The sequence below is a fragment of the Pinus tabuliformis genome, chromosome 8 (assembly GCF_031772625.1).
Source record: "Pinus tabuliformis cultivar Carrire ecotype Pingquan chromosome 8, CPIR1, whole genome shotgun sequence".
In the NCBI taxonomy this organism is placed as follows: Eukaryota; Viridiplantae; Streptophyta; class Pinopsida; order Pinales; family Pinaceae; genus Pinus; species Pinus tabuliformis.
Genome location: NC_142294.1, coordinates 1,243,351,102 through 1,243,495,280, shown reverse-complemented (window position 1 = coordinate 1,243,495,280; position 144,179 = coordinate 1,243,351,102). Strand labels below are relative to the sequence as shown.

The following is a 144,179-nucleotide window of genomic DNA, read 5'->3' as shown; positions in this document are numbered from 1 at the left end:
AATATAGCCATGTCCCCCAGTCGAATGAGGGTTACATGTCATAAAGTCGATACCCCATCTTGCAAAGGGACCAATAGCAACAACAAGATGCAATGGAGCAAGTGGGGCATAGATTTTACGATTATAGATTTGGCACACATGACACTTATGGTCTGTGAGGATACAGTCACGGAAAATGGTGGGCCAAAAGCAACCATCATGTAATATCTTTTGCACAGTAGCGTAATTAGACAAATGTTTGTCGCCTGCCCCCAAATGGCATTCATTGAGGACTTTATCAACCTCCTTTAGAGTGAGACACCTCTGTAAAATCGTATTGATACCACGATGTTAAAGGGTGTCTCTGATAATCACATAATTTCAGGATTGGTACCAGATATGTTGTTGCCCTAAGAGAGAGGTATTGGTCGGAAAGTCTGGGCATAGAGATAAATCATAAAATATCCATACCATGGGTCAGATGACGAGATCATAAATAATGACTCATCTAGGATGGAAACTTCAGATGTATATTTAGCATCAAGGGCAGGAAGATCGCACATTAGATCAACAAAAATTAAGGATTTCTTAGACTTGGATTTGATGAATTCCAGATCTGAATCTTGGATAATAACGATCCACTTAAGGTATTTCCCCCCCAACAATTTTCGTGACAATATGTATGTCATAGGGTTGCAATTTGAAATGGACATAGTTTTTTGAAGCAAGATGTAATGGCGAAATCTCTTAACAGCTTGAATGGCCACCAAAGCTAACTTTTCTACATGAGTATATCGAATCTAGATATCATTGAGGTTCCGACTCAGATAATAAATTGGATGTTCAATCCCCATATCGTCTTCTTGGACCAACACCATAGTTATAGTAGAGATGGTGATAACTAGATACAGGAAATAGTCACGTTGATAGTCAGGGGGATATAAGAGAGATGCCCGAACTAGTACACCTTTCAAGGCATCAAACGCTTTTTGTGCACTGTCATCCCAATGGAAGGCAATCCCTTTTTTTAATAAGGGAGTAAATCCTTTGGTCATTTTAGCATAGTTAGGGATAAAACTCCACAGGAAGTTAGCTTTCCCTTCGATTCTTTGTAATTTAACGATGGAGGAAGGTGTAGGTAAGTCAACATTTTACTGTACTTTTAAAGTATCAATATGAATTCCTTGTTTCAAAATAATGAAACCAAGGAGTCGAAAAGAACCAACACATAACACACATTTGTGTGAGTTAAGTCGAATGTTATAATGTCTACAATGGATAAAAATGGCCCTTAAATGTAGGCATCGGTTCGACCCACTTAGTAAAGTAGTCATCAATGACCATAATGTAGCCATGTCCCCCAATCGAATGAGGGTTACATGTCATAAAGTCGATACCCCATTTTGCAAAGGGACCAATAGCGACAACGGGATGCAATGGAGCAAGTGGAGCGTAGATTTTACAATTATAGATCTGGCACACATGACACTTATGGACTGTGAGGATACAGTCACGGAAAATGGTGGGCCAAAAATAACCGTCATGTAATATCTTTTGCGCAGTAGCATAATTAGACAAATGTTTGTCGCATGCCCCCAAATGGCATTCATTGAGGACTTTATCGACCTCCTTTAGAGTGAGACACCTCTGTAAAATCGTATTGATACCACGATGTTAAAGGGTGTCTCCGATAATCACATAATTTCAGGACTGTTACCAGATACATTATTTCCCTGAGAGAGAGGTATTAGGTCAGAAAGTCTGGGCATAGAGATAAATCATAAAATATCCATACCATGGGTCAGATGATGAGATCATAAACAATGACTCATCTAGGATGGAAACTTTAGATGTAGATTTAGCATCAAGGGTAGGAAGATCGCACATTAGATCGACAAAAACTAAGGATTTCTTAGACTTGGATTTGATGAATTCTAGGTCTGACTCTTGGAGAATAACAATCCTTAAGGTATCTCCCACCCAGCAATTGACATGACAATATGTATGTCATAGGGTTACAATCTGAAATGAATATAGTTTCTGAAGCAAGATGTAATGGTGAAATCTCTGAAAGGCTTAAATGGCCACCAAAACTAACTTTTCTACATGAGTATATCGAATCTATATATCGTTGAGGTTCTGAATCAGATAATAAATGGGATGTTCAGTCCCCATATCGTCTTCTTTGACCAACACCATAGTTATAGTAGAGATGGAGATAACTAGATACAGGAAATAGTCACGTTGATAGTCAGGGGGATATAAGAGAGATGTCCGAAATAGTACATCTTTCAAGGCATCAAGCGCTTTTTGTGCACTGTCATCCCAATGGAAGGCAATCCCTTCTTTTAGTAAGGGAGTAAATCCTTTGGTCAGTTTAGCATAGTTAGGGATGAAACTCCACATGAAGTTAGATTTTCCTTGGAGTCTTTGTAATTGAACGAGGGAGGAAGGCGTAGGTAAGTCAACGATTGACTATACTTTTAAAGTATCAATATGAATTCCATGTTTTGAAATAATCAAACCAAGGAGTCGACCAGAACCAACACATAACACACATTTGAGCGAGTTAAGTCGAATTTTATAATGTCTACAATGGAGAAAAATGGCCCTTAAATGCATGGGGTGATCGAGCTAATGCTTGGAGAGAGTAGGGAGATCATCTAGATAGGGTGGCACGATATGCTTGATGTCATGGAAAGCGTAATCCATCGCATGTTGAAATGTGGCCCCTGCGTTCTTTAAATTGAAAGGGATATTTCTATAAGCAAAAGTACCCCAGGGAAAAATAAATGCAATTTTATGTTGCTTCGTTGGGAGAATGTTGATTTGATTAAAGCATGAGAATCCATCCATAAATGAATAAATCTCGCAACCAATGCACTCATCAACAATCTGGTCAATAAAATGGGTTGGGTAGTCGTCTTTTGGACAAGCACAATTTACGTCCTAATAATTGACACATACTTCAATCGTGCCCTGTTTCTTCATGACGGGAACAATGTTCGATACCAATTTAGTTAAAGGAACGAGGTATATGAAACCAACCCAAAGAAGCTTTTTGATTTCAGCTTTTATCCCAATGGCCTTCATGGGATGGACCGGAAGGAGGCACTACTGGACGGGTTTGACATCGGGATACATCTTGATTTCGTGCACCACTATGTTTGGGTTCGATACCTATCATTTATTCATATGTCCAAGCAAAGACATCTATGAACTCACGAAAAAGGGCTTGATAAATATTGATTTCAGATGAAGAACAAGATGCTTCGATGTATAAATTTTTTACTATTCCTAGTTTAATCAAAATATCGAGAGGAATCATTTCTTCGATATTCGAAAGGTTCTTTTTAGAGTTGATCTCATGAATGGAGACGAAATTCGTAAAGGTTTGGACAAAATTAGGTAGGTACACACCATTGATATTATCTTCAATGGTATCTGGGAAGGAGGAACGATGATGATGTTCGTCCTACGGCACGTCGTCTAACATCATGATCTCCATGATGATTTCGTCAGTAGAGAATATATGTGAGAAAGGATCAAAGGGCGTGCCATAATCCAGTGATTCATCTACCCAATTGATTGAAGAAAAAGTATGGGCCACACAAGCTGAATATATGGCTTCATAATCATTCTCAACAAGGCTAAGTGACATTAGATCACCAAAACTTTTGATGTCAATTTCACTAGGTACAATCCATGGATCGATCAGGATCGTAGAGGATGATATCATGTTGATATAAGCAACCGAAGGGGAGGAACTAGGAAGGAGAGGGGAAGGGAGCGAAAAGGTTCCCATAAGCGATGAATCCTTCAACAAACCAACTCTGACATGCTGATAGGGGTGAAAAAGGTGAGTTGATCTATCGCCACGATCCCACCTTTATGAGTAAAAGAGATCATTCGGAGGTAAGTCGAAATGAAGACAGCCATAGCATAAACCCATGTACATCCCAGTAGAAGATTACAATCCAGAGGTATTTCGATAACTTCTACTTCAACGAAGACGGCTTTGCCCCCTAGTTCCACTTGGATGGAATACCTGATCTCGCAAGGTTTCTATGTCCTTCCATCAAAGGCTTTTAATGTGTTGGTTGGTTGACTCAGTTGGGGTGAGCCAATGACCTTCTAGCAAGAGAAAGGTATGATGCAGGTCGAGGCTGCCTCGTCCATAATAGAATGATGAATTTTCTTACCATGGACAATGACCTGAGTCATAAAAGCTAACTGAGCAGGAAGTCAAGGGGTATAGTTTTCATGAGAGAAAATCACTAGGTTGGAATATGATGGATCCACACATCCAATAGCTAACATTAACGTCTTCTTTTGGGTGGGGCATCCTTGTAACACCTCAAGAGTCAACATAGCTAATGGAAACTAAGCCAAGTCTTCAACTACATTGTAATTTCGAGTGGCTCTCAAACGAGGGTTGAAAGTAGACTTATGGATGACACCCTTCGAAGGCTTGATAATCAATTTCGTAGGAACTGGAGGTGGAACAGGATTATATGAAGGTGGTGTCGAACTGATACATTGATCACTAGCCTAACCATTCAATGGACTTGCACTACCATAGTCCTTATTCTGAGTGAACACCATGCCATCAGATTTCAGTTTTGAGGATGTAAGCATCAAAACCATGTTAGAGGAAGAAACATCCTCGTAAACCATATGAGTCTCCTGATTGGGAAACGGGTCGGTCAACATAGCGGGAGAAGTGGATGATTTAAGAAACTGATTCACTTTAGCATGGTTCAGACAATCACGTGTAAAATGATCCTCGTTACAAATCAAGCATGGGTATCGAGGCTTTCGTTTCTCATCGGAAGATGGATTTGTTTGTTTATCCTGCATTGAGGATTCTTTCTTTTTCTTACCTTTACCTTTCTTCTTGCTTCCAAGTTGTTGTTGAGACTTGCCTTTATCGGATAGGATGTCATTTATCTCAGAAGAAGAAGCGGCAGGAGTATGGGATTGAGGGTTTTGTACACGAGCGGTGAGAGAAATACCAAATGGTTTACTCGTTGACTGTGAACTGGAAGAACCTATAATGCCATCGACAACATGATATTCTTTACCAGGTTGAGGAGGAACAATATTCGAGGTTCTCAGAGCATTTTCTATCTTATCATAAAGTGTGCCTGATTAGGTATAAACCAGGTCTAAACATTGAGCATGATAAATAACTCGCTCTTCAGTCACAACTCCACCTTTGGCCATATCTTATGTTATGGGAGCTAACAGAGATTTGACAAACCATTCTGCTGACAATTGATCAGGAACATAAGTCTTGACCAATCGGTGATGATGCCTCCACTCATGAATGTGATCCTAAATGTGAGTAGAGTCTCATTATTTAAAGTTAGTCAATAGTTTCGTTCTAGTTTCGTATCTGATGGAAAACTGGAAATGTGTGAGGAAGGTAGTGGCTAAAGTGTTGAAGTCATGAAACGATGATCTAGGTAGCTCAATATACCATTTAGTTGCAGTAACCATAAGCATTCGTTGGAAAAGACGACGTCAAATGGAATTATGATTAAGGGAGTTGGATGAATACCATAGATGATACTTCATAACATGCGTCAATGGGTCTTCTCCAAGATTCCCATTGAATTTTGGGATATCTGAAGGCAAATTAGTGGGAATAATCGGCCACCATGGAGAATGAGCAATGGGGTCATTAGTAAGCTGAGTTAAATCTATTAATTCAAGAGTAGCCACAAAAGACAACAGTCGATTAAAGTCTGGAGGTGAATGTACTGGGTATGAATGGATAGTTGGGAAATATGCACTTGCATTCCTAGATAAGGAGGGTTTTGATAATAAGGAACTTGGTTACTAGAATATGGAGGGTTTTGATAACCAACATACAAGTGAGTTTGTTACTCAGCCTCAAGATGGCGATAAAGTTGCTAAAATGGTTGGGTTTGGATTTTGCAGCTGTGAAAGGGCACTTGATATGATCCATATTATTGCCTGATAGGGGTTTGCATTGCCCCCTGGTATGGGTTCAATTGAGACTGCTCCAAATTTTGAATAATTTGACCTACCGAAACTTAAGGAGTACCTTGCGCAAGAGATTGAGAAGGTGAGGGACCTTGTACAGGTTGACTAATCAGGATTTGATGGGAACTAGACACTATTGGAATAGGTTGTAAGGGTTGGCTCACATGTATTTTATATTGTTAAGGTGTTGATGGATAGCTAGGTATTTGTGATGAAAATGATACAGTTTGAAGATGCAGTAATCACTCCCAAAATGAACCAGGTTGAATGGGTAAAGTAGGTTGCCAAACAATAGAATCTATTCGAGGATAAGGAGGACTATAACTAGGCGAATTACCATATTAAGGTATACTAACAACATATTTCCCCCCTTTGATGGGAGGATGGGATGGTGGAGGCAATTGTTCTCCAGATGGAGGGTACCCAACATAAGGAGGGTTGGGTTGTTGAGGGTAGCTTTGCCCACTGACATAAGGGCCAGCATATTGCTCTATTGTAGGTGTAGATGGAGCAAGAGTAGCATACTGTGTGGCATTCCTAAGAGAAGTACCAGACATTATTCTTGAGATGACATGGGAGAGGTATAAGGACTGGAAGCCACACCTAAAAAGGTACCAGATAATGACTAATAGCTAGGCGGGACAGATGAGCCACCATATAAATGATTTTTCGATGATGTTACAAACATAGGTGAGGAAGCAAAACTTGATGTATCAACCATAATGGTGGACACAGGCTAGGAGTACGAATTAGTTCTAGTCATGGTTAACAATCCCAATAAAGATTGTCGCGAGAGATCCCCAAGTAGGCCTAAAGAATCAGGTAAAGGAAATTGTGTTGGAGGTTGAAGAGATGATAGATGATAGGTCTGATAAAAATAAATTCCTTCACAATGAATAGGAGTAGAAGGACGAGGCTCTTCTTGAGCGAAGTATTCAATACTCAGAAGTCTGTATGGAAGAGGTTCACCATCAAGCCAAAGATATATTGGTTTTTTCTGAGACAAAGGAAGAGAGGAGGAAGGTCCTAAAGAATCAGGTGAAGATGGTTGAGGCTCCTCAGGTTCAATAACCTCAGGAAACAAATTTCATGACTCAGGGAGATCAGATTCAATGACCTCAGGTAACAAATTTTTATGGACTTCTGTTTCAATTATGTCATTGTCACCAACAAGAATAGATGTAATCTCGGGTTCAGAACTCAAAGGGACAGATGATTCTGGCTGGTCAATATCGGATGGAGGGCCAGAAGTAGTTTTTGATGTTCCTGAATTAGTAGCTTGCATTTTCTTATGCTTTGGATGACGGTTACGAGTAGCCTCTGGAGGAAGAAGAGGCTTATTTTTCATTCAATGTGAACAAAAAGGAGGGGTATTTTGTTCTTCCACATTGGATAATAAATTGTATTAACACAAAAAGAAATAAATCAAAAAGAGGGTAATATTTGCATAAAGGATTACCCATGAACTGTAATATACACCTTGGTGAACCAAGGACTTAACGTATAGTAGCCAATCTCCCTGAATGAGTGTTTGGCGTATCACGGTATACACGGTGACAAATTAGTTACATATGTATAGATAAAAACCTATTGGGGACTGTTACACAGTAATTTGTCACCATCCCTGTTACTCCTCTTGTCGTACTTTGGAGGACTCATCCCGGGAGTTATAAGAAGTGACAAAGTCTAAAAACACTTGCATTATGTTCCCCTGAGTATGTACTTCATGTTCCCTGAAGACACCTTCTACAGATTATCCCTGAAAAGTGCTCTTTTTCCATTGGCGCAAGTCCACAGTATCTTACCCGCGCCAATCATGGAGATCCTCAAAAGAGGGTGCGACCATTGGCGCTCTGTCTTAGAGCAGCAGTCGCGCCAACCAAGTTTGGTCATGCTTTTTGCCTTAACGCACGTCCGACTGTTGTTTCCTTCATTACATGGAGCTTTTTGAGGATAAAAAATCAGTCTTATGTCGAGTTCTATCCTATCTCCATCTTTAGTGGCTTTTGGGGATAATGTTAATCCACAATAGGTGTCCGGTTCATCGTATCCTCCTCCCTTCTTCATCTATATAAGCTTGTCCTTATGCATTTGACAAGCTAGTGGTTAGTCATGGAGTGCTAGATGTTAAGTTCTTGAGTTCTTGGAGGAATGCTAGTGAATGCTAGAGAGGTTATGCTGCCGGAGAGGAGATGCATTGCAAGACACATATAGTTACTCGCCCAGCCAGGAGAGGTTCAACGTCAGAACCATGGTTGTAACTTTTCCTGTTTATTATTAATTAATGAGCGACTGCTATTATAGTTCCAATCTCATTGTCTATTATGGTGATGTGTTGATTTATTTCCTTTCTGACTGAAATATAGTTGTGCCTTGGTAGATTTTATGTTGGTATCTGTCTCTTCCTTTGCATGTGCAGGTGTTCGTTTATGATCTGTTGGAGCGAGGGAGCGGGAATATCAACTCTGCTTCAATCATAGTGTTGGATTCCAGGTTGGTCTTCTTAATTCACCTTTGATGCATAACTAGGAACTTGCGTAGCAGCGTGGTTTGATTGTGGCTAGTTCTATTTTAGGCTAGTGGGATCGCCTCTGTCCGCAGAGGGGATTTACCTATCCAACAATTTGGCGACTCCGCTGGGGAGAAGCTATTTGGAATTTGTCTTGCATGTTATCTTTCTTCTGCTTGCTTGAGTGAATGAGCTTCCTGGGTCAGTTTTGAGTTTATTCTTTACTGTTTGACCCATCTGAGCACTGTCAACCCAACCTGAGGTCGTATCATTTATTTTTCTAGCCGGCAAGCTTAATTGGCGCGGTTATTACTCTGACAGTCGCGCCAGTTGGCGCATGTTGCTCAAAAGCAACTCGTGCCAATCCTTTGGTAGCGCAAGTTGCAGGCTGACAGTCGCGCCAGCCCTGTAAATTTTGCCTGTGTGTGGGTGGGAAGCTCTTTCAGTCTCTTTTTATATCTCTTACAGCCTCTGGAAGTGTGTTGAACCTCTGCTTGACTGGTTTCAGCCTTTATCCTTCATTTGTTTGCTTATTTCTATTGATTTTCGTCTCAGCCCTAGAACATCTAGTGACTTTGCATCTCTAGCCTTCTGTGGGAAGTTTCGGTCTCTTGATTATCCAGTCAGCTTGTTGGTTGTGTCCTGCACATATCCAGTGATTTGTTAAAGCTTGATCTTCTATACTCTGAGTGATTCACTTCTAGCCTCTTTGAATTGACTTCATTTGAACTTAGATTACATGGTTCATTGAAAGTCTTTGTGTTTTTCCTTGCTTGCATAGTTCATTTTGGTGTTTCAGAGTTGGTTCTATTTCATTGAGTGAACTTGAATTGTGCATATCTCTTAAGATTTGTTTAAATGCATCATGCCATCTTAAAGGAAAGAAAAACAAAATATCTTTTGCATCATATTAGTTAGCGTTTATTGTTATTTGTTGCTATTAAAAAGAAAAAGAAAAAATTTCAATTCTTGTTATTAGCTGCATTAGGATCTTTGTTGTTTGTTGAGTGATCATTTCGTTTGTGTAAAGATCTCAACCCTCCTGTAGATAGAATTCATCGAATCAAATGATATAATTTTGGCATATAGTTTGCATTTAAGAAGTTTTTGAGATATCACATACGGTAGGACCAAAAAACTGAAACATAATCGAAGATAAACTTTAAAAATAAACTCAATGAACATAACAACGCATTGGAACATAACGCAAATACTCTAGAGGTCTAGGTTAGAGACGTGTTCCGGCGTCTTTAAGCCTGGTAGTTTATCGTCGAGTGGTTGGGTGATTCCTCCACGGTGAAACGATAGGTGCCAATACGGACTGTGCTACCACGTACCGTCGCGTATATATTGGGAGACCCCTATAGGAATAAAGCCTTTATCCATAGGAAGCCGTGTCAGCCGCCCTAGGATTCACAATGCAGTGAACACAGCATTCACGAAGATTGACCACCCGTACCCTAAAAAGTATTCTGTGGTTTTGCGAAAAGTTTGGCACACCCTCTACCTAGAATTCCAGAGCAGTCACTTTTGATCCTTTTCGGACTCCTTAAACGAAAAGGTGCCTGTGAGCGTCTTGTCACTTCGTGCTCATTAAATATTCGAAGGAGACTAGAGTCATCTTTTATCCTTTTCTCGACTCTTAAAAAATTAAAAGGTTAAGTTCAGTGTCTTAAAATTTATTGGCCATGATAACATCTACCCAATTAGATTTTGTTTGCGTTAGCTTGAGTAGGATTATTTCTCGTTCAATGGCAACCTTCCCGGTGCCCACCGGCCAAGGTGTTCCTCCTGATGGGAACCCTCGTCCATTTCCTTCTGTTGGAAATGTCGGTGTTCAGTATATCGCAACATTGTCTTTGCCTGGGTTGACCATTGGTTTACCCGTATGGTTGTTTTCAAACTCGGTGGTCTCGAGTGTGATAACTCCTGTTCCGCCACCACCTCCTCCACCCGAACAACACCATGTTGATTCTAAGGTGGACCCCTTCCCTTCTTCGCCTATTGTTGCGTCCTCATCTTCTACTTCGCCTGGTGAAACCTTGGATTTCAGTAACCAGGTGGCTAAGAAGAAGAAGAAGAAGACCAAAAAGAAGAAGCCTCCTAAGGGAAAGGTCGCATCTACCACGAAAATATCTGAAGTGGAACCACCTTCTGCTCCTCCGCGGAAGGCTAAGTCTCCTTGTCGATTATGCAAGGAGGACCATTTTCTTTCTAATTGTCCTGGTACTCCCAGGATCCTAGATATATGGTCCCGTGACCCGACTCACCCCTTGTCGTCGCAGATCGACGATACCTTACTAGTTGGTAAGAGAAAAGGGAAGGTTCGTTTCCCTTGTCGACTTTGTGAAGGTAATCATCTCCTTCGCCTTTGTCCACTTATGGATGAAGCCTCCCGTCTTTTGGAAAGTCTGTCAGCTCCCTTACCCCAAATACCCGCTGGATATCAGCGTCTTTTTGCAACTGCAGATCATCTCTCCACTAACCAAGTGATCAAACATGATTCCTCTTTGGTCCAACCCTCTCTTCCTGAACCTACCTGTGCTCCGCCTGTTCCAGACTAGTCCCTGGTCGGAACGAGTGTTGATTTACATTCATCATCTACGCACCACTCTATCATCAAAGATGAACCACCTGAGTCCAAACCAAACGAAAGTCCAAAGTTCCAGATTACAGTTGACCCGGTCTTTCAAAAGGTCCAGCTTACAAGTGACCCGGTTTTGCCTACAGAAGTTCCATCCTTAGATGATCTTACATCTGAATCCAAACCAGACAAAAGTCAAAAGGTCCAGCTCACAAGTGACCCGGTTTTGCCTTCCGAAGTTACCTCCTCAGATGATGTTATCACTGCAAAGAATGAAGATCCCACCGTCCAAATTCTATTTATCAACATAGACTCTAATGATCAAGTGAGCATCCCTCTCATTCCTTCGCACCAGGAAGAAAGTCCATCAGAATCATATCCGGCTGTCTATCCAGTCCCACCTCCAAGCAACCTAGTTGTTTCCTTCAATTGGGATCAACTAGGCAATCCTCGGTTACCAGCCTCCATACCATTTCGAATTATGGTCCAAGTCTACCGCATGGTTATGGCCGATACAATTATTGATGAGGGATCTCCTGTGAGTATCCTTTCTTCAACAGCTTGGGAAGCACTTGGTTCCCCACTGCTTCTGCCTGAGATGAGAAACCTTACAGGTTTCCATCGAGAAACCTCTCGACCTTTAGGAATTCTTCCCAATGTACCTATCACATTAGAAGGGAATACTGTTCAAATGGGCGTCATGGTAGTCCAAGGTCCGTTAGATTACAATTTACTCCTTGGACGAGACTATATTTATCACATATGTGCAATTGTGTCCTCACTCTTCAGAGTGATGTGTTTTCCGCATGAAGGAAGGACGATCAAGGTCGTAGACCAACTTTCATTCCCCGGTTCACACTTCACATATAGTCATCTACCATTCCTAAATGGTCTTATTTCCACAGGAAATGCCCCAACATCCACTCCGTCATTCTGATGACGGCAGCTGACCCGGGTGTGTGACTGAGGCCCGGGAGGGCATGCATCCTCCTTCAAAATCGAGTCTTTCCAAGTAAACCTTCATTCCATCCACTCCGTGAATGCCATGAAGCTTGGGGGGCATGTACCTAGATTTGTATTATCATGTTGGGGGCATGCAAATTTATAGCAAGCATAGTTTTTCGTTTCAAGCTTGTGTAAACATGAAACCGAATTCAAGCAGAGTTCTCCATGGTTCAAGCTTGTGAAAAAATGAACCCATACCTGATTTACACCCCGTGATTGCCTTTTATCTGCTAAATTCTGCTAGATGAGCCTTGGTTGTTTCATTCCATCGCCACCATCTCTTTGGCCGATCATATGCTTTCACTTGGTTGTTTCTCCTTTCCTGAAGGAACCGCAGCGATGAGTGGTTTTATTAGCCAGCCTCTTGACCTTTACATGTTTCGAGTAGGTTCCACCATTACTGGAACCAGTTGCTACCTTTTATACCACTCGTTCCTTCAGGACGAGTCGCCTTTACGCTCTTTTCTGACTCGTAAAATATGAAAAGATTGCCGAGTATTTTTCCTTTTTGACTCGTTTAAAAAATAATAATGGAGGTCTGCTTTCAGCTCTTTTCTGACCATTTAAAGAGGAAAAGATTGCCGAGTCGCTCCTCTTGACTCGTTAAATGTTAATAAGGGGCGGTCGTTTTAAGTTCTTTTTGTCGACCGTTAAAACATAAAAATATTACCGGGTTTTTGTCATTCCAAACTCGTTAATGGTTACGAAACAACGTGGTTTTGACCGCTTTTTTACTTTTTCAGGTCAAAATCACTAATTATGAAAAGTACTCCTCGATCATAATGATCGGGCGATTCTTTCGGGTATTATTTTATACTTTTTCGGGCCCGAGAGACACAACTTTATGAAAAAGAACATCCCTGGAGTTTCCTTTTCTGTTGTCTTTTCAAACTCTCTAAACATGAAAAGACGCCGAGTTCTTCCTTTGTCAGACTCGTTAAAACTTAATGACATTGGATTTTGTCACAACACAAGCATATGCTATCCCCATCAAGCTTGTTAAAAATAACTGGGGTACTCGCCAGAAATGGCGGGGGGGAAAAGAAATTTTTTGAACCATAGTTATTACCGTGACGGCAGTATGTCGCTCTTGAACATGGCACTTTTCTGCTTTCGTGTCCGGGGTGGGGATATCTCATCTCATATCTTTCACTTGCTTCCATGGACTTGGGTACCTTATTTGACCTCTCATCCACTCATTGCCTCGTCATCATGACCTTTGATACATTGATGTCAAATACTGCCGATTCCATTAATGTGCCGCCAATATGTTCAAGAGAAGTTGACCTCTTCAAAGAAACAACCTCCCTCTGATAGTTCGCACAATCTTGATTCACAACATTATCTCTTTGTCTCGTGTCGAGGATGTGGGAAACATTATGGCCCACCTTCGATCAAGGTCACTTCCTGTCGACTTCAACTCATTATCCAGGAAGTTGATCTAGAGACTCCTTTCCGGTGCCTTGGAGCCTGCATGCCTCAATGGCAGGTTCTTCGTGTTCGACGTGAGGTTTTCATCATTGGCCTCCGATCGAATGATTCTACGGGCGTTCGACTTCAGATCATTAATTCACGTGCCGTAGATTGTACCTATAGTACCTTGAGGACCATTGTCATTATTGGTGGTACCTCTCGCGTCTGTTAACAGTTTCCACTATTGACTGGTAATTAGACGATGTTCATGCATGTTCGACTTCAGCTCATATATTCACATGCTTGAACTTGTACTCTTGTTCGGGTCGAGATGGAGCGCAAGACCCTGGATTGTGTCTGTTGTAATCCAGGCGTGATTCTTGATACTTGACTCATTCACTGGATGGCTGCGACCATACCTGAGTCAATTCATTGATCCTAACCAGATGGCTGCGTCCATACTATGGATCTGGATTATTTATGTACTCTCTTATGGATGGTTGTGACCATACCACGTACATCATGTAATTGAACTATCAGTCATGTCTCTTAACACAGATCCTCGGCGGCAGCAACTATATGTGTTCTTATGTGTTCTTGTGTGTTCTTGTAAAGCATTTCACCCCTCTCTACCTCTCGAACTTCATGCTTTAGGGGGCATCTGTTACACAGTAATTTTTCACCATCCCTGTTACTCCTCTTGTCGTACTTTGGAGGACTCATCCCGGGAGTTATAAGAAGTGACAAAGTCTAAAAACACTTGCATTATGTTCCCCTGAGTATGTACTTCATGTTCCCTGAAGACACCTTCTACAGATTATCCCTGAAAAGTGCTCTTTTTCCATTGGCGCAGGTCCACAGTATCTTACCCGCGCCAATCATGGAGATCCTCAAAAGAGGGCGCGACCATTGGCGCTCTGTCTTAGAGCAGCAGTCGCGCCAACCAAGTTTGGTCATGCTTTTTGCCTTAACGCACGTCCGACTGTTGTTTCCTTCCTTACATGGAGCTTTTTGAGGATAAAAAATCAGTCTTATGTCGAGTTCTATCCTATCTCCATCTTTAATGGCTTTTGGGGATAATGTTAATCCACAATAGGTGTCCCGGTTCATCGTATCCTCCTCCCTTCTTCATCTATATAAGCTTGTCCTTATGCATTTGACAAGCTAGTGGTTAGTCATGGAGTACTAGATGTTGAGTTCTTGAGTTCTTGGAGGAATGCTAGTGAATGCTAGAGAGGTTATGCTGCCGGAGAGGAGATGCATTGCAAGACACATATAGTTACTCGCCCAGCCAGGAGAGGTTCAACGTCAGAACCATGGTTGTAACTTTTCCTGTTTATTATTAATTAATGAGCGACTGCTATTATAGTTCCAATCTCATTGTCTATTATGGTGATGTGTTGATTTATTTCCTTTCTGACTGAAATATAGTTGTGCCTTGGTAGATTTTATGTTGGTATCTGTCTCTTCCTTTGCATGTGCAGGTGTTCGTTTATGATCTGTTGGAGCGAGGGAGCGGGAATATCAACTCTGCTTCAATCATAGTGTTGGATTCCAGGTTGGTCTTCTTAATTCACCTTTGATGCATAACTAGGAACTTGCGTAGCAGCGTGGTTTGATTGTGGCTAGTTTTGTTTTAGGCTAGTGGGATCGCCTCTGTCCGCAGAGGGGATTTACCTATCCAACAGGGACTCCCAAAATATATGCGATAATACGTGGGAGTTAAATCTGTAGTAGTGTTGTCCAATGCATAACCATTCGATGAGAGCGTTCCCATATAATTTACGTGTGTGGAGTGCCGCCAATATAGCTAAATGTACGTGGAGTACGATCCTATACACTCACATACATGGAACGAGATTTCACCCTCGAGATGAAATGTTTGAAAACAATGACAACTCCTACATTTAACAATGTAGGAACACATCTCTAGCCTAAACCTCTAGATGTTTGCATTAATTCTACAAATGGTCCTTCGGTTGATTGAATAAATTTTAATGTTTATCTTTGATTATGTTTCAATTTTGGGGCTCGCCGCGAATGTCACCTGAATATCCTAAAACGAAAATCTAGCACGAGAAAATATCAATCCTTTCTCTTTCAATGAAAATCTAGCTAAGGAAGGGAAGAAACACTCAAGATGCAACACACAAGATGCAGTAAACAATATGCAATAGGAAATTTCCTTTCCAATGCAATTGTTCTTATGTTAATACACGTGCAAAACCCTAAATGTCGATGCAAAATTTTTCTTTTGACCACACTTAATTTTCGAAATCAAGAAAAATAAGATGCAAATGTTCAGCTACTGATTCAATTACACTTTTCAGAATGAGGACTAAAACAACAATTCATCTAAGTGATCAGCAATCAAACGAAATTAGTTTGCAAGAGACCAAGTGATAAGAACAAAGAAAAATAAAAACTAATTCTTACCAAAAGAAAACAACATAAATTCAAACCAAATGGAGGCTTTAGAGAGACGACAAGGCACTCAAGGCTTAGGGAAGTTCAGTTGGAAGTAGATTGACCAAAGAGAGGCTCAAGAACCAAGGCAAAATTCATGCAAGAACCAGTGTGTTGCAACGTTGGTATAGAGTGGGCCAGGGTGAGGTCCAATGCTTTGTCAAAGGCACAAGGGGTGCATTGGGCATGGGAAAGAGGATTCCAGCACAAAAATTGTAAAAAAGGCTCAATGAAATCGCTTCTTAGGTCTATTCTTGGTTGGATGATACAACAAAGGTTTGTCAAGGAGGTAATCAAACACAATGGACATGGAAACCACCAAGGGAATACTCCATTCCCCAGTGGAGATGCTAATTTTTTATACGAGATTTATGATTGCAGACAAAAGTATCCCCCCTATGTCAGTGGCTAACCTAGAACAACAGAGAGGCACGGAACACAATGTTTTTCCTTAAAGTAAATAAATTATGGAGTGAATCCTACCTAGAATCCTTCACACACTTCGCTCCTTCTTTAGCTTGGAAGCTCCAATTCCAGCTCCGTATGCCAAAATTATAACCTGCATAGTTAAATAACACAAGCCAAGAAACGACGAGATCTATGCAGTATCATCTAAGTACTTCATTCTTTAGATCAACATGTTATTGAAATATATGAAATAACAACATCACATATAGGAAAACAATGAACTCTTTGCATTAATATAAATGGAAGGAGATTACAACCATAAGTAGCAGTTGATCTTGGAGAAGAGTTGCTCCAACTTGTTGACTTGTCCTTTCCTTGTCACAATATGCACCTCCAATGACCCTAAATGCATGGGACGATAACCACTCACTACAGTAGCATAAGGGCATAATCACTCTCCAAAAGCCAACCCCCAACCATATAGAAGGCTGGGAATATATAGAGAAGTAGGGTAGATTGGGATTTCTTATCCAATTACCAATCTAGGGTAAGAGATCCACCTTTGATGGAGGGATAGGATCTAAGGATAAGTGGTGAAAACTCCAAAGTAGGGAAGGATAGGATCTGAATTTTTTATCCAAGGTAAGTAGTTAAAACAACTTCTGGAAAATAGTAGAAGGGGAAGCTTCTGGAATCCCGATCATTCTCCCAGATTTCTAGAACCAACATAGGTGCAAAGGTGAGCAACCTGTTGGTGACCAACGCATGCCAAAATGGAGCAACCTATAGGTGAATGCACCCTAGTAGGCTTACAAGGCGTGTTGGTCTTTAAACTAGCTCATATGATGTAGTTTAGGGCTTAAATTTTGGGGTATGAAGGGTACATGCTGAGGGATTTGTGAAAGATGGTGACAAGGGGGAATAGGATTTTGATTGATCCCATTAGAAGGCTCATTGATCGTGTTATCACTCAGGTTGTCCCTAAAGCTCCTTAAAGGGGTACGGCCGAGGTAACCACAAACCAATCTTTGGACTGCAGGTCCTAGCCTACCTGCAATCAGAGAGGGCTCTCTCTTTATAATTTAGCTTTGTTTTGGGTTGATTTTAGGCTAGTTATGATTTTCTTAGGTTTTGTTTTGATTTTGGTGGGATGGAGGATTATTTCAAACAGAGTTGGGATGCATAGTGTGAGAAGTTCAAACCATTGGGCATGGAGCCGTGGATTAGGCTTGTTGTTGCGTTGTCTTGGTCACAAGAGGAATACAGAGCAGGATAGCTACACATAAAACAATATTTAGCTAGAATAAAGATGGAACAAAGGTCAGTGAATGAAAGGCAACTAAGTAGCTCTCATTATGCTAACAGAGGAAAGGTGAATGAACATTTATATAGGAGCAATCAAGGATTCCTAAACAACATTCATATATGAAGGAACTAGTGTAAATATGAGCAAATAAGTATTCATATTCAGGACTAATTCAGAGGAAAACATAGATAAATCACAGAAATTGAGAACAGAATACAACTAAGTGAGCTCTGAACTATTCTTTCTTTCTGCTATTTAGATAGTGAAACAATGATGGCATAAACACATATAAATTGTAAACAGAGATAAGAAACACTTATTGAGCTATGTAGAAGCGTTAGGATTCCATAGTCACTCTTCAGACATCAAAACACAACAGTCAGTTCATCTCCCAAACATTCCAACGATCTTTGATTATAGAGACTATCAGAAAATACAATGCAAGTCTAGAGGAAGTTATCGACCAACCAACCCTTAAAACTGTGTAGAGGGTGGTATATAAAGAAAAATAGCTACAGACTTCCCTTGAACAGCTGTCAAGGGGGAAAAATATCTCTGAAAACAGATCAAAAGAGATCTGTACAGTCAATGTCATTGATCCTAATCTATGTTGGAAATAAATGCATGAAATAACTTAAAACGGTTGCGCATGAGGGAGCAGCCTCATCAAAATGGTTCTTTAGGGCTGCACATGGTCCTGCAGCTTCAAAAATGGACTGAAAGAGTGCCTTGAGCCACGAGCTGTCCTCTGTGTGATAACTGCGTAATTAAGGAAGCAGCGCTGCTCCAAAATGCGACTGGGACCATTGTACTTGTCATAAATCTGCGTTGAAATCCTTTAATCTGCCTTCAAGTGGTCCTGTTGCCTTAAATGGCCAAAATCTGTGAGTTGGTGAGCCATTACAGCTCAATGATGCTTTGCTATAACTACTGGGGCCTTTCTGCCTTCATCTACTTTGAATCCGCAATACTGATACTGTCTGTCGCTTTCCCGATACCCTTTGACATGCACTTGAGCCTTCTCTTTCCTCTGATACACTTTACGTTGTCAAATCGCCCCTTTTCTGCCTTTTAATTCAAAATTAACTGCTGCAAAGGTTCCCATGGCCTTTGGAATGCTATCGGCGCTCTGGCCGATCAAAACTAGCCTTAAAATTTTTGAAAAATGGTGCAAACAGAGGGAAAAAGTGTTGCCAACTGTGTCGAGGCCGAGACTGGCCCCCTGGAGCAAAACCGGGCTTGGAGTGATCCTAAATGGCTTAAGGATGTATGATTTCCCTTATTGGTTGTGGTGGGCGGGAGCGCTGCACACAAACCTTAAACAATGGCCATTTTATCATAATATGAAAATGCTCTCAAAACACTGCGAAATTGTGAAAATTTGGCACTTAAGTGGACACTGTAGCAATCATTAAATCCTGGCCATTAGATCCGGCGCGGGCCGATCCAACGGCCCAGATCTCATCGCAATATCGCATCGGGGCGGACCATTGGTCCCAAAACATAGTTCCTCCGAAATGCTGCGGACCCGAAATGCTATAGGCTCCTTCTTGAGGGATTTCGGGTCCAGCCCATCGGCGATGTCATATCGGCGGACTTACAAAAATTTGGTTTGCGGACCCAAAATGCTTATTGTGCCGTGTGTTTCGTTATTTCGGCTCCGCCAGTCGGAGCGATACATGGGGAGTGCAGCGATTAAATCAGGGCCATTGATCTGGGGGTCTGATCCGACGGCTGGCGCTAAGTCGCATGTTCGCAGTCGGAGGGTCCGAGGGGAAACATATGTGCGATCGCCGAAATAGCTGCGGACCCGAAATGCTATAGGCCCATTTTTTATGGAGATTGGGTCCGAACCATCGGAACCCATCATATCGGCGGATTTGCATTTGAAACGGGTCCAACGGACCCGAAATCCCTTTCAAAACTGCCCTTTATAAATTATCGGCTCCGGAATATCGGAGCCACCCTTTTCGTTGCGCACGAGGCCCTTACGGACCCGAAAACCTTATAAACTCGCCCTTATAATATTTCGGCTCCGCTGGTCGGAGCTAAACACAAGGGGTGGCCGTCGATCAAACATGGGTCGTTGATCTGGGAGGGCAATCCGACGGCCGGCGCTAATTCGCATTTCGCTATCGGCGGGGATATGGGAGCCTCCACATAGAATCGCTGAAACACCATCGGACCCGAAAAGCTATATAGGCCCTTTATTATTTGAAATCGGGTCCGGCCCGGGGCTTTCGGCAATGCACCATAGAGTTAACACATTTTATCGCCCGACCTCCGACAGTGATATCGAGTCGGAGGGAGGGCACCTGCCTTCGGAGAAATGCCAAATATGTTTGTTACATGCCACTTTCCCCTCCCAATAGCGAAATCACATCGGAGGGGGAACAAATAGAGCCTTTGCTCATCGGAGCATGAATTTTATTAAAATGCAAAGGTAAATGAATTCGGAGGGGTGATGAAAGTGCTTTGAATGGATCTCTAGGGCATCGGAAGGGGTCTGATGGCCCGAAAAGGAGGATTTTTCAATTTTTTGAAGGTTTTTACATGGTTTGAGTATTCTTATGCCTTGGAAGGAGTTCAAAGGCACTTAGGAGGAAATTGGTGTGGTTTTGAGAGGGGTTTAGTGGGCAAAAGGGGTTTCATGCCTTCTAAAGGCAAACCAAGGTAAAAGGGGTGATTTTTTAAACATGTGAAGGAGAATTATGCAAAGGAATGAATCCTTATGCATTTGGAAGATAGTTAGGGGGGTGATGAAGGGTTCTATGCATCGGAAAGGGTCCAAAATGCATGAGAAGATGGTTTGAGGGGAGAAGTGAGGATTCTTGTTGAGTTTCAAATAAACTTAGCAATTTCCAAGGATGTATATGGTTATTTTCAACCAGGGGGAGGGATAAATATATAGGGGAGTTATATACATAGTTTTAGTAGGGGAAGGGGAAATAAATAGGGAGCTACGTAGTAAAGTTAATAGTTAATATGATAATGATGAGAAAAAACGCTAAGAATTATGTCTTAGGCTATCAATGGGGAAAATGACTGATAGAAGGAGTGTGAACATTCCTTGAGTGAAGCAGATCTTCACCAAGGCAAATGATATGGAGAATGATGAGTCTAATAGGTATCAAGCAGATCTTGACCTCTTTAGGGGAAGTTAGTGAGTGACTTGGGGACAGAGGAGGAAGGGGAAGTTAGACATGCCTCGCTTGAAGTCCTTCAAATGGAAAACTGCCTCAAACTTGTGATATGAATAGATATGACACTTGAAAATCTGAAATGGATCACAAGCCATGATTCTGCAACCACAAAGCTACCTACCCGACCTAGTCACCTAGCATTTTCTCTTCTTTTTGGTTTGGGTGCACTTGAACTAGCATACCCATCTTTTTGTTCTTTTCTTCTTGTTGTCCTCCTATCTACAACTACACTTATTGCATCCAGGGGCTCAGATTAAGCTGTTGAGCACCCTTGTTTCTCTACCTATCTACAAATCTGCCAAGATTAAGCTGTTTGGACAGATAGTTATTCTCTATATTCTACAACAAGAAATTGAAACCTAGGGAGGCCAAGATTAAGCTGTTTGGCCTACCCTTAACTGAAAACTGATCAAAATGGATTACTTATCAAAACTGGAACAAAGCAGTAGCATTAAAACTGGCACACCTTCATGGATACTTCTCTGGTCATTTGTAGCAAATATGGAGCATTGCAGCATGCATAGTACGACATATTTGGCATGTAAAAAAGTCGATCATGAAAGATGATTAACCTGCTGCAGCAGGAGGCTAACAGATCGGATGTGACAAAATGGCCTATAACACCTAGAATCCAAAGCTCTAATACCAAATTTTATGCAACCAGCGCACAAAGCAGAAAGAAATATAGGTCAATGACTTAAAAATTATACTCTTTAAGGGGGAAACCTCCTTTACATTACATAAACGAACAATTCTTGGTTGATACAAATGATAAGACTGCCTTGGTATATATGGAGTGAAGGGTCACAATATAATCAAAGCCTACATAACCATAATAATGTAAGGGTACAACAATAATAATAGTGGGCTTCTATGGGGCACAACAATATCAACATGGGCACAATAATAACAATAGGGGGCTATAATAACAATAACTATAAGGGGGATACGCTAGTATTATAGGGACCTAACAAAATGATGCACTTATTTCAAATACAACACTATAAAAGAACATATAATTGTTTTTCACTTATTTACAAAATAATCCTGAAAAGATGGCTATCATATACAAACTATAACAAGCTAATAAATATTCATCCAAAGAAGGAATCATGGCCAACACACACAAAAAAAAATATTGTTTTGAAACTTAAAAGAAAATGGTATTTAGATATCAAAATGACAAAAGACAACCCTTCATCTCCTTAACAACTATTATTGAAAGAAGTGGAATCAAGTACGTAGACAAATACTTTGTTAGTATATGGCCTTGTGTTTATGCCTTGTTTCTTAAAGTATTTACCCCTTGAAGGCCTTGCAAAGTAATCCCATAACATCCCTAGTTCACTACTTGATAAGGCCTTTCAAGACCATATTTTTTGAAGCATTCACCCCTGATGTGAGGGCCCTTAAATGCCTTACCAAGAGCTGCACTCAACACTAAAACCTCCAATAAGATGCCAATAGGTAGCAACCCTATGAGAAATGTAGGCTTACGTGTCCCTCTTAACTAAATATAACAAATGTAATGAATCACATGGGCCACACCATATCATGACCAATAATTGATGAAACTCTCTATTAAAAAGATCGCATCCATACAAAATCAAACAAAAAAAGAATAAAATGCAACCTCAACATGATTACAACTCAAAACAAAACTAGCATTTATCATGGTCAAGCATTGATAGAATATACTCAATATAAGAAGGTGATCATGAATATAAATTACTTCATGTGGTTGTAGAAACTTTTATTACCTTTCAAATCCTTACTACAACGCCCCCAAAGCCTTGCCCAATAGAAAATTTCAAGCCCTTATTTCTCAAAATATTCATCTTGATATGAGTGCTTGTCAAATCCTTACCAAAAATATTCACCCTCATTTGATACCAAATTACTTGGTAAGATGTCCAAAACCCAACAACCCTATGAGAAAGGTGAACCAAGGTGTCCCTCTCACAAAAAGATTACACATGCAATCAATTTTAGGGCTCCCAACATATCATGACTGGTAATTCATAACACTTCTCTATCACAGCTATACCAAATCAAACAAAACTAGAATATAAGGTAACCTCGACTTTGATTGCAGCTCAAAAAAAAATCTCTTAGCATGGTCAAGCATATTTAGCAGCTACTCAACAGTAATAAGGGGCCATAAATACAAATCACTTTGTGTGATTGCACAAACTTCTAACATACACGTGGGCAGAGTACAATATATTTTACCTGAACTTCATCCTATGAGAAGCTATATTGAAACTAGAAGGGAATTTAGAAACCAATAATTGAGCATGTGGAAAAGAGTTAAGTGACTAGAGGTCTAGATGACTTCACAGGAATTTATGCCTGTTTAGGTGACAGTGTTGTGAACTCAACCAGGAATGAAGGTATGGCTATTCTCAATTTCCAGACTACTCAAGCTTTCAAAATGATTCCATCACAATTGAAGGTCTGACTCTGACATGAATTCAATTTCGTGACAGCCATATAGCATGCCAAAGGTTCCCTCTCTAATTTAGAATCAAAGTAAAAAGTTTAAACATATGTGGCTGTCAAGGTTTAAACTTTAAACCTCTTGAAAATGTCATGGTATAAACCCCTTGTAGTTTTCATGACACCAACTTAGTTTCAAAAAAAAATTTGAAATCTAATTACCATAGATTTACACTATCAATCAATATTTATTTAATAAGACGATTAGGGAAAATTCACCCTATAAAATCAAGAACAAGACTGAAATGGAACCTGCAATGTCTTCATAATTTTTTGAGTGCTCTTATGGTATTTTTGCTTTAGATTCTGGGTTTTAAAGTCACCTTTATGATGCTTTTATGTTAGTACTCTGACTTACTTTCATAAGGGAGAAGGTGCTATGATTAATTTCTTAATCAAACTGATTGATTTTCCTAATGTGACAATTTTAATATGAGAATGCTAAAAATACAATTGATCATTTTCCCGCATAAGAGAAATAATTCCTATGCCATACCAGCAAAGAAATTGTTACAATTAGAACCAGAACTCAAAATCTACAGGTGCTCACAAATAAGCACAAAAGCATCCACTAGAAAATGAAGAAGGGACCTTCTGGATCTAAGGAACAAAAAAGCAAAATCTCAAAAGAAAAAGAATGTAAAAAGCTATTTAGTGTCAACAACAGCTTGCCTAGACAGTTAAAATGGATAACTAATATAGCCCCTACCATGGCTCAAGTTTTTCCAGTGACGAGTCTGTGTTTATGCTCATGCTTTGGATGTGTGTCAATGCACATAACAGTGGTTGGGGCAAAGTACAAGTCCTAAGAGAATTTGTTAGAATACATACATGCCACCCGCAACTGCCTAGATGAACAGAAACCAAATTGATTGGGTCAACGGATCATCATAAAGCTAAATTTAGGCATCTTAGCCTCAATCATGATAAGAGGAAGCTTTCTCATAAAAAAGTACTAGTTAGAAGAAATGAATACTTGGCAAGCATAGCACAATAAGGAAAAAGTTGTTAGGTCCATGTCTTTTCTTTTTTATGCCCTTGCCCTTTTGCTTATATAGTGGTAGAGATATTGTGCTGCCATGTGCTAAATGCCCATTCATAACTATGCTCAAAAGTGCTCTTTGTTCATTGACTCGTTAAGTGGACACATGCTTCAATCATGTTAGTCAATTGCTTTTAGTTGTTTCTTTTTTGGAAAAGCATTGTAGACAAGTTTATAAGTGTTGGGAATTTTTCCACCTCTAGATTTTTTCTTTGGAAAAATACAATCAAGATAAGTTCACAATAGGATGAACTCTTTTGTCTTTAACAATGATGATGGTTTTCCGTTACATGGCTAAATAGGTTACTCTTGAGCTTGAAAAGGAAGGATCGATGAACCCCATGAAATATATATTATGGAAAAGCTAATCTAGAACAATATGTTGTCATTATGATGCATGTGTTGTACTTGATGGCAACCAACTCGTAGAAGATCAACTCACTTATATATATCTAGATGAATCTACGGAAGAGATATCAGATGTGACAGAATGCATGGGATGTTGGACAACTCAAAGGAATCAGATGACAGTTCTCAGGTTAGCTTTGCCATCAAGTCCAAAGGGGGAGATTGTTGGCATTATGAGACAAGTGTTGTCCTTGATGGCAAATCACACAGATGATAAATTATAGTGCAGCAAAGTTATTTTCAAGTTCACGCACTTTCATGAAGATAAAAGTTTCTTTCATGTAGAGAAAAGTTCACGCACTTTCATGAAGATAAAAGTTTCTTTCATGTAGAGAAAAGTTCACGCACTTTCATGAAGATAAAAGTTTCTTTCATGTAGAGAAAATTTCACGCACTTTCATGCAGAGAAAAGTTTCTTTCATGTAGAGAAAAGTTCACGCACTTTCATGCAGAGAAAAGTTTCTTTCATGTAGAGAAAAGTTCACGCACTTTCATGCAGAGAAAAGTTCCCTTCATGCAAGAGAAAAGTTCACGCACTTTCATGATTGGTTCATGGTATTAGTCCGACAGTTTTTGATCCTATGGTTTTGGTCCGTGGTATTGCATCCAAAAGTGTTGATCTCATGCACTTTCATGGTTGGTTCATGGTATTAGTTCGACAGTTTTTGATCCTATGGTTTTGGTCTGTGGTATTGCATCCAAAAGTGTTGATCCCAAGTATTGGGTCCGTGGCATTGTGTTATTATGGTTTTAGACCGTGGTATTGTGAAAGGCCTAAGACTATAAAAGAGGAAGGAGATCATTTGGCAAAGCATCATCTGAATTGAATATCTGATAAAGTGCTAGGTCTGGAATACTGTGATTGGGTTATGGTGCAGATCTGGATCTGAGCTAAAGAGGGATCTCACCGGTTGATGGAGAATAAGATCTAAGGATAGATCGGGATCAAATGGTTTGAAATGAACTATATCTATATAGTTGATTATGCTTATTCTAGATCTGTATACTGACACTTGTAATGATCTGAACTGGGTATAACTTAAGTTTGAAATCGCTGCAAGTCATGATTGAATATTTATAGATCTGTACACGGGTTGGCTTTGGTGAAAGCGTGTATGTATGCAGGTTTGGTTCATTGTAGTAGAGTATACCATTTGAGCTATGATGTTTAAAGTTACAGGTGGTTCAGGTTGTTGATGTGTTCTGATGACTGTTTAATGGTGTCAGTATTCTACATATTCAGTTTGATTGATTGTGTTGATGGATGAGATCTAATAATGGATCAGGATCATAATGACTCATATTTATGTGATCTAATGGACTAGATCGGGTTGCTAACACACATATTATCCTTGATCCGATGATTGGGTGATTGAGAAGATTGATTGATTATGTGCTTCAATGATATTTTGATGAAACGTGGCCTTTCAGATTATGTGTTGTGCTTCAAGAGTATCTAGTCTGAAAATGTATGAAACGTGGTACCCGGAGGAGAGAAGATTGTAGGCCGGTGCCTACGTACTAGTATCTTAGCTAGTACAAGAGCAAAGGGGGTGGTAGCTCCCTTCCAATAGCAGTTGAAAACTTTGGAGCATTGTAGCAGGTAGTAGTTGCGTACTAGTAAATGGATCGGCTAGTACAAGAACTATGGGGGTTGTAGCTCCCTTCCAGGAGAGACTGGAGAATGAGAGAGGGTTGTAGCTCTTTGCAGGTAGAAGCCTGCGTACTGGTATAAGACTTCACCAATACAGAAATATTGTAAAAGGATTTTCTTATTAAGAAGAAGATTGAGATGACTTGCAGCAGGTGGTTTTCTCCCACATTGGGTTTCCACCTTATATCATAGTGTTCATGTGTGTGGCTTATGTGTGACGATCTGTTCTATTTTACTGCACCTGTTTGCTGTTAATATGGTTGATAATGTTCTAATGCACTCATTGAAGATCAATTAACTAAATCATAAGTTCACTGAATATACGTGGGTATTCTTAACTGAAGCAGCATATATGAATCAGAGTATGGAAATGAAAAAGTTTTATTGACTTGATAATACTGATTCACCCCCCCCCCCTCAGTATTATTTCCAACACAATCCTTGGACCAAATCAAGTAATTTATAAAAATGAAAATAACCATTGACGAAATGCAAGAGGGGACTAGAAAGATTCTACAAATGAAGGAGAAAAGAAAATATATGCAACCAGTGGATTGTCTGTGAAACTTGCATATTGTGTAGTATACAAAAAAAATAGGGTCGATTAATATTCCTTCATGTTTGGAATTGCACTTGTGATGAAAGATACCAAACCGAACTCCCAATAAATCCATAATTTGTCAATGAAAAAAGGGTTAAAGAAAATCTTAGAGAACACTTCCAAGTGAAAACAAAACAACCATATTAGTCTAGAGAAATAAAACCACAAAGTATTTTGTGGTGGCTGGAACAAAAAAAATAGGACAACGATGACATCAAAAACAAACAATAGGTTGACTATGAGAGACAATTTTATTGAAAAACATTAAAAAAGGAGGGAAGCTCCACAAACGAGTGTGAATGTGTATGTTTCCTAGCTGAGTAATATCTGAGAAATAGATCAATGATAACATCTGTCAATTGAAAAAGCTATATTCGTAGGCCTCCATTGACTCTTAAACTAGGGGAAAGAAGAATCAGTAGATCAAACACAAATATTGTCATTATAAGCATCATTCATGACTACCCAATAAGCTAGTGCAATAGTCTAAATATTCCTTTATATAAAATTAGAGTGGCATATGTCATGCTTTAGAACAATAATAATAAACCTAGAGGGACCAAACTTGCAGAAAATTGCCCAGTTTTTAAGTGTCAACTTAACTCATTGGCTTGGGGAGATGACTGGGCATTTTTGGTCAGTTATGTTGAGTTTTGGCTTAACTCATAAACTTTGACTAGACACACAAAGTTTGACCAAAACTGAAGGAGGTTTCAATAATTTGGCAAGTTTGTACAACCATCAACATCAATATAAGAGAAATCTTGTTTTCATCTCTTTTTCTTTTCCTATTAATTGTTATGATGTTTTCTATAGTGAAATATTTGAGATCATTCAAAGAACAAAAGCTCATGTTTCTAAAGATTCCTCAAGGATTTGAAATCTAGAACATCAATGCAGCAGAATATGAGTAGAATTTCAAACACTAACAATGCTTTGGCAACATTTTTTTGCAAGGGAGACACATTACAAAATAATTACATCATTAGAGAAACATGTGCATATCCTAACACAACACAAGGACCATCTTATACAAGTATTGAATTAGTAGGCCACTCAAGTGTGGCCTACATGAAAAATGTTAATATAAATTGATCCTTATACAATAAGAAATGGACAACATAAGACAATTTTCTTAATGTACATAAAATGACCAATTAAATTAGTTCAATGGGTCATGAAAACTATCATATCTCTCTAAATGTGTGTGTGTGTGAAGGAAACTTCTCTCTAATTCAAGTAAATATAAATATCTAATTAGGCTAGCAAGATGGAAAGGTACAACATTTTGAAATGATCATATAATCTTCACATATGGCTATAACCAACCTCACTTTGCAATCATTATAATTGTGTATAGTTGTGGATTTATCTTTTGTCCTAACCTTACATTATCTTCTCTTTGTCTCAACCAATGGTTTTTGGTTGGTTCCATTCAATCCCCCCCCCATCTCTCTCTCGTGCATCTCAATATGGTAAGAAAGTGGTTGTGAACCTCAATTTATCTAGAGCTCTAGGGTTTACTAGGGCATAAACCTTCCTTTAAAGGACGTCACTTTTTCTAGGGTTTCCCTATGGTTCATCTAGATTTAAATAAGCCTCTAAGATCATTGATCCTCTACTTTTACAGTTGAAGCATATAGCATATTTTTTGGAGGATGTTCATTTGTAGTATTATTTCCAATAACAATTGACTTTATGGTGATTTTTCCAGAAAGGTTGTTTTAGGGTGATTTTTCCAAAGGAACATGTTTCTATGGTGTTTAAAAGGACCTCTACTTGTTCTTGATAGGCCATATTATGAAGTGCACAAATAAATAAAAGTATAAGCATTGTGAAAGGCTTGAACTTGACTTGTCAACAATTTTGCATAGTGGTATTATAGTTTAGTACTTGAGTTGGTTCTTGGTTCTCATAATGTCACCCCTTGAAAATGTAGGGAGAATTTCATAGGCTTTCCTCTCTCACCAAGCACATCAAAAGACCCTTGCAGTTTAGTGGCAGTTATAGGTTGTTAAGAAAACTTGGAGGTTATGCACATTGTTTTATCTTGTCCAAGCACCACTCATCATTTGAGGCAAGGAAAAAGATGTGCACCACTCATCATTTGAGGTAAGGACAAAGGTGTAGAAGAAGTATGGTTAACTTAATGGAAGCTTATTAGACACCCAAGACTGGGGCCAAATGTCATCTCATGCTTATTATACACCCATCTTCTGTTGTGGCTTAAAGAATTCATACCAACCACATATAAAGATTACACAAGCTAGACAATAAGTAAGATTTGAAATCAAAATGCCTAAAATAAGGGAAAACTTGAACGATTACATTTTAGAATTGTGGATAGAAAACATTAGAAGAAGTACCTACTAAGTAAAATACAAAGGAATCATGCTATAAGGAGATCACCAAAAGCTAGTTGCAACTACCCAAATTCCTTCATAGTATCAACAACATAAAACATATGTAAAGAATATTGCATGTAATCAAATAAAATCCATTTTCTATCCACATAAAAATAAAAATAAAAAACTTGACAAAGTATAGGCCTTGAACCACAAACAACATTGTGAAATAAGATTGGAAAAGTAGAACACATACAAAACAAGTCACTGGAATGCATGGTCATTACTGACATGGGTTAAAAATACATCAACATTGCTATGTTGGCATTGTTTCCACATGGGCATTGAAGCTCTGTTGGAAAATCAAGTCATCAAAAGTAGTTTTGAAGCAAACAAAATGGAAATTTTCATTCTTAATTGGTTTAGTTTATGGTTTTGTAGTTTTATTCCAATAAAGGAGAATAAGAATGGAAAAGAAAAGGCTGCAACCACAAAGGACACAGACCCAAATAGAGCATGTGAATATTTTTCTCTAATGAAGGTTCAAGGACAGTAAATCTATAAACCCACTTTGTACTATTACTCTTAATGAATTTATCGTTATTCTTTTTCTTCTATTCCTAAAGAGATTTTTTTGCACAATTGATATTACTATTAGTGTTTGTTCTATGTTTCCTTATTATCATGCCATAGTATGTTTGAATATCTAGGTATATATAAATAGATTGTTGCACCCTGTTTATGGGAATCTTTATAGAACTATTTGTCTTATAGATCTTGAGAGGTTATTTACACTTATAGATTCATCAGAGCATCATATTAAGTATGTTTGTTAGCTCAGTTTTCATGCTATTACAAACCCTGTATTAGTAGCAAGGTTCCATAGTTGTTAATTATGTTGGTATCCTATTGACTAGGAGATCGATGAACAAATCAAAGGGCTAACATAATCTAAGAAATAAGACATGTTGGGAACATTTGCATATCACAATTGTACTTTGAGGGTTGATGAACCAAACAGTTTGAGAGGTAAATATTATTTTCACTTATTCATTTAATGTAAAAAAATCAAAAGTGTCTCGTTAACCCAGAGAAAATTTGAAAGGAATTCAAAGTCTACCATAACTTGAGAAATATTGCACCTTAGGAACTCGTGTACCCCACACATGTACTTCAAACCAATTGGATTTAGTGACAAATACTTATGCACTTATTGAATGTGACATTAGTAACTCGTTCAAGTCAACACTTAAAACCTTATTAGCGAACACACATTTTTCCCACTGTAACAGTATCACTAATAAAGCAAATTGTCTTCCCAATTTATAACGATTATTTCATGAAAATTTCAAATTCGAAAAGATAAAATAAAACCCTTGCACTAACATCTATCTAAGCCCTGGGATTTAATTCAAGCGTTCCACCTTCGATGAAAAGAGAATATTAACAATGATTATGACCTAATCATGATCAACAACCATAAAAAAATGTAGAATTCAAGAAAATGTAGCAAAATGGGGGTAAATAAATTATATGATATGTGGGAGATATCCGGCAAGGCAATTAGCTGGTTGAACTTGGTATCGAGAGTTTGTTTAACCTCTTCATAAGCTCGGTAAAGGTTGAAGAACTCCTTGCGTACATTGTCCAAAATTAGGAGCTTTGACATGCCCTCCTAGTCAATCATCTTAGAATCCTTCTCCGTAATCTTCTTTCCCCTCATTTTTACCATATGATTGGATCCCATGACCTACATATTGATTTTATAAGAGTTTCTTACACCCTTGGCCCACTCTATCGTCTAACAAATGAAGGATTATATGCCATTGGTGGGATATAAAACCAAATCTTAAGAGGAAGTGTTGCCTCGATTCGATGCATTATTTCATTAAAATTATTTACAAATAAAATATTTATATTTGAATTTAGGGATGTTTTATTTAACTAGGTTAGAGTTGTAGTTTCATTATAAGTTTGGTAGGAAGGATGTGTTGTTTAATTAAAAGAGGTGGCTCTTAGTCCCTCATTGGTTGGTAGCGACACTAAATCTTGGATAGGCTTTGTGTTGGTTCAAGTGGATGCAACATCATGTTAAAGGTATTAACAAATAAAAAACTCATGTGTAAAAGTTGGGGAAGATCCTTTGACCAAGCCCAAGCTAAAGCCTCATCATAGGCATAGTACAAGTGTGTGTTGTGTGTGATTAGAAGAGGCAACTTTTGGTTTTAAATTGAGGGGTGGCATACTAAAATTTAAATTGGTGTACCTTTTTAAACCTTGGATGGGATTCCCCTTTTAAGGAGGAACATTGGTTCAAGTGGATGTGTCATTATGTTAAAGGTATTGAGAAATAAAAAAAACTCATGGTCAATGTTGGAGAAGGTCCTTTGACCAAGCCCAAGCTACATCCTCATCATAAGCATAGTAGGGGTGTGTGTGATCTAGTACTTGTTAGGTATTATTGTAGTACTTATTAGGTAGTCATATTTTTGTTCATAGACTAAATTAGTCATTCACGTTAGTGATTTTTAGTTGTATTATGTATTATCTAATCATATATTTTAACCCAAGACTAAATCAATCATTTATTTTAATTGTTTTTAGCTGGGTCACTTAAGATTCCTCATTTTTGGTAGTATTTCACTTGGAAAAATTGTTGTGACTAATTTTTTTAGTCACCTAGTCACTAATTTCTAATTTTCTACTAGTGTACATAGGTTGTAGAAAAAAGGGTTGTTACAGACATAACCTCCTTAAAGGAACACTACCCTGGGTGTTCTATAAATATAACATAAAATACAACAATGAGCTTTATATTTATAGCTCTTACATTCATTTATATAGGGAACATAAATGGGTAAAGTGCCCTCATATGATCAAACATTTCCCAGGTAGCTTCATCTGGTCCAAAGTGCTTACATTGCACCTTGACATGTTCTATTACTCAATTCTCGAGTGTGATCTACCTCTGGTCTAGAATGCACTATGGTTCTGGTTGGAATGGATTCCACTTGTATCATAGACCAACCAACAATATGTTTAGTGTCATTTACATACTTCTTAAATAAAGAAATGTGAAAAACATCATGTGCTTTCACTATGGGTCTTCTAGAAATCTATTCACTCTCTCAATTCATCCATCAGTCTGTAGAAGATATGTTGTGCTAAATGCCAGCTGAGTTCCAAAACCAAAAATAATGCTTTCCAAAATTTTGAATTGAGCTTGGAATCTGGGTCTCCTTCATGAAAAAATATGTCAATGGCCTTGTGGGTGGACTTTAAAACTATAAAGTAAGTTGCCTTTTTAAACTTTTCCACTATTGCCGTTATAGCATCATGTTTCCAAGATGTTTTTTGCAGTCCTGTGATGAGTTCCATTGATATGACTTCCCACTTCCAACCAGGAATTAGAATCTGTTGTAATAATCTCGTTGGGTGTATGCATTCCACTTCAACTTGTTGACATTCGAAGCACCTAACAATGTAATCAACAACTTCATTTTTCATGCTTGGTCGATAGTACATTTTCTTCATAACTTTTATCATTTTCTGATAACCGAGATGACCTAAACAAGGTCTTATGAAACTCATCCATCATGAGATTCTTCAAGCCATCCCTGAAAGGTACATACAATCTATCCTTGAACTTCAACATACCATCATTAGTGAGTGAGCAATGATCCTTCTGGCTCCTATTGCAAGCGTTTCATGACATGCTGGTAATGCTCATCTTGAAGTAATGCCTCTTTGATCCTTTCATTGATATCAACTTCACAAGTGCTTATGGCTACCAAATGTTCCACTTGTGGGATTCTAATAAGTGCATCTACTACTTTGCTCTCTTTATCCTTATTGTACATTATTTCAAATTCAAACTCACTAATCAAGGCTAGCCATCTATCTTGACTTGTATTTAACTTAGGCTAGTCAAACAAATATCTCAACCCTCCATGGTCTGACGTTAAAACAAACATTCTTCCAAGAAAGTAATGTCTCCACATTTTCAATGCATGTACTATTACTGCAATATCTAAATCATGAGTAACACAATTCCTCTCATTCTCATTCAATTTTATCAATTCATAACAAATCACATCTCCTTATTGCATTAAGACTCCACCAAGCCCTTCCTTACAAGCATTTGTGCAAACCAAAAAATATTTTTCCATATCAATTATTCTCAAGATAGGTGCATGTGTGAGAAGGTATTTGAGTTCTTCAGATTTGGTTGCCACTCTTGATATCCATTGGAATTTAACTCCTTTCCTCTACAGGGTTGTAATTGAATGCCCAATCTTTGAAAAGTATTAGATGAACCTCTGGTAATATCCAACCAATCCCACGAGAGATCTAAATTTTGTAACATTTTGGGGAGTAGGCCACTCCATGTCGACCTTGATCTTCTCAGGATACAATGCCTGTCTTTCCTTGGAAACAATAATTCCTAAGTATTTACCTTGTGATTGGAAGAAATCACATTTGTTGAGCTTAGCAAAGAGATTTTTCTCCCTCAACAATTGCAATACCACTTTCAAATTCTCTGCATGCTCTTCTTTGATTTTAGAGTAAACCAAGATGTCATCTACGAATACCGATACAAATATGTCCAAATATGGGTTGAGTACATTGTTCATTAGACACATAAATGTGGTCAAAGCATTTGTGAGCCTTAATGGCACCACCACTTACTCATAGGGGCCATATATGGTTCTGAATCTTGTCTTTTGGATGTCTTCATATTTAATCACAACTTGATGGTAACTAGACTTCAATCTATATTTAAAAATATCACAGCCCCTCACAGGTAATCAAATAAGTCATCAATTCTTAGTAGCAGGTACTTGTTATTTACTATGGCTTTATTTAGTTGCCTCTAGCCAATGCATAGTTGCAACATGCCATCCTTCTTCTTCAAAAATAGTGTTGGGGATCCCCAGGGCAATACATTGGGTCTGATATACCCTTTGTCCAACATTTCTTTCAATTGTACCTTTAGCTTCCTAGCTCTATTGTACTCATGCAAATGGGGCTTTTGAAACTAATATTGATCCTAACAATGATTCGATAAAGAAACCGTTCTCTCACCTAGGTGGTAATCCTGACATTTCCTCTAAAAGCACATCACTAAATTATCTGAACACTAGATGCTCTTCCATTCCATCCCTATTATTTTCTGATTCACTGGTTACCTAGACTGCATACAAGGCACACCCCTTCATGTTGCACCTTTTCACTTGCAACACTACTATTTTCCTAATGGTGACAAGCTTTTTTAATTCCTTGCAGCATCACTTCCTCTCCTTCGTCATTGAGACATTCTAGCAACTTGTTCTAGCAATTGATTTTAGTTTTATGGGTTGCTAACAAGTCCATGTTGACTAGCACATCATATGAGCCCAACAGTAATAGGTTGAGATCAACTTACATGGACATGTTTCTTACCATCATTGGGCACAATTTCATCATGTCCAACACTCACCTTTTGGTTCATGTGGGTAACTTAATCACCCACAATTTCTTATGGGTTCTCTTCTCTAGAGAGCACTTATTTGTGACTTTTGGGATGATATAGCTGAAATTATAACCCGGGTCAATTAAAATTGAAGCAAGTTGGTTAATGACCATATGTTCCATATTTATAGTTGAAGCTTGATGATTGTCTTTCCTGTTGTCCATTCTCCAATGCAACATAGATTCATGTCACATTATGAGCCACATCATCCATCTTTACTACTTCTTGCACATTATACAACCTTGGGAATTCCATTCTTGTTGAGGAAAATCTTTCCGTAAGTGGTTTTCTCCACATGTTTTACACTATAGGAGCCCTTTCTTGAATCCCTCAACTTCTTCTCTTGTTGTCTTAAAGGACCGATCTCTATTGACAATAGTAGATTTTTATTGAAACTCACCCTTGGTAGGAGTAGTGAACTTCACATTCCTTCCCCTTAGCCGAAGTCCCAAATATTTCTGCCCTTTTCCCTTAAATTTGGTCCTATCTCTTACTTTCCGATCAGTTTGGAACTTGGCCTCTTGCTTGGACTGTTCATTGCAGTATTTAGTCATTCAAATAATGTCCTCCAATGTTTTTGGCTCATCAAACTCAATTTTGTCTCTATAAGTTTGTGGTGACCCTTTGAGGTGCCTTTGAATCTCCACTTTCTCATCTCTGATATATGGCACATACCTCAAAAACTCTAAGAATCTATTAGTGTACTCATCAATAGTAAGTTTCCCCAATTTATGAACATGAAATTCTTTAACCTTGTTGTCATAGTACATCTTGGATAGGTACTTTTCCTGAAAATATCTCTCCAATCATCTCCAGGACATCACTTTCTCTCTAATTTCCTTGACATTTCTCAAGTCTTCCCACCATATAACAACCTTCAAGCTAAAAACGACCACTCTAGCCTCCATGTTTTTAGAGTAGTCATACACTATGAAGTTCCCAATAGTCAAGCTGCTTATTCTTCAACCTTCTTAACTTCTCCATCAAAGGTAGGGGGGTTTTTATTTCTTGAAATCCTATGGTATTAATTTTTTCACATTCCTTCATTTTTGGCGGTGTCTCCTAGTTGCAATACTAGCTAATTGTTCATGATTGCCTATTCTTCTCTTTAGAATGTTGAGTGGAGTTTCTCTTCTCACAATATCTTCACTTGCTTGTCTATGTCTCTTCTTTAACTTATTTCCTTTTGCTCCATTGGCTTCCAACCCATGCTTCCACAATCTTGATGGAATTTTCTTGGATTCATGTTTTTCTTGGTAGTTGGCACCAAGGTCGTGTTGCTTATGTATTTGTGGGTCTTATAAGCTTTGTAAAATCACTTCATTTACTTCAACTTGCCTTTCTTGAGCTTTGGCAATATTTTTGATCTAGGTGGATATTGGTGGCCACCCGCCTATTCCACTTGGACCCCCAATATTGTTTCTTTCAGATTCCTTAATTGCAGCACAATTTACTATTCTTGGTATCTTTTCCAATCCCTAAACTTCTGGAGCCATTTTGAGACCCTAAACGACATTTTTTTGGAAAACGGGGAAACCTATGGCTTACTATATAGGTTTGTAGTCGAAATTTGTTGTCCTTGAATAGGTATTTATAACAAGGTATTGTACATGTAAAACAAAGATTGTATTTCAAAGTTACAACCCCAGGAAGTTGATATACCAACTAAACCCAACGAGGCCCACAAACTTTTGGTGCTTCATCTCCTAGGGTTATGTTTTTGGACGTTTAGGGTTTTCCATTGTTTCTCGATGATAAAAATTCCCTTGAACCTCATTGTAACGCAGTTTAGAAGGCATGTAGCCATCACATCTCTTCTCAAAGGTAAGCTACCATTGCTTGATCTAGTTTGTTTCCATTCTGCATGCAAACAATTTTGAGCACTTGCTATTAACTAATTAAAGTTTAGTTTTCATTGTATCTCTGTGTTTCTGTTTAAGTCTACATTTCTTTTTGTTCCTACATAAAATTCGATCAGTGGTATCAGAGTTGTATGCTTTTTCTCTATTTTTCTATGCATGTCCCCAATGAGGTCAGGGTATAAGGAGTTAGGACTTGAACTGGTTGAACCGTTGCAAGTTTGGCCTCGCTGACCCTGACAACGTCCCATGGCGGAAGAAAAGAAAGACTAGGGAGAAGGAGATCTTTCCAAAATGTTGCTCGAACAGGCCCTCGAGCGACAAAGGAACAAGATGATGGATAACTTTTCCCAGATCCTTTGGCAGGTATTAGTGGGCGATGCATCTTCATCGAACAGTCAATTTGGATGCGTCGCCCCCTTTAAGGTACAAGTTAACTTTGACATTCCTACATTTGAAGGTCAGATAAATGCAAATGTCATAGATAAATGGTTAAATTTCTTGGAAGGATAATTTTCGGTCCATAATTTTTCCAATAGGGAAAATATTACTTTTGCACTCCTAAAATCTGCCCCCTACATTAAGGACCAATAGGAAACTTATTTTGAGCACAGGGACGAGAAGGAATCCTCACTATTTTCAGCCACACCCACTTGGAATTCTTTCCAAGACGTTGTCAAGGAACAATATTACCCTGTGTCAGGAGCTATGAAAATAAGTACAAAAAATGAACCACACTACTACATGGAAGGGACCAAGACATTTCGAAGTTCAAAAATATTTTTTATACCCTTCGCATGAAGTTGGGTATTAAGAATTTTGAGCAACATCTGGTACTAAAGTACCACAACTGTCTGCAAAAATACATCCAGACAGAGATGGAGTCCCTGGACATCTCCACATTTGGCACTGCATACTGATGTCTTGTCAAGATCGAGCTAAAATTTAAATAGAATAAAAAATAGATCAAAGGTGGGGTGACCCAGGACAACCCATTGAAGCCACAAGCAAAGAATAATACCATGAAGACAAAGAAGGACATATGGAAATAGTGTGAGTTCCACAAGAGCGCCACTCACAACAAAAATGAGTGATGCACCAAGCAGACACTGGTGGCCGAGCTGAAAGTTTCAAAGTAAGATGCATATTCTGACTCTGAGCCAGAACTTGACAAGGGGAATTAAAAGGGGAAGCTGATTATTGACGCATAGCCCAATGCCACCATTGCCACCACTGAGGTATAGAATATTGAGCCTGAAGATCCTGAGGAGGGGGAGCGTCTCTTCCACTCATAGATGTGGTGAAGGGTTCTCCGTTGTAGTTCATTATTGACATTAGGAGCCAAAAGAACCTCCTCATAGCTGAGGTCATGAATCGGTTAGGACAATCAATGACACCACACTTGTAGTTGTACACCACAGGATGGCTCCACCAAAGGAAATATCTTTGCGTCAGCATACAGTGTTGCCTACCCTACAACATCAATCCCTTCAAGGATGAGGTACTATGTGATGTTGTCCCCTTAAAGTTTGTAATGTGTTATTAGGCCAACCATACTTATGGAAGCATCATGTTGTGTATGAATCCAAGCCTCACAATGTTATTACTTTGGGCAGTAAGCTATACAAGATAACATAGGTAGTTCCACCTACCACCATTTATTTGATCTTTGCTAAGTATACAGTAGGATCATCTTGCAGATCAGGGAGTTTGTTTTCTTTCTAATTCACTCCCAAAGTAAGGGGGAAATCATGGCCACATCCATGGCCCCAGGTAAGGTTTCCTCCACGTAGCAAAATCATGTGAATAAGGTCGTGGAAGAATACAAGAACATCTTCTCCTCACCCATAGGGGTACCTTTGCACTATCAGGTCAAGCGTTCGATTGATCTGACTCCCATACCACCTCTACCCAATGGGCCGATATACCATCACTCTCTTCTATAAAATGAAGAAATCAATTGGTATATTCAGGAGTTGCTACAAAAAGGGAACACTCAACCAAATTCCTCACCTTGTGGGAGCCCAATTGTACTCGTACATAAGAAGGATGAGACTTGGAGACTCTACATTGATTATCAGACACTAAATAAAATAATTATTAGGAACAGGTATCCAATCTCACATATTAATGACCTTCTTGATTAGCTTAAGGGGGCCAAGTACTTCAGCAAGATTGATTTGAAGCTCAACTATCACCAGGTTCTAATAGAACCCACAATTGTATGGAAGATCGCCTTCAAATCCAAGGAGGGCCTTTTTGAATGGTTGGTTACGTCTTTTGAGTTGACAAATGCCCCTACAACTTTTATGGGACTGATGGATGACATCTTGTGGCCCTTCACCAACTCGTTCGTGGTTGTATACATGAACGACATCCTCACCTTCAACAAGAGTTGGGAAGAACACTTACAACATATTTGGTAGGTCCTTCAAACCCTGCGGCAACACAAACTATGTGCCAACTTGGAGAAATGCACCTTTGGCATGAACCACGTCCAATATCTTGGTTACGTCATTGATGAGAAAGGTGTGCATGTGGATCCAGCTAAGATCCAAGTCATTTTGGAATGGCTACCCTTGACCACTATAACAAAGTTTTGCAGATTTATGTGCCTTGCCAATCTCTATCGAAGGTTCGTATTTGGATTCTCTCATATCACTTGGCCTTTCAGTCAAGTTACCAAGGGTGTAGTGAAAGTAAAAAAAAATTGGTCTAAGTCCCAACATAAGGCATTCATTGTGCTGAAATACCGCCTTTTCTCCGCACCAGTGCTCACATTGCAAAACCTGTAGCAACCATTTGAAATTGAGACAAATGGTTTCGACTATGCTATTGGTGCAATCCTCACCCAACAAGGGCACCCAGTGGCCTATCACAACGAGACACTCTTCGATATAATTCAGAAATACCCCACCTATGATAAAGAGATCTATTCCATCATACAAACTTATCAGCAGTGGAAACATTACATTTTGGGAAAGGAGATGATCATCCACACAGATCACCAACCTCTTTAGTTTATATAGACACAAGGGAAGTTGTAAAACGACTGTCCTTGATCAAAGAAGTATTGAGTAAGAGGTGATCAATCAATCTATTTTCAAGTACAAGAAATATTTTTTGTCGAAGTAGGTCCATCAGCTTGATCTTAGATATAAGTTTTCTTTTACGATCATGATCTTCAAATAATATGCTCGAAAATGCAAAAAAGTGTAATATTGATAACTGTCAAAATCTATTTTGAGTGGTGGTCTCTTGCTAATAGCCAACTTCATTTCATCTAACTTGATTGAAATTTGTTATTGCGTGTCAAGTTAATGATCCCAAAATAGCACAATGCGAGGCGATCAATTAGTTTCTCTTTTTTGACAGCTCAATAGAGAGATCGCACCTTCATTCAAATGATAAAATTTTGTTATTACATCTTAAAGAATGACCAACTGCCAACCTAACTAATTTAGAACATGCTTGTAAGTAATATGCTTTTGAGTAGGCACGCATGGCAGTGATAAGTCATGCAAGGGTATTTTCTTGATTTACTTTGACTACATAGCTTTCCCTTTCGTAGGTAATGATCCACATATTTGCAACTGTTTCATCTGAAAATTAAGTACAAAAAGGGAAACACCAATAATGTTGCAGATTTCGTTAGTTGACCACCAGTTGTGGCGCTGACCACTGTGCTTGACTCTTGTGGGCACGAGACTTCTGGATGGTTGAACCTTTACAAAAATGATCCAGATTTCACCACCACATACTAGATGTTAATGGATGGCAAGAGAGTTTTGGCCTTCCACCTCCAGGATGCACTATTATGCCACTTGGGACGCATTTGTGTTCCTTCAAGCGAGCGCACCAAGATGATTTAAGAACTGAACCATAGTAGAGTCACTAGACATTTTGGTGTAGAGAAGACAGTGACATTACTATAAAATTATTTTTATTGTCCAAGTCTCTAACAAGATGTTGAAAATATATCATATCCTGAACTACCTGTGTCATCGCTAAGCCAACCATTAAGAAGGAAGGCATGCATACTCCTTTGCCTACTCCTAGTCGACCCTCAAAATCCATCTCCATAGTCTATATGTCTAGCTTTCCTTCTACCGAGCATGGTAATGATTGTGTATTCGTGGTTATCGACAAATTTTCTAAGGCGACCATATTGCATGCCTACAAGAAGAGCATCACAACAAAATCCACTACAAAACTCTTCTTTGAACGAGTATGGGTACATTTCGGGGTCCTATAGACCATTATATCAGATTAGGATAACAAGTTCCTAAGCACATTTTGGATGAGCCTCTGGTCATTGTTGGACACCAAGCTCACCAAGTCGACTACATTCCACCCCAAGACTAATGACCAGACAAAGGTTGTCAACAGGATGATTCTGCACATACTATGCATGTACAACTCTAATTATTCATGAACATGGGATGAGATTCTTCCCTATGTGCGACATAGCTATAACAAAGCTCTCCATAGCTTGATTGGTCACAACCCCTTTCAAGTGGGCCTAGAATTTCAACCATTATGTCTCCTTGATGTTGCACTGCCTGTTGTAAATACATAAGAAGAATATGCCCATGTTTAGTCCGAAGTTGATAAGTCCATTTAGTTTATTAAGCGCATTCAATACATCTGCCAGCAAGTTCACGACATCTTAGATAAAGCTAATTCCAAGTAGAAAAAACAACATCATCAACATTAGGTGCCACATAAGTTTCAGGTGGGCGACAAAGTTTGGTTACATCTACAGAAAGAACGCCTTGCAAGAGCCCATCAGAATCTTCGACCACTCTAATACGAGTCTTACACCATCACCAAGGTTGTGGAAGGCAATGCTTTTAAGCTAAGTATCCCCCCATTCCTTGGCTTGCACCCCGTATTCAATGTGGACCACCTTCGACCATACTTTCCACCAATGTTGGACACATCAAACATTGTTGAACAACTGACACCAACAGAGCTCAACACAGATTGCACTGAACAAGCCACAACTGATCGAATCATGGACACATAGATCAAGAACACTCGCAAATAAAGGATCTAACTGTATTGAGTTGTCAAAGTTGGCCAGCTCCTGCACCTATAGAAATTAGGTTGTAGATTTGCAACTGCTCATGAAGTTTTAATAAAAATCACAAGACACAAACCTACTCTACTACTCTACATAAGTTAATTCACAATTTAGAACAAATATCTCATACATACAAGAAGAAATAACGCACATGTAATAAGTATTTTATCTTGGGAAAACAATCTGTTAAAAACTTCAATGCCTGCTTGCATTAATCAAATGAATAGAGATGTATTACAATTGCTTTGCTCAACTGAGCCACCTTGCAAGTGCACAACCTATCTCTTTTCTCACTAAAGGCCTCTAATCCAAACTTGGTCAGATTCTACCTTGGCTTGAGCTCCTATTTCCTTGCATTGTTCCTTGAGGAATTAGCCCCTGTTATTTAGGAAATTCCTCTATTTGAATTGCATGATTCTTTAGGTTGATCATATGATCGCATGCAACACTTGTACACTCAAAACTAGTCTACAACTAATGTTACATTACCTTGTAATCTCCACCTCAACTGGGTAACTTGAATTCTCTACATGCACTAGCTATTTTGGGTTGATTTATCAGTTAAATGGATGATCACTGAGTTTGAACGAAGTCCCATTGCTTAACTGACCTTCTACTAGTTCCTCCAAAAGTTGGAACTAGTTTAACTGAAAACAACCTGAGATAATTGACCTTGATTGCTACAAATTAATAATCACACATGTTGAATTGAATGCTAAATCCTCCAACTTGAATTTACTGAGTAAAATAGGTGAAACAATCCATTTCACACAAGTGAACATCATCCAAGTTGTCTACTGATGTGGAAATTCAAATTTTCTCAATTTAATCAAGGCAAAATCAAATTGAGAATTTCTTGTTGCAATTTTCAACACTCCATCTCAACAAGAAAGGGATTATCAACCACCCCTATTCTACACATGTGGAACTCAAACTTCCCTCTTGACAATACCTTTGTCAAAATGTTAGCATCTTGTTCCTCTGTCGGAATGTACTGCAACAACATTATCTGCCTCTAGACACAGTCCCGTAAATGGTGATACTGGATATCTATATGTTTGGATCGATAATGAAAAACAAGATTTTTAGAGAGCTTGATTCAACTCTGATTATCATAGTAGATACCAGTTGGATCCATCATCTAACCAAACAATCCAACAAGTATCTTTCTCATCCAGATCGCCTCACATTTTGCTTGACTGGCAGCCATGTATTCTTCTTCTACCGAGATGAGTGCCACATAACTTTGCTTCCTGTTGTACTAAGAAACCGTTGTGGACCCAAAACTGAAAATTCCACGTGATTTACTCTTTCGGTCTTATGGAACCACATAGCCTCACTCCCTATGTCCGCTTGTACCATAGTCCAAACTAGGTGCTGCCTCTAATGTACCATAGAACATGCTTAACTACCCTCCAAAATAATTTGGTTGGTCTAACCATAGCGTGGCTCAACCGGTTGACTGCATAGCATATATCTAGTTGTGTGTTCACAAGATACATTAGTGAACCTTGCACCAACTGTCAGTAAACAATAACATCCACTTCCTCACCTTAAGTGGCATCCTCTTTCCTCCAATTGTTCGTTAGAGGTGTCACCATGGGTTTGCAATTGTCCATGCGGAACCTCTGAAGTATCTCATTGACATACTTGCCTTGAGAGACAAACAATTCCCCTTCACCTTTCCATACTTCCAATCCAAGGAAGTAGTGCATGAGACCCATCTCCTTCATTTCAAATTCTCTTGCAAGGTCCTCCTTGCAATATCTGATCAACTTCTCAACACCAGCTAAAATCAAATCATCAACATATAAGATAATAATCAACAAGTTACCTTCTACTAAGATATGATAGAGGTTTGCATCCGCTTCACTTTTGGTGAAGCCTAGACTAGAAACTGATGAGATAGCTATCAATCTTGGTGTACCAAGCACATGGTGTTTGCTTGAGACCGTACAATGATCACTTGAGTTCGCACACATGAGACTTCGGAACAAAAGTCTCGAAGCCTTTTGATTGCTCGTTTCTTTCTCAACTAGTGCCTTGAATTCTATGAACTTGGAGAATGTCTCATCCTTCTTCTGCATGAAGAAGATCCAACACTTTTGTGAGAAGTCATCAATAAAAATGACAAAATATTTGTGCCTGGCAGTGGAGGTTGTCGAGAAAGGTCCACAAACATCAGAGTGGATCCTTTCAAGGACTGCATGTGCTTTGTTGTCCCAATCATGGAATGTGGATTTTTTGTACTTCCCCAAGGTACATCCTTTGCATACATCTTGCTGCTCAAGTGCTCCTTTGGGGAGGCCTGTGGTTATCTGTTGCATGATCTTCAAAGTGCCATGATGCAAATGGCCAAGTATTGTATGCAAAAGTTCACTGACATCGCGACTCTGCACCTTCTCCACCTTTGTGCTCAATGTAACATAGTCCTCTACATTTAGCTTGTATAGATTCTTCACACAAACCTTGATTTGCTTCACCTATCCTATGGATTTGTGTCTCGGGAATGCCTTAAATTTGCTAAATATCACATCATAACCATGGTCTTCCAAAACTGCAACATAGATGATATTTTTCTTTAGGCCTGGAACAAACATGACATCCTTGAGCCTTTGGGGGGGGGAGCTCGACTCCCTTTGAAAGGTGATTGTACCAATCCTAGTCGTGCTATACCTTTCATTGTCCCCCATCTCGATGTGAATCTGCAAGTATTTCTCCTCCAAGTCACTGAAAAAGTCTTTATTCCTCGTCATGTGGAATGATTCACTTGAGTCCAAGTACCACACACTCCCCATCACTGTGTTGACCATGCATGCAATGAGGGTAAATTCAAGATCGAATTGTGAAGCCAAAGCCTCACCTGTTGCTCCTCCTGAGATCTTATTACTTGCCTTCTTGTGTGGATGCTTCGTGGCATAATTCCCAAATTCATGACAGTGGAAGCATTTAATTTTTGACAAATCTTTCTTCTTTCCCCCTTGACTGGATTATGGTTTGGATTGGGATTTTTCCCTTTACCTTTCTTTGCCTTTCCAACTAATGCAAAGTTTTCTTCATCATTCGCCCTTGGATGAAGCCCCATATCTAGTATTCTGCTTTATTCCCTCCTGTACCAAATTAGACCATAAGCGCTCCCAATTTGGTAGTTTCTCCCTCCCATTCACCGAATTTTGATAGTTACCAAGATAGGGAAGGCCTAGAAGGGCTAGGCTTACCAAGTCTTCTTTAGGGACATTAAGATTGACCCCACCAAGTTCATCATGACATTGTGTAAACTTGCTCAGATACTTCATAATTGTGTCATTCTTCTTCATATTAATACTTCGAAGTTTATCCTTGAGTGCCAACTTCCTGTGGTCACTACTATTCTCGAACAATTCTTTCACTGCTTTCCACATCGCGACAAAATTTATTTTATGTGGAGATTCAAAACAATATGATCCCATACTCCCTCCAAGATTATTCTCCCTACCTTGGCTACATCTCTCTTCCACTGAGCAAGGTTATGGGCATGAGATGCTTGATGTTTTGCAACATTTTCCTTCATGTATTCTAGCAATCCATTGTCATCCATTACTACCTCCATGTGATCCTTCCATGAAACAAAGTTAGAGGTTCCTTCCAATGCATATTGTAGCCTTAGTCCATTGAAAGCCATCTTCTCAGCTCTGAAGAAATCTTTATACATTGAACTTCAAATTCGAACTTTTGAGAAACAACTACGAATTTCCTGCTCTAATGCGAATCCTGCTCTGATACCATGTAGAAATTAGCCTATATATTTTCAAATTCTCATGAATTTTTAATCAAAATCACAAGACACAAACCTACTATGTTGCTTTGTGGAAGTTAATTCAAAATTTAGAATAAAAATCTTAGACATGCAATAAGAAATAACACACATGCAACAAGAATTTTTATATGGGGAAACGATCTACTGAAAACCCCAATGTTTGCTTGCATTAATCAAATGAATAGAGATGTATTACAATTTCTTTGCTCAATCGAGCTCACCCTGCAAGTGCACAACCTATCTCTCTGCTCACTAAAGGTGTCTGGCCCAAATTTAGTCAAATTCTACCTTAGATTGAGCTCCTTTTTCCTTGAGTTGTTCCTTGAGGAATTAACCCGTATTATTTAGGAAATTTCTCTAATTGAATTGCACAATTCCTTAGGTTGATCATCTGACTACATACAACACATGTACACTAAAAATTAGTCTACAACTGATGTTACATAGCCTTGGAATCTCCACCTCAACTGGGTAACTCAAGTTCTCTGACCAATTAACTAGATGATCACTAAGTTTGACTAAAGTCCCATTGCTTAACTGACCTTCCACTAGTTCCTCCAAAACCTGGAACTAGTTTAACTGAAAACAACTTGAGATAACTAACCTTGATTGCTACAAATTACCAATCACACATGCTAAATTGAACTCTAACTCCTGCAAATCGAATTTACTAAGTAAACTGGGTGACACAAGCCATGTTATAGAAGTTAACATCATCCAAGTTGTCTATTGATTTGTAAATTCGAATTTTCTCAATTTAATCAAGGAAAAATCAAATTGAGAATTTCTTGCTGCAATTTTCAACAACACTTGGGCAAGTGGCTCACTAGGGACCAAGTTCAGCAAAAGTTTCTCCATCTCATAGAGGCACTTAATGCAATGGAGACCATTGCTTCCTAAGGGGGGAGGACTGATTAAGGTGGCTATTGGTGGCTACCCGACTATTCCACTTGGACCCCAACACAATTTCTTTCAATTTCCTTAATTGTAGCACAATATACTATTTTTGGTAGTTTTTTTAGTCCTAAACTTCCGAAGCAGTTTTGAGGCCCTAAATGATGTTTTTTTTGGAAAATAGGTAAATCCAGTACTTTTATTAGTAGTTTGCAATCAAAAGTTGTTGTCTTCAGATAGATCTTTCTAATGAGGTATTGTATGCATCAAAAAGAGATCATACGCCAAATTTACGACCCTAGGAAGTTGATGTACCAACTAACCCGAATCGGGCCCACAAACTTTTGGCACTTCATCTCCTAAGGTTAGGTTTTTGGATGCTTAGGGTTTTACATTATTTCTCAATAATAAAAAGGCCTCCGAGCCTCATTGTAACACACATTAGAAGGCATGCAGTTGTCACATCTCTTCTCAAAGATAAGCTACCATTGCCCGAGCTAGTTTGTTTCCATTCTAGATGTAAAAAAAAATTTAGTATTTGCTATTAATTAATTGAATTTCAGTTTTCATTGTAGCTCTATGTTTATGTTTAAATATGTATTCATTTTGTTCATGCATAAGTTCGAATCACTTTTCATTATGTGCCTTACAACTTTTCAACTCATCTCTTAAGCTCTGAAAGGTGTCCCTCGTGTTAGGGGAGTCTTCCTCCTTCCTCTTCCCATCTGAGTCTTCTTCTTGATAATGCTAGGATCTATCAGTGTTGTACTACACCATCTACTGCTCATTCTTTAGTTTCTTTGATGCACCTTGGTGCCTTCTTATGCACTTTCACATACATATGACTGTTAGTTAAATCAAACATAATTATGCACATTCACTCATCACCTTGGCATGTTTTCAACAAACACTATGATGTGAAACTAGTTGAAACATTAAATCTCAAGTTAGTCACATGTTAGAAAACAAAATAACGTATCGATTTTTTTTTTATGCCAACAATCACATCAGTTGTAAATATAAAATCAACACACATATGTATATAACAATTAACCATCAGATTAAATACCACTTTGCAACTCTTATCAAAGCTTCTAGCTTCTCTTAATTAAGGTTCATTCAATCTAAGTGATGAACCTAGGTTCTGATACCACACTGTAACGCTCCCTCTCACCCCCCTAAACTCCTACAAGCTATGGGACATAATACTTCATAATTTAAGCTGACCTCTAAGGTCTGTTACGAAGATGGGGTTACCAAAATCCTTTTTTCCCAACATCATCAAAACTCAAAACTAATAATACCATTGCGTTCAACTCGTCGAGAGATCTTTGATGATATAAATTTTATCTCAATTCGACTCCCTGATTGAAAATTATTCCCATTTGAAGTTTGACCAATTAAAATGCACCACATTAGTAAGGGACTGCCACATGGCATCCACGTGTGACCCAAATATCCCATCCATGTCATCCCTAGAAGTCCCACATCACTCGTGACCCCAACGTGGTGCCCACGTGGCAATTACCAGGGTTTCGTGGTACTTTACACCTCAATTCTAACACACAGGTCCTACTGGGCCCGACCCGCTTCTCCTTGTGCAACCAATTCTCATTATATTTGCTTCTAAGGGAAATCCAAGGTGCACACCTTATCCATTATTGACACAACCCTTAGACCCCCAAACCTCCAAATTACTTCTTCATCAAGGAAAATACGACTTTGCTAACAGCTGAGGCCCCACAAGGGTGTGCATCGCTTGCCAATCCTAAATACCGAATACCCTGGATCACACACAACTCCATAGAAGATCTGGTCTCGATCCCATCCAGGACTTTGCATATGTGCATAGCTCAAACACTACTAGATACCCCAGGTTCTGGTTACAACATCCGCTTACAAGGAAATTTGGCCTCGCGAAGATGTTCACCCAAGCAAGACACGCCTCAAATAAATTACACTTTTCATAGAAATTCAACTCGATTGCGATCAAATTCATTTAAAAAATGTGCATGGCCTGTTCAATCAGATGCCTCAAACCACCAGATGCATCCAAGAGGTTAATTAGGAGTCTTCCCCCTTCGTGTATCCATATACAAACCACTTTGGGAGATAACAAAGGTATCCATCATAGATATAAGTCTACCTAGAGACCATCTTGTCTCAGATACATTGTCCATATCACTACCAAAAATTTTAAGGGAAAAAATCAAGGAATTTTCTCATAATTCCTTAAGGCAGAACATCTACCCAGATCACCAAATTCTAGAGATAAAATCAAAGTTCTAACAATCACCCTTCAAAGGTGTTATGCCATGACCATGAGTGATTTAATGGCACCACAAGCCTAACTTACACCAGATCCCAAGTAAGGGGAGAAATGGCTCTAAGGTCTAAATTTATCAGGAAAACCACATACCATGTTTACTCTGTAAAGCTCAAAACATTATAATAATTTACATGTGTGCTTAATCATCAATTTTTTTACATTGCCCTTAAAATAATTGGCTATATGCTCTAATGGAATCTTCATTAAGCATAGATCACATGGATTTCTTTATTATATTGTGATTTAGTCTACAATCTTAAACAAGGTGGTGAACCATCAAATTCATAAACATATCAAATAAATGAAAACACTTGTGTTAATAGGCTAACTGAGGAGATTCAGGAAACCAGTCATATTCATGTGGATAACTCTCTAGTTCGTGGAGATAAAAACAACCACATAGATACATGAATTCAACATAACCATGAAATCATATAAAGCAAATCATTCACCATGAACCTACAATAATCTCAAAAATCTTCCATAGCTAGTGTCGCTCCATACATTTGCATATCACATATAAGATAATTTCATCATCCATAGTTCAAATGGATACAAACAGTTGTAGTTATTTGCTTAACTTGAAATGGCTAGCAACTAAAGAAGGGACTTCAACTCCCCACCAGACCATAGACCAACTATATTGTAATCTTTCTTGCAGCTAACCACACCCAAGCGAGATTTAGAGTACTGGTTCAAGGAATTTTCACACTAAGATTCAGTCAAACAAACAAGAGGAGTCCACTATCTAGACCTAGTTTATCAACTTCTCTTTGGTAGTAAGTACCATAATGACTCTTTCTCCCTCTAAAATCAATCATAGGTATTTTGTAGAAATTAATAGAAATTTGTTACTACTAATGAATTCAAACTGAAAACAAGAGATTACAAATTTCCTTTACAATTATGCAGAATGGAAATCACAATTTAGAAACACATGCAACCATCAAAACCACAAGAACACAATGATTTACAAGGAAACCCAACTGGGAAAAACCATTCCATTGTTTTTCATTAATCAGATGAGAATGAGAAACTACTACAATGTCTTGTTTCAACTCTGAAGCACACCTTGCATTGTAAACTTGTTCTCCTGCTGACTGTCTTGCTCTAGCCAACACTTAGCCAATTCAAGCCTTCAACTTCCTCCTATTTCCTTGCACAATTCAAGAGAAATTGAGCTCCTAAATAATAGGGGAATTCCCTATTTCCTTATGCAATTCCCAAGGAATTGATCACCTTTTTAATTACCAAGCTTGTACACTCAACTAGTATACAATTGATAATTACAATGTGCCTTTTCCTCCACTCCAGCTAAGTAATTCAAATTACATGCATGTCTGGGTTGTTTTTAACTGATTTACTAATTTAACTAAGAGATCAATGAGTTAACAACAATCATAACTACTCAATTGATCTTCAGCTGACTTAACTAGTGACTAGAGCTTAGTTAACTGAGTTCGACTGAAAATAACTGAACTAGATTGCTAAATTTTAGCAATCACTACATGCACAACTCTACTTCAAGCCTACAAACTCAAATTTGTTGATATAACTAAGTGGCAAGGCCATGTCACTCAAGCTAACTGCAATCAAAGTCATCTTGTTGATGTGGAAAATCTAATTACTCAATTTGACTAAGGCACAAGTCAAATTGAGCCTTCCTTGCTACAATTTCTAACACTCCCTCTTAGCAAGAAAGGGATTTTGCACGACCCCTATCCTACTCCTATGGAATTTGAATTTGCCTCTTGACAATGCATTTCTCAAGATATATCCATCATGCTCCTCAATTGGAATGTATTGTAGCATCATAATTCTCCTCTGCACGCATTCCCACAAGTTATGATACCTGATATCAATGTTCTTGGACCTGTCATGAAATATTGGATTCTCAAAGAGTTTAATACAACCCTAATTATCACAATAAATAAGTGTCGAATCCATCTCCTGACTGAAAATACCCACAAGTATTTTCCTCGTCCATATGGACTCACATGTTGCTTTACTTGCAACCAATTATTCAACCTCTGTTGAGCTGCAACCCCAACACTAAATATAGCACCTGGAGTACTTTTCTTGTATGATGGACTCCCTGCCCAATTTGCATTAGTGAAGCCTTGGAGCTTCACTCCCTCTGTCCTCTTGTACCATAAAGTGTAGTCTGTTGTGCCTCTTAGGTATCTTAACACATGTTTTTCTACCTTCCAATACAACTTGGTAAGCTTCACCATGGCTTGACTCAAATGATTTACCAGATACATCAGGGATACCACAAGCTGCTTGGAGATGGTAGCATCTACTACCTCCCCCTAAGAACCATGCTCCTTCCTCTAATTTGTATTTCATAGGAATACTTCCCCTAACTCACAAACAACTCTCCATCTCCCTACCATACCTACAACCCAAGGAAGTAATGCATCAAACCCATGTCCTTCATCTTGAATTCTTTTGTAAGGTCCTCCTTGCAATAGTGGATCAACTACTCATCCCCTGTAAGTATCAAGTCATCAACATATAATACCAAGATAAGCAACTTGTCATCTACCACGAAGTGATAGGTATTGGCATATACTTCACTTTTGGTGAAGCCCAATCCACTGAGATATGGGTCAATTCGAGTGTTCCATGCTCAGGGAGCCTGTTTGAGACCATAAAGGGCTATCCTGAGTCTACACACATGTGTCTCTATGTCATATGTCTCAAAACCCTCAGGTTTCTCTATGTAAATCTCTTCCTCAACCACTCCATTGAGGAAGGCAATCTTCACATCCATCTGGTGGATCTTCCAGCCCATCTGTGCAGCTAATGCTAGAATGGTTTTGATTGAGGGATATCTTACCACATGGGAAAATATTTCCTCATAGTCCACTCCCTCTACCTGTGAGAAACCTTTGGCCACAATTATGGCCTTGTACTTCTCGATACTACCATCAACTGCATGTTTCACTTTGTAAATCCGTCTGGAACCAACCACTAACTTGTTCTTTGGTCTCGACACCACCTCCCATACACTTTTCTTCGTGATGGAGTCATACACCTCCACCAATATGGCATCTATCCACATTGGTCGGGAAATTGCTTCCTTAAATGAAGAAGGCTTAGGATCAATGAGTTATGTCATGAGTGCCATGTAACTGGTATACCTGTCTTGTGACCTCCTCTGCCTGTTCAAGGATGTAGGAGCTCCCAAATGCTCCCTAACATCTTGCACCAACCCATCAGCCTCTTTGGTTCTCTTCCTTCCCTCTCTGAATAATTTTGGTTGAGTGGGTGCCTCCACTCTGCCTGATATCTTCTCCTCCACATGTGGTTGCTCCACAACATCCTAAAGCTTCGCATGAGGCTCCTCCTTTGGAACTAAAAGCTCCCCCTTTGGTGGGATACTCATCTCTTGTTCTAGAGAGCATATCATAGCCTTATCCTCATCAACTTTGACATCTATCCTCACCACCGTCATCTCGAGTGAGGGAAAATACACCCGGTAATTATGTGGTGTCTTCGTGTATCCTATAAAGACTCCCATCTCAATAGTAGGCTCCAATTTCTTCTTGTTATCCTTGGAGACATGAAAAAACATAATAGCTCCAAAAATTCGAAAATGGGATATATCTGGCTTTCTCCCAGTGAAAGCTTCTTCGGGTGTGATCATGCCAAGTATTCTGTGAGGGCTTAGGTTTTGCAAATAAATTGTGGTGTTGCATGCTTCTGCCCATAGATGTAATGGAAACCCTTGATCATGCAACATGGCTCTTGTTGCTACCACTATGCTTATGTTTTTCCTTTTATCCACCCCATTTTGTTGTGGGTTACGAGATGTTATCATTTCTCTTCTAATACCCTCTTTGGCACAAAATTCCTTGAAGGTGTTAAATACATATTTTCCTCCATTATCACTCCTTAGGGATTTAACTTCTAACCAGTCTCCTTTTCAACCAATGTTTTGAATTCAACAAATTTGGAAAAAACTTCATCCTTTTTCCTCATGAAGAAGATCCAACATTTTCGAGAAAAATCATCAACAAAATCACGTAATACCTGTGTTTTGTTGTAGAGGCTGTCGAAAATGGTCCACATACATCAGAGTAGACATGCTCCAAGATGTTCCAGCTCTGCTATCTCGGCCTTAGAAGATGGATTTGACATATTTCCTCAGTGTGCATCCCTTGCAGACATTATGCTAGTAAAGGGTGCATTTTGAGAGACTGGTGGTAATCTATAGCATGATTTTTACGGCCCCATGGTGTAAGTGTCCCATGCGCCTATGCCAAAGTTCTCCAACATCTTGACTCTGCACATTTTTCGCCTTGCTACTCAGTGCAACACAAGGTTCCACCTCAAGTTTGTAAATATTTTTCACTCTAACTCCAATCTGTTTCACTTGCTCGATAGCTACATGTCTCATAAAGGATTTCCCTTTACTAAAAACAACATCATAGCCTCGATCCTCCAATACAACTATAGAGATCAAATTCTTCTTGAGCCCAGGTACATACATAACATATTTCAGATGAAGATATGAGCCTAACTCCCTCTTAAAGGTGACAATACCAATTCCTTTTGTATTATACCTCACATCATATCCAAGTTCTATGTGCATCTGGAGGTCCTTCTCCTCTAGGTTACTAAATAATTCTTTGCATCATGTCATATGGAACAAGGCACCAGAATCTAGGTACCTAACACTCCCCATTATAGTGTTGGCCATGCATGCAGTTAGGGTGAAGTCTAATTCGAATTGTGAGGCAAGTGCTTCACCTCATGCTCCTCTGGAAGGCTTCTTGTTAGACTTCTTATGTAGACACTTTGTTGCATAATGCCCATATTTGGGGTAGTGAAAACATATTATCTTTTTGAGGTCCTTATTCTTGCCATTGTTTCGGCTGGACTTCGACTTGCTTGGGGTCATCTTGCCCTTGGCCTTATTTCCCTTTCCTACCAAGGTAAAATTTTCTTCCTCCTCAACTTTGAATGTTACTCCATATCTAGTGTTCCTTTAGATTTCTTCCTGCACCAAATCAGACCAAAGTCTCTCCCAATTTGGTAATTTGTCCCTTCCATTTACAGAGTCCTGGTAGTTATGCTAGGATTTTGGAAGGCCTAGGAGAGCTAGGCTCACTAGCTCACAAGATGGCACATTTTCTCCAAATCCTCCAAGCTTATCTCGACACTGAGTGTATTTGGAGAGGTAATGTGGAACTGTTTCATTTTTTTGCATTCAGATGTTTCTGAGCTTGTCCCTCAATGCCAATTTCATGGCACCACTGTTGTTTTTGAATAATTTAGTGAGGGCCTTCCAAATATCAAATGAAGTTAGTTTTCCATGTAAATTTGAAATTGTGTGGTCTCTCACACCCTGAAGGATGATCCTCTTGGCTTTTGCGGGATTCTTTTTCCACTGGGCTAATTGTTGTGCATCCGATGCTGCTAGTTTTGGAATGTCAGTTTGGGTGTATTCCAACACTCCATTATCATTGAACACAACTTCCATCATGTCCTTCCAAGCTATAAAATTTGAGGTTCTCTCCAGGGCATACTCCAATCTCAACCCGTTTAAAGACATTTTCATGGCACAAAAGAAACTTACTTCCCTGAATCTGCAAATCCAAATTTCTAAAGGAGAAGATCTAATGACTGGTTTCTATTGTGATTTCAAAAGCTCTGATACCATGTAGAAATTAATAGAAAATTTCTACTACTAATGAATTCAATTGAAAATAAGAGATTGCAAATTTCCTTTACAAATATGTGGAATGGAAATCACAATTTAGAAACACATGGAATGACATGCAACCATCAAAACCACAAGGACACGATGAGTTACAGGGGAACCCAACTGGGAAAAACCCCTCCACTCCTTTTCATTAATCAGATGAGAATGAGAAACTACTACAATGTCTTGCTTCAACTCTGAAGCACACTCTGCACTGCAAATCTATTCTCTTGCTGACTGTCCTGCTCTGGCCAACACTTAGCCAATTGAAGCTTCCAACTTCCTCCTATTTTCTTGCACAATTCAAGAGAATTTGGGCTCCTAAATAATAGAGAAATTCCTTATTTCCTTGTGCAATTCCCAAGGAATTGACCACCTACTTAATTACCAAGCCTGTAAACTCAACTATTATACAATTGATAATTACAATGTGCCTTTTCCTCCACTCCAGCTGGGAAATTTGAATTCCATGCATTTTTGGGCTGTTTTTAGCTGATTGACTAGTTTAACTAAGATATCAGTTAGTTAACAACAATCATAACTACTCAACTGATCTTCGACTGACTCAACTAATGACTAGAGCTCAGTTAATTGAGTTCACCTGAAAATAACTGAACTAGATTGCTAAATTTTAACATGCACGACCCTACTCCAAGCCTACAAACTCAATTTGGTTGATCTATCTAAGTGACAAGGCCATGTCATGCAAGCTAACTGCAATCCAAGTCATCCCGCTGATGTGGAAAATCGAATTACTCAATTTGACTAAGGCACAAGTCAAATTGAGCCTTTCTTGCTACAATTTCTAACAGATTCACCCAATGCTCAATTGAAGTACTGCTAAATTCCAAGAGATTTAATACACTATATAGGTGGTTTATCAACTGTATTTTCAAGGCAAGCACTATAGGAGTTTGCATCCCATTGGCAAGGTAGTTTATTAGCTTACTTAACAAGCACTAAGTGGTTTATCAACTTCCGCAATGAGAACTTAGTGGTTTATCAACTCTTTTCAACAAACACCATAATGGCTCAACTCACCTACCTAGTGGTTTATTAGCCTTCCAACAAGCACCCAAGTGGTTTATCTACCCATTCAACAAGCACTAAGTGGTTTATTAGCTTATTCAACAAGCACTTAGTTGTTTATCAACTTACTTAATAAGCATTGAGTGATTCAAATCTCCATTGAGCTTCCCACTAGCAAATCAGACACAAACACACGACCTAGACCTCGACACAGTCACAAGGAACACTTTCCCCAATCACAGAGAATTGGCTCAAGAATATTTTGTCTTCCTTTGTAGTTGCTTAAGCATTTTTCTCCTTTGTGCTCTTTTCCTAGCCAAGTCTCATTCTCTCTTTTGCATATCCCTTCCCTTCGCATTCTCCTCTTGCGTTTTGTGTATTCTCTCTTGCACGTCCATTCTTTTGCATGTTGACCTCTCTTCCACTTCGATGGTCATCCTCCCCCTCTTTATCATGTCCCATAAGGAAGGGGACAATATGTATGTCATCCTTCACTCAGGCAAACCATATCAAAACTTTACTACTTGTCTGTGCAGGGCATTATATTTGTTTGGGTGATAGTAGTGGAATTAAACGAGGTGGGTGTGGCTTGGGTTTTAACACACCATAAGTAACAAATTGCATTTTTACATAAATTACATAAACAATTTTTTATAACGACATTTACCTGGGGTGCAACAAAAAGGGTTGTTACACAAGGACCCACACACTTATTGCTCCAAGTAAATTTTCTCTTCACTAGTTTAACATCCATTAGTTCTTGTGTAGATATGAGATCTTCCATCTTCTCCTGAAATGGATCCCTAATTGGGCAACCACCCTTTTTTCCCCAAAGACGAATAAGAATAATTGTGTTGAAATCCCCCACAAAAAATACAACATTTATTGAATTTCTCCAAGATTTAATAAAGATGACCAACAAAAGACATTTTCTTGGTAAATTACTAACATAAAAACATTGACTATACTACATAGCTTTTGACTTGGAATGCTTAACAAGTAGACAACAATCCAGTGAAGGGAGTTACGATTAGAGAGGATTTGAAAAACTAAAGAGGACCAAAGTGTGCACAGACCTCTTGACGCACCCCATGAGCTGACAACCTTCACCTCACATCCATGCCATAGATTTCCACAATTTTGGATAACTTGTTCCCCCATTTTTGTCTCCTAAAGAAGGAGGATTAAGGATTTTCGTTTTTTGACTAAACTTTTAATTTCAAACATTTTTCTCTTTGAGCCTATTCCCCTACAATTGTAGGAGATAATATCCATCATTTACTAGTAGTCTACTCCATCATTTATTGATAGTCTATGTGCCCCCTTGATTAGGGTTGGACCACTCCCTTTGATGGTATTCCTCGAAAGTCGAAACTTTAGTAAATTCAACATCTATTGTTTAAAGAATTCCAATTTTTTTATCTCTATCCGCCTGCTTATTTCTTATATCCCTATTTGCTTTCCTCCTCACTTTTTAATTTGTTTTAACCCAACATGGGTCTTTATTCATTCTCCTTCAAAATTCTCATATGTTGATCCATCATAGAAGGATCCCTTATTATTTCTTGAATTCTTAGCGGAGTGGAAAACTTCTCCTTTTTAGTCCACTTCTTCATCAATCCTTTCCATAATTGGGATATCTTTTATTTGTGGCATGCCTTCATTTCTTCCTTCATTGCTTTTCTTTGGGAAAATTCCAAACTTGAAAGGTTTTTGTTTACATTAACTTAGATTTCCCCTTCTTTCTAATGCTCTAATACTTCATACTTATAACCTTGAGAACCCAATTCCTTATTTTCACTGGGGTTGGAGGCATGGGCTTGAACTAAATATTTATTTTTTTGTAGACGAGGGAGCTTTATAACCAACTCCATTAGCTTCTGGGGCTTTTGCTACTGCATTTTGATGAATTAGGCCTCTTTTACAATTCGCTATCATTGTTCACCAACTTTAGCCTATTTTTGCTGATCCTTAGATTTTTTACGATTCCCGACAAAGTGTCTATACTCGTAACATGAATTGCACTTAAAGGGTAATTGGTCATAATCAACATCTTGAAGGAAAGTCCAATTGTCCAAGTTAAGGTTCACTATAGGTAAACCCTTGTCCAGATCCACTTCAACACAAATATGTGCACATGCAAACATCTTATCCCGTGGTTTGGCTGATTAATGTATCACCCCAATGCCTATATTCTGAAAGGTTTCCTCATTGAGCCGAGAGGCTCATTCTACAGCCCAGTTTGATGTGTAACGTTGTCTGTCCATCATCAAAATTGAATTGAAATTTTGCTCATGTCTGCCAAAATAAAAATAAAAAAAGAACTATACAAAACATTTAAATAACGTCGGCTCATAAAAATTTTTACACGTGAAGAAATTGAATCCCTCTCTGCTCATGTTAGATCCGTATTTAAAATGGATCTATGTTGGTTATAATAGTGAAGGGGAAAATGGGATCGGTTCCAGCATGCTTCTTTCTCTAGTTTTTTCTTCTGGATCTCTTCATTCCTTCTCAGAAATTTCGTGTTGTTGCAAAGGTCTCTCTTTCGGCGTAGACCTGGTTTCTTTGCCTATTTTGCTTTTCTCCTTTTAAGGAAAAGCTTTAAATAGCTGAGTTTCTTTGGTTTTGGTCTTTTGGACCGGAGGTCCTTGTTGAAGAACAATTTTTCTTCAAGGCAGCGTTTATGGTCTGTTCCATACCTGCATAGAAATGCCACGCATGTGCAATGTAACTTTTTATCCCTTCAATAAAAAGTTCGCTTTTTCTTCGAAAAAAAAATAAAAAAAAAATAGTGAAGGGGAAAACGAGGTAACTTAACCCATAAAGGGAATCTTGGGGGGACATCATTTTTTGGATTGAAATCAAGATTCCATCTGTCTAGGTAGAGTCCTTGAGCCCCATAAAATACAACCCACTCTGGAAAACAAGATCTTGATATGCTTTATCGTCAAAGAGAAAAGTGAAAAACCCTTGGCCATAGAAAGAAATTGAGAGTTGACCCTTGATGAGAGGATGCCAATTCTTATTAATGCGAAGATTCAGAGACCCGAGGGAGGGCCAAATGCTTGCAAACTACCTTATTAAGCCACGACCTACCAGTTTAAGAGGCATCACAAGCAATTGGTTAACATTCATTGCAACCCATGGAATGTCTTCAATCTTTTTAACAGATGAGACGACCTTGCTCATTGCACTTGCGAGGCTCCTACAACAAAAGTATATAATGCGACTATGTCAAGAGTAGGAAGAGGTAACAAGGAAACATTCCATTAAAAAAAGAAGCCTAAAGCCATCATAAGGAGTAAATCCACGACTAAGATTTAACTGAGGACACTAATTGTACAAATAGAGATCCAAATTTTACCTTTAAATTTTTATAAAAACTTTTGTGATCCTTATTGCCATTTAGTGCAGGGTATATTTTAAGGACTAGAATATGATGTAGTCTAACTTATAGATGGAATAACCTTTTACATTTTTGAATGCATAAATGGATTTAGCACCCTAAAAAAAACCCCAGGGCACTCATATTATGTAGATTAAACAATTTAAACTCAAGTTTTTAAAAATTTCTATCGGATTTTGATTAAAATTAACCAGAAAAATCGCTGTGAAAAAGGTCATTTCATCTATTATGTCTATGTATAGTATTATAGACAACTATTTTGTTTTGAAATATTATACATGTAGAATGGTTGCCAATATTCAATAAAACATATAATTTACTATTAACATTGGTGAAATTTTGATGAATATCATTAATATAATCATATATATGTTAAAAGCAAATAAATTTTCAACCAAATAAACTATTTTTGCATATATATATATATATATATATATATATAAACTATTTTGCATATAAACTATGGTGCGGCTCATAAGATATGAATTGAGCAAATGAGAGTAGGTAGATGGCTTAATGTTATTTTCAATGAAGGCATGAGTGAAAGAAAGAAAACATGGATGAAACAAAACTATACATGGATGCAAAAATGGAATATCTACCTCAATCCATGTCCCCACAAATAGCAAGGAGCTAAAGGATTTAGTTATGAAGAAGTTTCGTAAAAAGGTATGGGGAAAAGAATTGGGTAGAAAGAAGAAATATTACATTGAGGAATTCAAAAATAGTTCATTGGAGCTAGGGCAAAGGTTCTTATTGCTTAATTAATGACCAACTCACATCAACTCGGTGTGAAACAAGACGGTGGAAAAGGCCTAAAGAAGCTTGGGAAGGACAAGTGTGTACATTTTGCATGTCAGGGGTTGTGGAATCGGAAAAACATTTCATTTTGGAATGCGATGCATTCAAAGACATCAAAGAAAGATGGTGGAAAAGGCCTAAAGAAGCTTGGGAAGGAGGAGTGTGTACATTTTGCATGTCAAGGGGTGTGGAATCGGAAAAACATTTCATTTTGGAATGTGATGCATTGAAAGACATCAGAGAAAGTTACGAGAACATGTTAGCATCAGTTTCTTGGCATTGTCTTTTTAGCTAGGGGATTGTTGGAAAGTTGGGCCAACTTATCATCAATTTGAATCGGAAAATGATTGAATTGCAAAAAACCAAAAACATGGAATTAATGATCTCATAGACTATTTTTAGTCTAGTGGACCTTAAAAGATCATTATATATATATATATATATACAATTTTTTACCCTTATAAGAACATGTTAGCATCAGTTTCTTGGCATTGTCTTTTTAGCTAGAGGATTGTTGGAAAGTTGGGTCAACTCATCATCAATTTGAATAGGAAAATGATTCAATTGCAAAAAGCCAAAAGCAGGGAACTAATGATCTCATAAACTATTTTTAGTCTCGCGGACCTTAAAATATCATATTATATATATATATATATATATATATATATATATATATATAAACAAATTTTCACCCCTGAAAATTATCGTGTTCATATCTATTATATATATATCTTTTGTACGAGTTGTTTTTAGTGAGACTTTTTGGAAGCTTTTACAGTGGGTTTTTTTGGTCTAATTTATTTAAAATCCGGGAGGAATTTACTGAAATCACAAGTTTGATGGGTAACCCCTGCACAATCGAAATGCCCTAAGAGTTTTTCAGAATGCTGAACCCATATATACAATAAAAAACCAAATTAAATTACACAAATCAAGATCTCACCTCAAAATTTTCTGCCATATTTCAACGTAAAAAAATCCAAAAAATAACACTAAAAACAACTATTTTTATGTAAAACCTATTTATGTAAACACTATTAAGTTTGAGTGATAGAGATTAAATGACCATCACTATTAACATTTCAGTTTCCATAAATGATAGAATTTTAATTTAGATATTAAAATTGTGGAAATAATACCAACGATGAGAAATGGAATTACAGAGATTAAAAACAATAAATTACGATCTGTAACATTATGTATTAAATGCGCGTTACTTCTTCCAATTAACAAGTTTTACGGATTCAAATCATTTAAAAAAACTGTTATTATAAATAATAAAATAGTATTTTAAATAATTATAATAGAAAAGGGGAGCGGGGATATTCAAATCTATGGTTCCTCCCGTTAAACGGCTATAATCGCTGTGTGTCCTATTCTCTTTGGTCGCACTGCCCTGTTCTTCTCTGCTCTGCTTCTTTCCACAATCCATACCTCAATCTGAAGGGCATTTCGCAATTCATATCTCAATCTGAACCGAATTTCGCATTTCATTCCTCAATCTGAAGGTGATTTACAGCAATGAGCTCCATTTTGAAGAAGATAAGCGGCAGGAAAACTCCGAAGAAGGGCGGGACGCCCCGCAGAAACAACAATGGCGCCGAAAACATGCTTCCAGAGGACGAAAACACAAAGCCCAACATCAACTCGATGGTGCCTCCGCTTCCTGAAGCCTCTCCGGCCTTCTCCTCCTCCAAATCGGCCAAATCGAAGCATCTCACCAGTCCCGCATTGCCTCCCCGGCCTCCTCCTCCTCGCCCATTGAAGCGCAAATCGGGCATGGATTACCCATATCAGCATCCCACTGAGAACCCTCAATCTCTGTCTGAATCAGGCCTGGTAGGAGGAGATAAGATTGCCTCTGATTCCGGTGTTAAGGCATTCACTCTATCCTGTTCTCCCTCCGAGGCACTGGCCTACTTTTGTGGCTATTTCTTAGACAATAATACAATTATCTAATCTAACTGCACTTAGATTATTCTTCTTCATCAGGTTTACTGACCCTAATATCTCATGGATCTAATGATACTAGCAGGTGATTGTGAGGATTCGGCCATTGACGAGAGAAGAAGAGCAGCAAGGCACCCAGATTGTACAGGAGACCTCGTCCGATACAGTGGCTGTGGCAGATCAGCAATTTACGTTTGACGCCGTTGCCGGAACAGAGTCCACCCAGGTTTGAACAGTATACGATTTCTTGCATTTGCTTTTCTGAGCGCGCGCGAAATTGTTTTTTTGGTTAATTTCAAAACATCAGTTACACTAATAAGCTGAGAACACAGTTGAAAGTAGGCAGCTGAAGCATAAGAGTCTAACAGTAGCTAGCCTGGATATTCGTTGCTGTCTTCCTTCCAAGCACAAGATCCAACGAACCAGTTATTAGCTGTGGCAAGAAGGAGACAGGAAATACTAATATGGAAGCCCATAGGGATATGCCATTATAGTAATATGGTTTGATACATCACATATATAACACTAATGAGGCATAAATCATGATTTGGGCCAAAATTGTCAGGGATGTGAGTACTCAAATGAGGAGGGATACAAGAATGGGAGAGAATGCTATCATATCAATCCAGTGATTTGCACCCAAACCTAACTTTCTGGATTGACAAAGCTTTTTACAGGTAACGCCTTAGAAACCATCTCTGTTTCGTACTTGTGAGCAGGGATACTGGAATGGAAGAGGATGCTATCACATCAATCCAGAGATTTGCATCCAAATATAGCTTTCTGGATTTGACAAAGCTTGTAGTACAGGATAATGCATTATAAACCATCTCTATCCCAACTTGTTATGACCTGGGATTATGCACAACAGACCGCACACTAACACTTGGAGACGAGATTTTTGCTTTCCCAAGTGAGGATAGAACCTGAGACGTTCTTTGTCCTTAGACCATAAGCTAGTGTCCAAAATTTGGAGACATAGAAATATAACGAAGAAATGAATCTAAGTGAAAATAATTCTAGTCACGAGAGGCAAGCCCGATCTGTGAAAGGGGGTGCTGTTATAAGTTATAACCCATATTAGGGTTTGATCCTCACAGGAAGTGGCTTATACTACCCACAACGGGGCCGTCCATACACCCAGAAACTATTCATTCAGACCTGGGTGGTTGTACACTGTAGACAGCATTTCACTTCCTGATAGGTAGTGGATGCTTGCTACTGTGGTATTAAGGAATCATCTAATAATTCTAGTCACGAGAGGCAAGCCGGATCTGTGAAAGGGGGTGCTGTTTTAAGTTATAACCCACATTAGGGTTTGATCCTCACAGGAAGTGGCTGATGCTACCCACAACGGGGCCGTCGATACACCCAGAGACTATTCATTCAGACCTGGGTGGTTGTACACTGTAGGCAGCATTTCACTTCCTGATAGGTAGTGGATGCTGGCTACTGTGGTATTAAGGAATCATCTTAAAATAAATTAATGCTAGAAAAAACAATGGTGTTGATATGGACTCAATGGTTAGACCATTGCACCATCTAGGTCTCTCCTTCACCAATTCCATTATACTTTAAAGTCGAGTGTAATTTGCTGTTACCACTGATTACATGTCCATTGTCCAGCATTTGATTCACAGTAATCTGTTTCTTTGCATTGTTTATCATTGCTATGACCTTAGATTGCATTTTCTACTGTTTTGCCATGGGACGCATTCCTGGCCCTTGTTGACTTGTCTCTGCATTTCCTGTACCAGAGACATGCCCCTGTCTTGAAGGTGCGTATCCCCATTCCAAAGGACACCTCCCAAACCCTGGGTGTGGAAAGGCATCCCCGGTGAAACTCAAGGGATGGCCCCTTGAAACAGTCCAAAATTATGATCTGTATGATGTAATGATTAATCTCATGTCTAGTATTCTCATTTAAGGTCTGGTCCATGCTCTCCATGCATGCCGATGCTCAACATTGCTGCTTTTGATTGCTGATACCATCAGATCAGCAATATTACGATAATCTTTTGCAGCGGTATCCAAATGCAACGTTTGTTCTTCAATGTCTTTTGACCCTTTATTTTTTTGTGTTTCCCATAATAACATGTTTTATTGCATTTCATTTTAAATTGCAATGTGCAGTTCTCCAAGCCTTATTTGTCTTTGCTTTATTTGTTTTCATTCAGCAAGAGGTTTTTGAGATGGTTGGCGTGCCACTGGTAGAGAACTGCTTGGCAGGATTTAACAGTTCTATATTTGCTTATGGCCAGGTATTTTGTCTGTCATTTCAAATATCTGTTTACATTTTTGATTCTGTCATTCATCAAGTCTCAAATACTTCAGTTTGATTCTGAAACTTAGTTTCCATTCTGTTTGGTGTTTCTCCTAGAATTGAGATATTGTGCTTATTAATTACCTGGTTTAATATTTGTTTCCTGGACACAGACAGGAAGTGGTAAAACATATACCATGTGGGGACCATCAAATGCTTCAGTTGAAGAGAAAATCCCGAGCAGGCGTCGTGGCATAACTCCTCGTGTTTTTGAGCAATTGTTTGCACGAATCCAAGAAGTAGGGTTTCCTGATACAAAGAATTAGCTAAGTTAGCTGGTCAGCTCATTCTCTTTCATTAATTCTTTTTTTTCTTGGGTTTCAGGAAGAACATAAAAATGTTGAAAAGCAACTACATTATCAATGTTGCTGTTCATTCCTGGAGGTACATAAGTTCACTTTCTGATTCAGAGTAAATTCTTTTGCCTGCATTCATTTTTTTGCAGGACACAAACTAGTTGCATACTTGCATTCACTTCTTCTGCCTTAAGAATGTGTTTCTTATTCACCTATTTTTGATGCATTTGACATTGGGATGTGTATACCTCTGCTATCATCATAATCTTGATATACTTTCCTCTGTTGCAAGAATATTGGATGTTGTTATGCATAAACCTGTCCTGCGTTTTGCCATCCGTTGACAGTTGTGTGTATGTGGCAGATATATAATGAGCAAATCACAGATTTGTTGGAACCTACACAAAGAAATCTTCAGGTAACCAGATCATTCTGTTGTCATTGTTTTATGTATATTCCCATCTCTTTTATGGTTTCTTGTTTCAAATTTCAACCTGTTTTATCTTGGTTTGTGCTTATAATGGTGTCGTGTACCCTTTAGCTCAATTAGATATTTAAAGCTCCAGATTTCCATAATAGGTATTTGTTATGGCTTTTCTTACAGATTAGAGAAGACACAAAAAATGGAGTATATGTGGAAAATATTACAGAGGAATATGTTGCCAGCATGGATGATGTAACTCAGCTCTTTCATCGAGTATGTATGCTTTAATATCTTTGCCATTTCTATAGGAAGCTTTCTGCTAAATAACATGCCAGGCTGGTTGCACAACACATGCACACACACATGCTAGGATGCCTATAACTTTTAAGCTTCAGTGTAGAGTCTTCAATGCCATAATATTTTGAACTTTCTTCTAAGTTTCTTTGGTTGATAAAGTTGATTTCAAATATTCTAATCTCACTTTTTTTCGAAAGGAAAACATCATGGGGAAACCCAAGGGATACTTCCCTACATTCATGGATGGCATCCTTAGCAAACTTGTTGGCATAGACTAGTGCACCTAGCTGAGGGGGCTTTGAATCAGGCACTTGCAAAAATGGAAGTAGCGAAATGCCTAACAACATTGGTGTCATCCAATTGAGCTAAACCCTTGGGCATATTATAATCTCACTTAAAAGTAAAATGGTGTTTAATATACCTGACAATCTTTATGTATGTTTCATTTTCTTCTATTCTAGAAGAATATACTTTGACACTCTATTACAAGTTAATTGGAGAACTGCACCTTCTTTAATTGTAAGTCATGTTCTCCAGTTCTTTAATGGTAAATATTTATCTCTTGCACCTAACCTCAAGCCATTCTTTAACTCATATATTTGTTTAGTAAACAACGCAGATAATTTTCAATGGCTACTCTGTAGACAGTAGTGTACGCTAAAAGGCAATTTTTTCAGTGAATTTTTTTTCCAATTCAGCAGAATTGCCTGCTAAAGAAGGAGCTCAATTTTTAATTTCGAGTCCAAACTTTTTATCATAAACAAGTTAGACTCCAAAGTAGGCACGGGGCTAATTGGTTGCATGATAGTTGAATTATTTGTAATACATCCACCTAAATTCAGAAGCAAAGTTGTTTGCACTTCACTAAACATGTTCGGAGTACCTATAATTAAAGGTTAGCTACAACATTTTATTTACCTTCTAAATCAGACTTTGCGGATGTGGATGATTCAAATTTCAAACTATATACCATTCCTTATACGAATAAAATCATTGCTTATAGGAATACTGTTTTGCTAACCACATCATAAGGAATTTAAAAAGTGATCTTCTATTTCAATATTGAACAAGAGGGAACACAATACAATTTATGTGATCAGAATGTAGAGAATGAAATGAAAAGACACACTATTATAGAAAATGGAACACATTGAAACACAATATACAATGAAAACCAATTTAAATAATGAATCAATGGTTAAAAGTGTTGCAATGTACATGGCAATACAAAGTGACTAGAATGTTGGTAGCTTATTTCCAAGAAGAGATGCAAAAGGGCCATAATAAGAGGTTGAAACGATATTTAATAAAAAGGCCAATACCCTAAGAGGCAAAAACATGAAGATTCAATAACTCTCTAACTGCAATATGTAAGTTAGGTTTAAGTGTGGCATCGAGTTAGATGAAGTTGAGTTATACAAAAAAATGGGGAGCCATGCTAGTGTTAAGAGGTGTACCCAACAATAACCTTTGTTTGTGTGTAGATGGGTCAAATGTTTAGTGAAGAGAAAGATCAACATGGTGCAATATTGATGGAAATGTTCACCTTGGGTTCCATGCTCATTCGGGCTTCTTTTGGTGGGTGCACTTTCATAGGAATAGTTCAATCTTCTTGTTTGTGTAGATTTCCCACAAACTCGATCCATCACAAATTGCATTCTAGTGTAGATATTAACAATTACAAAATAATCATGGTTGACCACACATTCTTGAGTTTCTATGTTACTTCCCTCCATGTGAAGCTTAATGAGGAGCTTGAATAGACATACACATTATACCATTGTTGACATCCTTGCACTTTGAGCTACCATTGAGTAGGCACAACATTGCTCTTTGAAAGTCCATTGTTGTTTTGTAGATTTTCATAAAGCTTTTGATTTTGTCTAATGAGAGGCCCTATTGTGGAGGCTCAGAGACATCGACATTTTTGAGACCTTGTTGATCGCCATCATGCACCTATACAAGTTAGTCCTTGTTCATCTATTCATAGCTCATCGAGTGTCCAATTTTGTTAGGTATACTATTGTCATCGAATAAGGGAAAAGTACCTTAGAATGTTTCTAGTGGCACATGCATATTCTTTCATTCTCATCTGAAAACTCTTCAAAAGGCAGGTAGATTTAGGTGGCTAGCATTATTCAATTCGTTAGATTCTTGACAGGCCAAAGTGATTAGGGATAACATACCTTTGCATCTTTAGATTGATGCCCCTCCTTGTTTCTCTCCATACCTCCCGAACCTTTGTGAACGAAGCAACAAGAGCAAAAGGAATGGCGAAAATGAATCCTAAATTAGTTCCTTAATATTGCCCCACATGATATGAATTGCACGAAAGAAGGATTGAGAACTTACCAACAACAAATCGAGTAGCTGCGATGACAAGAGATCATGTGAGATAAATTTCCTTGTTTTGGTTTCGTTTTCAGTAACCCATAATCTGGCTCTCGCTGATCGTTATAATATCCTACTGGTTGGAATTTGTGTTGGGTTCGGATCCTGTTGTAATCCATAAAAGCATCAACCATAGAGGTATTGTATTCGCTCATTCATGTAGTTTGACTTCCGCGGGTTGGGTGGGTTGTTGGGGTACTAATCTGCCTCTATATATCCCACCTGCCATTCACAAGTAGTCTCTATCTATCTGCTTACCTGATCTATCTAGTGGTGAGCATTTTTAGGATGACGATGGGTTTCTCCTCCACTAGGTTTCGATATATATTCTTCTTTTTGTTGATGTGATTGTCTTGGCCTCATCCCTTGAGGGACTGCAAAGAAAACTAGATGCTTTGGCCCTTCTTTGTGACATTCAACAATTGATGATCAACCTAGGTAATACCAATGTTATGATCTTCATGGATCAAAGGAGGTTCATCATTTCTTTTTTAGAGAGGATGAGATTGAGCTCACCATCACCTATACTTGGCAGTGCAATTCTTAGGGTCTTTAGTTCTTGATAGTTCACGTTTTCAGCGATACATAGGCATAACTAGGATGATGATGGGTTTCTCCTCCACTAGGTTTTGATATATATTCTTGACCTCATTTCTTGAGGGATTGCAAAAATAACTAGATGCTTTGTCCCTTCTTTGTGACCTTTGACAATTGATGGTCAACCTAAGTAAAACCAAGGTTATTATCAATGTTGTAGGAACCGCCCCCCACCTTGTGCCACCAAGTTTCTTAAGCCAAAACCATGCACCATGCAGATTTGTGCTTGAATCACCCTTGAAATTGTGCCCTCATATTTGGGAACCACAGTTCCTCAAATTTAGCCCAAATTTGGATGCCATGACCATTAAAATTTGAAATATGAAATAGGAAAAAACGAAGGTTGTTTCCTTAAGCCATATAAATGATGAAAATAAACACGCTGCTAATTGCAAGGCGCCTCCAAAATGTAGAAACAATGGACTTCTCCTCTATTTCAATCAAATAATTTGCTACAATTGCATATAGTTAAACTTTGCAATAGTTTTAGCTCTTCCAAATGGAAAATACAAACCAAGCAAGCTTCAAAATTAAAGCTTCAATGCACAATAATAAAACAACAAGTCATAACAACACTCAATAAGATTTATTATTGTCACAATAGCACCCAACAAGGTCCAATGTCCATTATCCATAGTCCAATAGTGCCCAATGCCCACTATCCACTATCCACCAACACCAACAATGTCAATTACTCTACTATTCATTGTCTAGTAGCACCTGACAAGGTTGAAAAGATTATCTCATCATCACAATCTCTTCTCAGTGTTTATATGAGTTAACTCTTTCCAAGTTGTAATGGCAGGCAAGTGAAATAGGTGTAAGTTTATTGTATATAAATGTCACTTTTGTTGAAAATATTAGCAAGAAAAGGGTTCCTTGATTTGCTCCTTAATCATAGGAGCCAAAATGAGTTACTTCTTGTACATGACTCGAGTTCCATGATTTGCTCCTTAATCATAGGAGCCAAAACGAGTTACTTCTTGTACATGACTCGAGTTCCAAAAAATTAGGAGATTCCCTATAAATTGGGATGAGTTCCTATAATTTAGGAATCAATCCCTATAAATTAGGATGAGTTAGGGTGTAGTTAATTGATGTGTTGAAATTGAAAGTCAAGTTCTTGATTTTCTAGTGTGAGTTGTTTGAGGAAACACACAAGTGATTGAGTTTCAAGTGGTTGACTTGAAATAGGACGAGTTGCATGAGCAATTAACTCATGCTATCTCAATCAATCACAAAATCATTCCTTAATTAGAAAGGTCACTAATATTAACCATTCAAATTGCCTTTAAAAGGAGGAATGAAGGCACAAATTTAATCATTGTTTTGGTGAGCACTAGTTGGTGGGACAAAGCAATAGGAAGCACGAGTTTGTGTGTAGAGCTTGTGAGAGGAAAAGTGTGCAAGAGAATCTTGTGCGTAGGTTGGTAGAGGGCAACAAAGATCAATAGTCTTGCAAGGGTTTCAAGCTTAGAACAAGCAAGGAAGACAAGTGTGTTTTTTGCTTGAAACAATTATTTTGTAAGAGATCTATTGGTCAATTTTTCTATCAATAAAATTCTCAATAACAAGCAAAGGGTTTTCCCAGTTGGGTTCCCTAGACAATTCAATTGTGTGACTGTGCTTTTATTTTTGTTCCTATTCCGCTACATCTAGTAGAGAAATTCTGTGTTTATGTGAGAAGAAATTGTATTTCAGATTGCTCATATTAGCAGATTAGAATTTCATGGGTTTTCTACACGACATCAAAGCATGAACAAAATCTAGACCAACACATGGAGAATGCAATCCTAAAGTTTTTAGGGTAGTAATTCATGGATACACAAGTGCAAGGATCTCTCAAGGAGTGGCTATGCATGAGGTCTGAGTTTTGTCAAGTATTTGACAAGGAGACCTAGATATGTATGGGCAACAAAGGTTATGGAGAGATATTGCTAGGTGGAAGACTGTCTTAGTGGTGTTTGGACAAAGATTTGAAGTAGCCTAAGAATAGTAAGTGTATGGACTGTTAGTGACTGATAAGAAGGCAAATCTAGAAGACCCATTGAGCAGACTTCTTAGTGGAGCTAGAGTCCTGCTAGTGGGACAAATTAGTGAGCCAAAGTTCAGTGACACAAAAGGAGTTGCGATCATTGATAGGGGCAGATTGTGGAGCTGGAGATGCACACTTTTTGAGGGAGAAAAAGTTCTAGTGATCAATAGTAAAGGAGGAAAAGTAGTTGCTAGATGTGTTCAAGGAGCATCCTTCCACATGACCGATAATATGAGCAGTTTTAGCCACTTGAAGGAGAAGAACATGTGGTTTCAGATTGAGCTAGGAGATGGTGGTCAGTATGCAGCTAGAGTTAGTTTTCAGAGGGAGTCAGGTAATCCTCTTTATCTCAGAGATGTTCTCTATGTTCCATGATTGAGGCAGAATCTTGTTTCGGTAGCTACCCTTGAGGAGAAGGGTTATGATGTCACCTTCAATAGAGGTAAGGCTTACCTCCAACACTTAGCTTCTGGATGTAATCCTCTTCATCTCAGAGATGTTCTCTATGTTCCATGATTGAGGCAGAATCTTGTTTCGGTAGCTACCCTTGAGGAGAAGGGTTATGATGTCATATTCAATAGAGGTAAGGCTTACTTCCAACACTTAGCTTCTGGATGTAAGAAGCAAATATGTGTGAGGGTGAAGAATCTCTACAAGTTCTAGGTAGAGACAGGTGCAGCCTTGAGCGGTAAGGCAAGGAGAGCTCAGAGTAGAGATGTGGTGGTTGATCTAGAGCATGATAGAGCTCTCAAGATGGAGCGTTAGCCAATATCTCAGTTTGAGTCTAAGCTAGTTAGCAGTTGGGCTGACTAGTAGGATGATGACGATGAGGACCATAGCCCGGGGAGAGTGGAGGTAGCCACTCAGTCAAAGACTTCCAGTATAGGGAAAGTTCGGGCCAAGTGGGCAATGTATTTGGTTAAGGGAGATCAAAAGAGAATTGAGTTTCCCAACATCAAGAAGCAGACACCTAGGTACATAGGGTACATGACACTTGTGACTAAAGTGGTGGTGGACTCGCAGAGCATGGTGGGAAATAACAGGTCTTCAAAGCAAGTTCCGCAAAAGAAAGCGGGAAGTCTTCTAGTTCAGGGGAGCAGTTGCTGCAACGGAGAACTTGGTAGATTTGAAGACAAATCCATGTGGATGAGGTTCTTCCAAGAACACCTTCCTCACTAAGAGGGTGTTGAAAATATTAGCGAGAAAAGGCTTCCTTGATTTGTCCCTTAATCATAGGAGCCAAAATGAATTCCTTCTTCTGTATAACTCGAGTTCCTAAAAATTAGGCGATTCCCTATAAATTAGGATGAGCTCCTTTAATTTAGGAATTAGTCCCTAAAAATTAGGATGAGTTAGGATGCAATTAACTAATGTATTGAAATTGAAAGTCGAGTTCTTGATTTTCTAGTGTGAGTTGATTGAGGAAAAACACAAGTGATTGAGCTTCAAGGGGTTGACTCTCAATCAATCCTTAATTAAAAAACTCACTAATTTTAACCATTCAAATTGCCTTTAAAAGGAGAAATGAAGGCACAAGTTTAAGCATTGTTTTGGTGAGCACGAGTTGGTGAGACCAAACAATTGGAAGCATGAGTTTGTGTGTGGAGCTTGTGAGAGGAAGAGTATGCAAGAGAAGCTTGTGCACAGGTTGGTAGAGAGCGACAAAGATCAACAACCTTGCAAGGGTTTCAAGCTTTGAACAAGCAAGGAAGACAAGTGTGTTGTTTGATTGAAACATTTATTTTGTAAGAGATCTATTGGTCAGTGTTTCTATTAGTAAAATTATCAATAACAAGCGGAGAGTTATCCCAGTTGGGTTCCCTAAACAATTCTGTGTTTTTGAATTGTGTGGTTGTACTTTTATTTCTGTTCCTATTCTGCTGCATCTAGTAGAGAAATTTTGTGTTTGTGTGAGAAGAAACTTTATTTTAGATTGCTCATATTAGCAGATCAGAATTTCGTGGAGTTTCTACAACTTTAATGTACTATCGATGCCATCTATATATTTACAAATATGCATGTTTTCATATATTCTACAACTATTTTGGTATTTCAAATGTTTTATTTGAATATACATACATACATACATACATACATACATACATATATCTATATATATATATATATATATATATATATATATATATATATATATATATATATATATATACTCGAGGATTTTTGGAAAATGATATTTTCAATGCTTACATCTAAAAATCACACCCTCTTCGTCCCCGCTTCATGCAACATTGGTTATGATCTTTTATTGGCTAAAGATGGCCCTCTTTGATCATCATTTCTTTTTTAGAGGGGAGGTGATTGAGATCACTAACACCTATACTTGGCGGTGCAAGTCTCAGGGCCTCGTTTCAATTTGAGGCATGCTTTCTAACCCTAATTCAACAAGGGCTATGGGGTCTTTATCCCTTCTTTAGAGTTCATGTTTTCAACACCCATATCATCCAAGATGTCTACCATGGGCCCCCTTATCTAGCCTACAATTCTTTGCGGTTGAAAAGTTTGGAGACCTTCTTTGATAGAATCCAACTAGGTCTCATTCGAGAGAGTCTAGCTCCTTCTTTGATGCATTATTAAAATTTAATGGGAAGCCCATCCTTCATTGAGAGTTTGGTGCTTAATCCCTTCAGCTTGAGACTGTACTTAGCCTTGTCTCATTTCAACACTGTGTTCTAAGTTTCCTTGACTTGGAAAAGGGATTGGATTGGTATTTGTACTGGGCTTAGTCATCAGAGTCCATCACTCTGGTTAGCCCCTTGGTCTATGCTTGGTGTTGAGTTGAGAGGGTCTTATATCTTTTGGATTTTGTGGGTATTTTGATGGACCATCTTCCTTTGTTTAGCTACTCCCTTGATGCACTTGGAGTCTTGGACACGTCCTACCCACTGGGAAAGGGTTGAACATGCTCTCCCTAGATGATGTTTATAGGTTATTTATGCAAGTCACTTGGACACACTTGCCAAGTGAGCTATGCCCAAACTTCAAAGATGGATTTATGTGTTGGGCATTCATGGAGTTGAGGGACATGATCAATGTCTAGCCTTAGCATATACATTATCATTGGATGCGTGCTCTTTGTATTCCCTTGGGCCAATTTAAGGTGGGTTCACATAGACTTTGGGTGCGGATGAAGCACCAACTGGATTAGTTAGGAAAGATAAGCTAGTTTTGCCATCTTTGGGAGGTTGAGATAGAGAAGCACTTCGTCTTTCGCTGCCTTGTCTAAGGTATGGTTCAATTGTATCTTTAGGTAGTCACACACCCTCTCCAATTTCTTCAAGTACCCTGACTCTAGATTAATGTGAGCCCCAACAATGGACAACCTCTTCTAGGCAACGACACAATGCTCAATCCAAGTTGTTCTCAAGCTCCTTCTTTATTCTGTTCGGGGATTTATCCATTAGGTCTTAGTTCTTCGAGGATCTAGCTCTAGTAGATCCTAATATGCTTGCATTATTTGTACTCTAGATTTTGGATCCATTTCAATTGTACAATCTTCCTCCCAAATTTGCCTTCACCTTTCAAAGTTTGGTTTTCAACATTGGCGTAGATCAACACTTATTTTTGCATCTTGTTGTTTATAGGAACCATCTTTGCACTCCCACCCTTTATTGACATCATTGTTCTTGGTAGTGCCATTGACCTACTTTGGTGGTCATTTTTTGAACATTAACAAAATTACTGTATCTCTAATCTAGAAGAGATAAGAAAAGGTAATTATATTAATTTCCAACAAATGACTAGTACCACAAAAGTACTTCAATGTGACTGTGTATAATGATGTCAATACAAAGTAGGAGTACCAAAATATCTCTTATATAAAGAACAAGAAGGAAAGTAATTCATGCGGTCTATGAGCTTAAACATGGAGAACCCTCAACTCCGTATCCAAGTAGGCGCACTAACAGGGAGATGTGCAAAGGGAAGGGATCCATGGACAAGTTCATGGTCCACTAGATCTCTCTCTCCTAACCTCTGAGGTTGAATGGAGGTCGAGTGTAGGTGGTCTCGTCTGCTTGCTCGTAAAGCATCTGGTTTGGCAATGTCTTTGGGGTCTCTGGGGAAGGAACAATACCTTGAGCTTGCATTGATTTGGAGTCAAATGTGATGCTGCCATGAATTTGTCTCTTAAGTGCCCCTAGAAGAGGCTGGAGAATGTGGGCACTAAGTCTAAGGGGCCCCCTACATGTAAAGGGCAATACATCTTTGGTTTGGATATATGAAGACACTATGATAGAGTCTGGACCCCTCATGTAAGGCAAATTAGACCATATAGGTGGGATATTCTATGAAAGAAAGGCAAGGTGGAGGAGGTTATTCGTTAGGATTGTGTTAGGAGTTGAGCTAGTTGATTGTATTTCTTGTTTTTTCATTTAATAAAACTATGATGAGTTCAGTTATATAATAGCTATTCATTCTACCAAAGCTTTTGTGTATGTATAATTAGTGTTTAGCATACAAACTTGAAAGTAGTTTTAGTTTCAGTTCCTAGTAGTTTGGAGTTTTTGATGTTTGAGTGCTAATCCATATACCATGATCTGAAAAACTTGACAAGGTATCAGATCAACAGATTTGAAATCTTTAACAATTGAAGCGATCTAAACCTATGGTCTGTTGTAGGGTGTGATGCCCTAAGTGTTCTAGTGATGTTTGTTTTGGCATGTGAGAGCTGATTCCTATGATTGGGATAGGCAAATATGATTCCTTTTGTGGTTGACCTATTCACCAAAGTGTGATTTTAGGAGTTGCAGATATGTCTAGTCTCAATCTTAGAGGGTGTGCTTGTTTAGCAGGGGCTACCAACTTTACACCTTGGAAGTGCATAATGTACATGCTATTAGAGGAGGTTGGTCTAAGATGTGTTGTGGAGGCAAATGTTAGAACCCCTATTGATTCTCAACAACTTATTGAGCACGACAAGAAGGCTACTAAAGTGAAGAGAATCATTCTTGATTCAGTGACGGACGATTTGATACCTCACATCATAAATAAGATAATGTAAACATTATTTTATCAATGTCCAACAAATGGCCATAAAAGTAGGTCAATGTGAATTGTTGACTACAGTGTGTGGAAAATATCTTCTAATAAAGCAAGATGCAAACAGTAAAATAAAGTACTACTCTAAGCTAAGCCAAATTGAGCAATAGCTCTAAGCTAAGACAAACTAAGCATTGATAGCGAAAACCAAATTTGGGGACCCAAAATGTGGAATACGAATAATACAAGCATACTAGTTGCTGAGGCTTGGGTGGCCTCATTTGACTTCTAGTATGAGATTTGGAATGGCAACAATGTTGGGGTCTCTGGGAAGTAGGAATAGCCCTTGGAGCCCTCATTGATCTAGGCCTAGGAGTTATATTGTTAACGATTTATCTTGACTCTCTTGTTGTCCTTGGTAGAAGTAAGCACAAAAAAAAAACAGATTGATCAACTGGGTGTCGATTGGTCTTATGGGGGGGGGGCTAGAGAATCTAGAACCAGAGTTTGAGGACCTTGTGCATGTATATGGCGAAATAGTGCTTGTCGATTACCAAAAGCATTTGGAAATGGTTTGTAACTTCCTAAATAGACAATAATGGGTTAATGAAAAATGAAGTGTTCCCAAGTCTCAACCTCTAGATGATAGCACAATTTGCAAATCTTGACCCATTAGTTGAATTGGTGCTCTCCCACCACTTGAAGTTTATGTGAACCCATTTTGCACTAGCCTATTGTGATGTGGAGAGCATGCATCTATTGATGGCATGTGTATGGAGATTAGACATTCAATTTGTCCCCTGCACTCCATGAAGTGCATTACATTAATGACCTAACCTACCCAGGAGATTTGTGCAAGTGATCTAACTTCATTTCCCATAGATGTCATCTTGGGTGAGGTGTGAGGTGGTCGGGTGCATCAAATGAGTATTTGAATGTAAGGGGAGGCTCTTTGGAAATACTTGTAGACTTCAAAAGATTCAATACCCTCACAAACCATCCATAACTTCATTACTAATGATCTATCTTGACTCTCTTATTACCCTTGGTAGAAGGGAGCATCAAAAAGAAGGAAACAATCAACTCAGTGGAGGTCAGTCTAGGGGATGCCTATAGAATCTAGAACTAGAGTTTGAGGGCCCCTTGCATGTATAAGGTTGGGAGTGCTTTTCGGAACACCAAAAGAATTTGGAAATGGTTTGTGACTCTCTAAACAAATTGTGGAATCACTCTTAGATCTCATAATAATGGGTCAATGAAAAATGAAGTGTTGCTTAGTCTCAACCTCTAGAAGCACAATTGACAAATCTTGACCCATCAAGCGAGCTAGTCTCTATGTGAACTCATTTTGTATTGGATGAACTTCATGCATCTAGTTATGCATGAATATGGACAGTAAACATTGAGTTTTTCCCTTGGCTCCACAACATTCATTGCATAAAACTTAAAAGGTATCTTTAATCATAGCTATTGATGTTTGAAGCTCGGGTATGTGCTTTTGCACAAGGCTAAGTGTTTGGGCGTGCAAAATTTGCCTAATACACCTTTAGACCTTAACAATTACTTTAGTAATTAGAGTAATTTATTTTATAAGAGAAAAGTGAGTTTAATCTAATGAAATGCAATTGTTTTTTTGCATTAGTAAATTAGATGAATCTCAACTCTCTATCTCAAGAGAGGTGTGATCTAATCTTAGTTGTCAATTACTTTGGAGATCAGGGTTAGTGATTCGATCATAACTCAAGCTTATAAAAGAAGGGCTAGGCTAAAGGAGAAGATACATAAGAGTCATAATAATGGGTCAACGAAAAATGAAGTGTTGGTTAGTCGATTTGTGAGAGTTGTTTCAGATGTCGAGCATGTTGTGGATGGAGCCAAGTTTCCATAGGAAGCCACAATTATTGGCAAGGGCACGAAGACTAGTTGAATAGCGTGCAAGTGGGTCGCAAGCCACTAGTAGGAGGAAGCCAACCAACAAACATTCTTAGACTAGTTGATAGCAGGTGATGCATGCGTAGATGTTAGGGATGTTACAAGGATCTAGCCATTGCAGGAAGATTCACTTGTAGAGCAAGTACATAGGAAGTTGATAGAGGAGCAACCACAACTGTATAGTCTGTACCAGAGCCATAACATAAGGTAGAGTGCAGTTACATCTAACATTTTAAGTAGTAGATTTTTCAGTTAGATTTATGATTTGGAGATGGTCACAACCAGTTTAAGGTTTGAGGACATGTTGGAGGGCACATACAAATTCATCCCTTTGAAGGTGATGGTTTCATTGATTCTCATGGAGAATGGCATATGGGAGTTTGCTAACACCAAACTCACCTCACTACAAATGCTGCAAATATGTTCATCCACAATCAGAAGGATATTTGAGGGCCATTATCCCTTGTACGGGAGCCCTAGACTATTGTATTATATGTTGATAATATAACGAAGTTGGGTTACATATTTTTTTTTATTGTTCCTATTGTGCACATGATTGATTTATTGCATTATATTTTTCCGCTGTGCAAAGTAGCTTTGTTGAGATTCTCGGTTTGGTAGCATCAGAGATTTAAGATTCTATCCTAAACACCAGGGTTGTGGAAACTCAACTTGGTATTAGAGCGTGTTTGAGCTACTCTGCAAGAGAGTGAATCAAAAGAAGTGCACAATGAAGTAAAAATTAAGAGGGAGTTGGTCATAGTAGGTGAAGGGCTCACTACAATGTCGAAGTTGCAGGTTGGTCTTCACAAATTGGAAGGGCTGTCCAACTATAGTCCTTGGAAGGAAAGGATCAAGTTGATATTGCAGGTCAACATGATCTGGGAGTTTGCCGAGAACTAGATCAAGAAGCCAACTGACCCTAAGGAGCTGGAAGTGTACGTGGAATTGGATACGAGGGCGAGATTAATCATCATAGATGGTGTGAAGGATCCATTAATACCTCATTTGTATAGGAAGAACATTGCACATGAGATGTGGATGGCTCTTCAGAATTTGTTCCAGAATAAGAATGAGAATCGGGTACTGGTATTAGAGGATAAGTTGAAGTCCACCAAGATGATACACGATGAAGGAGTGACTTGACGAGGTTGTCTCAGGTCAAAGATGAGCTTGCTTCTGTCGGTGTGACTATTTCAGATTCAGATATGGTGAGGATTGCTTTGAAAGGGTTCATCGAGGAATGGAAGCCCTTCATCAAGGGGATCGTTGCCAGAGAGAAGTTGCTAGATTGGAATAGGCTGTGGGACAGCTTCATTCAGGAATAGTTGTGAGACGAGGATCTTCATCCGAAGAAGAGGGCTTCACATGATGACATGGCACATTCCGCATGAATGAAGGGTAAGTAGAAGGACTTGAGTAAGTTCAAGTGTTTCAATTGTGGCAAGGTGGGTAATTTTTCGTTGAGATGTCTGATGAAGAAGAAGACGAGAGATGATGAGAAGAAGAAAGGGAAGCAGGTCGCTGGTGTTGCCACTTCTGCTGAGATAGATGCTCTCACTAAGAGGTTGGAAGAGGGGACTTTACTGTGATCTCTCATTTCTTGCAGGGTACCATCGATGAGGATGCATGGTTGTGGACGGTGGTGCGTCGAAACATATGATAGGGTCATAAGTGGTATTCGAGACTCTAGCTAAGTAGGACGCGAAGTTACACCTAGTGTTCATTGACAAGAGCCAGAAGGAGATCCGAGGATCGTGAGTTGTTCCATTCAAGATGGAGTGAGGACTGGTAATGTGGGTTCAAGATGTACAGTTTGTACCAGGACTTAGATATAGTGTGATATTTGTCTCAGTGATTGAGAAGAAGGGGTTTGAGGTATCCAGGAAGGGAAGGCAAGACTCATGCCTAGAGGATCTAGCTTTGCAAGTATTGTGATTGGAGTTAGGGAGCATGGTCTATATAGGTTGATGGGAAAGCCTATGGATCATGAGAAGAAGAAGAAAGAGGATCAGGTACAGGTTCCAGAGAAGCAGTTGCAGGTGCAAGCCTCAGAGGTACAGGGTACAGGTTCTAGAGAAGAAGGTATAGGTTCTAGAGAAGAAGGTCCAGGTTCCAGAGGCTTAGAGGGAGTCAAGTTCTAGAGGGAGTTTGCAGGTTCAGGGGGAGACTTTGTAGCCCAAGAAGAGTGCGTGGTCAGTGGGGAGCAAGGGTGCTTCCCACATATGCCAAGAAGGAATCGTGGAGACAATGGAAGACATTTCAGGAGAAGAAGAAGAAGCAGGATGCTTCTAGCGACAGTGATACTTCTGAGAGAGGCGTAGTTCAAGCTACAGGGATTGTTGCAGTTGTGAGCGCCAAGAGTTGGGCGAGTGCTGTGAGTAGTAGCCTTGGAAGTTCCTCCCTTGCTAAGAGAGAGTGTTGATTTTTGATAGCTTTGTAGGTACTCCAAGCCCTAAGTTTCGGGGTTTGGAGGTTGGAGCATCACAATAGGTCATTGTGGGCTTGGAACCCAAGGTTGGGGTTTTGTACCGAGAGGAGTTCGGCCAAAACCATGAGGTCTACTTGGCATGTGATGAATGGAGATGATAGAGGATGGTGAGGAGAATCCGACGCATCGAGAATCATCAAATTCCGAGTTGTCTAAGTGGAGATATGAATTTCTTAAGATAATGATGGGTTTTTGGACACACAAGTCATGTAGGATTGAGTTAAATATGTCCAAAAGACATGTCTCCTAGATAATTCGTGGAGCCCTTGTAAGGAGTATAAATACAAGGTGATTTTTGATAGCTTTGGAGGTACTCCAAGCCCTAGGGTTCAAGGTTTGGAGGTTGGAGCACCACAGTAGGTCATTTTGGGCTTGGAACCCAAGGTTGGGGTTTTGTACCCAAAGGAGTTCGGCCAAAACCATGAGGTCTACTTGGCATGTGATGAATGGAGATGATAGAGGATGGCGAGGAGAATCCAACGCATCGAGAATCATCGAATTCCGAGTTGTCTAAGTGGAGATATGAATTTTTTAAGATAACGATGGGTTTTTGGACATGTAAGTCATTTAGGATTGAGGTAAATATGTCCAAAAGTTATGTCTCTTAGAGAATTTGTGGAGCCCTTGAAAAGAGTAACTATAAATACAAGGTGATTTGAAGTCATTTCATCCATCCAAGTGCATCAAGTCTCATCTAATACATTTTTGAGGTAGCCACATGAGCAGAGGACCTAGACGTGGGAGAGAGGAGCTATGCTAGGGCTGTTTGGGTCTCACTATAGGTCCAAGTTATTGCAGAAGGAGGCCACATAACAAGAGGGGGTTTCAGGGTTGTTTTTAGGTGCGGTTTTGTGTGGAGGAGGCTATGTCTGCTACAACGTAGTAGTGTGGTCACCTAGAAGTGTTGTGAGGGCTGTTTAAGGCTGTTGTCGGATGCCGCAAGCCTAAACAACAGTGTGGAGAAGAGCTGTGCCGTTTGGAGAGGGTTGGAAGTCCCAATCTAGGGCTAACACTTGACAACAAAAGCATAAAGGAGCAAGGAAGAAAAGAGGGCTGTAGCAGTGTGTTATAAGCCCTAACCAGGAGCAGAACTTGTAGCAGTGAATAGACCTACAAACACGGTATGTATTGATGAAGTATTTGCTGATTTGATGCTAAGGATGGTGTCCTAGTGTGGACAAAATTGTTTGCAGACTGTGGAAGCCAAGTGGATGGGCTTGACTTGGTGGTTAGAAGCCCTAACCTAGGAGCAAATTATACAGTGAAGTATTGTGCATCTTTGGATTTATGGAGGGCAGCGTGTTGATGTCCAAAGTATCCATTGAACAGGTGGACAAGAAGGATGTTGACAACTGTGTGTTGGGTGAAGTATTGAGCCTAATGTGCAACTCTTTGATGGACAAAAGAGGTTGCTAAGAAGGCAGATTGATAGCTCAGGGATTGGCCAGACTTGAGCAGATTGGATCAGCCCATGTTCATTGTAGCAGAAGTGACTTGCATCAGTGATAGGTGGCAACAGATTCCAACAACAAAGTTTAAATTTGTCACTTTTTGACAAATCACAGAATAACCATCCACAAGTCCTGTGTGGTGCAGCCTATCTTTAACTGCTAGTCTGCTAATGAGAACATGCCACAGCAGAATTATAGACTTAAATGACGAGTGGGTTTTTAGATGTTTTAATGTTAATTTTTGGTATGTTTATGCTTTAGAGCAATTTACTTCAATTTCTTTATTAGCCCAATATCAATATCCAGTTTAGAAATCACATCAGTATGATAGTAAAATGCAGATAGAACATAAACATAGACAGTAGAAGACAAGCCAAGACAAGAGGACACAAGATGTGGCACCAACCAGGGACAAACCCCAATGTGGGGAAACCATTGATCAATTCTTCTTACATTCTTCAATGGTTCAACAGAGAGAGAGAGAGATAGTACAAATTTACAAACCTGATAATTTATGACAGTAGCAGAAAAGCCCTAACCAGAAAAGTCAACGCTGGTCAAACAGGGCTGAATTCTTCCTCTAAGCAGCTTGGTCAAACCCAGTCAACTTTGGCCTCCAACAGCAAACCCAAACAGTCCCAAAAAAGTCCAGTTAAATGCTGGTCAACTAAAGTCAAACTACGGCCAGATCTAGGGCAGTCAATGCTGGTCAAATGAGAGGTCAAATCACCTTGATTTTAGTGCCCAGATCTGCGGCCTACCAAGGAGAATGTCCTACAGTCAAGAGGAGGTCAATGCTGGTCAACACAGCCCAAAATGCGGCCTCTGAAAGTCAGCCAACGCTGGTCAACACAGTCAAACAGCCAAACAGAAAAAATCCTTCTTTCCTTCGCGCATGTGAGAGATAGCTGCCAGATTTGCGTACCCAATCAAGTGAGGAAAGAGAGATGAGTGAAGATGAGATGATGATAAAATGACTTGAGGTCTCCTCCTTTTATATGCAACGTTGAGGATGAGCTGGGGGTTTGAATTCCTGTTTTGCTTGCTGGCTGACCTTGACAATTTGTCAATAATACAAATAAATTCATATCTTCATTTTTACATGTCGGAATCAGATGATCTTTAGATCAATCCTACACCTCTCGGAGAGAGGAATCCAAGAAAAATATCAGCTGTCATAAATAAGATGACTCATGTGGAGCTTGGCCCTAGTTGCCAATTTTAACACTTAAGCCTTCAAAGTCATCTAGCTTCATTGTCCTGAACAACCAGCTTCTGTAAGTGAAGCTTGGTAAGTTCTTATCATAAAGCTCTGTGGTTTTATAATTGAAGATAGGGACCCATGTGGAGTTTGGCCCTAGTTGCCAATTTTAACACTTAAGCCTTCAAAGTCATCTAGCTTCATTGTCCTGAACAACCAGCCTCTGTAAGTGAAGCTTGGTCAGTTCTTATCATAAAGCTTTGTGGTTTTATAATTGAAGATAGGTTCCCCATATGTCGATCCAATCTTTCAAATTGGGACCCTAATCATCCAAAATCAATTTAAACGAGCTAGAATGATGTCATTAGATACAGAGTGCTGTGAAAGCTTGTTTGTCAGCTGCCTGTAGTCTTTGGGTGCTATAGTTTTCCATTGCAGCCAATTGCCTCAATGCTCGGCCCACAAATCAGGTATGTTTGTCAGCTGCCTGTAGTCTTTGAGTGCAATAGTTTTCCATTGCAGCCAATTGCTTGAATCCTATGCCCAGAAATCAGCCCCAATTATGAAATCCTTTCTTAACGCACCACTTTCCCTTGAAAGAAGATGTTAAACCAAGAAACTCCTTATTCAATAGGGATATTCATTTTGATCCGACAGTTAAGTCCCCTGAAAGTCTTGATATAGCTGCTTGGATGGTAACTTGCAAGCTTGCCAGACTCTTCTGAAAACTATTGTGACAAAAATTCTAATACACATTACATTAGTGCAATTCCAAACTGTGAGCATTCTTCACAAACGAAGCCCTGCTATTCAGAAATGATTTTTCTTTGAAAATGATGAAGGGACCTAACTTTTTCTTGCTGTATTGGATCTGGTTACTGATGCTTTTGATTTGGCTACTCAATGAGTTCAGCTGACTTATGCGATTTATGCAATCTTTTTTACAGGGCCTTGCAAATAGGAGAGTAGGTGCCACAAGTATTAATGTGGAAAGTTCACGTTCACATAGCGTGTTCACATGTGTACTTGAATCTCGCTGCAAGGTATTATGTTACCTCAAGTTCAATTTCAACTTCTATTAGAATAATGTGAGTACAAATTCAAAGATAGTGATACTTCCATTGGAAAATAATTGGGTTCTATGTCTCTTCCAAACATATGTGGAAAGAAATTAACAGGGGAAAGAGAGAATTTCTCTATAAGAAACTTAGGCTGACTTTTGTTGGGATCATTATTATACAAGCTCTTCAGAGGAAAGCATCTCAGAATGATGAAGTTTGCTTGAAATTAGTTTTGATATGTTTATGTATTTTTATTAACTCTGCATGCTGTAGTGATTCAATGGGAGTTTTTTATTAGAATGCAAAATTTTGAAGTACATAACCACTCTAGTTATGTTCAGAAAATCATCGTATAAGAAACACGACTGATTTCCTCAATTCCTCAATTCAAGCAGTACCAAAACTATTTCTTGAATATAATCTTTGTAAGTTGTATATTTCATTAAACAGGTTGTTTGGTTCTAATATCTTAGTTTTAGCAGTAGAAACACTTGCAGTTGTGGTTCACAGCTTGTGTTACTATCGTTTGATTCTTACCCTATATGAACATGTGGAATTTCTATTAATTAAGGAGTGCAATCTGGATTATATGTTTTTTAATTTGCATTCCTGTATATACTCACTGCAACATATATTTTATTTATGCAGAGTATGACAGATGGTTTATTCAGTCTGAGAACAAGTAGAATCAACCTGGTTGACCTTGCTGGATCTGAAAGACAAAAGATCACACGTGCTGCTGGAGATCGTTTAAAAGAGGCTGGAAACATTAACCGTTCTTTGTCACAGCTAGGGTATGAATGCATTGCAAGTTGCAACATAGTAGTTTTAATGTATGACACAAATGGCACAGTAGGATTTTGATTGAATTGTATGTGAAAAATAGAAAAGTGTTTATGCTACTTTGAATGGATTACTGACCATTTTGTGCCAGTATAGTTCTTTAACAAATCTATCAACATTATAAATGGATCAACTTTTTCATCATGCTTCTGGCATTCTCTGCCCATGGTTAAATTATCCGATGCTTCTCTGTCTAACAATTTTCGATCATTGAAAACATACAGGAACCTGATAAATATTCTAGCAGAAGTATCACACAGAAAGCAAAGGCATATTCCGTACCGCGATTCAAAACTAACCTTTTTGTTGCAAGAATCTTTGGGAGGGAATGCAAAGTTAGCCATGATATGTGCCATCTCCCCAGCAAGCAGGTAATGTCTCTTCTTTAAATGGTCCAAATATAATGTCTTTCTCGGTGGTGGGGGAGGGAGGCGGGGAGAGTAAATTATATTGTAGTTTATCATAATATCAATTGGACTAAGAGAGAGGGTTCTGCATGCTAATCTATAATCTTTTTACCCATAAAAAATATTTCAATACAGTCCATTTTCTTTAGATGTTTTCCTCACCAAAAAATGTGATCTTGCCCATAAAAAAGTATTTCAATACAGCCCATTTTCTCTAGATGTTTTCCTCACCAAAAAAAATGTGATCTTGTGCCTACTTGTGATATAAACTGTCAAGGATTTTCTGCTCAAGTTCTGGAGGATCCTTACTCCACTGGTCATGTTCTTTGTTACTTGATGCTCTGCTTTTACAATTCTTTCCTGTCTTCCAGAATTCTTCAAACAATTCTTCTGGGAACATTTTGTTAGCAAAGCCTTTATCGTTGCCGTTAACCTCCTTGCTGCTTCCATTTACACAAGGATATATTCTTGGTGGAGCCAACAACATTTAATGTGAAATGTTCACTTGAAAATTGAGAAGGTTGATTGTTAATCTCTGCTGTATTGTCTTTTTTTCTGTAGATAAACAGTTGTTGGTATCAATGTTGCACAACTCGTACTCGTATAAGACTCTGGAACAACCCTACTAAGACTCCTCAAAATACAAAAAGAAAAAACTTAAAATATGGTAAATTTTAAGCACAAAAAAGAAACTAATGACAATTCCAATCCTTATAAGTCATAAAAACCACAATATATGCAATAATTCATAACATCATCTCATATCTATAAAAGTACAACATAACATATTCGATTTTTGTAAGCAAAACATTTAGATACTGAATAAGAAAAGGACTCATAATTCCAAAATTAAAATAAAAAATGTCAGCAAGTTCAAAATTCAAATACATATGTCATAAATGATAAATGATTAGAGACTGACTCTGTGCAAGAGAAGTCAACATGTTCTAGTGTTGTTATATACGATGCCAGGTCTCCACAAATGTTGAGGAAATAAGTGTCTGCAAAATATCCATTAATGAGGTGTCTTTTTTGGCCTTGAAGTGGAATTCTCCTAATGGCCTCAATACCAGCCTTTGTCTGAAGCAAATAGCTGAGAGGGTCTCTGTTTCAATAACATAGAGAGTTGGCACTAGTGGGCAACTCTCCCTGATGGGCTGGCATAGTTCAATCTCTTAAGATTATAATTTGATGTCGTTTATGGTTTAGGCATGGGGCCTCATCTGCAAAGCATATCTCTATGGCATGCAGGAGAAAATGATGAAACTCTAGGACATTTACCATAGTAAGAATAAATGACTATTTTAAATGATTATAAGCTTTTTCAAAATTAATATTAAAGCTTTTTCATGTTCACAAGCTTTTTAAAATTCTGACCCATTCCATTCTTTCTTCCAAAACTAAGTACATAAAAAAAAGTTAAAAAAAAAATATCTGAAGAGTTTGTGCCTTTTGAGGCTCGACGGGTCCTATATGGGTCCGATACGGGTTTTATAGGCTACCCATGGGTCCTATATGGGTAGACGAGTTTAATGATAAACCCGCTGGGTAAGGGTCTTAACCACGGGTTCTATGCGGGTGACCTGGCCCGGTATAGGACCTGTGGGCGTATAGGACCCGTGCAGACCCATGGGTACTCGTGGGTCTTATGCGGGTCATGCTTCACTGGTTGGAATGCCTTTTGATTTTGCTTTTATTTATCAACCGTAGATGAGAATTAATATTTTCAGAACACTAGGAAAATTCCAATGGGTTCCCAAATCATAAAGGCTAGATTTCTTGCATTGGCTGTTTCTGAGCAAACCTTGTCGTTATGTTTCCAACATAATTTTGTGGAAATTGTGTTTATAGTACATTAATTCTTTTCCTTTCAATCTTTGCTCCAAATCTGACCGCCTAGATTTATTTACTCTAACTGTAAACATCCCCCTTTTGGATGTGATCTTGTTGGTACAGAAACTGCACGACGTCTTGAATTTTCAACTCTGCCGCCCACATTTGTTTTACTTCAGTCTCCAATTTATATGTAAAGTTCAACTAATGCGGGTGGATGATGACATTATTTTTATACCTTTTTCACTGTTGGAAATTGAGATCTTTATGTGCTTTTTTGCTTTGCCTTTTCTCATAGTTATCAGCATTTTCAACTCTTAAACCTATCCTTAGTTTCTTCCTTTATACTATTTCAAAGATCTCTACATGGTTCTAGGTCTAAGTGAGAAAAACCACAAGTCCTAAAAAATGTATGGAATTTAATGCAAAAGCTGTTATACAATGCAAGATGCAGTTGGCAGCACTAAAGCATCCTATTTAACTGCCATTGCAAAACAAAGTTCAAAGGAATCTCAATGCTTACAAGTGAATCTATGAAAAGACATCATTTTGAACTAGCAGACACTGATACTTCATGTCTTTGTCTATCAACTGTTCCTGTCTTGTGTCTTCATTGGTTATACCATTCATATTATTGCAGAAGTCAGCTTACCAAACATTTCCACCATTGTTTAAAAGAACAATCTGTTAGAATTTTATGCTGTTGTTCCGAATTTCTTCTCCCTTCAGTCTGGGTGAGCAGCAACAGGGATTGCAGAGCTGGAGAGAGAGGGCACTTTTATTAACTCTCTTTACCATTTCTGTTTTGCTGGAGTTATTCTTGTCCATGATGAGCAGGCTTGCCCAGGTGGTTGCTTTAATGCTACAGTGGAGTGCTTTAATGCTGGTGGTTACATTTGATGCTGGGTACATTTCTTCAGGGGCATGGCGCATTTATGATGGCTGACATAGCCTAATAGTTAGGTGGATTAGCAGACAAGTGATTCTGCACAATGACCACTAATGGGTTGCATTGAAGGATTTAATGCTTTCTCACAATGAGGCACGCTTATTGAGGTTGACATGGTCAAGTTTAATGCATCACTTAGGGGTTAGTCTATAAAAGTAGAGGAGCATGCATTAACTAAGCAGTCTCTGTGGGGCAGAGAGTTAGTGCCTTTATTAGTGTGTTGCTGTGAGAGCAAGTATTTGCATCTAGTGTCTTAGTTTCTGTTGTGATTTCCTTCAATAATAGAGTATTTCCATATTTTGTTGGAGATTGCGCTTGGGATCCTAACTTTTCAGACCACATTTTATGGGTGTATAGTTCCTAAGCATAGTTTTAAAAACCAGAATTGGGCATCAAACTGGTCGCCTATCTAACTGTGATTCAAACTGGAACTAGATTAAACTGGATTGAACTGGATTCAATAAACCAGAATTGCATATATCAAAATGGCTCCGGGTGCAGTACATATAAATGATATCATCAACAAAATATATAACCAATGAGGCTCTAAATAGCCTTTAGAGTCCAAAAACAATGCTAAAACTCAAGCTATTAGGCCACTAGCCTACAAATCATTGATCAACCTAATCTCTCATCAAACTCATCACCACTATTAGACATGGGATCATCGGCAGGAGCTACATAAACATCATCTGGTGCAGAGTCTGAGGACTCCTCACACTCCTCTCCAGCCTCAATAGCGGTACTGGGCCTAGCAAAACTAGAAGCATGAGTTGGCTGAGTTGCACGGCCACTGCTCCTCTAACAAATACCATATGCCATGCTTGGTCTTGGTGGTTCACTTCCTTCCACCTACTGGTTCAACTACAAGATCTACATTGGGATCAACACCCCCCAACTCGATGGCATCAATATCAAAATCAACATCCAACTCAACTGGTTGAGTCTCCCCCCACCCATTCTGAAGTTGGATCAATATCATCTAACACATTGGGATTTGTATCAGGTCTTTTGTTCAATCACTGTTCGTGCCTTAGTCAAAGGTTGTATTACATGAAGACAAGTTCATTCAATCATTTTTGTTCCAAACAATTTCTCTTCTTCGTGTGAATCCTCTAAAAAACAGACCAATTGCGCTCACACCCAGAAGAACTGCAAGTTTGGCTGAAAACTCTAACTGCACACGGTTTTAGTTGAGGACATTGGCTTCCAAACCAATCCCACCAGTGAGCTACATAGACCAAGACTAGAGTTTGCTCATTGTTCAACAATTTAGATGGTAAGTTTGAAAAATTTACAAATTACAACAATTGAATATTACAAAAAAAATCAAATAAATTGTAATTGCTTACCTGGTTGATCCACATCTCTAGCAATCTTTGCTAGATTTTTGCCAAATGTGCCTATGGCCCTAGAGAAAGCAACGAGTTGTTGATGTATTTCCAACTATTGCAACTGATCAGGTACCATGCACTCCACGCACTCATACAACCCATCTCTGACCTCCCCAATATGGTCTTCTCCTAGCTTAGCCTTATGATATTTTGGGTTCAGGAAATACTTGATTGCATGTATAAGATGATGGAGTTGATTGTTCCATCTGTTATCAGTGATCTCCTAAATAGGCCCATATTTACCTACTCTGTCCTTGAAGGCTGCCTGTATCTACTCCTTTCCTTGATCCATAGCCTCAGATGTAGCCCATGGCCAATTTTTCCCCATCCACCAACCGTAACATCTTAACAAGGGGCTCACAAATTTTCACATGCTCCGGGTGCAGTATAGATAAATGATATCATCAACAAAATATATAACCAATGAGGCTCTAAATAGCCTTTAGAGTCCAAAAACAATGCTAAAACTCAAGCTATTAGGCCACTAGCCTACAAATCATTGATCAACCTAATCTCTCATCAAACTCATCACCACTATTAGACATGGGATCATCGGCAGGAGCTACATAAACATCATCTGGCGCAGAGTCTGAGGACTCCTCACACTCCTCTCCAGCCTCAATAGCGGTACTGGGCCTAGCAAAACTAGAAGCATGAGTTGGCTGAGTTGCACGGCCACTGCTCCTCTAACAAATACCATATGCCATGCTTGGTCTTGGTGGTTCGCTTCCTTCCACCTACTGGTTCAACTACAAGATCTACATTGGGATCAACACCCCCCAACTCGATGGCATCAATATCAAAATCAACATCCAACTCAACTGGTTGAGTCTCCCCCCACCCATTCTGAAGTTGGATCAATATCATCTAACACATTGGGATTTGTATCAGGTCTTTTGTTCAATCACTGTTCGTGCCTTAGTCAAAGGTTGTATTACATGAAGACAAGTTCATTCAATCATTTTTGTTCCAAACAATTTCTCTTCTTCGTGTGAATCCTCTAAAAAACAGACCAATTGCGCTCACACCCAGAAGAACTGCAAGTTTGGCTGAAAACTCTAACTGCACACGGTTTTAGTTGAGGACATTGGCTTCCAAACCAATCCCACCAGTGAGCTACATAGACCAAGACTAGAGTTTGCTCATTGTTCAACAATTTAGATGGTAAGTTTGAAAAATTTACAAATTACAACAATTGAATATTACAAAAAAAATCAAATAAATTGTAATTGCTTACCTGGTTGATCCACATCTCTAGCAATCTTTGCTAGATTTTTGCCAAATGTGCCTATGGCCCTAGAGAAAGCAACGAGTTGTTGATGTATTTCCAACTATTGCAACTGATCAGGTACCATGCACTCCACGCACTCATACAACCCATCTCTGACCTCCCCAATATGGTCTTCTCCTAGCTTAGCCTTATGATATTTTGGGTTCAGGAAATACCTGATTGCATGTATAAGATGATGGAGTTGATTGTTCCATCTGTTATCAGTGATCTCCTAAATAGGCCCATATTTACCTACTCTGTCCTTGTAGGCTGCCTGTATCTACTCCTTTCCCTGATCCATAGCCTCAGATGTAGCCCATGGCCAATTTTTCCCCATCCACCAACCGTAACATCTTAACAAGGGGCTCACAAATTTTCACATGCTCTGCTGCTTTTTTTCCAAAAGGTGTTGTCAAAAACTTTCTTTTTGGTGTCTTTTCCATTTGCTTTGCGAGCCCACTGAGTTGAATTCCAATTATCGTTGGAAAACATTTTCTGCAAGTTTTGTTGCTGGGAAGTGAGAGATTGCAATATGAAGAAGTGAGTTGCATACCTTGTGATGGCGGGCTTAACAAGCTCCCTGCCCCTAGTGTTTTTCCTCATTAGGTTCAACACCTATGAGTGGTTGTAGATATATTTTGTGATACTCTTGGCATGCTCCATAGTGTTCTTTACCCACTCCACTTTTCCTATGTCCTCAAGCATGAGGTCTATGCAATGTGTAACACATGGGGTCCAAAACATGGTCCTATATTTGGCCTCTAACATCTTTCTAGCAAGAACAAAGTTTGAGGCATTATCGGTGATGACTTGCACAACATTTTGTTCCTTGACTGCTGTAACAATTTCTTCCAAAAGTTCAAATAATAGGTGCATCCAAAACCATGGTTCCTTGAGGGCAGGCGACAAGGAAATTTATGATAGTGCAGCTTTTGCCATTAGTCCATCCATCTGACATGATGGAACAACCTATTTTGGTCCATGACTCTTTAAATTCAGTCAAATATTCTCCAATGGACACAATCTCGATTTGCAAAAGAGTTGCCTTCAAGTCATGCATAGTAGGGCCTTTGAAGCCCTTTTGTGCAGTGATAACATCACACATCGCTTGGTAATAAGGTGAGTGAGTAATATTAAAGGAGATATCTGCATCATACCACCATATGGCATTGTATTCAAAAGCAACATCTCTGCATTGATTTTTCCAATGAGCATCCAAGGTGGGTTGACTTAGACTTGGTTGGGAGGCAGTGGCACTAGCAATAACAGAGGTAGAGGTGGAGGAAGGTGTGAAATAGCTCTTAATGTTCATCCTTTTTTTTAACCTTTGGCTTGGCCTTGAAGTTGAGAGTGAGACCCAAGAGCGGGAGGAACATAATGGAAGTGGTCATGGAGATTGGCGGAAGGGATATAGGAGACTTCAAAGTCAAAATCATCATACCCACTTGCTTCTCTCCTAGCCATAGCTTCTGGAAGTTCCTTCATCCTTGCAATTTCATCTTGTATAGCCTTTTCCCTAGCCTTTCTCTCCTAATACTTCTCAACCTTTTCATGGATTTCTTTCTTAATATGGTGCATCATAGGAGGTTACTTAGCCTCTTATACTAGCCAAGTGTTGTTTCAACTTATAAATCATAGTTTTAAAATTCGGCCGAATCGAATCCGAAACGGCCGAGTTGATCCGAGTCATTGAAGAATTTTATGACTCGGCAGAAAAACCAGTTCGGGAGGCCGAGTCATGACTGACTCGGCCGAGTTATTGCATGACTCGGCCGAGTCAATCATGATTCGGTCAACCCAGCCGTTTCCACATCTACTCGGCCGAGTCATTAAATCTAGCCAGTCCCCACAAAAAACAACGATTTTTCTAATTTTTTTTTAACTTTTTAACATTTAGTTGATTGTTGGGGACTCCAAGGTGTTTTCTAAATTGGTTAAGTGCTATTTGGGGTCCATTCACCTCTCCTAGTATTGATATGCTACTCAAATTTCATGGTAATGTTAAATTCTTAAAGTAAAAGTGACATTCTCCTTAATCTTCATTTTCATCCTTTTACTTAAATTTTTAACATTACCATGAAATGACTCAGGATGTTTGAGAGTGGTTCCGGCCTCATTGGATTTCATATGGAGAAAGTAGAATTTTAGATTTCATTCAAAATTTAGCAGACTTATCAGATTTTCAGGATTTCAGGATTGGAGGATTGCAATGTTTCCATTGAATTTTGTCCTGTATTAGGGTATGGAACTCGTATTTAACCAAGAGCACCAATCCCTCTTTGTACCTTGATGTTAGTGACATTGGTTGTCGAACTTCTTCAGGATTCGCTTCCAAACCAGGAGCTTCTGAAAATGTCGCTCCAGCTCCCGTTTTCGCTCGTGCTCCCCACTTTCGCTCCCGCTCCCAAGTAGCACTGAGCCAGATGATGTTGGCAACTCTAGCAATAGCCAGTAGTATTGGTCACAGAGTTTTGTTGTAGAGGCCATTTATAGCCTCCTTGGTTATTTGTTTTTGTTTTGATCTCTATATCATCATCGTGTATGTATTGGACAATGCATTGGGTGCCATTTTGATATAATGGATATATTCATGAGCCTACTTTGATAATATGTTGTCTTCTATCTATATTCTAATGCTGTGTGTTTGGAAACATGAATGAAAATCTTTAAAATTATGTGTTTTTATAAAAAATAAATATTTAATGTATTTTTTACAACGACCGAGTCATTGAAATCGAGCCGGCCGAGTCGATACCGAGTCGGAGTCGGAGTTTTAAAACATTGCTATAAATACCCCCTCCTCCCATTGGATACATCTAATATTTGCCCAACAATTAACACCTCACTACACGAACACTAGCACCTGCCACCAATTAATACGTATGAGACACTAGAAACACCACATACACACACCAACACCTAACCTGATTATTTTATGACCTTTCATTAGTAGCTCACCCTCAGAGAGCACCTCAAAATAGAGGTACCTTAATTCACTCATTCTTCATGACTGTCTCCATATTTTACCATCAACATCACAATGAACCCATGCAACGTCTTTGACTATTGGGGCTATAATGGATGGTCAAATTTCATATTTGGAAGGAAAGAGATCTGCAAACAAAATAGAAAAATACAATTTAAACATATGATCAACTATGATCCTTCTTCCTTGCTGTTTTTTAACTTGAAAGTTGAAACTTGAAAGAGGGGCAAGAAAATTAAAAAACAGAGATAACAATGAAATCTGGAATTTTTTTAGGGAAAAATCATACCTGTAAGGTTGGAATGAAAACCAATTTTTGAATCCTCCTTCCAAAGATGCCAACTCCAGTAGAAATCTCCTTCAAGATGACAAAGAACCTCCAAACTTGCTGCTGTTGCTCCAAAAGTCATTGCTGTTGCAGCACTGCCCAAGTGCTCAAATTCTCACAAACATTAGAAATCAAATTTGTGAGGCAAATATGAGCTTGGACTTGCTTTTCTAAGTTTAGGGGGGTAGATTTGGGAGGAAATCTGCCCAAGGTTTGCAAAAAGCCACACCCAAAAACGACCCGCGAGTCCCATCTTTCTGTCCACTTGCGTGGCACCCGAATTGGCTGGTCAAGACCGACAAGACGATTCGATAAAAAACCAGCCAATTTGGCACTTAACTGGTCCTGGTCAGCCTATGGACTGGTTCAATCCCGAGATTAGTTGACCAACCAATTTGGCCGATTTCTAGTTTGAATTGGTCAGTTTTTAAAACTATGTTCCTGAGTATTTGTATTTTGAATTAGATAATATATTTCATTGTTTGCACTCCTAAATCTATCAAATATTGTTTTCGTAGATGTGGCTTTGAAGTTTTGTAGGTGGTTCTTAGACTTTAAGTTTGTAACTGTAATCCACTTTAGAGGCAACCTCACATGGGTGTATTGTTGCTGATTCATTTTCTCCTTCAGATAAAACATTGTCTAGCTCAACTATGGTATATTAGATACTGCACCCTCATCTCTTAGATTTGTAGATGCACTTATAGATGTTATAGTTTGGTTACAACATGTTCTAGTTTCCATGCATTGATGTTATAGTTTGGTTACACCATGTTCTAGTTTCCATGCATTGATATTCTTAATTGGATGTGGTGATATAATTTTTGGGTCTTGCTGTGAAAGTGGTAAAAAGTCCAATAACATTTCATAACGTGATGGCTTTTGTTAAGCCCTATATGACCCCCATGTTAACCCTAAAACCCCATACTAAACCCTATATATTGAGTGATTACATTTCTATTAATATTGTTATGTAGGGGTTATCATGGTCCTATTTTATTAGAATTGTACCCTTTGTCTGCTATATATATATATATATATATACTAAGGAGACAATCTTAAGATCATCATATCTTGTCTTATACATCGTATTCATTGTAAAGGGAGCTTCCTCTGTAGAGTGGATTGTAATTATTGACTTAGACTCATGGTTCATAATATTTGGTATTTTAATGCAGATGAACCTAGGGTTTTGTTGTTATATACCTAGGGGGGATAATATGGGGTACCAAGGGAGGTACCCAAGGTAATAATGTAATAATGGGATGGGCCATAGTAACTAATAAGGTGGTTAACCCATGTCATGTAAGGGACCACAAGTAGTTAATAATAATGTAATGGGCCCATGGTATTAGTGATGGTATGAGGGAACCATGGTAATGACCCATGGTATTGTATGAGGCCTATATAGAGGCTAGAGACTCCACATGGAGAGACAGGAAGTGAAGTAATATTGTATGAACGAGCATATGGCTTGTGGAGTGTTCTCCTTCCTTAAGGAGTGAATGTATGGTGTTGCCCTACCTTAAGGGTTTTGATCAATAAAGAAGCATTTCTATCTATTTCTATCTTGTTATTTCTTCGGTTATGTTCTATTTTCATATATTTTTGGATCAGATCTACAACAAGTGGTATCAGAGCACTTTCTTGGGCAAGCCGTGGAGATTTTTATTTTTATTTTTTTTTTAATTTTTGCAGGGTTTCGGGGGCGGCGACTTTGCAGGTCAGATCTGTACATGTTGGTGCAAGATCTGCAGAATCTAATTGCAGATCTGTATTCCTTGTGCAAAAATAGCCGATTTCAAAAAAAAAATCGGTTGAATCGAAGTCCGGATGAAGGAGATATCACTGATCTAAAAATCAGTGGGGTTGCAGACAATTTTCAGGGCAGCGATTTTGCGGCGCAGATCTAGATGTCCTGGTACAAGATTTGCAAAATCTAATTGCAGATCTGAATTCTTTGGGAAAAAATACCCAATTTCAAAAAAAAAAATCAGTTGAATCGGAGTCCGGATGAGGGAGATATCGCTGATTTAAAATCAGCGCTTTTTGCAGAAATTTTGGTGACGGCGGGAGAGTAGCAGCACAGATCTGAAATTTCAAGTGCCTGGATCAAGATTTATACCACATGGGCAGATGCAGAATGATTGTGCCATTTCTAAAAATAGGTTATATTAGCGATTCTGAGCAATATTGACGGAATTGTGACCATTTCAAATTTTCGCCTTTTTTTTTATGGCGGCCCTAGGTCAGAATTTCAGGGACTTGTATAAATTTGATGGCTCTCATCCAGCCAAATGGCTAGCACAAATGGAGAAATATTTTAGATTGAATTACATCACTGATGATGAGACTCAGTTGGGTGTGGGAATAATGTACTTGGACAATGAAAGACAGCAATGGTGGCAATGGCATCAACGTTGCTATCGAAGGCCCTTGACTTGGGACACATTCACAAAAGATCTTATGGACCACTTTGACTGTAAAGCTAATCTTGTGGATAAGCTCACACAGATAGACACACAGCCTAGCAAAGTTTTTGTAGAAAAGAAGGAAACCAAGGAACCTAAAGGGTTATTTTCTTCTGGTATATCTTTATTGCAGGTTCATGGATTGATTCAGAAGGAGAAAATCGTTGTGTCTATAAATCCTAGTTGCAAGCAAAATCTTATAAGTATTAATTTGGCAAAAAGATTGCAAGTTCCAGCAAAACACATTGAAACTGCACAGATTGATAATGAGGATGTTCAAGTGTATAAGGATTTGAAGATTTCTATGGATAAATATGTGTTGCATGGTGATTTTTATGCTTCAGAGATGGATAATATGGATGTTGTTTTGGGATATCCTTGGATGGAATCCGTGGGTACTATCAATATTAATGTGCAGAAGAAATTCCTAAAGCTATGGTATAAAAAGAAGAAAAATACATTACAGGATATTTCCATCCATAAACAGGTAGAGCACATGGAGGCTGAAGCAAAAGATGTTCAAGGGACTGACATATCAGATGATAAGCCTTTGATGATCGACAATCAAACACAAACAGAGACTGCAGAAGAAAAGGTTACAGGTGATGATACATCAGAGGAGGGCTCAGTGGTTGAAGTCATATTGAAAAAGAAGACACCACAACAGGTACCACAGCAGGGTGAAGTCAAGCAAAAGCCATCGAGGGTTAAAACTTCAACATATCATCACCCACATCACCCCGCAAGACAACCATCAAGATGGAAACCAAGTAGTCACATGACAGATAGAAAGGAGAGACGATCCACCTACTACACATCAACACAGAAGAGCTGCCACGGTCAACTTCCATCTCAAGCGAGCGAGGCACCAGCGAGATCGAGGGTTCACCTTTATCTTGGATGGCTAGATGAACGTGCATGGTATCAGTGGACTACTCTTTTGAGTAGATCTTATTATTTGTGTTCTTCCCATGTTTCGGGGACGAAACATGCTTAGGGGGGTGGAATGTTATATACCTAGGGGGGATAATATGGGGTACCAAGGGAGATACCCAAGGTAATAATGTAATAATGGGATGGGCCATAGTAATTAATAAGGTGGTTAACCCATGTCATGTAAGGGACCACAAGTAGTTAATAATAATGTAATGGGCCCATGGTATTAGTGATGGTATGAGGGAACCATGGTAATGACCCATGGTATTGTATGAGGCCTATATAGAGGCTAGAGACTCCACATGGAGAGACAGGAAGTGAAGTAATATTGTATGAACGAGCATATGGCTTGTGGAGTGTTCTCCTTCCTTAAGGAGTGAATGTATGGTGTTGCCCTACCTTAAGGGTTTTGATCAATAAAGAAGCATTTCTATCTATTTCTATCTTGTTATTTCTTCGGTTATGTTCTATTTTCATATATTTTTGGATCAGATCTATAACATTTGTTGCCTCAAATAGGCCATTGCGGTATTTTCACTATTTTTTCTGGGACGTTGTAGATAGTGAATGCTTGACAATATTGAGAAGAGATCTCAAGGTATATCTAGTAAAAATTGCAAATTATGGTTTGCTCTGCTTTTAGAGATATACCTTGTGTAAGTTATGGTTTGTGAAGGGTCTTGAAATGAATTTCAAAAAGTGAGCTTAGCATTTTTGGTATAACATTTTTTCTTTGATAAATTTTTAGACATCTTAGGAGACAACGAAGTAGCTTAGGTAAAACTTTCATAATTATATTTGAAGAATTGGACACTTAAATACATTATACAATTTTACTTTTGGGAAAAGGCCAAAAATCAATAAGACCATAACTTTCACTTGGCACATCAAATTTTGGTCGAATTCATGGAATTGCAAAGAAGGGACATCAGATTATTACAGACCAAAATTTCAAATTTAGTAGGGCTCAAATCTCAGAGATATATCAAGAAAAACTTCAGCCATTCATATATTCTCCAAAAGTAGGTTTTAAAGGTATGTAACTTACAAGTAGTGTAACTTTTGCTTAGAAGATCCATTTTTTGGTGACTAAAAGTTGTGATAAAGAGGAGTACTATTATTATTTTCCGACATGCCTCCAAAGAAATCTACTACACCAATTAAATCTCTTGAAGGCTCATCCAAGACTCATGAAGAAAGTGAAGGCTTAGAATTTAGGTTCTCTCAATCAGAGAATAAATTTAATAAAATGGATAGTAGTTTGTTGAAAAAGGTGGATTTATCAAGTTTTCAAGAATTCCTTGAAAGAGAAATGATGGATACAATGGAAAAAAGATAAATGAAAATAAGAAAGAAATTCAAAAATCCATGAATACCATGGAAAATCTTCTCTTGGAGAGGCTTTCTAAATCGGATATTGAGATCCAAGGAAGTCATGAAAATAAGGAACTCAATCACCTATGGGGAGTTTTTTATCATAATTGGAGAGTAGAAATATTGAATCACGTAACCATAATCAAGATTTTTCACTCCAAGGTCCTCATAATCAAGGCTTCAGTTAGCACGAAGGAACTACCACATTCTGAAGATTGATAAATATTGTGGAGATGCAATGTGCAAAACCTCTCAAAGACCAGATTAATGAAAGATCATTTTAATTCTGAATTCTGAGCAAAAGTTGCAGTAAGTAATGTTATATTTCCTTGTATTTTTACTGTTTCATCTTATACTTTCTTCTGTTGGGAAGGACATTTGTAGCAACAAGATGAATTGAAATCAATACTACAAATTTACCTATGCTATTATTTGTACCAAACAATACCTGTAGTTTGAGTAAAATTTTCCTTAATGTGGGCGCTCTGTCTCTTTCAGAAATTCACTCATACTTAGTTCTTAGTTTCTTGTGTTATTCATCACTTCATTCTCAAGGTTTCGAGCTTGAATTCTTTTTGCTCAAGCTGTTAAATCTTTCATTCTCAATTTTCTTCTTTCTATTTTATCAGTTTGAAGATCTACATTTCTCAGATGCCAACTATTTTGAATTGAAGTTATGAGCCTTCGAATTAGTTATGTTCATTGCAATTTTTATTTGCCCAACTCCAACCAATCATTTAAAAAGTTTTCATTAGATCTTGATAGATGTCCTGGGCATTGACCTTTTACAGCCAGAAGTTGTCTCTAGGGAACAACACTCCCTTTGAAATATAACAGTGTTTCTTGCAACTAGGTTGCACTTGGACTTGGTCCCTATTTGGACCTAAAATTTGATGAGCTCCTCCTTATAGCTGGAGAAGTATTCCCTAACTCTTGTCATATGAAATGATGTCCCACTGTCTATATACCATACACCTTATGAAGTTGAGCTAGGTAGGCAAGCGAGTAGGGAGCTTAGGTACATTCCTTTATTGGAATATGTCCTCCCGATTTGAGAGGGAGAGATATACATGTCATTCTGGTCTTCACCTGGGAAGACAAAATGGAGGATTGTGTAATCATTTGGCATCCGATACTCTTTGAGGATGAGGTAGGGCATCCAACAGAAAGAGTAGTCGTGGAGGACCGATATTCTTTGGGGGCTCGGGAGTCCAAGATAAGAATATTTGTCATGGGACATATCTTGAGTACCCAGGCAAGTTATATTCCAAGAGAGACAATGATGAGTGTGTCTATAAATCATTGGTCTCGCCAACATTGAGCTCAGATCTTGTGGAGATGAGGAACTGTTAGTCAAGGCTTTGCTATGTAACAATGCTGGTTTGATATGATGCTATACAAATGAGTTACAAATCTGAATTCTTCTTATGAGAAATTCTTCAGATTGAGAAAGTCCAAGTACCATTATGAATACCTCCATAGTTTAGAGGGAGTGTTGAAAAGTGTAACTAGATTCGGTCTTCACAATGACATGTAATTATGATTTTATATTGACTTGCTTCATGGGTTTCATGAGCAAGAGATTTTGTTTTTGAGTCAAGACTCCCATTGAGAGTCTTTAGGAATTGTTTGTTATCTAGTCATAAAATGATAGAGTCATTGTCATGTAATGAAGTCATGTTACACTTTGTAAAAGATCAATCTTGTCTATGTAAAGTGTCCTCCAAGACCTTGTCACTTATCCTCTCAAGTCAACTTACAACGATGGAAGAACATGCTAGAATGAGTTGGCCTAACCACTTGTGATCATGTCAGCCTAAAGGACATGCAACAAAGTGTATATATAGCCACACTCGGCCTCACCTAGAAGCAAGTATCTCGACTCACATTCGATCAAGAGAAGTGTGAAGAAAAAGAGGTAGCAAAGGAGTTTTTTTTGGGACAAATGAAGGAGTTTCTTCTGGGGCAAGCGAAGGAGGTTTCTTTTGGGAAAATCAAAGGAGGATTCTTCTGGATCAACGAAGAAGGTATTCTTCTAGGGCAGCGAAGGAGGGAAGAGACTAAGATTCTCTAGAGGAAGCCAGTGATATCATAACGACTGAGTTTCTCTAGAAGAAGTCGAGAAGAAGCATTGTGAAGGATAGAGTCGAGGAGAGCAGTTTGAGATCAAAGAGAAAGTCGAGAAATGGAAGAGGTAGAGCATCAAGGTTAGTGACAAGGTTCTTGAGAGTATACTAGAGTCAAGGGCCTGTTTCATGGTCTTGGTACTCATTAATTGAAGATCTAGAAGAAGAATTTTTGATCGGGTTTTCCTCTCAAGAGGTGAGATGTTTTGGCCTTGGTTGTCAAGCCTACATACTGTCACTTGTATTTTATTGTGCATATTGATAATTGTCTTGATGAAAAGAACACAATAATAACATAACAAAGAAAAGACTATAAGCTAAGAAGTAAAAGTATATCACAAACAATTATGAAGCAGAGAAATCTTGTAACTCTGAATGCCCTACATTTCTCAACACCCAAAAATTCGGCCTTGCAAGAGCCGCGTCCTCCTCCAACCGCTGTAAGGTACGACCTGCCTGTAACTCCTAGATAAGCTCTCCCAAACACACAAAAATGGTTGAGATAATCCTCCCTGAACATCCCCTTGTCTCTCCCGACAAATTCTCGCTCCACAAATTGACCCACGAATTCCGATGTGTGTCTAGTGAGGAATTCCTGCGCTAATTTTGAGTGTTGGAAATCACGATGCTCTCAAACAAAAATCTCCAGCTCCCAAAATCCTCTCGAAGGCTAGTCTTCTCTTGTACTTCCTTCACCAAAACTCCTCCGACAATTGCTCCCTGGAAAGCCACTGAATTAGCTACTGCGTGTTCCACTACCGCGTCCCCCTGGAGAACACACTAGTTGAATGGCAGCTGATTTGGGTGCTCTGCATAGCCACCTGTAATCTCCCAGAATGATAGAAAGAAGCCTTACTATGTGGCACTCGTGGTCCATTGAAGAGAGGGCGAGTTCTCCGCTCAGAGAGCTCGTGCTAAACAATGAGTGACCTAACTAGGCAACTCGAGCAACTAAGGTTGAGTTCAATATGTCAAAAAGGTGCTTTGTGAAGATGAGCTCCTCCTATTTATAATGTCATGGGCCTTCCTTCCCACGTGGGCCCCTCCACCTTGCCATTCGACTTCCCTCCAAGGCTATTTGAACTCCTCACTTGGCCAAGCGCGTTTTTCCCATGTGGGTGGCCCCCACACTCCACTAACAAAGCAATTCACCCTCCTTTTCTTCCCTAAGTTCCTATGTCAAAATTCAGTGGGTTCCAAAATTATCCAAAATTGTGGGAAATGAAACCTGTAACAAAATAATTTAGGAAGGGACATTACAATCCTCCCCTCCCAAATGTTGCTTGTCCTCAAGCAACTTCAGCGTTGGATGCTCCAATATTTGCTCACCCTCCTAGGTAGCATCCTCATCCGACAAGTTCTTCCAACGCACCAAAAACTCTCTAATGGTTCTGTTCCTTAGCTTCATTTTCCTTGTCTCCAGAATGGCCTCCGGTTCCAAAACTAGAAGCCCCTCATCATCAAGCGGGGGCAACTCTACAACTGCCGTCCCTTGTTTGCCCAACAACTTCTTGAGGCACGAAACATGGAATATGTTTTGAATCTTGCTCCTCGGGGGAAGCTCCAGCTCGTAGGCCACCTCTCCAACTCTCGTAACCACTCAATACGGCCCATAGAAGTGTGGTTGCAACTTCTCGGCCCATTTCTGGTTCAAGTTAGATTGTCTATATAGCTATAGCCATAGGTACACCAAGTCTCCCTCCTCAAAATCCCTTTCAACCCAATGCCTATCAACATACATCTTTTGTTGATTTTTTGCTGTCAATTAGTTGTCCTTGAGAGCCTTGAGAATGACTTGGCTCTCTAGGATCCAATGTTTGGCCTTTGATGCCCTGTCGTTTCCAAAAACAATATCAACGAAAGATAAGGCATCATAACCATATAAAGCACAGAAGGGTGATACCGATTGACATGTGATGAGTGGTGTTGTAGTAATACTTGCCCAAGTGCAGCCATCGAATCCATGCCCTCTGTTGCCTGGTCACGTAGTTCCTGAGATAGCCCTCCAACCATTTATTAACTCGCTTTGTCTAGTCGTTCGTCTGTGGGTGGTAACTCGTGCTTGGGGTGAGCTCCGTACACACTAATCTGAAGAGCTCCTGCCAAAATTCCCCTATGAACCGACTATCTTTGTCGCTGACTATGTTGTTAGGAAGTTCGTGCAAACGAAAGACCTCCCTAAAGAACAACTCAACCACTTGTGAGGCTAAATACCGGGTTAGAATGGCGAATAAATGAGCATATTTGGTCACTCGATCAACCACCACATAAATACAGTACTTGCCCTCCATCGTGGGAAGCCCCGTGATGAAATCCATGGAGATACTCTCCCATTTCCCCCGAGGAATGGGAAGAGGTTGCAACAACCTTGTTGGATGGGTCAACTCTCCTTTGTTCCTTTGGCATGCCTCACACTCCTGCACATACCTCAACACGTCCCCCTTGAGGCCCTTCCAGGTGAAGCGCTCTTTGACTGCCATGTATGTCTTCTTGAACCCCTGATGCCCTAATAATGGGGAATCATGTGTTGCATGGAGTACCCTCTCCCTCAACTGTGAGCCTCATACCAAAAATATGCACCCCTTGTAATATATGACCTCGACCATCACCCGATAATGCTCGTTTGTGTGTGTTCCTTACAAGATATTTCATGCTCGCCGATCTTTGAAGTACTCTACCAACAACTGTGCCTTCCACAGTCATGGCAAATGCTCATGAGTGAGAGGCTGCGGGTCTCCAGGATAATGCATTGGCCACTACATTGTGCTTTCCCCGCACGTAATCAATATCAAAATCATAGGCCTACACCTTGCTGACCCATCTCTGCTGTCTATCGTTGAGGCCTTGTTGCCCCATAAAGTGGCAAAGACTATTGTGATATGTCTTCACCCGAAATCGGTTACCCACTAAGTACTGCCGAAATTTGGCCAACACATGCATGGTCGCCAACATCTCTTCGTTGTATACACAATACGACCTCTCTTGTGGTAGGAGCTTCCAGATCTTGAAAGCAATTTGATGCCCATCTTGGGATAATACTGCCCCAATCCCTTCTCCTGATGCATCACACTCCAATGTGAACGATTGAGTGAAATCCAGGAGTTCTAACACCAGGCAACTACTACTCATCACCTTCTTGAGGTGATCAAAAGTTGTTTGGGCTCCATCTGTCGATGCAAAAGCTCCCTTCTTGGTCAAATCCATGAGGGGTGCCGCCAAGTGCGAGAATCAGTTGACAAAATTCCCGTAATAGGTGTAGATGCCAAAAAACCCCCTCAACGCTGTCACATCTCTAGGCACCAACCAATCCCAAATAGCCCGTATCTTCTCCTCATGCATCTTCACCCCGTTTGCCCCAATGATGTGCCCCAAGTAGAGCATCTCAGTAAGCTCAAACTCACACGGACAATTTGGCGTAAAACAATTGTTCCTCCGAAAAAAGAAACACCACCTCTAGGTGCTCCTCCCAGGTTTTGCTTTGGATCAAGATGTCGTCGAAAAACACCAATACAGACCTCCTCAATTGCCCCCGGAACACATGGTTCATACACAACTGGAAGATGGCAGATGCGTTGGGCATGACTAGAAACTCGAAATGCCCATAGTGGCATCTGAAGGTCGTCTTAGGGATGTCCTGATCCATCACCCTGATCTGATGGTACTGCGACCGCAAATCTATCTTAGAGAAGTACTTAGCTCCTCCAAGCTCATCCATCAAATCATCAATGCGCGAGATGGGGTATCAGTTCTTCAAAGTCTTCTTGTTGAGCGCCCTATAATCAATGCACATGTGCAGGGTTCCGTCATTCTTCGTCATCAACACCACTGAAGAAGCAAAGGGGTTGGAACTCAGCCTAATGTGGCCCAACGCTAACAACTCCCTGATGGCCCGCTCAATCTCGTGCTTATAGGCTTTGGGGTGCTTATAAGGAGTGGTGATAACTGCCTGCACATCTGGCTCCAACTCAGTGGTGTGCTCGAATCACCTATGTGGTGGCTGCCTTGGTGGGATGTCCCAAATACCATTGAGTATCTATCTAAGATGGCCTGTATGTCCAGGTGTGGTGGTTGGGCTTGTCCCCCAACCTCTGAAATCCTCAGCTCCACGACCCACGCTATGTCTCCGTGCCTCAAATTTGCCTCCATTCGATGTGCTGAAACCGTCTGTGGAAGATACAAGTGCATGCCCCTAAGGACTACCAGCTTGCCATCCGACCCAGTGAACTCCATCTCTAGCTTCCTCCAATCGGTGGTGACTCGACCAAGGTAGTATAGCCATTGGACACCAATTGCCATGTTGGTGTCCGGTACGTCCACTACAAAGAAATGGTCCATCATCGAGTAGTTCCCCATGGTCACTGTCAAAGCGGGAACATACCAGAACAGAAAACCCCTCAAACTCTGTTGTGATGATGCCCCTCCTCTGGACCATCTGAGCATCAATGAAGCTGTGGGTGGCCCCACTATTTACTAGCACTGAGACACGCTACCCCTACACTGTGCCTCTAATCCTCAAGGTCAGAAATTTGGGGACCCCGCATAAGGAAGCAAGGACTCGCCCAGATGGCGTAAAAGTTGCTCCCCTATGTGGAGGTGGTGGTTGTGGTCCCCTCTCTGTCGTACCCTCATTGTCTCCCCCACCATACTCCAAATCCACATCATCCTCCTGATCACTATCTGGAAAGACCTTGATATAATGTGCCTTGCCCATTATGCACCGATGGCCTGGAGCCCATCACTCCCGACAAGTAAAGCACAGTTTGGCTCCCGACAAGTAAAGAACTGTTTCCTCCTTCTGAGGTCCTTCTGAGTCTCCTCATCTAGCTGCCCACGTCCTTGGGTTGCTCTCTGTGGTGGTGGTCTAGTATCACTATCCTTCTGATGGTAGGGAGTACGTGATGGAATAGGTGCCTGGGTCTTGGGGATGACCCCCTGTAGGTCTCTAGCACATGTAACAACCTCTTATAGAGTAGAGGGTTTGCATGACTTCACCAGTCCACGTAATGGATTGAGCAACCCTTCTATGAACGTGTATCACTGTATACCCTTCTAGCATCCGACAAATCTGGCACCATGACTGAGACCCTCAAAAAATTCAATATATACTGCTTTGGATGACTCGTCTGCCTGAGTGGGGTTAGCTCCCTGAAGTGAGCATCTAGATCCCTCTGAATAAAATGCTCCACCACACTCCTTGCGAAATCCTCATAAGAAGTCACGTTGGCATGCACCAGAGTGGACAAGCCGTGAAACCACCAGTCGTGTGCCTCCCCTTCCAAGTGTAGGGTAGCTATTTTAATGGCTTCCACCTTCGTCATCCTATTGAGCTGGAAACAAGTATCCAACTTCTCCACCCAATCCCGAGTTGTGCACTTGGTAGTGACATCATTTGTAGGGAAGTACATCCTCCCAATAGTACACTGCAACTTGGAGCTTTGTGTGCCCTGAAATCTTCCCCCATGGATTGCCATTCCTTGAAATACCCCCCATGGGCATCTAGTCATCTGGTCCACCTTGCTCACTAGGTGTTGATGGTAGGAAAGAAGGTAGCATGGTCCTAGTTGGCCTAGCTGAGCCTGGTGGGTGAGTGGCTGGCGAAAGGTGTTCATACTGTTGGGAGGCCCCAAAAGTCTCCCCAAATAGGAAATCTTGGTGGATGCTTCGGTCTCGGTTCTGCTGTTTGATCTCATCCAACATCTCCTTTTGCCCCTTCGCTAAATCACTAAGGGCCTTCAAGACGTTGTCAAAGGCCATATCCTCCTTACTCTTGGGTTCCACCATGTCCTATACTACCACAACTTTCCCACGCTCCTCAGTCTTCGCTGTAATCTCTAACTCCTTTTGGCTCCGGTACCTCTGTCTCCTGTAGGTGATATTCTTCCTGTCCTCCTCACTCATAGGAAAAGTCTCCCACGACTGAGCCAAAATCTGGGATCTAATACCATTGTAATGTTCGAAACTAGGAAAAACAATGATATGCAAAGAAAACAATAGAAACAACACCTAGAAATTAAATCATTCAGTGCACACCCATAGAAAGTCTAGAAATATCCAACAACTGAGCCATTTTATTATAATCTGGGAGCAAAGTACAATAATGTGGAAGAGGTGCACCCGGGCTTTCCTCAAAGGCAAGCGTGATCAAGCCCAGGTGATAATATGACAAGCCCAGATGGCAGAAATAGCTGTTGCAATGATGCCCTGTGCCGTCCTTGTGAAACTGTGCTATCTGCTACAAAGATGCTGCTGGAAACCTCGTTTCCGATGCTCAAAAAATTCTACCAAAGTAGCCCCATACTCCTAAAACAAAACCCGTCAAAACCTAGAGAAAGTTTGGCTTGGTTTTGACCCCGAAAATTCGGCCTCCCATGAGCTGCGCCCTCCTCCAACTGCTGTAAGGTGCAACCTGCGTATAACTCCTAGATAAGCTCTGCCAAACACAAAAAGTGACTGAGATAATCCTCCCTAAACTTCCCTTTGTCTCTCTCAACGAATGCTCGCTCCACAAATTGACCCACGAATTCCCACGTGTGCCCAGTGAGGAAGTCCTACGCTGGCAATCACGTTGCTCTCGAACAAAAATCTCCAACTCCCAAAATCCTCTCGAAGGCTAGTCTTCTCCTATACTTCCTTCACTAAAACTCCTCCGACAATTGCTCCCCGGAAGGCCGCTGAATTAGCTACTGTGTTCCACTACTGCGTCCTCTTGGAGAACGCACTCGCTGAATGGTAGTTGAGTTGGGTGCTTTGAATATCCACCTTTAATCTCCTGGAATGATAGAAAGAAGCCTCACAAGGGTGGCACTCGTGGTGCACTGAAGAGAGTGTAAGTTCTCCGCTCGGAGAGCTCGTGCTAAACAACGAGTGACCCGGCTAAGCAACTCGAGCAACTAAGGTTGAGTTCAAGATGCTTTGTGAAGAGCTCCTGTGGGCCTTCCTGCCCACGCGGGCCCCTCCACCTTGCCATTCAACTTCCCTCCCAGGCTATTTGAACTCTTCACTTGGCCAAGTGTGTTTTTCCCATGTGGGTGGCCCCCACACTCCTTTAACAAAGTAATTCGGTCTCTTTTTCTTGAGTGGGTTCCATGGCTTCCAAAATTATCCAAAATTGTGGGAAATTATACCTATAACAAAATAATTTAGGAAGGGACATTACACTTTTGCCCACGTGCTAAATGTGTTTGTCCCAACCATCTTTTGCATTTTGTGGCATATTTCTTGTTGAATGTGGCCAATTACGCTTTTTGCCTTTCTTTTTAGCTGCATCAACCTCCGGGGCATCATTCCAGGCCTAGCCCAAGGTGTGGGCAAGGGGAGAGGGACGACTAACCCTATGTGGACCCAGTGGTGGAATGTGGACACAAGTGGGAGAAATGATGAATGGGGTTATAATGAGTGGAAAGGGGACAATATATGTGGATGAGGGAGCAGGACCATGCACCCAAAATCAGGGTTTCCCATGAAGTACCATCCCTAAAGCGAAACGTTTAGTAAAAGAGATCCCATGGGACTAGAATCCAAGGTTAACATCAAAAGGGGTTTAGGGGACGAGAGCACAAACAATCCATTCTTTCCGCCGAGTCCCCTCATTAATCCATGCCCAAAAGTGTTCATGATAAGCAAACTACAATGTTTAAATACCAAATGACAAGGACCTTTAGGTTCGAGAGGCACACCTTCAAACATACGATCATGGCAGATGGGTGAGGGACCACATGGCTGGCTCAGGTGGCGGACAAATGGCACAACGGGCTAGTTGGTGGCTGCAAGGGGCTGCCGGTTGGGGACCACCTTGGAGAAATTTTTTCTCCTAGGGATATCACCCACAAAATGATGGGTAACAATGGCTATTCACTAGTCCTCCAGCTTGTCCTGCAATTTTCGGCTTGGTTCCTCTACGTACCAATGCTTCTGCTGATCACTCTGATCCTTCATCCACTGCGACACTCTGATCCTTCACTCCGACTAGATCATTGATCACTAATTTGATCAATGATCTTGGCTTCCCAACTGAGTCTAGGAGGAATCAAAGGATTCTTGCCTTCTTGCTTCTCCAAAGTGCTATAGTTCTTCAACTTGTACAGTTCTATGAGCACCTATACATGGTTCTAGAATCTAAAGCTACTTCTCTTAAGTTTCAACTCCTACAACAAATTTACACTCAATAACAAGTCATCTTAACAAATATCCCTGCGTTCAGGGACTGTAACCATTCACACATTATAAGAGCTTGCAAATTTATCAACTTAGAACACTCGAACAAAATCATCCTTTTATTCATATACACACATAAAATAATTACTAAAGGCCCTCTCTGCCAGATTAACAAAAACAACCATCTCTGGCCTTGTGGCCCTATTCAACCCTCAATGTGAAAATTCCAAAACTGGAATCCTATTGTAGCAACTAGTATTTTTTCTTTTAATTGATAAATTAATTTTTAAATAACGAGTCCATACAAGTGGAGACTGTTGAAATAAGTGTGTGGAATGACTTGTTATAGAGTTTTTAAACCCACCGATTTAGACTTGTAAGTGAGTCCATCACGTTTTGTACCCGTGCCTGTTTCGGAAACTCGTACCTGTTTCCCTGTTTCGTGCAACTTAGTTCTAAAGCTACTTCTCTTAAGTTTCAACTCCTACAACAAATTCACACTCAATAACAAATCATCTTAACAAATATCCCTGCGTTCAGGGACTGTAACCATTCACACATTATAAGAGCTTGCAAATTTATCAACTTAGAACACTCGAACAAAAGCATCCTTTAATTCATACACAAAATAATTACTAAAGGCCCTCTCTGCCAGATTAACAAAAACAACCCTCTTTGGCCTTGTGGCCCTATTCAGCCCTCGATGTGAAAATTCCAAAACTGGAATCCTATTGTAGCAACTAGTATTTTTCTTCTAATTGATAAATTAATTTTTAAATAAAGAGTCCATATAGGTGGAGATTGTTGAAATAAGTGTGTGGAATGACTTGTTATAGAGTTTTTAAACCCACCGATTCGGACTTGTAAGTGAGTCCATCATTAGGTGAATGCCAAATGGCTTGATCTTCTCAAGACATTTGGCTTTCCCCTGATGATGGACTCACTTAGAACTTAGAAACGTTGGGTTTAAAAACTCTATAACAGGGCATTCCACACACTTATTTGATATGATAAATTAATTATTTAGTTTATTGCTACGACAACATCGAAATAAACACACTGCAAGCTTCACAAATAAAATATTGTGGAAATAAATAGTGCTAGAAATTGAGAAAATTCTAGCACACAATAAAATTGACACTGTTATTTTGGACAATTGTCCCTGGAAAACACAATGCGGGCAAACCTGTGTAGTAGATGAGGGTTTTAATTTATTATGCATCAGTGAAATTTGAGTACAATCTATGGATGCCCAACTGACAATCCAAACAAGAAGTAAATCTGCTGCATAATAAATTGCCTGAAGCCTCTAAATTGCCTATGATGAAGTCATTCTCCCTGTCTAAGTTGAGGAAATTGTCTCTCCGAGACTCTGGACCCTCTACCCGACCTTTGGAACTGAAACGAATTTCTCTCTAACAAAATCAAATTGCTCTTGAAGCAATTGCGCAGTCCTCTCCATTGCCTCAATGGGAATAACTCGGTTCCTTGCCATTGCCTCTTCGGATCTGGAAAAATTTCCTCCGAATCACTGCCTCTGCCCCTCACTGATCTTGCTTCGATCTCTAGCTTTCCAACAACTGCTGCTGCTTTTTGGAAATTGATCTGCCAAGAAAATCAAACTATAGAAGTGTCTTCTCCAAGTGCCCATCGATTTTCGCTTATAATCCATCGTTGGAGGACTAACGACCAAGATTAAATCTTAATCAATGGCTAAGATCATCTTGGAGTCTATCCGTGATAGTTTCTAGATGATTCTCACCTTATCTCAATTAATACTGATTAAGGGCTTCTTGGAGGGCTAACTTGGTACTTGAGGCTTGGAGCCTAATTTTTGTGTCCATTGTCTTTAATGTCTTTGCACTTGATAATTGTTTGATGAAAAAATCTAATAAAGAAACCCAAGAAGATAAATAAAGTTCACAAGCAATTATTAAGATTAAGGAGAATTTGAATTAATAACAACCCTTCTACATTCTCCAACACCATGAGCCTCTTTCAGGGTTGCAAAAGCCTGCAACATGCTTTTATAGGGGGCCTCCATTAACAAATTAAAAAAAAATATAATTTTTTTCAAAAGGAAACAAAATACTATGGGATCGATGCTTACCTAAAGGCTCACTGCTAGATTGTGAAGGCTAGATGCTAGAGGAGAGCTTGATTCCAATTGAAGTGAGTGTGAGCAAGTAGAGAAGAGGCTGACTTTAAGAACAAAAAAGGTTGAGAAGAAAAAATCGGTTTTGGGAGTACCAATGGAGTGTCCACTGTTAGAAAATTAGAAATGCAAAAATATTTTCTTATACTTGATAATTACTTGTGATGTTCTTGATTTCTTATTAGGTTTCTTTATATCTTTTTTCTTTAGTTCATCAAGCAATTACCAAAGCAATAGCACACAAATCAATGGACACCAGATATAGGCACAAAGCCAGGGCAAACCAATCAGTAATTCTTCCTTCAATGGTTCTCCTGAGATATTCCATGACTCTAGACCTTGCCACAAACTTTCCTCTACACCAAGTCAGCCTTCTTCTTCCTTTGCAGATGATCCTACTTGACCTGGCAGCAACAACAACAATAGCAACACTTTCCTGGACCCAACAACTTCAATCTTGTTTTGGAGACTTCGATATTCACTTAGAAACTTCGATCTTGGCCCAATACAACTCCTTGAGGCAACAACACCCAATAATAACAACTTTGACCTATACTTGATCTAGCAACAACATGTAGCAATTGGCAACGACATCAACAAGAAAACTTCGATCTTCCAAACTAGGGCACGAGATAGAGAGAGATGCACCAAAACTTCGATTTACCTTCCTTCCTTCTCCTAGACCAAACTCACACTCCTTTTGCTTCCTTCCTTCTTCTCACTTTCTCCCAGCTTCAAAGAGATATCGAACTTGCTTGAGTTGATGTCCTCCAAAAGAAATTCAAATTGCTTCATTTATAGCCTTTAGGTGAGTTATAATGGCCTTTCTTGAGGCCGACTTGATCATCTCAAGGCCAACTTGGTGTGGAGGTAACATAATTCATTTTTGACTCAATACTAAATCTTTTTACATGATTCAAAAACCCAAGAAGGGTCTCTCTAAAAGTACAATGACTCTATTAACTCAGAATAAATCTTAGAAGTCCTCAATGGGGACTTTGACCTAAAACATGATGACCCAAGCATGAAACCCATGCTTTAATAAGTCATAATAATAATAATAAAAATTCTTTTCTTTATTCTTTTGACAAGTACATTACATAATGACTCAAATACATTAATGAGGACCGAACCTAGTTACATTTTCCAACATTCCCTCTTAACTAGGGAGGTATTCATCATATACAAGTACAAGGAAGGAAGATCTCAACTATATGAACCATAAAGAATTTTTAGGCACCGCAATGCTATGGACAAGATTCTTGATCAGGGCAATCTATCCATTGGTATCTCAACAGTTTAGGCACCGCAATGCCATGGACTAGATTTCTAACCAGGGCAATCTACCCAAGTGGGACTAAGATGGACTCAAGCTTTCAACCTCTCTAAGTACCATCAGGCTTACTTGCTAACCATCAACCTAGAGATCCAGGTGTGTATCCGAGGTCAAAGCTCTATGACCAACGCCACCTTTCCAACTTCAGGACCTAGACATCAACACAAAGTGTCGGCTAGATGTCCTCCCAGGCACTGCTTCACTCACAAAGCCTCAACACTCCTTGATCTAGCAAATCAAGGACAACAAATCTTTCCCGATCAAACTGATCGGTAACCAACATGCTATTAAAACCTCCGAGAGATTTACCTATACAACAAACACAACCCCAATAAATAATATACTTTCACATGTACATAATCAAACACAAACCTTTGGGGTTTTTCAGACAACAGATGTTTCTTCTCAACAGAGTGGGACAATCTTTGAAAGAAGATTCCTCAATCATATGCTTTCCTTTCCTTCTTCTCAAGCAACAACATATCTTTCAAAATACATTTTCCAATCAATGCTATGCTCTCCCTCTCAACTAGGGAGATTCTTTTGTCCAAGCTCCCTCTTAACATCAGGGAGATCTCTTCTATCCAGGCTCCTTAACCAGGGAGATAGGCCTCTTCCTATTGGAGAATCTTTCATGGCTTCCATCCATCTCATCAGAGTTATTTTTACCATCATCATTCACATCATGCTTATCACATCAACTTTACAAACATCTTCACCATCTTGAAGATTGTCTACCTACACAACTTCGATAGAAAGTACAACCAACTCTATAGAAGCTTGAAGTTAGCCATATCAGAATCACGGAAGCATTTCAACTTTATATATATCAAATACCCAAACAAGAGACACATACTCTTCAATATCTTGCTATGGACTTTGTCATAAACCCTAGACTACTTCGTCAAGGCTTATTTCATAACAAATTTCATTACATCTAGGGTTTCAATGTTTCTTCCAATGGTATGACATACCCTACTACAACATATAGTAAACCCTAGAAACAATTCAAACAAATATAGATCTACAAAGTATCTAACAACTTTCAGAATTCATATGTTAGACTTCCTACTAGGGTTTCATACAAATCCTAGATTTCATATATAAGCTTTCAAGAACAAATCATAGCTTAATCAACAACATGACTAGCATCCACTGAGGTTTGCTACAAACCCTAGATTTTATTATTTCAACAATCACTATATAGATTCATAGATTTCATATTGTCATATCACACATACTAGAGAATTTAACTACTGCTAGTGTTTAGCTGAAAAAACCCTAGATTTCCCAAACAACATCATCCTAGAATATCAAATTCAGACAAGGGCTTATATTAAACCCTAAGACTTATGACCATCAATAATTAGGTCAACACACATATCTAGGAATTCATCATCATGCATAGGTATTTCATATCATGTGTTAGTGAAACCCGACTTCACAAATATCAATAAGAGTTAGACATAACAAACTTGATTAGACTAGGGTTTGATCGGAGAACCACACACATCCCAAGGAAATCATTTCCAAAGACATTATAAGGGTCTTGTTTACACAAACCATAATGAGCTAGGGTTTCAATATAAGAACATAGAAAACCCTAAATTACCAATACTTCAAAGGTTTGAGATTTCAGACAACATCATTTCAGCCCTAACAAGTTAGGGTTTTCATGATCATACCAAATCTCCAAAAAATGACATCATCAACAAAAACTTCAAATAGCATTTCCCAATAACCCTAAGTAGTTTTAGGGTTTCAAATATTAACATTATCATACCTTGTCTAGGGTTCTATAAAATCAATTAAGAATATGAGGAGGGTAGATTTATCAAGTGATGAATCACCCAAGACAAGAATCATTATGATTAAATACAGCTAGACATAACAATGTTAGTAATAGATTATCATATGAATAAACATTTATTATAAATAAATCAATGTTTTGTAGTTTAAGGCATACCTTTGTTCCTTGCCAAACCTTGTCTAGGGAGTCCCTCCAAAGCTTGAGGGATACCTATAGACTTATGAAAACAAAAGAAAATGTCTCTTCCAAAAACATGTTAAAACCTATAAATTCTAAACACCAAAAATACAAAATAGAATATGTAAGACTAGAAGCGAAGGAATTAGTAGTGTAAGTCCCTTATATCAGATTCTACGGGTTTGGATTTCTTTAGGTCTTCTTCTTCAACAATATTGGTTTGATCTCTTTCTCTCTTCTTATTCCTTGGATTTCAGGACAATCACTCCTATAGTGACCCTTCTTATGACATTGATAACATTGTAATTTGGACATGTCTACCTTCTTTCTCAGTCCTTTCAATTTCTTGAAGTTTCCTTTGCGTTCAACAGTGTAGGTATTTGAAACTCCATCAGGATTGGCAACTAATGAGATCCTTAATTTTTATTGACTGCAAGCAGTCCATAGTTCTTCAAAAGTGGGAGCTTCCTTCCAACTGTTAAGTCCTCCAGCAAATGCACCCCAAGTAGGTGGTAATTCTAATAGAGCAGTGATCAAAAGTTATTTGTCTGGAACAATTTCATCAATGGCCAAAAGGTCATCTCTGATTCTTGCTATCTTCACAAAGGAGGCCACTGTATCTTCTTTAGTCATCTTTGTGGTCCTTAGTTCATTCTTCAAGCTTGCTACTTGACCAATGTTCTTAATAGTGAATAACTTTGACAAGGCCTCATACATTTCTTGAGCATGATTAGTGTTGGCTATAAAAGGGACAAGGTTATCCTTTATTCTTTCCACCATTAGAGTCATGGCCACTAGTTCTAATTCTTTGAACTTCACTTTATCAACATCACTAGAGTCATCTATAGGCTTCTTTACGTTTCCTTTGACCAAGTCTAGTACCTTGTTCTTTTCGATGATGAGGTCAATCCTCTTCTTCCAAGCCCTGTAGTTTGAGGCTCCTTCAAGTTTGTTCTCTGCCTTGATTGTGTTAGACATTGTCCTTGAAGATAGTAGACTTCTTCCTTTGAATAATCCTTTTGAATGATTCCTTGATCAAGTGCTTGAGACTGCCCTTTTCTTCTTTCTTCACCAAAGCTCTGATACCATGTTAGAAAGTCAGGAAGGCATAAACATTTTCTTATACTTGATAATTACTTGTGATGTTCTTGATTTCTTATTAGGTTTCTTTATATCTTCTTTCTTTAGTTCATCAAGCAATTACCAAAGAAATGACACACAAATCAATGGACACCAAATATATGCACACAACCAGGGCAAACCAATGGGTAATTCTTCCTTCAATAGTTTTCCTGAGATATTCCAAGACTCTAGACCTCGACACAAACTTTCCTCCATGCCAAGTCAACCTTTTTCTTCCTTTGCAGATGATCCTACTTGACTTGGCTGTAGCAACAACAATAGCAACACCTTCTTGGACCCAACAATTTCGATCTTCATTAAAAGACTTCAATCTTCACTTAGAAACTTTGATCTTGGCCCAATAAAATTTCTTGAGGCAACAACACCCAATAATAACAACTTCCACCTATACTTGATCTAGCAACAACAACATGTAGCAACTGGTAGGGACATCAACAAGAGAACTTGATCTTCCAAACTAGGGCACGAGATAGAGAGAGATGCACCAAAACTTTGATTTTCCTTCCTTCCTTTTCCTAGACCAAATTCGCACTCCTTTTGCTTCCTTCCTTCACTTCACACTTTTTCCCAACTTCAAAGAGATATCGAACTTGCTTGAGTTGATGTCCTCCAAATGGAATTCGAATAGCCTTTCTTGAGGGCGACTTGATCATCTTAAGGCCGAATTGGTGTGGAGGTAACATAGTTCATTTTTGACTCAATACTAAACCTTTTTTTACATGATTCAAAAGCCCAAGAAAAGGGTCTCTTTAAAAGTACAATGTCCGAATAAATCTTAGAAGTCCTCAATGAGGACTTTGACCTAAAACATGATAACCCAAAGATGAAACCCCATGCTTTAATAAGTCATAATAATAATAATAAAAATTCTTTTCTTTATTCTTTTGACAAGTACATTACATGATGACTCAAATACATTAATGAAGACCGAACCTAGTTACATTTTCCAACATCCACAAATTCTGGTGAGTATTGGTGAGTGGCAAATTTGTGGGCTGAGTATGGCCAAGTCACTTGTTTCGTATCAAACTTGGCCATACTCAGCCCACTCGGCAAACACTCTCTAAGTCATGCTAGATTGGTTGACATATAGACTCAACCTAAGGCCTGTATACCTTAGCATACACACAAAACCAAAAAAAGATGCTTCAAAGTTTTAGCTTGACTAGAATGTTAGTAAGGAGGATTATAAACCCCCAGGTAGGTCAATCTTCCATTAATAATAGCAAATCCCCCTATAATTAGATTCTAGGTAAAGAATGACCTTTTGGGATTTAGGCTAGGGTTATAGATGCTTAGGAGATAAAATGACCAACATTTGTTTGCTGTGACTTTAGGTGCCAGATCTTGTTTAGTTGATAGACAGGGTAAGGCACGGAACACAACCACTTATGCCCCATCGGTGGCTTGCATCTCATAAAGGGTGGCCTTACCCCCTTTCTAGTCACACCACCAAGTGTAAGGGGTTGGGAGGTTGAACTGACTTTGCAAATAGTCTTGGAGGGGTTCTTGAATGTGGATCACAATAATTCGGTCGATCTTGGTCAATATGAATTGCTTCTTTAACTAAGATGTAGAGTCCAATCCTTATAAGAGTTGTCAATTAGGTTGTTAGTAGATTGAATTGACCTCTTGAAACATGTTGAGAATTGTAGTTTGGATAGAAATTTCCACACAGGTTCGTTATGAATGCGCGAGTAGTTTGAGATGTTTTCAAAAAGTAATTCTATTTTGTAATCCGCTTTAGGAAAAAATGTGACGTAGCAATTGAGTCTAAAATTGTATTTCATGAATGACGTAGACTAGGAGTTATCTTAAAAATAGATTCTCTGCTTAAAGTATAAAGACTGGGCAAGGTAAAGGTTTTGAATACGCTTGAGTAGTTGATCAGGTTGGACGACAAAGAGGGAGAGAGCGTAAGCAACCAGGGAACAGACATACAACTTATGAAACAGTTATCTGGACAGGTTGTTCAGGCTCATACAGTCATACAGACATGCCTTATATTTTTAGGAGTTGTCTATAATGCGACTTTTTGAGATTCCGGTGACGGAATCCGGCGGAAGAAATTGAGATGAAATCATGATTTGTTGCAGTTAAAATGGTTTTTTAACTGCATATTCGGATTCAGCACCCTGAAAAACCCCTGGGACGCTTTCATTGTGCAGAAACTAGTTATCAAACTTCGATTTCAATAAATTACTGCCGGATTTTCACCGGAAAAAATCGCCGGAAAAGCTTTCAAAAAGTCGCGTTAAAGACTACGGCATATTTTTATAGTAGTCGCTTTGGTTAGTTCAAGATGTTTTTGGTATTTGTGCAGTGCTGTTTTTGGGGAGTGTGTGGAGGTTTCTTTGTATGTTTTACAAAGGAATGAATAGTTGATTTGAAGGAGTGCGCCCCTACGTATGTGAAATTAATGCTTCCCCTATTCAATTTCTAGCTATTGTGCAATTGATGCTATAGGCTGAAATTTAATTTCAGCATTAATTAAATTCAACAATCTACTTGTTTGGTTGAGATCATAGGGATATTAGTCACATTGGGTGTGGAATTCTGACATGCTATAATAAAACCTATCGCCAAAAGTGAGTAATGTAATGGTAAGTCATTGTTGAGTGATGAGAAATGTGTTAATTATTTGATGTATCAAAATACCAGAGTAATGTAATGGTTATTTTCAAAAATCGTTGTTGAGTGACGAGTCCCCCATGGTTCCATGTTCCTCTTTGAGTAATTCAAGGGTCACTTCCAACCTTGAAGTATTCGACATCATACCATTATGTTGCTTCAGTTATAGGTGGGACATGACATATCCAAGTTGATGTATGCAAAATAGTTTTAGTGATGAAAGTTATTCCGACATCCATTGCCTATTTTACTTGTAATGAGCAGTTAGGCTTCGATGCTTTGTCTTCGTTCCTGCTTCTGCTTTTACTGCTAGTACATTTTTGCTTTACAAATTATTGATACAACTGTCTTCCATAAACTTTTATGTCTTCACTCAAGTATTATGTCAAATGCCTTCCTGAATTATGCTAATTAGACTCTAACTTATAATTTATTACCATGCCTTCATAGGTTTTTGAATGTTTTGGTTCAAACCCAACCTAGTTGTTGGTTCTTTTACCGTCTTACATGTAACAGCTGATGTTCGTTGCCAAAAAATCCCCAAAATTTTCCGGGCTCATCAAAATAGTGATGCACTTTTTTACCGTACTTGTTTTCAGATTTGATATTTGTTGTGGTCCGTAGTTAAAATTATTTAGTCTTCAGCAACTTTATCTTAATTTCTTAGCTGAATGCATTTATTCTATTTGATGTGAGTATGTGTGGCTTTAAGATGTTTATATGTCGTTGAAGATTCCATTTATGTGTAGTTTTAATAACCTCCATATATCATTGGCATTTTCCATGTATTTGTGGTTTTAACAACGATTCTATGCCATTGAGTTTTCCCTGTACATCTTTTAATTTGTATCCCATTGCCAAACTTTCAAATATTAACCATTCCAGCAAAAAATTCCTTTAGCATCCATCTTTCAGGATATATTAGCTTTCACTTCTTTAAGCTTTCTTACTTCCAAATCCTACAAGGGCTTTCCTCGACAATTTTCCTCTATCCATGTGCCTCATCCAGGCTACTAGCCAGTCTAGGGAACCAAGAACTGGATATTTCTTGCATTAAAATATGACAAGTAACCCGATTCATACATCCTAAGCTTTTAGCAAAGACAAAGGAAGACTGAATAGACAATTAATGATCCAAGTATATAATTAATGACCCAGTGGATTCTAATGGCCTCCATAAATCAGAGAAGCCTATAAATACTGTTATTTTAGTTATGAATCTTATTAGAAAGTTCAGATTGATTTTTTCTGTGAATTATCCTGTATCCTCCAGATAACCATGGGCATTTCCTTTTGCTTTGTTGGCAGTCGTAAATCTTCCTATGAATGGTTCATGTAGATCTATTCAACTTAAGTAGGCGGAGTTTTGGGCCTCCTCTTATTGAAATTCTTTGCGTATCTTGTGAAAATTGCCTCCTGTTTCCTTATTTTTGTCTTGTAAGACAGCAAGTGCATGCAACTGATATGACTTTATTTTGTTTCTATTGGGTCTTCAAGAAATAATTTTGTGCATGATGTTCCTTCCAGTTAGGTATCAAAGAATTTGGTTTAGTGCTGCTTTTATTCAAACACTTTAAATATAATAATCTGTCCTCTATCCATATACACGGGTGCCAGGGAGAGGGACTTACATTTTCCACATCATGGTTATGCAGTTGCAGGAACGAAACATTAAGCACATTAAGGTTTGCAAAACGAGCAAAAGGTATACAAAACAAAGCAGTTGTGAATGAGGAAACTGAGGATGATGTGAACATTTTGCGTGAACAGATACGGCAACTAAAGGTATTTTAATGATCATGATAACTAGTCATTATATATGATATTATATATGTTTGAATTGTTAATATAGCCTGGGTGCTTTGCTCGCGCAACAGGATGAACTTGTGAAGATGAAGTCCAATGACAGTGGTCAGGTTACTACCAGTGTTGGGGGATACTCTACAGGTTGGAATGCTCGTAGAAGCCTTAATATCTTGAGGCTGAGTCTCAATCACCCGCTGACACTGCCACAAACAGATACTGAGAGTGATGAGGACATGGAGATAGATGAGGAAACTGGTGAAAAACAGTCATCCTCAGTCTCTGGCAAAAAGAGAACAATTCAGACTGAATCAGATGAACTGAGAGGAGATATTTCAGATTCTCCAAGAATCCAGTTGCAAAATCAAACTAAATCCACTTTATATTATCAATCAGTTAACATCTCTAAAAATGAAGGATGCAAACTGAATGAAATCCAAGCAGATGGTGGGCACTATCATGAGGCCGCTAAGGAACATTTATTCACTTCTAAGATGAGAAATTCAGAGTTAGGGCATGATCATGATACTGTTTCTGAAATTGAAACAGTGGCAGATGCTGCAATCCTAGATCCTGACCCTGAATCCCAAACAGTTGAACAGGTTTTCAGAGATAATCCTGAGGTTCCTTTACAGTTAGATCCACATACCACGGATACAGATGGTGATGATTGTAAAGCAGTGACTAAGGACCAGAGACCTGAATTACTAAGCATCTCCTTTGGGCAGTCCCTGCAAAACAATTCTCATATTCAGTCTTCTGATCGGTCTGATAAAACTCTCACTTCGCCAACTGATTCCTTGGCTGCTAGTCTACATCGTGGCCTGAAAATTATTGATCATCACCAGAAAAATTCATCTCTGAGGAACTCATCTGTAAGATTTTCATTCAAAACTCTGGATGTGAAGGCTCTGCAAGCAGTTGACAAAGTTGATGTAGGGATACAGACATCTCCAGTAAAGAACTCTCTGGCAAATTCGTCAAATGCTGAGTTTTGCCATGCTTGCCATAAAGTGGATACCACCCAGCAGCATTATGTGGAGTACAAAAACAGACATACAGGATAATTCTGACTGGCAGTTAATTCCCATTGAGGAACCTAAAACGCCTGATGGAGCCAAGGCTCATCTCAGCCGAGTATGATCTGCCTCATAAAACAAGATCAAATTAATTATAGATATTTTTGAAAGTTTTTGTGAGCAAGAGATTTTAATTCTTATCATTTTAATTACTTGCCTATGGTTGTTTTTTGGGAAATTGGCGAATCAGGCTGTGGAGAAAGTTTTAGCGGGAGCCATAAGGCGAGAAATGGCATTGGAAGAGACCTGCAACAAACAGGCTGCTGAGATCGAACAGTTGAACCGCTTGGTAAGATATTATTCTTGAAACAAGTAGAAAAGCTTGTACAATTCGCCTGGCTATTTAAGGGTTTTTTCTGAGATAACTATTGTGCAGATCCGACAGTACAGACATGAAAGAGAATGCAATAGCATCATACAGCAGAGTAGAGAGGATAAAATTGTTCGCCTTGAGGCCCTTATGGATGATGTTATTTCCACAGAGGACTTCGTGGACGCAGAATTTGCAGCATTAATGAATGAACACAAGGTTCTTTTCTTCCCATTATTTTTGTAGGTTTTATGATTTCCCTGTGTAAGTTAGAAATCTCTGATACAGAAATTGTGTATGACCATGTGCAGCTGTTAAAAGATAAATATGAAAATCACCCAGAGGTGACACGAGCAAACATTGAGCAAAAGTCCGCGATGGAGGAGCTTGAGAGGTATCGGAACTTCTACGAACTGGGTGAAAGAGATGCGCTGCTTGAAGAGATACAAGATCTTCGGTCGCAATTGCAGTCATATTTGGAGCCCAGTTCTCCAAGATCTATCAGAAAACGACTTTCATTGACACCCCAATCAATGTCTAAATCCGAGCATCGTGAATCTGATCATCGCCTTGCTCTTTGTGCCATCCCCGAGACTCACGGAATTTCTACTCACTCTCACTCTCTTGCTGACGCTCCTACTGATGTTTCCATCCGTACGAGTAAGAAGCTTGATTGTAGTTCCCATAATGAGAAATGGGAAGAGGAGAGGCAGCAGTGGACGGAAAGGGAAAGTGAGTGGATTTCCTTAGCTGAAGAATTAAGATTAGAACTTAATTCATATAGACGCTTGGCAGAAAAAAGAAAGCAAGAACTTGATTGTGAACAGAGATGCTCCCAGGAGTTGAAGGAAGCCTTCCAGATGGCAATGGATGGTCATGCACGCCTCTTAGATCAGTATGCAGATCTGCAAGAGAAGCATACTGCTTTGCATGCTAAGCACCGAAAAATTAAGGAAGGTGTAGCAGATATAAAACGAGTAGCTGCAAAGGCTGGAGTTAAGGGAGCTGAATCACGTTTCATTGAAGCTCAAGCAGCACAACTTATTGCCTTGAAACTTGACAGAGACAGAGAGCAGAAAATGATGAAAGAAGAAATAAAGGGGCTACAAGCTCAGTTAAGGGACACAGCGGAAGCCGTTCAAGCGGCAGGAGAGTTGCTTGTACGGTTGAAAGAAGCAGAAGAAGCTATATCTATAGCTCAAGTAAGTGCCAGCAAGTGCCAATTCATCTTTACATATCTAATTGAATATTTTAATCGCTGTAATTGATTATATGGCATTCGTTCTCCACTGTGCAGGAGTCTGCAGCAATTGCAGAACGAAATGCAGAAATTATGCGCAGGGACATGGAGAAGATGTCTCGAAAACATGCTACTGAGATGGCTACAATAAATCAGCGGCTTCTAGAGGCTCGACTTGTAAAATCTCGTGTTTGTCCAATGTGCCAGGTTGCTGATCGTGTTAAATATGAATTCCCAGATGCTGATGAGGCCACTCTTGAGGCCGAAGCTGCTGCAAAAGAAGAGCAAACGATGTCAACACCCGAGGGTAGAGGACATTTTGAGCCTTTTCCCCGTGAATACGAGGATGTAGATTACTTAAGAATGGGTGAACCATCTTGGTTTACTGAGTATGATAGGTGTAATATCTGAGAGCTCTCATTCAGTTTGTTTGAAGTTCAGAAGATGGTAAATTCTAGCTGGTTCATCATTAAAAGCTAATCTAACTGATCCTATGGTCATGACTTGGTTCATCTCCCAGGATAAGGTCTAATTGTATATTTTGAAGCCAGATAAGAAGGATCATGATTTTATTTAGAGTATCTGCACACGTGTTGGAGAATGTGGTTGTTTAATAATTGCATTTCTCGTGGGGGGCACATATGACTTTCGCAGTTGATTATATTTTCTCTCTCTTGACAAGACTGCTGGAACAGCAGTTGGGACCAAAGCTAAATGAAGAACAAGCATCGGCTGCAGATAGAAGCTTGGTAGTCGGAACACGTGTAAATGCAATTGAGTGCCGAATTCTTGATGAGTATTGATTTCATGATTTTCACATGTTTCTATGGTTCTTACTGTTGAACGATGGTTTGAGCAAAGCTGGCAGGTGTTTCAGTTTATGTATACTATAAAATCCTTAAACAAAATTTGACCTTTGATTCATCTCTGTATGTTGTTGGTCTTATTCATTGTGCGCTTGTTTGTGCAAGAAAATTTTATGCACTACATTCGGGAGGATATTGAGAGATTCCACTTCCTAGTCTCAGAAAGACTCGTGTACTTGTATTGTATTTCTAGTACGTGTATTTTGAGTTGGGTTTTGCTAAACTAATTTGATTTCGTTAGGTCATTTTCAGACTTCTGTCTGAAGTTTAATTTTCGATTTAGCTGTACTTTTCTGCTCGAAATTCTTCCATTAAACTGTAATGCTCTCTTTCTGACCAAATAGATTTATACAAAATATGTAATGAAACGATCCCATAATGCGATAATTGCATTTGAGATTCAAATGAATATGGCTGAAATTCCGTTCTGTTAAGGATTTTGATACTTTCTCACATGTTAGAATTTTCAGTAAAGTTAACTTAAAATTTGCAGATTATTTGAAATTAAGTAGAAATAAATTAAGAAATGTCTTTGCATGTTTCAGTCAAAATTTCAAATTCCATGGGGTTTCCTTCAAGTTAAACTTGCATGTGGGCATGTAGGACACGACTATATCATTCTTACATGAAAATATAAGAATTGATCCCGGACATTATAAGAATTGATCCCGGACATTATAGGCAATTCGGTTATGCTGTATTCATGGACATTATATTTCCCGTAATATAATATATATGGTTTTTTTTCTTCTGAAAAAAAAAAAAGAATTGATCCCATATATGTATAATTTATATGAGTTAAGTGGATCAATTATTAGAATTGAATGTAATTGACATGCATTTTCAAACAATCAATTTTTTTCCCTCAAACTGAGTGAAAATGTTACACCAAACAATAGGGAAACATTTGAGTTAAGTGGATCAATTATTAGAATTGAATGTAATTGACATGCATTTTCAAACAATCAATTTTTTCCCTCAAACTGAGTGAAAATGTTACACCAAACAATAGGGAAACATTTGCAGATAAAAGAAAAGCACTATCCTTACGTAGGAAAGATGGATAATGGTTAATAAGGCAAATTGAAGGCTATCCTCTTATATTGAGAATCGTGAAATATACTTGTAGATTATCTGTATCATGTTACGTCTTTTGATAATCTTTTGGAATACCTTGTTTGCAAACGAGTTGCTATCTTTCAAAAATGTTGTATGATAAAGAATTTAACTTAGGTCTCTTTCATCCAATAAGAAATCTCATTCCGAGGTCGATAGCCATCCACACTCCACGGGCTTGGACACTTCATGGGCAATTTTTCTGTTGTACTCTGTATGTCTCCAATACTAGGGAAGTTTATTGCGATTTCCCTAGTTTGTTATGCAACCAGCGCACAAAATAGAAGAAAATATAGAGCAAAGATTTCAAAATCAACTTCTTTGAGGAGGAAACTTCCTGTACATTACACAAATGAACAATTTTTGGATAATACAAATGAAAAGACCTCCTTTTTATGTATAGGAGTCCAAGGATCACAATATAGTCAAAGCCGACATAACAATAATAATGTAAGAGAACAATAATAACAATAGTGGACTTCTATGTGGCACAATAATAACAATATGGGGACAATATGAGCACAACAATAACAATAAAGGGCCACAATGACAATATTAATAAGGGAATACACTAGTATTATAGGGGCTTAACATGTGCCTCTCCTTCAGAAAAGTGTTGTCTTCAATGCTTGAGTAGTATTGGATGGTTTTGTATAAAATTCTCATCCTCCCATGTGGAATCTTCAGCAGGTAAGTTCTTCCACTTGATGAGATACTCTGAAATTGTTCGATTTCGTAGTTGTCGAGTTCTTGTTTTTGTGACTGCTTCAGGTTCCAATATGATTTTTCTTTCCTCGTCAAATTTTGGCAATATTGTTTGAACTAAGAGCTTGTCACCTATAATCTTCTTCAAGCACGAACATGTAAAACTGGGTGCACTCGGGAAGCGGTAGGAAGCTCCAATTTGTATGCTTTAGTACCAATCTTTTGCAGCACCTTGTACGGACCATAATACTTTGGTGATAATTTATTATTCCTCTTAGCTTGTTTGAGGGACATTTTTTTGTATGGTTGTAGTCGTAAAAAATACCTAATCACCTACATCAAAACTTATTTCGCTGCGATGTTGATCTACCTATTGTTTTATTCTATTTTGTGCCAAAGTGAGGTTATCTTTTAAGAGTTGGAGAACTTGTTGTTGATGCTCGATGTGATTTTCCACTGCTTGAACCTTAGAATTTTCTCTTAAATATGATGTGATGGACGGTGGATGATATCCATAAAGTGCCATAAATGGGGTCATTTTTGCTGCAGTATGGAAGGAAGTGTTATACCACCCTTCAGCCATAGGCAACAATTTGACCTATGTCCTTCCAAACATTTGTTCACTATCTCAATTTGCTTATCAGATTGAGGATGATATGATGAACTATGAGTTCACTGAGTACCCAGACAAGAAAATAATTCTGTCTAAAAATTTCCAGTGAAAATGGGATCTCTGTCGCTTACAATAATCTTTGGGTTTCCATGTAGCTTTTGAATTGTTTCCATAAATGTAGTAGAACCTGTACTAGCTTTAAAGGGACAAGATAATGCACAAAAGTGTGCGTACTTAGTAAGTCTATCAACTACCACCATGATGACACTCTTTCCTTTGGACTTGGGTAAATCTATGATAAAAGCCATTGAAACCTCCTCCTAACGTTGACTTGGAATGGATAAAGGTTGTAATAGACCTAGGGTCTTAATTGTTTCGACTTTATTTTGTTGGCAAACCAAACATTCCACAACAAACTTTTGAATATCAGATTTAAGGCCATTCCCAAAAAATTCCTTCTTAATCCCGTGGGAAGCTTTTAGAAATCTTGACTGCCCTCCCAAGAGAGAGGTGTGCAATTCCATAAGAATCTTTTGTTTGAGTTGAAAATTCTTACAAAGGTATAAGCGATCTTTGTACCATAACAAATCTTTTTTCCAGCTAAATGTATTAGATGTACTGGGTCTTGTTGTATCTTTTGAATGAGTGCCCACACTTTTTCGTCATTCTTCCATTCATCCCTTGCTTTGTTTATCCAATCTGGTTGGATAACGGAAATGGCACTAAACAATGCTTCCACATCCTCATCCTTTCTTGAGAGTGCACCTGCAACAACATTTTGCTTTCCTTTTTTGTAGATGATTTCAAAGTCATAACCCAACATCTTTGTGACCCTTTTTTGCTGCTCTTCTGAAGATAATCTTTGTTCTAAAAAGTATTTAAGACTATCATGATCTCTTTTTACCTTGTAGTGTCTTTCCATTAGGTAAGGTCGCCATTTCTTAAGTGCATGTAGTATTGCCAATTTTTTTTTCATAAATAACTGTGTAAATACTTTCTTTTAATTGGACGACTTTCGAAAGCAATGGGTCTTTTTTCTTGCATTAAAACAACACCAATTCCATTTCCCGAGGCATCACATTCCACAATAAAGGTTTTTGTGAAGTCCGGCATAGCTAAGACCAGTGCTTGGCACATTGCCTCTTTAAGATGTTTGAAGGCTTTTGTTGTTTCTGGAGTCCAAGAAAATGCATATTTCTTCAGTAATATTGTCAGAGGCGCTGCTATTCTCCCATAATTCTTAACAAACTTGCAATAATACCCTGCCAACTCGAGAAATCCTTGCAGATGCATTATGGATGTGGGGATTTTCCATTCATTAATGGTTTTAATTTCGCTAGGGTCTTCCTCAACACTTTCATGAGATACAATATGACCCAAAGAAACATTTGGAGGTTTTTGCATATAATTATTTCTCCTCCAATAGTTTGAGCACTCTATCAACATGTTGAACATGACCCTTCCATGACTTGCTGTAGATTAGTGTATCATCAAAAAATACTAACACACATTTTTTAAGGAAGGGTTTGAAAATGGAATTCATCAAACCTTGAAATGTAGAAGGTGCATTGGTAAGGCCAAAAGACATGACCAAAAATTCATAATGACCCTCATGAGTTCTAAATATTGTTTTCAGAATGTCTTCAGTCTTCATTATGATTTGATGATATCTTGGACGAAGGTCCAACTTGGTGAAGTAAATTGCTCCATGCAATCCATCCAATAATTCAACAATGACAGGAATGAGAAATTTATCTTTAATAGTGCTTGTTGAACTCCCTATAATCTGGACACATGTGCCATGATCCATCCTTTTTGTGCACCAATACTACTGGAGCAGAGAAAGAACTTTGACTAGGTTGAATTATACTAGCCTCTAGCATTTTTGCAACCATATGTCCAATTTTACTCTTTTGGGCATAGGGATATATGTAAGATCTGATGTTTGGAGGAACACTTCCTGGAATCAAATGAATAGCATGATCATGATCACAAATATGTGGGAGGCCTTTGGGAGTCTCAAATACCTTGGAATGATTGTTCAAGACTTTTTGGAGATTTGGAGAAGTAGATGGTTTCAACGTGGGAACCTCTAGTGAACATAATTGTGCAATTATACCACGTTGTTCTTTCGTTAGAAGCTTTTTTCATGCCGTTAGAGCTGATTATCTTTCCCGGTTTCCCTGCGATACCCCTTAATTCAACTTCCTTTCCTTTTGAAAAAAATTCAAGAAAAGTTCATAAAAATTAAAAGATATCGTACCCAAAGATTGTAGCCATTGGACTCCTAGTACAACATCAACACCACCCATTGGAATGGAAATCATTGGACTATTCAACACATATTCTCCCATGGATAGCTTGATAATATGACACTTTCCAAAGCAATTTATGGTTCTTCCATTTGCAACCATCACTTGACACTCTGGTGTTGGATATAGGAAACAATTCAATTCTTTCGCTATCTTGCAATGAATAAAATTATGGGCACTGCCTAAATCAATCAACACTTAATTTTTTCTTCTTGATATGTCCTTTATTCTTGATAGTTTGAGGAATGGTTATTCTGACCAATGCATTACAAGATATGGTCGGATTCATTTCTTCTTTCTCTAAGCTTTGTTCTTTGTGTGTATCCTCTTCTTTTCATATTTTTAATTCTTTTTCTTCTCCCTCTTCGCAATCTATGTAAAATAATTTCTTCTCAGCACACTTATGACCTTTAGTGTATTTTCTATCACAACAGTAACAAAGCCCTTTTGCTCTTTTTTCTTCCAATTGTTGTGGTGTCAACCTTGTAGGTTGTGGAAGCCTAGGGTTAACAACACTTCCATCTTTATAGTTGTGATTGGTAGGCTTATTTGTTTCCATAATTTTGCTTTCATTTTCTTGCCAACCTGAATGCCTTCTCCAATGAATTAGGTTCCCAAATGCCAACCTCATGTTGGATGTTATCCTTTAATGTATCTATGAACACATCAATTCTATGCTCCTCTGGAATATCTTTTACCCTTATATTCAATTTTTGGAAGTCCTCAATGTGCTCCACCATTGAACCTTTTTGTTTAAGATTTATCAATTGGCTAAAAAAAGTGCTGTTTTTTGTATCTTCATAATGTGCTATCATTTCTTCCATAAAAATTGCCCAAGTGACAATTTGTTTATGAGAGAAAAACCATCGATACCATAGAAACTGATTAGGTTTCAAATATAGAGTTGCAATGTGGACCTTTTGCGTGTTTTGTAGTATCTATGTTACAGTATCCTTGCCATCAAGCTTCCTCATATCAATCTTTGGAACATGGTGGGTCTTCAATCCAACATTAGAGTCTATGAAATCATTATTAGCATTTCTTTTGTTCTCATCATGAGTTTCCTTTATTACTCCTTCGCCATTAGTAAGCATTTCTTGTAGCAACTTTGTCAAATCTATTTTCAATTCTTTCATGTTGCTTTTAAGTTTTGATTCTATACCATCCATCTTAGCTTCCATGCCATCCATGTTAGATTCTGGTGGCCTGGGTGCAGGTGATATGGACAAGTGACCAAATCTTGATATAATTTCTTCTAACTCTAGCTGAATTTCTCCTTCTGTTTCAATAGATGTAACAATCATCTATTGTTAGACTAACTCCTTCATGAGTTTTTCCTCTAATCACCCCAACCCTCGTTATCGGGCACAAATCATATCATAGGCTTGTTTTCCTCCTTTCGGACTATAATTCCAGAGGAATTATAAAAATATACTAGCGTTGCTTTAAAATGAGGAAATTGCGTTTTAAACGCAAAATACATAGTCAGCAGGCTTCTGTTCCAAAGGAACAAAATAACAATATTGGCGCTTTTTAAACCACTATAGTGTTAATTCCAAAGAATTACACTATCGACGCAGATAACACTATCGGTGCTACTATCGACCCTTCTAGTGTTCCTTTCTCTGACGCGATAACACGTGGTGTTATCGGAGATTGCAATCGGTGACTTCAATGTTCTAAAGGCTTGGATCCTCCCACTCTGATCTTGCGATGCGACAACAGTCACAGACCCGATATGCTATCAAAGCCTCCCTATAATATTTCGACTCTGGTAGTGTCGCGCTATCGGATTTCGACGCTCTAAAGGTTTTATCCTTCTCCGCACCAACTTAGCGATGCGATAAAGGTTTCAAACCCGATGAGGGTATAATCGCGGTACAATAAAATTTCAAGTCTGGAGTTCCATTCCGGCTAAGTATCCTCACGATTTCTCTGTGTAAAATGGAGTCTTGTCTGTTGAACTCTAAAATGCAAATAAAAAACCCAGGCTCGCCGATATGAAGGAAACACAGGCAAAGACTTCAACCGTTGCGTTAATTGGAAAATTAAGGCCAAATCATTTATATAAAACTCAGAAGAAAAGAACTGAACTGATACATGCATACAATTACTAGTTAATAGAGAACCATCAATTCAATGCACAGAGAGAGGTTTTTCAATATGACAATGTCTCCGGGATCGACTTCCTCAGAGAAATCCCGTTATTTCCTTTTTAAAATAATAGATAAAACCCTCTTGACCCTTATCCCATACAAAAGCATGCCAATTACATAGAGCGATTAAAGCATTTATCCATAGAGCTTACTACAACTTATCCATAAAGTGGTTACAACATGATCTTATTCTTAAATTTTATCCTTATCCTAAGCTAGAAAAGCATGGAAATTGATGGCTAAAGGACCCCACTCCTCTGCCTGTAGATTTTTTTTGAATTTTGGAATAAGTTTGAAGATTTTTTTCCTCCAAGTCGCATGCTCCTGCATCAGACTCCTAAGGACAAAATTCTTCGCTGTCCATGAGCTCATCTACAGAACTACCCAGTTTCTGTAGTATGTTTTCTGTAACCCAAGTAGCTTCAGCGATTGGCCGATCCTCCCACTTTACCAAATACTGGAAGCATTCGCGTCCCCTTGTTTTCTTAAACACTTTCTTGTCTAGAATTCTTTCTAGCTGCAATTCCTTTGCTGTGGGTAACTATTTTACTCAGTCAATCTCTTGTGTCTCTTGATCTTGTGCTGTATCATCCGCAGTTTCACCTTCATATTTGTACAGGTCTGCAACATTAAAAATTGGTGATATTCCAACATCAGGGGGTAATTCAATCTCATAGGCATTTGCAGAAAATTTCCTCAATACTCTGCACAGTCCAATTTTCTTGAACTTCAATTTGTTATATTCCTTCTTTGGAAACCTCTCCTTTTTGAGGTGTGCTAAAACCAGATCTCCAACTTCAAAGTTTACCTCTCTTCTTCTCATGTCTGCTCTGGTTTTGTACTTAATGTTGCTATCCTGCAGCTGCTGTTTCACTTGTTCATGTATTGCTTGCATTTCTGAAGCAAAATCTTCTCCCTCTGCACTTCTCATTCCATCTTTTCCCAAGTTTCTTAACTCAGTTACTCCTCTTGGATGCATTCCATAAAAAATATGGGATGGACTCTGTCCTGTACTCCTGTTAGATGAGTCATTATATGCATATTCAGCTTGTGAGCTAACACTTGATCCCACTGCCTTGGATGTTCTACAGTAAGACTCCTTAAAAGATTGCCCAAACTCCTATTCATAACTTCAATCTGTCCATTAGTTTGCGGATGATAGGCAGAGTTGAAGCTTAGTTTAATTCCCAGCTTCTTCCATAATGTCCTCTAGAAATGTCCAACAAATTTGGAATCCCTGTCTGAGGCAATACTCTTAGGCAATCCATGCAATCTTACAACCTCCTTAAAAAACAAATTAGCAATGTGAGAAGCATCACTAGTGTTATAACACGGAATAAAGTGTGCCATTTTTGAAAATCTGTCTACTATAACAAAAATTGAATCATTAACACTTTGAGCCTTTGGTAAGCCCAAAACAAAATCCATACTTACCATATCCCAAGGCCTATCTGGAATTGGTAATGGAATATACAAACCTGTGTTTTGGCTCCTTCCCTTTGCATATTGACAGACTTTGCAAGTTTTCACATACTTCTCCACTTTAGATTTCATTTTCGGCTAGAGATAAAATCTGTTCAACTGTTCAAAAGTCTTCTCTATGCCAAAATTTCCTACAAGTCCTCCACTATGTTTTTATTTGACTAAATTCTCCCTCATTGAACAATTTGGTATGTACAATTTATTTCTCTTAAACAACAGTCCATCTTGTAAGAAATAATCTAACAATTTACTCCTATCCATCAAAACATGATTTTTACAAGTTTCAAATGCCTCTTTAAAATCTAAATCTGTCTCATATAATTCTTTAAGAAAATCAAATCCCAACACTTGAATTTGACTCTCTTGCAGTAATTATATTTCTCCTACTTAAGGCATCTGAAACTTTATTTGATTGGCCATTTATATGTTTCAAAAAAAAATGGAAACCTTGAAGATACTCAACCCATTTGGCATGTTTCTGGCTGAGCTTTGGCTGCTGCATAATATACTGTAGTGCATGGTTATCTGAATAAAGTATGAACTCCTTTGACATTAGATAATGCCTCTATTTCTTCAATGATTGCACAACTGCGTAGAACTCCTTATCATAAGAAGAATACTTCTTTTTGGAATCATTTAGCTTTTCACTAAAATAGGCTATAGGTATATCTTCTTGACTTAAAACACCTCCAATTTCTTCTCTGCTGGCATCACACTTCACTTGGAAAGGCTTACTAAAATCAAGTAGAACCAAAATAGGCTTTTCATTGATTTTCTTCTTTAGCAGCTGATTTTTTTCCTGCTTTAGAAATCCATTTAAATGGCCGTTTGTCCTTCTTTATGGTCTCAATAATAGGTGCATTGATCTTACTAAAATTCTTGATGAATTTTCTATAAAAGCTAGCAAGACCATGAAAACTTGTTACCTCAAAAACACTCTTGGGTGAAGGCCACTCCATGATTGCCTTGATCTTCTCTTGATCCATCTTCAACCCTTCAGCAGAAATAACAAAACCCAAGTACACTAGCTCCTCTTTCATGAATGAACACTTCTTCAAATTCAGCAATAATTTCTCTTGCTGTAGCCTTTGTAAGACATAATTTAGATGTCTCATGTGCTCCTCCTTAGACCTGCTGTAAACTAATATACCGTCCAGATATACTATTACAAATTTACCAATAAAATATTTAAAAACTTCATTCATGAGTCTCATAAACATACTTGGTGCATTTGACAACCCAAAAGGAATTACTCTCCACTCATACAATCCTTCATTTGTCTTAAAGGCAGTTTTCCATTCATCCCCTTCTCTTATCCTTATATGATGATACCCACTTTTAAGATCTAGTTTTGAAAAATACTTTGCTCCACTCAAGAAATCCATTAAATCTTCAATTCTAGGTAAAAGAAATATGTATTGATTGTGATTTTATTGATGGCTTTTGAATTAGTACACGTTCTCCAGCCTCCAACTTTCTTTGGACTCAACACTGTTGGTACTGCACAAGGACTCAAGCTTTCTCTGATCAGCCCTTTGTCAAGGAATTCTTGCACCTGCTTCCTAACCTCTTCATTTTCTGTAGGATTCATTCTATAAGCTACTTTATTAGGTAGACTTGCTCCAGGAATCAAATCTATATGATGACTAATTATTCTAATGGGTGGTAACTCATTAGGCAAATCGTCAACAATAATATCACAATAATTCTCTAACATTTCTTGAATTTCAATGGGTAAATCAGAAACTATAGTAAAAGTCATTATTACCTTGGGCTTGCAAATTACAGCAAAATTTACCTCATTCTCTTCAATCTGCTTCAAGTATTCCTTTCCTAATAGTAACAGAGTTTTTAGATCAATCTTCTTTCTTGATGCATCTTCTTCTTGTAGAGGCAATAATGTATGATTGACACCATCCTTTATAAACTTGTAGGTGTTTCTTTTCCCATCATGCATAGCTCCCCTGTCATATTTCCAAGGTCTTCCAACCAATATGTGACACACATCCATTGGCATCACATCACATACAATTTGATCTTTATACTTGCCCAATTGAAACTCCACTTCACACTGTTCATTCACTAACAGTTGATGTCCCTTTTGTAACCATGACACCTTGTAAGGTGTTGGATATTTCATTGTTTTCAACTTCAATTTCTCCACCACTTCTTTAGAGACCAAATTATCAGTGTTGCCACTATCAATAATCATCTGACAGCATTTCCCTTGAACCTTACACATTGTTCTGAATAAAGTCTTTCTTTGTGATGGTTCAATTATCTCCTTTGCTGGCTTGAGAAAAAATTTATTAACTACCAAAGATTCTCCTCTCTTTGGTATATTTTCTTCTTCTGTCACTGTTGTTGTTGTTGCTTCTCCCTCAACTTGAGCAACAATAGCATTCCTCCGATTTGTTTCTGCTTTCTCTAAGCACTCAAAAGCTCCATGTCCCAGTTTGTTACATCTGTAACATCTTATTTCTCTTCCTCTTCTTCTGCCTCCTCTTCCTCTAGAAAAACTCCCTCTGCCTCTTGCATCACCTCCTATGGGTGCATGTTGGTTTAAGCTGCTACTAGCTCCATATTTAGGTGCTGTAGATCTTCCTATACCACCTTGACTTCCCCTTCCTCGAAAAGTACCTCTCCCTCTGGAAAACTGCTTCCTCATGAGTTTTTCTTCAACTCTCAGTGCCATATGGTAAGCTTCTTCTACTGTTTTAGGAGACAATATACTTATCTCATCTTGAATGTCCATCCTAAGACCATTCACATATATAGCCACCTTCTCATATGTATCTTGGGTTTCTCCAACTCTTATGCTTAGCTTATAGAATTCCTCTGTGTATTCTTTCACTATCATAGGTCTTTGTCTATTTTGCATCTGTCTAAACAAGGTTTGCTGATAATTACTTGGTAAAAACTCACCCCTTAGCTTTGCTACCATTCTGCTCCAATTCTTGATAGGTTGATTGCCAAGTCTCTTTCTTTCTGCCTGCACACCATCCCACCAAAGTGTTGCATGGCCTTTTAACTTGGTGACAACAAAATTTATTTTCTTCTCATCTTCTATTTCTTCATAGTCGAAGAATTTCTCCATGCCATTAATACAGTTTATCAATTCTTCTGGATTTAGTCCTCCTTCATATATTGAAACCTCGGTCATTGGCTTCACTGTGGATCTCAACGCTGACTGGAAGAATCTCATCTCAGGAGTAACTGCTACAACTTCCTCCTCTGCAGCTTCAACCTCAGGCTCACTAACATCTCCATCATTTATATTTCTTCCTATTGTTAATGCATCCAATCTAGCTTGCATTTGTTGCACAACTTCCATCACTTCAACATTTGTAACTGGCCGTCCTCTTCCAAATCTAAAAGCCATATTAACTTTCCTTCTCCTGCTTCTGAGATTCAATTCAGTATCAATATGTTGCTCTGATACCACTAATGGTGGCCTGGGTGCAGGCGATATGGACAAGCAACCAAATCTTGATATAATTTCTTCTAACTCTTGCTGAATTTCTCCTTCTGTTTCAATAGGTGTATCAGTCATCTATTGTTAGCCTGACTGCTTCATGAGTTTTTCCTCTAATTACCCCAACCCTTGTTATCGAGCACAAATCATATCATAGGCTTGTTTTCCTCCTTTCGGACTATAATTCCATAGGAATTATAAAAATATACTAGCGTTGCTTTAAAATGAGGAAACTGCATTTTAAACGCAAAATACACAGTCGGCAGGCTTCTGTTGCAAAGGAACAGAATAACACTATTGACACTTTCTAAACCACTATAGTGTTAATTCCAAAGAATTACACAATCGGCGCAGATAACACTATTGATGCTACTATCAACTCTTCCATTGTTCTTTTCTCCGACGCGATAACATGTGGTGTTATCAGAGATCATAATCGGCGGCTTCAATGTTCTAAAGGCTTGGATCCTCCCAATCCGATCTTGCGATGCAACAGTAGTCACAGACATGATATGCTATCAAAGCCTCCCTATAATATTTCGGCTCCGGTAGTGTCGTGCCATTGAATTTCAGCGCTCTAAAGGTTTTCTCCTTCCCTGCTCCAACTCAGCGATGAGATAAAGGTTTCAGACTCGATGAGGGTATAATCCCGGTACAATAAAATTTCAAGTTCGGAGTTCCATTCCAGCTAAGTATCCTCATGATTTCCCTGTGTAAAACAGAGTCTTGTCTGTTGAACTCTAAAATGCAAATAACAAACCCAGGCTCGCTGATATGAAGGAAACACAAGCAAAGACTTCAACCACTGCGTTAATTGGAAAATTAAGGCCAAATCATTTATATAAAACTCAGATGAAAATAATTGAACTGATACATGCATACAATTACCAGTTAACAAAGAACCGTTAATTCAATGCATAGAGAGAGGTTTTTCAATATCACAATGTCTCTGGGATCGACTTTCTCAGAGAAGTCCCATTATTTCCTTTTTAAAATAATATATAAAGCCCCCTCGATCCTTATCCCATACAAAAGCATGCCAATTACATAGAGCGATTAAAGCATTTATCCATAAATCTTATTACAACTCATCCATAAAGCGATTACAACATGATCTTATTCTTAAATTTTATCCTTATCCTAAGCTATAAAAGCATGGAAATTGATGGCTAAAGGACCCCACTCCTTTGCCTGTAGAATTTTTTTGAATTTTGGAATAAGTTTGAAGATTTTTTTCCTCCAAGTCGCATGCTCCTGCATCAGATTCCATACCATTTATCTTAGCTTCCATGCCATTCTTTAAACCATCCATCTTAGCTTCTGTTACATTTTGTGAGAGTGAAATTTGTTGCACTTGGACTCGTAATTTTGATATATCATGTTGCATTTCTTCCTCTTCTTCATGAGTCATGCTAGAGCTTTCAGGTTGCTTACTAGGTGTTTCCATTTTCTTTCTTCAAGGAATCAATTAATGATAATTATGTTTCACTATGTCTTTTGAATTTCTTCAAACTAATTTTTCAAACCAAACTTACGCAAAATTTTAAAAAGACTACACACCTTTTTTGGCTTTGTAAGAGCTCAATATTGAATCGGTTATATCTATGCAATTGCGGATCTCCAAGGTCTGAAACTTCGTTCTGTGGTATTCCTTTGAGTTCTCGTTCCAATCCTACAAGCCTTATCACGAATGGATTCTCCAAGAAAGAGTTATTCCAAATCTCCCACGATGACCTAATTATAGACTGGTTCAGTAGAGCAAACTTGTACGAAGTGCCACAGTCACTGTTTCAACCTTCAGACCTGAAAATGATACACAGAAAACTATAGCCTATCCAATTTTTTTACCTTTTTAAGAAATTTCAATCTGATGCTCAGAGAGAAAGTTATGACGATTTTCCCCAGGTCATCTGTTTGAGATATAATCCGGGATCTTGCAAAAACCCTAACTGCCTTGGATCATATCTCCGTAAGAAAATATATGAAGTTCGTACCTGAGGTTCATGAAGGTATCGACTCAAATGGGTTTTAATTTCAGCTTTTGAAATGTCGTAGAAAAAAAGTTATAGTGAAAATTCCACGATGACCTGTTTGAAGCAATGAAACCCTAGAATCCAAAGTTCTGACACCAATTGTTATGCAACTAGCTCACAAAATAGAAGAAAAGATAGAGAAATGACTTCAAAATCAGCCTCTTCGAGTGGGAAACCTCCTTTACATTACACAAATGAACAATTCTTAGATGATACAAATGACAAGAGCTCCTTTATATATATATGAGTCTAAGGGGTCACAATATAGTCAAAGCTGACACAACAATAATAATGTAAGGGAACAATAATAACAATAGTGGGCTTATATGGGGCACAATAATAACAATATGGGGACAATATGGGAATAACAATAACAATAAGTGACTACAATGACAATACTAATAAGGGAATACACTAGTATTATAGGGGCCTAACATTGTCTCTCCCATATGCCTCGAATGATTGGGGACTTCACTAGGGATGTCCCTGTTAATTGTTGATACTTGGGGTTTTTATGACACCATCAAGAAGCTCCTTCAAACATGCTACACCACCATGGAAACTATCTGAAGTCTGCTCAAGAAATCAACCACCAAAATTCCCTCAAAGTCGGCCTACAAACAGTTAATCAAGTTGGCCTACAATTAAGAGGAAAAGTCGGCCTACAAACAATCAATCAAGTCGGCCTAAATGGAGGGACAATCATCTATTTATAAAGGCTGTCCACTCCAAATAGAACACACTACTTCACTTTGAAATCAACACAGAAAATAGGTGAATAAAAGGACAAAAAAAAGTCTTCTAGGGCAGTGAAGAAAGGGAGGAAGAATCCGAGGTAAAAGGGACTGTTTTTCTAGGGTTATCACAGCTACATGTGCGAGAAAGGAAGGGTCTGCCTGCAATCACTACAACAAAAAATTACAGTGACATATCTCTTTGGTTTTGGGCTAATAAACAAGGCCTATAAGGCCTCCCAATCAAGCAAAGAGGAAGGGCACTCAAGAGAAGAAGGAAAGGTGCTACAACAATAAGGAAACAATCACACATGTGAGAATTTAGGGCTACTGGACAATCACATCTAGTCTGCACCTACACTTTGAAGAAGAAGCTCATTGGGTTAAGAAGGTGGAGGAATCTTCATATATAAAGGTTCTCATCAAAGGCCTCTTCTCTAGAGCAAGTGCAAAAAGGTTTACTAACAAGTTGAAAGAAGAACGAAGTGCTGGAAGTAGGAGGACGAAGTGTCGAGAAAAAAAGTGCCGGGGTATATGGTGCAGAAAGGAGTGAAGACTTGACTTGTGCTTGGAGGATCTCTTTGTTAGGGGTTTAGGGTTTGGCATTGATCAATAGAAGCTTCAATAAGAGAAATTCACTAAAGGTTTTTCCTCTCAAGAGAAGAGAGAACAATGTAAACTTTGAAACGAGAACTCATACTATTACCTGTTTTGTAGAGATAGCAAAAAAGTGACCTGTTTTGTAGTGCTTTTTATGCTTATTTAAAAAAGTGGTAATTCTACACCAGGCCCTTATTTTAAAAGGCTTTTATTTATTTATTTATTTTATAATGTATGAAATGTAAATAATTATTTTGTAAATTTAATAATTCTTGAGGTGGTATTTTTCTTCATATTTTCTTGTTTTTATTTTAATTTTAATTTTTTTGTAGTGAGGTTTTTATTGTTTTGCATATTTAAAGAAAAAGGTCGATATTTTGAATTTTCGATATTCTACATATTTATACAACGTTAATTAATTTTTCAATCTACATGAAATAATTGTTTCTAAAAAACAATATTTTTTAACAATTGACATAAAAATAACCATTTTTTAACATAAATATAACTAAAAAACTACATGTTTTGGTAATTTTTTTGTAATTTTTTGCTAGAGATGACATGTCAAAATCACAATTTTTATAAGAAAATTTGAACTAAAAATGGTTAAATAATAGTTTTTTTTCATGAATTTCATGTCAAAAAAAAATAATAATCACAGTTTTTTTCAAAAAATAATGATTAACATAAAAGTTAATGCGAAAATCACATAATACAAATATTGAACGCACAATAACCTTAATTGAGTGCTTATTCTTCTCATAAAATGTCAATTGGGCGATTCCGAGAATCGCGCAACCCAGCGGGCAGATGGAAGAGATTGACATCTTTGGGATTCAAAAGTGGAAATTAACTAGATTACAGGCTCCTGCTCTCTTGATGTCGCTTATTTGGTTCCTTTGATGGAACAAATCATCTACATGAGGGCTCATCTTCGCTTTTCCTTCTTCAGACACATCTTCCGGGAGCATAATTATTTGGCGGATCAACTCTCCAAGTGAGGGGTTTCAACTTTCTAAGGGTATATCCACTATGATTATCAAGTCCAGAACTTTGTCATTAATTCTAGTTATTTTATGTTTGCATGATGTATTTGACTTAGTGAGTTGTGCTTCTAGATGGCATACTTTTTTTGTTTATCCTCATCATGGTCCCTTCTCTGGACCTCCCTTTGTATTTCTGGAAAGAGCTACTCTGCCTACTGATTCTTACAGAGAGGAATCTGTCCTTTGTTGGTAGATATGTCTTGGCCAAACTTTTATTTTTGCTGGAGCTGGTGTTGGAATTCTTGTAACACAAATTGCCTGACCGGTGTAACAACTTCTCTTTAATAATATAAGTGTGTTGTTTTTTCCTTTTGAAAAAAATATCATTATTTGGTTCTAAAATTTCTTTAAACAAAAAATGGATACACCAAGTAAGCGAACATAAATATATATATGACGCATGAATAAGAGGATGGAACGCAACATGATATATCAAATTTATGAGACCAAGTGCAACAGATTTTGCTCTCGCAAAGAGTAACCAAAAATGAATTGGAAGTGATTGTGAATGTTAAGATTAATGGTTTAAAAGGAGACATGGATGGTTTTGAAGAAAAAATAAAAAGGGGCATAGAAGGATGGTTTAAAAGAAGAAATGGAAGGTTTGACAAAGTTGCTACAAGAAATACTTCCTCATGGCGACAAGATATTCCATGAAACTCACGATGAGAACAAAAGGAATGTGAATCATGATTTTAGTGTCTATAAGTTTGGGTGAAGACCAACCACATTCCAAAGATTGATATGAGGAAGTTTGATAGAAAGGATTCGATAACATAGATAATACAGATGGAGTAGTTCTTTAATCTACACGATGTGCAACACACACAAAAGGTACACATTGCATCTTCATATTTAGAATCCAATCAAAATGTTTGATATCGATGGCTTTGTTCTCATAAACCACTAGTCACTTGGACAAATTTTACGGAGGAACTGATAACACATTATGAGAATACAAATAGCAATACATTCTTTAGCCAAATGATAAATATCAAACAAAATGGTTCAGCTGGGGAGAACATTGAGGACTTGCAAAGATTGAATATAAAGGTAATTGATATTCTAGAGGAGCATCTGATTGATGTATTCATAGGGAATTTAAAGGATAACATCCAACATGAGGTTTTCCTTTGGGAACCTAAGTAATTGGAGAATGCATTCAGGGTGGCAAGAAAAGCTGAAAGAAAAATTATGGAAACAAGGAGGTTTACCACTCACCACTATAAAGATGGAAGTATTTCTGCTCCTAGCTTCCCACAACGTACAAGGTTGACACCAAAACAACTTGAGGAAAAAAGAGAAAAAGGGCTTTGTTACAATTGCGATAAAAAATACATTAAAGGTAATAAGTGTGACGAGAAGAAATTATTTTACATAGATTTTGAAGAGGAGGAAGAAAAGGAAGAAGAAACATTATAATAAGAAGACATACACTAAGAACCAACCCCAGGGGATGAAATAGAAGAAATGAATTTGACCATATCTTATAATGCATTGACAGGAATTACCACTCCTCAAACTATCAATATAGAAGTATATATCAAGAAGAAAAAGGTAATAATGATGATTGATTTAGGTAGTATTCATAATTTTATTCATTGTAAGCTAGCCAAGGATTTGAATTGCTTTCTATATCCAACACAAGAGTGTCAAGTGATGGTTGCAAATGGAGGAACTATAAATTGCTCAGGGAAGTGCCATAATATCAATCTAACCATGGGGTAATATGTATTGAATGATCCAATGATTTCCATTCCAATAAGTGGTGTAGATGTTGTATTAGAAGTCCAATGGTTAATCTTTGGGGATTATGGATTTTAATTTTCAAGAACCTTTCTTGAAAATTTTCTCAAAAGGAAGGGAAAATGAATTAAGGGGTATCACAAGGAAACCTAGGAAGATAATCAACTCTAATGGCATGAAAAATATTTTTAAGAAGAAAAACGAGAGTAATTGCACAATTATGTTAACTAGATGTTCAAACATCTAAGTCATCCATTTCCCCATATCTCTAAAGAGTCTTTGACAATCATTCCAAGGTATTTGAGACTCCCAAAGGTATCCCACCTATTTACGATCATGATCATGCTATTCAATTGATTCCAAGTAGTGTTCCTCCAAACATTAGACCTTACAGATATCCTTATGCCCACAAGAGTGAAATTGAATGTATGGTTGCGGAAATAATAGAGGCAGGTATAATTCAACCTAGCCAAAGTTATTTCTCTTCTCCAGTAGTGTTGTTACACAATAAGGATGGATCATGGGATATGTGTTTGGATTATAGAGATCTCAAAAAACTCTCTATTAAAGATAAGTTTCCCATTCTTATCATTGATGAATTGTTGGATGAACTACATGGAGCAATTTACTTCAAAAAGCTAGAACTTCATTCCCAATATCATCAAATTAGAATGAAGACAAAAGGAATTCTGAAAACAATGACAAGCTCTGGTATTACAACAAGAATTATGAAACTCCCAAGGCTACCAACTTTAATTTATTAATCCGAGATTCGTACAAACTTAAGAGGTGGCAGTGCTGTCTACATAGTAGAGAAGATTCCACCTAGGATGCTTTGAGGCAATGAACCAAATTGAGATGTGTAGAGGCCATTTTGTAAGCCCAAGAGAGGGTAACTAAATGAATCTAACTTCGCAATAAGGAAATCATTTCTTGTACTACTACAAAAGATAAACTCTGATCTACTTGAAAGGAAGGAAAGGATTGAAAAATAAACCCTTATCTATTTCAGAAAATAAATGAAAGGAAAATAAACCTAGTGTAGCTGCATGAAGTAAAATATCATGAAATCAATATGAAGCTACTAAATTCAAGGTAAAGTCTATTTTAACTATACAATCCAACAAATGCTCAAGAAATATCACTATAAACTACATACGTGATATTGTGTTCATGATCAAAACAACTAGCCCTAATTGAAGAAATAAAACCACAGTGATGAAAACAAGGTTTCTAAGGGGTCTCTGATATTTCTCAAGCTTGTTTTCGAGGCCTAGAAGACATCGAGAAAGGGAAAGAGAATAAAATTAGGCTTAAGGATAAATTTTGGTCAATTTCTAGTGGATTATGTGAGGTTCTACAACATGCTACAAGACTACTACAAGATGCTACACAGTTACATATGAAAGCATTCCAGGGGCTCTAAAAAGGACCTTAAGGTGGGAAAATATGGTAGAAGGTTTGGAAAGAGTATGGAATACCTTTCCAAGCTTAGTTCTCCTCAAAAGGCCATATGCCACATTGGAAAAATGCAAATTAAAAATCTCTAGTAAATCTATAATGTAATTTCTACGTGCAGACTGTTAGAGGAACACATGAGAATGGAAGGAGGGTGGTAAGGAAGATGGGTATGCAAATGAAAAATTATGTTGCTTTTCCTTGCAAGCCAGTAGGTATCACTTGCAAATAAGGAGGTTAATCAACTAGAAAAACATCCAGATCTAGAGAATGAAAAAAATACTAATTGCAGAAAATCAAATTATAAGGAAAAGATGAGGTGAATTTAAACCAAGATATAACTATTGCATCAAGAGAAAAAACTATATTTTTGTTCTTGTTCTTTTAAAAAATACAACCAAACTTGTTAAGAGAAACTTACTGATAAATCTGCAGAGGCAAATGTTTTTCATATAAACAAATCTTGCAAAAGAAACACAACCAAGCTAAGTGTAGAGAAGGAAATGGATAATAAAAATGTACAAGAGAAAGAGTCTAGAGTGCTTGGGTTGGGCCCTAACCCAAGGGAACTAAACCCTATTAGAACACACTTAGACTGAAGGCCACAAAAATAATTTTCATTGATATCATAAAATGTTCAAATACATGGCATGGGAATGGAAATGACAAGTAATAAGCTCTAACTCTAAAAGCCACTATTTTCCCTTAAAAATTTGAATCCTACCGAGCTCTTAGGATCCTTCATTTATACAAATATTAGTGAGGGGGAAACCTCCTTGGAAATAAGGTCAATTCCCTCCAAAACCCATATAAACGTGGATCTAGTCTCATGACATCCTTGCAACCACTGACTATAGTAACTGCCCAATAGGTGGCCGAGTTGTTGGTGAGTTAACACATGGAAGGAGAATCCTATATTCCCTCCATCTGGTCTCCAATGTTCATCTGCACATTAAATGCTCCATGTCCTGCACATTCAACATGTTAGGCTAAAGGATATGAAAACCTTCCTAATGAACACATTATAGCCCAAAAAGATGTAATAAAATGAAAAGAGAGACATAAACGTATCTGAAGGGTGGCCAGATGGGCCTTGATTTGTACCCACCATATCTCCACACAAAAAATGTTTCTCATCCTATGAGAAATTGAATCACGTAATTGCATCTCATTCATGGCCCTGGTGGCCTCCCTTACATCCCAAGGTACCTCAAATGGAATGCACTCTTATAGTTTGAACCCTACATTCTTTTCTATTTCTACCTATTTTATTTGTTCTTCTACCTACTCTCTTCTTTCTTGTAACCACAATAGAAAAGGAAGGATGAATTTAAGCCCAATCCAATTGATTTTAAGCCTCTAAAATATTCTCTTTTACAAGGGTTCCCTTTCCAAGGCATTTCTCAGTATTTCTAGAGAGTGGTATTCTTTGATTCTTAGGCTATGTGGTAAAAAGTGCCACCTCCTCTTACAAGCTTGTAAGCTCTCAGTTCGTATTAACCTGAAAATATCTTTAAAGTGAAGGATGAATTTTTCTTATTTCTCTATGTAGGATAGTGCTAGTCTAGGGTCTTTAGAAATGAGTCTATGATTGCTAGTGATAATCTGAGGGGCTTTCGGTTCTACTATGACCCATAGGGGTTCATTCATCTCCCTTTCCATGAATTTTTTGGCTCCCTCAACCCTTGCCTATTCATGGGTAATTTAATAAGCCAATGCCATTAACTAGACATTCCCATTCTTGATTTGGGGTCCCAAAAGTTCATGTCAGTC

General features: G+C 38.6%; 1 protein-coding gene across 1 annotated transcript; it reads left to right on the top strand.

Moving 5' to 3' along the window:
* Positions 1 to 61,211: 61,211 nt before the first annotated feature.
* Positions 61,212 to 122,992, top strand: LOC149239887 (kinesin-like protein KIN-12B). The gene is given in 17 exon segments (XM_089373569.1): positions 61,212 to 61,740; positions 61,898 to 62,038; positions 63,990 to 64,073; positions 64,249 to 64,374; positions 64,460 to 64,519; positions 64,796 to 64,849; positions 65,036 to 65,128; positions 83,196 to 83,291; positions 83,958 to 84,103; positions 84,377 to 84,523; positions 119,288 to 119,417; positions 119,510 to 120,481; positions 120,483 to 120,572; positions 120,705 to 120,803; positions 120,891 to 121,043; positions 121,136 to 122,026; positions 122,122 to 122,992. Coding segments are annotated over 17 exon segments (3,993 nt in total). The 5' UTR covers positions 61,212 to 61,383; the 3' UTR covers positions 122,476 to 122,992.
* Positions 122,993 to 144,179: the final 21,187 nt, after the last annotated feature.